Source organism: Hemitrygon akajei, chromosome 15 (assembly GCF_048418815.1).
Source record: "Hemitrygon akajei chromosome 15, sHemAka1.3, whole genome shotgun sequence".
NCBI lineage: Eukaryota > Metazoa > Chordata > Chondrichthyes > Myliobatiformes > Dasyatidae > Hemitrygon > Hemitrygon akajei.
In genome coordinates, this window is record NC_133138.1 from 15,530,378 (window position 1) to 15,645,471 (window position 115,094).

At 42.3% G+C, this 115,094-nt stretch overlaps 2 protein-coding genes across 3 annotated transcripts; one reads left to right on the forward strand and one right to left on the reverse strand.

Moving 5' to 3' along the window:
- Positions 1–515: 515 nt before the first annotated feature.
- Positions 516–65,427, reverse strand: LOC140739183 (protein Shroom1-like). 2 transcript variants are annotated; one of them, XM_073067230.1, is made up of 8 exons: positions 65,355–65,427; positions 43,393–45,912; positions 41,615–41,682; positions 39,147–39,827; positions 26,958–27,452; positions 25,324–25,453; positions 10,199–10,471; positions 516–4,376 (listed from the first exon to the last, which is right to left on the reverse strand). In XM_073067230.1, the coding sequence occupies exons 2-8, from the start codon at positions 45,829–45,831 to the stop codon at positions 4,128–4,130; spliced, it is 4,335 nt and encodes a 1,444-aa protein (XP_072923331.1). In that variant the 5' UTR covers positions 45,832–45,912; positions 65,355–65,427; the 3' UTR covers positions 516–4,127. The 2 variants fall into 2 exon arrangements, with proteins under 2 accessions (XP_072923331.1, XP_072923330.1); XM_073067229.1 differs by lacking the exon at positions 65,355–65,427 and adding an exon at positions 52,162–52,264.
- Positions 65,428–97,797: 32,370 nt separating this feature from the next.
- On the forward strand, positions 97,798–102,067 carry LOC140739564 (growth/differentiation factor 9-like). The gene is made up of 2 exons (XM_073067959.1): positions 97,798–98,157; positions 100,435–102,067. The coding sequence occupies exons 1-2, from the start codon at positions 97,830–97,832 to the stop codon at positions 101,343–101,345; spliced, it is 1,239 nt and encodes a 412-aa protein (XP_072924060.1). The 5' UTR covers positions 97,798–97,829; the 3' UTR covers positions 101,346–102,067.
- The last annotated feature ends 13,027 nt before the right edge of the window (positions 102,068–115,094 follow it).

Here is a 115,094-nt window from a genome sequence, read left to right on the forward strand (position 1 = left end):
CCTAATTTGGGATGTTGCTCCTAACACACTGAGAAAACCTTCCACATTTACTGCTTATCAAGGAAAGATTTTCCATTGTTAACCTGATATTGAACTGAGCATTAATGATTATACACCATTATCCATCAGTGTAGTTATCTTTTATGTATCATAATTGAAGGAATTGGTGCAACTTTCTGAGAATCTATAGCCAATCTGGGCCCCTAAATAGCACAAAGCCTAATGTAAAGTTCATTTGGTAACTGAACTGCACAACTTTAACTTCTTCACTGCACATTTTCTATTAAAAGCACGAGTATGCAATTTCCAAAGCACAGGCTACTGTTTAACACCTCTCCAGGATGAGCATTCCCTATGTCCTTCTTGATGGGTTTAAGAGTTCAGCACAGCAATCTGCTGTAGAGATAGAGAATGGGGTCTGACCTTAAATTTATACCTCTTTATTCACTATGGAACAGGGAACAAAGGCAACTTACAAATGTATTGTAAAAAGTTTAAGGATCAATGGTCAACTTTATTCACCATATATATTTACACATATATTAGGAATTTTCCATAATCTAATTTGTCATCTTTATTATGGTAGTATAGATAACAGTTTTACAATCATTAGATTATTATTATTATTATTATCTGAATTCATGTCAGTTTCCACTCTTAACTAGTTTCCAGTTTTGGTAGAGAACGTTATCATACTCAGTAATTTGTACTCGGTCACATTTTGGGGACAACTTTATGAAAGCCACTTACGTCTTGAAACATTTGAATGAACGAAGTAAGTGCCAATGCCACAGCGGAGTGTTGATAAAAAAAAGCCCGTTATCAGTTTAGTTCATTACTACTGAGATATATCAATTACATATTAATTTAAATACCTACTCTGTTCAAAGAACACAGGCTTATAAAAGGCAAACTTTTTTGTTACCTTTTCCTTTATAGAGCGCATCATAACATTGAAAAACATCACACTATAAGTTACAAATATCAAGATTTCAAAATAGCAAAGATTTCAAGATATAAAAATATCAGAAAATAATGATTGGTCACAAACATGAGAACATCTTCAGATGCTGGAAATCCAAAACAACACACACAAAATGCTGGAGGACCTTAGCAGGTCATGCAGCATCTGTGGAAAGAGTAAAGAGTCAACGTTTTGGGCTGAGACCCTTCGTCAGTACTGGAAAGGAAGAGAAGAAGTCACAGTGAAAAGGTGGGGGGGGGGGGAGAGGTAGTACAACATGGCAGGTGATACCGGGGGGGAGGAGGGAGAGGGGGTGAAGCAAAGTGCTGGGAAGTTGATTGGTGAAGGAGATAAAGGGCTGGAGAAGGGGAAATTTGATAGCAGAGGTCAGAAGACCATTGAGCAACAGGAAGAGGGAGCAGCACCAGAAGGTGATGGGCAGGTAAGGAGATAAGGTGAGAAAGGGAAACAGGAATGGATGAAGGGAGGGGGACGGGGTGAGAAATTACCGGAAGTTCAAGAAATCGGTGTTTGTGCCGTTAGGTTGGTGGCTACCAAAACCTCCAACCTGAGTGTGGCCACATATTAGCAGCAGAGGAGGCCATGGATTGAGATGTTGGAATGGGAATGGGATGTGGAATTGAAATGGGTGGCCACTGGGAGATCCTGCTTTTCGTGGCAGATGGAACGGAGGTGCTTGCCAAAGCAAACTCCCAATCTATGTTGGGGCTCGCTGATACAGAACAGAGAGTAGTACAGCATAGTACAGGCCCTTTGGCCCACAATGTTGTGCTGACCCTTAAACCCTGCCTCCCATATAACCCCCCACCTTAAATTCCTCCATATACCTGTCTAGTAGTCTCTCAAATTTCACTAGTGTATCTGCCTCCACCACTGACTCAGGCAGTGCATTCCACACACCAACCACTCTCTGAGTGAAAAACCTTCCTCTAATATCCCCTTTGAATTTCCCACTCCTTACCTTAAAGCCATGTCCTCTTGTATTGAGCAGTGGTGCCCTGGGGAAGAGGCGCTGGCTGTCCACTCTATCTATTCCTCTTAATATCTTGTATACCTCTAAACAGGATATACAGGAGCCCACACTGGGAGCACCGGATACAGTAGATGACCCTAACAGATTTGCAGGTGAAGTGTCACCTCACCTGAAAGGACTGTTTGGGACCTGAAAGGGAGTGAGGGAGAAGGTGGTGTGGCACTTGTTTCGCTTGCAAGACTAAGTACCAAGAGGGAGATCAGTGGGAGGGATGAGTGGACAAGGGAGTTGCATAGGGAGCAAACCCTGTGGAAAGCGGAAAGTAGGGAGCAGGGGAAGAGAAAGATGTGCTTAGTGGTGGGATCCCATTGGAGATTGTGGAGATGTATGTGCAGGACAAGGAGGCTAGTGGGGTAGTAGGTGAGGACAAGAGGAACCCTATCCCTGGTGTGGCAGTGGGAGGATGGGGTGACAGCAGCATTGATGATTTAGGAATAATGATTGGTGTTTCAACATTTTACGAAGAATAAGGAGAAGCCCGTTTAAGTAAACATCACTTTGTGGTAAAATACACAGATGCAAACTAAAATTTATATGTACATTACAGAGTATCAAATTTAATTTATAAAAATGATTATTAGAAGATAAAGCTAGAACAATAATTAATATACATTTTACACATTGATAGGGACACTGATATCAGATAATTACAAGACATTTACAGTACTTCACTGATAAGTGCAAAACTAAGGCAATTTACAAATGTATTGGAAGTTTAAGGATCAACTTTATTCACCAAAAACATCTACATGTACAGTGTTAGGGATTTGCTGTAATCTATACTGCCACCTTTGTGATTGCAGTGTAGATTACAGTTTTAAAATCACTGCAGTATCACCTGAAATGGTGTCAGTATCTACATTTAAGCAGTTTTACCTCAGCACCACCTCCCTCGACTCATCCACCATCTCCAAATTGTTGGAATGTTCATCAATCATGCAGTAGTGGATAAGCAGAAATATTGGGAAGAAGAAAACTTTGTGTTTAGATCCTGCTACACACGTTTACCTAATTACCACTATCACCAACTTGTAGCCAAGAATCTATAATCTCTCCAAGATACCTTGCTTCTCTTCTCTGAATACTTGATCATACATTTTGTTCTCCCTGTCTTTGGTGACTGCCTGAGACCAAATCAAACTGGTGATGTGTCCACGATAATGCTTCAACTGTATGTCCATCCCATAACAAAATAGCTTTCTTTCACGTCCATAATGTGGCCTCACTTCAGCTCATCAGCTGCTAAAACCCTCACCCAAAGCTTCGTGAGCTCTACGATTTTATTGGACTTTAACCCATAACCACACACTCGCATTGCCTCTGAGAAGGCTAAACACAATAGCTCCCAGTTTGGCAAGTGCTTGACTTTAACAAGTCTCAGCTATCTTTTCAAATCCCTCCAGGGGCCTCTCCAGACCACCATCTCCCAGCCTAATAACCCTTAAGAATCTATAACTCCCTCCGATCTCTGCTTCTCCAATTCTGAATTCTGTATGCATAGTTTTCTGTGCTCTATCACCATCACTCATGTAGTATTTTCTAAAGCCCAGAATTCTGAAATTTCCTCCCTGACCTTCTCCACATCTCTTTCCTCTCTTAGGTAGCTCTTAATGGCCCAGTATCTATCTCCTTTTGGCTCACTATCAGCTTTCACTGACAACTTGCCTGTGAAGCATTTCATACTGATATGTTGAATCCAATTTAGATACTGTACTCATTGTTACTACAGAGGAAATATTTGGGTAGCAAGTCAATCCAAGGTGATGTCTTGCATGAGGAATGCTCCAACACGTTGTGATAAGCACAATGCTTTTGCTATGCAAACAGTATCACGTGATTTTATGTGATATTATGTTTCATACTAAGCATTTTAAATAAAAAAAGCTGATTATGGAACTACTGCTGTTCCATAATCCTAAAGAATTAAGTTCTATTATTACTGCAAAACCCTGTTAAATTTAATTATCTCCTTAAGTCAGTTAATGTGCAAACAACGAGAAAAATAGAATTAACATTTGTTGATTCTGGAATGAATCCAAATCACAGGATATGATAAACCAATTTTAGATTTTGCTGGAAACTTTACAGTAAAGCAAAATGGGATGTGAATTACAGACTGTTTTCAAGAAATCCCAGTTGCTCCTCAGTAAATCTGAGACGTTCTTCAACTTCTTTTTGCTTGATCAATAACGCTTTTCTCATTTGTACAAAGTGATGACAGTGTTGAAGCTGAATCTCAGTGAGGTAGTTTGTTAGGATCCTGAAGGTCACCCGCTCCCGGTGATCTTGATGCTCCTTCAGTCCCCTAGCACCTTCATGCTGACGGGAGAGTGTTTGATGTCTTTCACTCAGTGATTGCTAAACAAACAGAACAAGATTTACAGCAAGCAGATGTTTTGTGGCCCAGTTGTAGCATGTTAGAGAATGTGTAGGAATGTTATAGCACAAACCAAAAGAGGATTGCCGTAAGGGTTTACATGAGGAAATCTGCAGATGCTGGAAATTCAAACAACAACACACACAAAATGCTGGTGGAACACAGCAGGCCAGGCAGCATCTATACTTACTATCTTTCCTTTTGGTTAGTCCTGACGAAGGGTCTCGGTCCGAAACATCGACAGCGCTTCTCCCTATAGATGCTGCCTGGCCTGCTGTGTTCCACCAGCATTTTGTGTGTGTTGCCATAAGGGTTTGATGTTTCACTAGAATAACAGCTAATAGACAATGCAATACTCTCTGGTTGTTGCACTAGTCCCAAGTATTTCTCTGATGTCTGATTGTAGACCACACATTTTGAAAAGTGGTGGAACAAAAGACTATTACTGTGTTTCCCCAATTTTCTAAAACACTGGTCCACATTTTGGGAAATTGTTATACAAGGTGGGAGATAACATGCATGAGAGCATTATGTAATGGTATTTCACTATGCAATGGTTTACATTGGCTAATCCAGATAAAGGGAATACCCCACGTTCTTTCAACATTTGAGAAGACTCTCAGATGTAGAAATGTGGACTCAGATGTCACTGGGGAAAGGAGACCTCGGGGGTTGGGAGAAGGGGAATATTAAATATTTGCTCTCCATGCTTTTACTTTCACGAGATCATTTACACCCACTTAAATTGGTAGACCTTTTTCTCATGTCATCCAAAAATGACATCTCTGACAATGTAAAATACCTAACACTGAATTGAAGCTTGAATGTTTATCAGTGACCATATCAATAAAAGTGCTGGCGCGTGGCCAAGTGGTTAAGCCGTCAGTCTAGTGATCTGAAGGCCGCTAGTTCGAGCCTTGGCTGAGGCTTGCGTGTGTGTCCTTGAGCAAGGCACTTAACCACACATTGCTCTGCGATGACACAGGTGCCAAGCTGTATGGGTCCTAATGCCCTTCCCTTGGACAACATCGGTGGTGTGGAGAGGGGAGACTTGCAGCTTGGGCAACTGCCGGTCTTCCATAAAAAAAAACCTTGCCCAGGCTTGCTCCCTGGAAACTTTCCAAGGTGCAAATCCATGGTCTATCGAGACTAACGGAGGTCTACACACCAATAAAACTTTACTCACCCCTGCATTCTGAAATCTCCCAGTGTCTTAAAATACTTTGCCCAGATCAACAGCGAACTAAACACAGAATATTAAAACTTTGATCTTTCAACTAAATTGCTACATCTCAACATAGTTGCAACATTCAGGCCATTGGGAGACGGAATAGAGAGACAATGGTTAGTTTTACTTGCTTAGTCTCGTCATCAAATTTTCAGATTAGTTGAAATATTAAATTAATTCCTCATTTACTGAGCTTGTATTTCTATATTTGGCATAGGGCTCTGACATACATAAATCAAATCAGCTGATGGGAATTAAGCAGCTAAGATATGCACTGCTTTAAGACGACTTTTTTTTCAATAATACCGTGGAATGCTAATCTTTTCCCTACATAGTTGATGCAACACATTGAATTTTCTTTGCTAAAGCGCAACATCTCCTGTATGTTATGTAGTTCCAGAAAATTTAAACATTCAGAAGACCTTGGCAAAAAAAAAAATCATCTTTGGCTTATTCAACTTTAAATCACCTAAAACCCTAACTGATAAAGGTAGTTTCCTCAGGTACAAATGAACCACTCTGTTCAAGCAAAAGCAAACTTACGTTGCTCTCTGGCACTTTTCTTTGTTAAAATTTGCTGAACCTGGTGGTGTGGAACCCAAGGCTTTGGAACAGTTATTACTCCTCATCCATGAGGCTCCTGAACCAACATGTGCTGCACCATCTTGAGACTGAAACTTGTTTTGGGTTTGGAAACATCTTAATGTGCAGTAGTGAAAGTAATTTCTTAATTTCATAATTTGTGTTCCCTGTGCTCAAATGTGGTACCAGCTACACACTGTACATCTATTCTGTGTGACATGTACCACTTGATTTGTTAAATACACTGAGATCAATTGGACTGATTTTAAAAAGTACGTGTATGCCAAAAAAAGAGCTAGAACAAATAGCTATCCACAAATCTTATTGGCACTTTTCTGCTCATTGTCTGTTTTGTCCAATTCACTCAGGAACTTCAGAGTAATTTATTCTGATTCTGCTATCATGTGGTTTGACGTGAAAGTTGAAGAGTCCATGAAGGTGAATCCATAGGTTGTGGAATCAGTTCAGAGTCCAGGTGAGTGAAGTTATCCATGTTGGTTCAGGAGCCTGATGGATGAGGAGTAATAACTGTTCCAAAGCCTTAGGTCCCACACCACCAGGCTCAGGAACAATTATTACCCTTCAACTGTCAGGCTCCTGAACCAGCGTGGATAACTCCACTCACTTCAACTCAAAGTTTAAAGTACAGAGAGTCGTAGACAAGTACAGCACAGAAACTTGCACTTTGGCTCATCTAGTCCATTCAAACTGCCTACTCCCATCAACCTCCACTGGGACTACAGCCCTCCATATCCCTACTATCCATGTACTTATCCAAACGTCTTCTAAATGTGGAAATCAAGCTCACATGCACCACTTCTGCTGGCAGCTCATTCCACACTCTCATGGCCCTCTGAATGAAGAAGTTTCCCCTCATGTTCCCCTTAAAATCTTTCCATCTTTCACACTTAACCCACGACCTCTGGTTGTAGTTCCACCCAACCTCAGTGGAAAAAGCCTGCTTGCATTTACCCTATCTATACCCTTCATTATATTATATTCTTCCATCAAATCTCCTCTCAGTCTTCTATGTTCTAAAGAATAAAGTCGAAACCTATTCAGCCTTTCCTTATACTCAGGTCCTCCAGACCCGGCAACATCCTTGTCTATTTTCTCTGTACTCTTTCAACATTATTTACATTTTTCCTGTAAGTAGGTGACCAAAACTGCACACAATACTCCAAATTAGGCCTCACCAACATCTTATACAACTTGAACATAACATCCTATCTTCTGTACTCAATACATTGATTTATGAAAGCCAAAAATTTTCTTTATGACTCTATCTACCTGTGATGCCGCTTTCAATGAATTATGGACCTGTATTCCCAGATTCCTTTGTTCTACTACACCCTTCAGTGCCCTACCGTTCACTGTGCAAGACTCACCTTTGGAAGCCACAATAGCATTCATCAATATCCACTACACCCCCAATCCTGGTGTCAAAAGCAAATTTGCTGATCCAGTTAACCACATTATCATCCACATCATTGATATAGACGACAAACAACAAAGGACGCAGCACCAACCCCTACGGCACTCCACTAGTCACAGGCCTCTGGTCAGAGAGGCAACCCTCTCCTACCACTCCCTGGCCTCTCCCACAAAGCCAATGTCTAACCTAATTTACTTCCTTATTCTGAATGCCGAGCGACTGAACCTTCTTGATTAGCCTCCCATGCAGGACCTTGTGAAATACCTTACCAAAATCCATGTAGACAACATCAACTGCCTTGCTTTCATCCACTTTCCTAGTAACTTTCTCGAGAAACTCTATAAGCTTGGTTAGACATGACCTACCACACACAAAGCCATGGCGACTATCCTTAATTAGTCCGAGTCTATCCAAATGCTTATACTGTATATCCGGTTGGTTAGACTAGCTTCCAATAACTTTCCAACAACTGATGTCAGACTCACCGGCCTATAATTTCCTAGTTTCTGTTTAGAGCCTTTTTTTAAAAAGCTGAACAATGTTGGCTATCCTCAAGTCTTCTGGTACCTCTCCTGTTGCTAAGGATGTTCAAATATCTCAGCAATTTCTGCACGTGTCCCCCATAGGGTCCCAGGGAGCACCTTGTCAGGACCTGGGGATTTATCCACCCTGATTTGCCTCAGGGTAACAAATGCCTCCTCCTCTGTAATCTGTAGAGGGTTCATGAAGTCAATGCCTCTTTGCCTCACTTCTATAGACTCTGTACCCAGTTCCTAAGTAAATGCCATTGCAAAGGGTTCATTTTAGATCTCCCCCATTTGTTTCAGCTCCACACATGGATACTGTCAAAATAAGTATACTACATATGACTTTGAGATTTGTCTTGTAACAGGCAGCCACAAAGCAAAGGAACCCAGTAGACCCTGTTGCAAAAGACAACAATGAATGTGCAAGTGAAAGAAAAAAATCATGCAAACAAATCACACGCAGAACAAGTGCTTTCACAGCCACGAAGCCAGTTCATCATGGCAGCTGGTCCAGAAGCCTGTTGGTTGCAGGCCACAGCCTCAGTTCAGCGCAGAGACAAGTAGACTTCACAGAGCAGCAAGCAGAACACCAGCCAGTCCCTCCCTTCCTGCCCGACACCCCATCCTTTGCAATATGGCCCAGCGCTGAACTGATTCCATGGCTGATGGACGCACTTTCAAGAGCTCTACAACACATGTTCTCAGTATTATTTACAAAGTAAATACTTATCATTATTACTGAATTTTCATAGATTGTCTTCTTTCGCACACTGGTTGTTTGACGGTTTTTGTTTGTGTGTAGTATAGGGTGACATATGCATACTTTGAAGAAGTACTTATATTCTCAGACATGAAAATTTCACATTTTGTGAAAGTAGGTAAATGTTTCAGTGTTACTTTTCATGTGAACAAAAGTGGCAGCTAACAGACGAGCCGCCTTACAAATTTAGCAACCTGAGTTCCCACGTTCTCCCTTTGACAGTCCGGATTTTCCACGGGATGTTCCAGCTTTCTCCCACATCCTAATGATGTGGTAGGTTAATTGGCCTCAAAATTACTCCCCGTTTGTAGGTGAATGGCAGAATTGGAGGGAGATTTGATGGGTGTGTGGGGAGAATAACACTGGATTAGTGTCGAATTCACGTACATACGTGTTCGATCATTTGCATGTGTATGGTGAAGGGTACTTTTCAATGTTGTATGACTCTGACTCTAAACGCTCTGTCAATTTACATACAAAATCAAATTAATTATTTTAATTTTGGTATTGCCAGCTGAAGCAGCTTGTTGAAACTCTTCTTTGAATACTTTTTCAGAATTGGTAGCTTAGAGTTTGGCTAACTATAACCTATCAATGAAAAGTTCTCCTTGACAGCTGGTAGGCACCATAGCTTAGTAGCCAGTGTCATGTTTTACACCACCAATGCCCCGGGTTCAATTCCCACTGCTGTCTGTCAGGAGTTGTACGTTCTCCCTGTGACTGTACGGACTTCCTCCAGGTGCTTCAGTTTCCTCACACATTCCAAAGACGTATGGGTTAATAGATAAATTGATCATATGGGTGTAATAGGTCTCATTAGGTCGGAAGGACCTGTTACCATGCTGTATCTGTAAGTGAAAATAAATACACAAGATAAAAATACTGAAGGCTATAAATAATCAGATATCATTGTGTTATCACCTACATGGAACTATTTAGCTACTGATGGAACTCAGGAATTTCATTGCGGTAATAATGCATCCTTTGTTAAGCAACACTGCCCTCCATTTTCAGGAAATGTGTTCCTGCATTTGAACTTTGCTTCTATTTTAGGAAGAGCCATTGGAAAGTACTTATTAAAATTACAATCTTGCACTCCTGCACAGCTAATCTGGGCAAAGTGGTCAGGTGAGTAGAAGGAGATCCCAAAATCCATATAAATTCCCAATTAAAATCTCAACCACAAACATTAGAAAGAAGAATACTTCGTTCCCCAGAATCTTTTCAGTTGAAAAATGCCAAGTACATGTGGCCAGCTTCTAGTAACTAACCTTTTCCTCCAAATCAGTGGACTCGTTGACTTTGTTCAGGGCATTTTCCACACGCACTAGACGACTTGACAGACAAAGCAGCAAATTCATCACTTTGTCCAAATCCTCAATGAAGGTCTTATATTTCTGTATTTCATTAGGCTTGCAGACATCATTGATCCAGGCTTCAATGTCTTCACCCAACAAAGAATTCATTTTGATATCTTCATGTAGGCATGCTTTAGTGTCCTGAAGCTTCTGAAGTTTACACTTAATTGTGCCAATTAACTTCTTCTGCAAATCAAAGCAAAAGAAAGATCAATACTTTTAATGCTCACAATTGCTGGAACTGTCCTTGGCGAGGCTAACTGCCCTCACTTACCAAGCTGCTAGCTCCATGCATCCAAGTGGCAAATTACTGCACAAAACTGGCTTGGTGGAGGAGCGGGCAGGGCTTTCCATCGATAAAAAGCAAGGCCTTTGCCGTCAATTGCCAGTGACCAGTTGTAACTGCTGGGTGACAGCGTGAAGATTGCTAAAGTCCAGTGTTGTAGTACATTTAAAAAGACAAATGAGAACTCCTCAGGAACTCAGAACTTTAGTCTTTGTGTATGTTTGCACAAGTGCCTTGGAATTCCTCACAGTCATGTGGAGAATTGCCAGCTGTTAGACCACAAGACCATAAGATACAGGAGGAGAATGAGGCCATTTGGACCATTGAGTCTCCATTTGATCATGGTTGATTTATTTTCCCTCAGCTCCATTCTCCTGACTTCTTCCTGTACCCCCTAATGCCTTTACTAATCAATAACCTATCAACCTCTGTTTTAATATACCAAATGACATGGCCTCCACAGCCATCTGTGGCAATGATTTCCAGAGATTCGCCACCATCTGTCTGAAGAAATTCCTCCTAATCTTTGTTCTTAAGGGACGTCCTTCGATTCTGAGGCTCTGTCCTACGGTCCTGATGCACCATCAATAACTCTCTCTGAGACGTGAAGATGAGATATCGGCTTTTATTGACTGGAAGAAAGAACAAGCAGTAGTTGACCACCATACTACATCCTGGAGACTAAGGGCTGGGCTCAGGCCTCAATCGCCTTTATACTGGGGTCTGTGGGAGGAGCCACAGGAGCAGTCAGCAGGGGGCGTGTCCAGACAGGTATACGTAGTTCACCACAGGTCCGAGACATCCCCACTAATGGAAACATCATTTCCACGTCCACTCTATCTAGGCCTTTCAGTATTTGGTAGGTTTCAGTAAGATTCCGACCCTCCCCCCATTCTTCTAAATTCCAGGGAGTACAGGCCCAGAACCATCTAATGCCTGTCATACATTAACCCTTTCATTCCAGGAATCATTCTCATAAATCTCCTCTGGACTCTCTCCAATGCCAAAGCATCCTTTCTCAGACAGATTTGGGGCACAAAAGTACTCACAATACTCCAAGTGTGGTCTGAACAATGCTTAAAAAATGACTCAGCATTATATCCCTGCTTTTATATTCTAGCCCTCTTGAAATGAATGCTAACGCTGCACTTGTATTCCTCGCCACCAATTCAAATAAACTGCAAATTAATCTTTTGGGAATCCTACACTTGAACTTGCAAGTCTCTGTGCTCCTCTGATTTCTGAATTTTCTCCACAATTAGAAAATAATCAATACCTTTATTCCTTTTACCCTTATTATACCTGTACAGCTTGAAATTCTAGCATTTCTTAGAAAAATAATGAACTTTAATAATTTTATGTCCCTTTGAGAGATGACAGATCTATTCAACTAGGGACATAAAGGTAACATATGGGAGCTCAGCTGACTGTTTCATTTAGTGGAAGGCTGAAGATTTGAACTCCCAAGCATCATCTAAATAATAAAACTCTAAGCCCAACTTCATCTTATAAGGTAAAATGATGGAAACTGGGAGCGTCTGAGAAAAACAGCAGGATATACCACCAATCATTTTAACAATCCACCCACCTGATTCCTGCTGGTGGGCAGAAGTAAAACTGAGCTTTGTATTATGGCTTAAAATATATCCCCGATGGAAGGGATAAGAATGGGCAAAGATATTTCAGTTACTTACGTTGTGAATTCCATTTCCATAGAACAGATTTATGACTTTGTATGTCAAAATACATTTTCTCAATGCAACGGTTCAAGGCATATTATACCGCCTATATACAGTATCTACATGGAAAAGCATGGCTAAATGAGCACTTTTGAACAAAAAATAGACAAATGTACTTTCTTCTAAACTGATAGTTAAAAGATACAAAAAACAATGGGGCTGCTATTGAATTATACTTTGAATTTCCCTTGGGATCAATAAAGTATGTCTGTCTGTCTGTCTGTATCAGTTGATCCATTGCAGATGCATGTGGCAGGAGGAGAACCTCAGGAGATTTCAGTTAAAGACAATTTTTTCCCCTCCCGGCTACATCATAATTAATACTGTTGATGTCCCAAGTTACCCTTAAACCTTAAAAGCAGGAGTTATTTATACCCATCAGAGATTTAATTGTCATTTGATCTGGCCAATACTAACAACTTCCACCATCTGGTGATGAGTCTGTCTGTGCATTGATCTCTTCATGCAAGTTGTAAAACAGGAACCGATTATTTTCCACAGCCAGTCCACTTTGCCCTTTCTGTGTTCCCACATTCTTTCAAAACACCTTCCTCTTTTCATCTATACCTTCCGATTAGCTTCTGCCCCACTCACCAGCTCTCCATGTCATCTCCCGGATGTTGCCGCTTGTAGTCCAGGAGAAAGGTTCTTTGTGTAGTTGCGCTTCCTCCTGACACTCATCCCCGCAAGTGGGACAAGTGCTACAGCTGCCCCTACATCTCCTCCTCCACCACTTGTCAGGGCCTCAAGCAGGCAACACCTCACCTGCCAGTCTGTTAGCATTATCTACTCTATCCGGTCTGACCTCCTCTACATTGATGAGGCCTGATGTAGATTGGGGGACCACCTCATTGAGCACCTTTGCTCCAAGAGGTGGAATTTCCTGGTGGCAACCCGCTTTAATTCCACTTCCCATTCCCATTCCCATTCCAACATGTTGATCCATAGCCTCCTCTGCTGTCACAATAATGCCATGCTCAGGTTGGACAAGCATATTCCATCTGAGTAACCTCCGACCTGATGGGATGAACAATGAATTCTCTAACTTCTGGTAATTCCTCCCCCCTTCTCTTTCTCCATTCTGGCTCCTCTCTTACTCTTTTCGCTTCTCCTCATGTGGCCATCGTCTCCCTTTTGTGCCCCTCCTCCTTCCCTTTCTCCCAAGGCCCACTCTTCTGTTCTTATCAGATCCCTTCTTCTTCAGTCCTTTACCTTTTCCACCTATCACCTCCCAGCTTTTTACCTCAAACCTACCCACCTTCCTCCTCACCTGGTTTTACTTATCACTTGCATTTTGTACTCTTTCCTCTCCCCCTACCCTCTTATTCTGGCTCTTTCCCCTTCCTTTCCAGCTGCTGATGGTTTATTTCCTTCAATAAATACTGCCTGACTTGCTGAGTCTTACACCATTTTGTGTGTGTTGCTCTGGATTTCCGGTATCTGCAGAACTTCTTGTGTTTGTGTATTGAGGTTGATGCGTTTGACTGTGTCCCAGCCTGTACTCTGAGTTACATTCTCCGTACCATCCTATGAACACATATATTCCCTACACCTTCTGTACAGCTGGTGCTGACCAGAAACTGAAAATTCGCTGAAGTGCTGCTGACCTCCTGAAAATTTGGTACATGCACAAAGCCTGCTTGGATATTTTTCTGACTGAGAGGACTCATCTGTAGGTCAAGAGAGAAACTCTCTTGCAGGAATAAGTGGTGACTGGTAACCATGGAATCTGTGCAATCAGCATTAAGTGTGTTTATTAGTACAATGTATTGCCTGGTGTGCGTGATTTTTTTTTTGAAAGAGGAAGTATTCATGTGTTACTGTATGTCTCAATGCTCATTAACGTGCATTGGAGGGTGGCTAATGTAACCCCACTTTTTAAAAAAGGAGGGAGAGAGAAACCGGGGAATTATAGACCGGTTAGTCTGACATCGGTGGTGGGAAAATGCTAGAGTCGGTTATCAAAGATGTGATAACAGCACATTTGGAAAGAGGTGAAATCATTGGACAAAGTCAGCATGGATTTGTGAAAGGAAAATCGTGTCTGACGAATCTTATAGAATTTTTTGAAGATATAACTAGCAGAGTGGATGGGGAGAGCCAGTGGATGTGGTATATTTAGATTTTCAAAAGGCTTTTGACAAGGTCCCACACAGGAAATTAGTGTGCAAACTTAAAGCACACGGTATTGGGGGTATGGTATTGATGTGGATAGAGAATTGGTTGGCAGACAGGAAGCAAAGAGTGGGAGTAAACAGGACCTTTTCAGAATGGCAGGCAGTGACTAGTGGGGTACCGCAAGGCTCAATGCTGGGACCCCAGTTGTTTACAATATATATTAATGATTTAGACGAGGGAATTAAACGCAGCATCTCCAAGTTTGCGGATGATACGAAGCTGGGCGGCGGTGTTAGCTGTGAGGAGGATGCAGGGTGACTTGGATAGGTTAGGTGAGTGGGCAAATTCATGGCAGATGCAATTTAATGTGGATAAATGTGAGGTTATCCACTTTGGTCGCAAGAACAGGAAAACAGATTATTATCTGAACGGTGGCTGATTAGGAAAAGGGGAGATGCAACAAGACCTGGGTGTCATTGTACACCAGTCATTAAAGGTGGGCATGCAGGTACAGCAGGTGGTGAAAAAGGCAAATGGTATGTTGGCATTCATAGCAAAGGGATTTGAGTACAGGAGGGAGGTTCTACTGCAGTTGTACAAGGCCTTGGTGAGACCGCACCTAGAATATTGTGTGCAGTTTTGGTCCCCTAATCTGAGGAAAGACATTCTTGCCATAGAGGGAGTACAGAGAAGGTTTACCAGATTGATTCCTGAGATGGCAGGACTTTCATATGAAGAAAGACTGGATCGACTAGGCTTATACTCACTGGAATTTAGAAGATTGAGGGGGGATCTTATTGAAACGTATAAAATTCCAAAGGGATTGGACAGGCTAGATGCAGGAAGATTGTTTCCAATGTTGGGAAAGTCCAGAACAAGGGGTCACAGTTTAAGGATAAAGGGGAAGCCTTTTAGGACCGAGTTGAGGAAAAACTTCTTCACACAGAGAGTGGTGAATCTGTGGAATTCTCTGCCACAGGAAACAGTTGAGGCCGGTTCATTGGCTATATTTAAGAGGAAGTTAGATATGGCCCTTGTGGCTAAAGGGATCAGGGGGTATGGAGAGAAACCAGGTACAGGGTTCTGAGTTGGATGATCAGCCATGATCATACTGAATGGCGGTGCAGGCTCGAAGGGCTGAATGGCCTACTCCTGCACCTATTTTCTATGTTTCTATGTGCAAGAGCTGTTTTGTTGCTTTAATATTTTATGCAACTTTGAATTCCACTTAGCTGTGTCAACAAGATTAGAAGCTCCAGTGCTCATTTCCTTAAGGTTTACTGTGATGTATAGCTGGTGCAAGACAGTTGGTGGTCTGTGGGAAAACCAGGATTTACAGAAACATAAACAGTCAGCCAAAGTAGATTAGCTCTCTGGAGATTTGACATCTGTTATGCAGTGAATGCTAAATGTGTTACGATTTCAGTATGATCTTAGCACTGATGAAAGCACAGTGACTGGAATCTCCAACCGTGATAGACATGCATGAGAAATTCTTAACATTTTGAGTTGGTGGCCAACTGTGAACTTCGTATGTGAATTTGCTAACTTTGCTCATTATACATACCTGCATTAGAGGCCTACAAAGAGCACAATGAGGCAACTTCCTTAAACAGGAAAAAACATCTCAATCTTTGTCTAAATTCAACCTTGTGATTTTGCCAAAAATGGTATTTTGTTACTGAAAATCCATTGGTCACTTAACTAAAACTAGAACTATTGCTAAAGATTTAGTAAACAGGACACAAAATTCTGGAGGAACCCAGCAGGTCAGGCAGCACCTGTGGAGAAGATTAAACAGTCAACAGTCCTGATGAAGACTCTTCATTGAGCATCTGCAGAACCTCTTATGTTTACAGTTCACAAGATGGTTGTCAGGATATTGGATAAAGAGGATGTGGTACCCAAAAAACTGGTGTTACCTAAAATGAACGGTATCTGGTCTTTTGTGGTGTTTTTAAGGAAATTGTGGTGGAAAATATGTAGGGAGTAGTTATACTCTTCCAATCATCTTTCAAGGAAAGATGGTGCTAGGGAACTTGAGGACTACATCTATTAGCCTCTTGTTGAGAAAAGGATGTAGGCAAACCTAATAAAGGAAGATGTGTCTGTTTAACACAGCTGGTCAAAGAATATTTGAAACCAAAAATCCAAGAGGAAAGTACTTAAATGAGCCTGAGTAATTATGGAGTGAGCATGGCATTTTAAAATAAATCATGCGGCTGTTGAGTTTTTGGTTGAGGTAACAGAAATGATGGTCAAATGGAGTGCAGCAGATATTCCAAAGATAGGCTTTCAAAATTAGTTAACAGAGGAGCTGCAGTAGCATAGACACAAAGTTAGAAAATAGCTGCAAAGCAGAGCTGTGAAGAACTCCGTTTTCAGACAGCAGGTAGGATGGCAGTGAATTTCCTCAATTTTCAGCACTAGGACCAGTGCTGCTCTGAATATACTTTTACGATTTTATGACTGTGAGACCTAGACAGTTTCTAACTCATCTGAAAAGATGAAACTTGAAAGTGTAGAATAGATTTCAAGAGGATAGAGAAAGGTTGGTGGAATGGATGATTTGGAAAATGAAATTCAACATGGTGTGCAGTAATATATTGCCAAGGAGGATGAAGGGAATGTGTAAAAGGGTCCGGTGTCTCAAAACTGCCTAAAGGAGGTGATACAGGATTTTGAAGATCCACATTAAACAATTCAGGAACGGCTTCTTCCCCTCTGTCATCAGATTTCTGATGGTTCACGAACCTTTGATCTCTACCTTGTTATTCACTTTATCTCACACTATATATTTTGTAATTTATTGTAATTTTTTATCTTTGCACTGTACTGTTGCTCCACCACAGCAAATTCGATGACAAGTAAGATAGAGGTAATAAACCTGATTCAGATCTGTGACATTGACAGGATGCATTTGAACATCTTACAATTAAATGCCGGCCACATTACCAGCTTAGGGAGTTTACTGTTGTGTCCATCACTGCTATCAACATCACCCCCCCTCCAGTGCGAATGCCAAGGACACACTGGGAAAGCTTCATAGTATCATTAGCTCTCTATAAAACAAGCATTCAGGCTGTCTCTTCACAATTACAGGAGACTTCAATCATGTTAACCTGCAGGACATTTTACCCAAATTCCAGTGAAATGTCTCTATGACTAAATCGGCTCAGCCATGTATATACAAACAAATGCAGTAGTTACAAAGTCATCTCACACCCTCATCTTGGCCTCACTGACCACATCTCCATAACGTTAATTCCAGCATAATGACAGCTGCTGAAAATGGAGAAACCAGCCAGAAGGACCATCACTATGTGACCTAATGAGGCAATTTGTGTGCTTCAGGACTAGTTTGAACAGACTAACTGGCAGCTGTTCAGGAAGACACAGACCTCGAGGATCATGCCTCATCTGTCATTGGCTACATCAGTAAGTGTGTAGACAACGTTGGAATCTCAGGGATGCCCAACCAGAAGCCCTGGCTAAATGCAGAGTAGTGCTCCCTACTAAAAGCCCAGGACACTGCCTTCAAGTCTGGTGACAGAACAGCTCTCAGGGCAGCCAAGAGCAACTTCATCTTAAGCATCACAAGGGCTAAGTCCACCTACACTCAAAAAAATTCAAGAACACCTGTCCAATAACAACCTCTGATGTATGTGGCTAGGCATCAAGTGCATTACTGACCATGCAAGGAAAAACAGTGTCAACTGGACCAGTGACGCCTCCCTCCCTGACACTTTATACAACTCCTATGCACACTTCAAGGCACGCGACATAATGCCAGCCACCAAAACTACTGCCGCCCTGGTGAGCAACCTCTGTCCGTAACAGTACCAGATGTGAGAAGGACTCTACAGAGAGTCAACACCCTGTAAGGCAGCTGGGCCTGAGAACACCCCCGGCTGAGGGGTGCTCACCTGCTCACTGACCATCTTCAACACATCACTCACCCAGGCTGCTGTCCTCGCATGCTTCAAATCAGCCACCATTATCCCTGTACAAAATAACTTCATAGCTTCAGAACTAAATGACTGCTGCCCAGTGGCACTGATACCAATCATCATGAAATGCCTCGAACGGCTGGTGGTGGAACATATAAAAAACTCCATTCCTGCCACACTAGGTACTCACTAATACGCTCACTGACAAACTGCTCCACGACAGACGCACCTGGCCCTGACACACCTCAAAAATAGTGAGACTTGTTGTCAGAATGTTTCTGGATTTCAGTTTGGCATTCAACACTATTGTTCCACAGACCTTAATGAAAAAAATTCTTGCTCCTTGCTCTAAATACACCATTGTGCAACTGGGTGTTGGACTTCATAACCAACAGGCCTCAGATAGTCCAGATACACAACCATTCCTCCCTCCCCATCATCCTTATCACAGGTGCCCCCAGGGCAGTGTGCAGAACCCATCGCTATACACTCTGCTCACACATAACTGCACTGCCACACTCCCAAGTAATCACATTGTCAAGCTTGCCAATGACATGATGGTAGTGGGGCTCATCATCAACAACGATGAGGTGGCCTATAGAGAGGAGGTGGAAGAGCACAAGGCCTGGTGCAAGGCAAATAACCTCTTCCTCAATGTTGATAAGCTAAAGGAGATGATTATCGAGTTTAGGAGAACTCACACCCCCCTTTACGTCGACAGCACCGCAGTGGAAATTGCGAGCAGTTTCAGACACCTGGGAGTGCACATCTCCCACAACCTCTCACGGTCCTAGAACGTGTTCAACATAATCAGGAAGGCTCATCAATGCCTCTAGTTTCTGAGGAGGTTGAAGAGAGCTGGACTAGGTGCATCTATACTCATGTCACTTGACGGATGCACGGCAGAGAGCATCCAACCAAGTTGCACCACTGTATGGTACAGAAACTGCAACATGGTGGCCACGAGGGGTCAAAGCTACCCAGCTCATCACTGGCACCAGCCTACCTGCCAAAGGACACAGATACAGAAAGGTATTGGAAAAGGGCCAGAATCATCATGAAGGATTCCACCCACCCTGCTCATGGACTGTTTGTCCCACTCCCATTAGGGTGAAGGCAATGCAGCAACCATGCCAGGACCACCAGACTTAAAACTCTCCCCAAGCAGTAAGGCTGATCAACATCTTCACCCACTAACCCACCGCTCCACACCACCATTTCCTGTCAGTCACCTTATGTACAAACACTCCTGTGCCTTGTGTCACTTTCTGCACATACAGTTAATGTACAGTATGTATCTAAGCTATCTTATATATTTATATTTATTGTGTTTTTCTTTGTGCTACATTGGATCCAATCCGGAGCAGCATTTTTTTTTACTCTCTTTAACACTTGTGCACTGGAAATGACATTAAGCCATCTTAAATTTGGCCACCTTGGCACAGAAAAAAATCTGATTAGAAAGATTCAAGGATCTAGAACAGGGGTTCTCAAACTCACGTCCACGGATCCCTTGGTTAATGGTAGGGATCCATGGCAGAACAGTAGTTGGAAGCCCCTGATCTAGAGTGAGATAGTATGATTTAAACAATTTTGGGAGAAAATAGAAATTGGTGATCTGGCAACTGTGCAATAATGGATGTTTTTTTTAAAATGGAGGTGGGTGTTGGATTAAGATTTGAATAAGTAAGATAGCCACTAAGGGCTATTAGCCATGAATCTTATCAGATAATCGGGGAGCCAAGAAGTAAAATTGGGTGATCATCAGTATTGTGGAAGAGATCAAGAAACTGAGGGTGTCATGAACAAGATGAGCAGAGAGGACAAGTGGTGAGCTGGAAGAAAAGCTAGAGAAAGATGTATGTTCCTGGATTGAGAGGAAAGTAGCAGAGGCCATTCACCTTATTCTGTTAGAGAATTACATGCCCCTAGCATATATTGGAGGTGAATGCAGCAAAGTTGCAACAAAAGGGATTTAACAAGAGAGCTTACAGCTGAGAATAGAAGCTTGCATACCAGTTTTACTGTTGTTAGATCCACGACTTCCAAACTCTTGTTTCAGTTCTAGTGCTTTCTGTAACCTATACGGGTAATGTATAGGGGGTGGCCTGAGCCTAGTGGTTAGCATAACAGCGATCTGGTTTCAATTCCACCACAGTAAAGAGTTTGTATGTTCTCCCTGTGACTGCATGGGTTTCCTCTGGTTGCCCTGTTTTCTTTCCCCATTCCAAAGACATACAGGTTAGTAGGTTAATTGGTCACATGGGTATAACTGGGTGGCATAGATACGTTAGGCTGGAGGGTCTGTTACCGTACTGTATCTCTAAATAATAAAAATAACGATTCTACAAGGAAATGAGCAACCAGAATAAGGAAGGATTGTGGGTAAAACTGAGAGCAAGAAAAACCAACAGGAATTGCCATGTGACTAAACATCAAATGATTTAGCCCCCAGGAAAATGTCCAAGAGTGCCGGGAACTTTTCCTGATAGTAGTATCCCTTGGAATTAGATGGGGTCATTTTGCCCACTTGGATACTTTATTAATTATTTGACGGTAGCTTGACGAACGTTTGGTGAGAAAAGGCAGGAATTATTAAGCTATTTCATTTCATAGATGATAATAATGTTCCTTTAAAATAAAAAGGAAAACCCTGCTTTATTCAATCTCACTGAATCATGTAACAAGTTTCCTTTGCAAAGCAGATTTATATATCTGTCTAAGCAGCAACTACAGACGTTGACTTCCCGGATTGTTGGCCTCATGACTTGGGGTTAAGAATACATCTGACACTCCTGGGTTCAAAACTCAATGGTTTGCAAGTGTGGAGTTCCCACTGGTTTCTTGCCAGCGCAGACCACAAGAAGCAGACACTTGATGATTCTGATGTTTCCTCGTGTGTTGATCTCAACCAGCTGCCTCGAACGAGCCACCTGCCCACTCCGAGCAGCTTATTCTGCACAGTCACCCGAGACTGTGGATGCAATGGCAAAGGAGCACATCGGGCCAGTGGAGCAAAGATACTGGCGAGAGACAAGTCTTTTGCTGGAGCAGTTTGAAATGTGCTGAAAACAGTACATACCACAATTTGGTTTGCGTGGTTTTAACAAATGTCAGTGTCAAAAGCCAGCTGCGCTTCTTTATAAAGCTGCAAATTGCACTCAGTGGCCACTTTATTAGGTACCTCCTATACTTAATAAAGTGGGCTCTGAGTGTTTGTTCATGGTCTTCTGCTGCTGAAGCCACCTTCCTCCAAAGTTTGACGTGCTGTGCATACAGGTATGCTCCTCTCCACACCGCTGTTGTAATGTGGGTTATTTGAGTTTCTGTTGCCATCCTGTCAGCTTGAACCAGTCTGGCCATTCTCCTCTGACCTCCCTCATTAACGAGGCATTTTCACCCACAGAACTGCCACTCATTGGATTTTTGTTTTTGTTTTTTAGTACCATTGCCTGTAAATTCTGGACACTTCTGTGTGAAAATCCCAGGAAATCACAGTTTCTTTGGTATTCAAACCACCTCGTCTGGTATCTGTTAAAGTGGCCACTGTGTGTAGATTTCTTTTGAAAACAACACTAAATCATCCCATAATAATAACACACACAAAATGCTGGTGGAACACAACAGGCCAGGCAGCATCTATAGGGAGAAGTGCTGTCGACGTTTCGGGCCGAGACCCTTCAATCAGAACATTCCCTCAAAAATGGTAGCAATGTGACGATGCCCCCTCTGTGCAACACAATCATAAATTCTTAAATAAAGAATACAGTTGTGATTTTGGTACACAGGAGAAATTCTGTCACATAAGCTTATTGTTGCAAATGGCTGCAGTGCTTCGAAATGTGTTGTGATGCTATACGCATTAGATTGCAATAGAGTTTCCATGACTAGTATCCCTCACTCAGTACCAAGGCAGTGCTTCAGATGGCCATCTCCCAGTCCATAAGCTGACACCAGGAACCTCCATCTTACATGTAGCTCTGGTCTGTACATTCTCTGTAATGCCACTAGAGAGTGGTAACTAAGGTGGGGAAAAAAAGGGAAAGAAAAAATAGATTGCGGACAGAATCTCACTGGTTCTCCATTCGCCTTTGGACCACCAGGCTGACAGCAAAACATACATCAGGCTGTGGTTCATCAATTACAGCTCGCTGTTCAGCATTATCATCCCATAGTACTAATTAATAAGCTTCGCAACCTGGGCTCCCTCTGCAAATAGATCCTTGACTTCTTTCTTGGAAGACCACAGTCAGTGTGGATTGGTGATAACGTCTCCTCATCACTACAATCAACACAGGTGAACCTCAAGGATGCATAATTGGCCTACTGTTCTACTCTCTTCACTCACTATCGTGTGACCAAGCACAGCTCAAATCCGATCTATAAATGCACCAGTGACACAAGTGTTGTTGGTGAAATCTCAAATGTGCCAACAAAGGAGGTGCACAGGAAAGAGATGAATCAGCTGTTCGAGTGGTGTCACAACAAAACCCTCAGACGCAATGTCAGCAAGACCAAGGAATTAGTTGTGGACTTCAGGGAGGGGAACTTGGGAGAACTCTCACCAATCCTCATCAAGTGGTCAGTGGTGGAACGGGTGAGCAGCTTCAAGTTCTGGGTCAACAATATCTCAGAGCATCTACCCTGGGTTCAACACATTGATACGATAATAAAGGCCGCACGCCAGCAGTCCTCTTCATTATTGCATCAATGTATTGGGCCCAGGATAAATCTACTTAAGTTGAAGTTTGAGGAGATTTGGTATGTCACCAAAAACTGCAACAGATTTCTACAGATGTACGCTGGAGAGCATTCTGCTGGGTTGCATCATTGCCTGGTATGGAGACTCAAATGTGCAGGATTGGAAGGAGCTGTCGAGGGTTGTAGATTCAGCCACAGGCACAATCTTCCCCACCACTGAGGACTTCTTCATGGCGGTGCCTCAAGAAATCGGCATCCATCATTTAGGACACTTACTATCTGGGATAGGCCCTCTTTGCATTACCACCACCAGAGAGGACGTACAGGACCATGAAGACCCATACTCGATGTTTTAGGAACAGCTTCTTCCCCTCTGCCATTAGATTTCTGAATGGTCCAAAAATCCACAAACACTGCCACGCCATTCCTCTTTTGCATCATTTACTTACTAGAAATTGTAAAATAATTTTCATGTCTTGCCCTGTAACGCTGTCACAAAACAACAAATTTCATAACAGCGATAATAAACCTGATTTTTTATTCTGTAGAAGCATAATTCACATCCTTTGATGTCCAAAATGCTCTGCAGCAAATTAAATATATTGAAGTGTTGTGACTGTTGGAATATAGAAGCATAACAGGTAACTTGCACTTGACAAGCTTCTAAAAAAAAAAGCATTGTAATAAATACAGGATAATCTCCTTTTAAGAGGAATTATTGTTGGCCATGTCACTGGCCTGAACTTCCTCTACTCTTTTATGTCCATATTAAAGAGGAAACAGGTCCTGGCTTAGCATCACATCTGAAAAGCAGTTTAGAGTCATATAGTCATACATCATGGAAACGAGCCTTTTGGCCCAACTTGTTCATACCACTCTGTTGCTCAGCCAGCTAGTGCCATCTGTCTGTGTTTGCCCCATAGCCACCTAAACCTCCCTTGCCATGTACTTACTTAGGTGGCTTTTAAACTTGCTAATGTCCCTGCCTCAACTACTATTTCTGGAAGCTTCTTCCAGATACGCATCATCCTTTGCACGAAAAAGCTGCTCCTGGTGTCTCTTTTTTTAAATCCCTCATTTCTTGTATAAAAGTTATGCTCTCTTGTTTTTAACACCTCTTCCTGGGGGAAAAAAGGACCATGTGTTTTCACCCCACCTAGGCCCCTCATGATTTTATATACCTCTAGCAAGTCACCCCTCTATCTCTTACATTCGAGGCAATAAAATCCTTGTTGTTCTGGCCCCCCAAGTCCAGGCACACACTGGTAAATCTTTTCTGTGTTTTTGTCTGTACCTCCAATTAAACTCTGTCTTTTTGTGTGTTTCTCCCTAGTTGTCATTCTGTGGTTTTATATTGCCATGTGCTCTTGTTTGTTTTCACGCCCCATGTTCTCCTGTCCCCACTCCTGCGCTATTCCAACCCCTGTATTACTGAGTACTCCATCTCTCATCTGTTTCTCATTATTACTTGTATTGCTGCCACCTGTGTCTCATTGTGCTCCACCTATCATCTGCCTCTCTGTTTATTGCTCAGTGTATTTTAGTCCTGTGTTTTCACCTGTATGTTGTCAGATTGTGCCTGTGAGTTTTCCTGAGCCTTTCCAGTATCTGAACTCTGTCCGTCCAAATATTGACTGCCTGTTTCCCAATTCTGGTTTTTGGATTTCTCCAGAACTTTTGATCTCCGCCTGAACTTTGACACTGACTTTGTTGCCTCTCTGGATTTGCTACTCAAGAACAGTACTTGGTCTGCAATTGGGTCCCTGCTTCAGCGCCCTGACAGTCTATCAATTTTAGTAATATTTTTCCTATAACCTGCCAACCAAAACTGTACACGATATTCCAAGTATGGTCTCACTGATGTCCTGTATCTCTGGTACATTGTCTCTACATCACTCATTACTGGATTATCAGCCTACATACATCTTTTGTACTTACAGTAACTCTCTGTTCTGTGGAGAGAAACTTAGAACCTACCAACTCAGAGTTAGGAGCACTACCAACAATTTAAACGACTGAATGCACTGTGGAAAATGGATCAGTAATTCACGTGGGACCCCAGTGTTGTCAATCGGCTACCTCTGATGATGGATCATTGAACTGAAAAATTAACTGTTTCTCTTCCTAGAAGCTGTCTAACCTCCCGATTGTTCCCAGCATTTCCTGTTATAACTGATGCACAGTATTTTGCCTTTAACTTGCTTCCAGAACACTCTTCAAAGAAAATTGATGGGCACAACTCACCTTTTTTTCCGTGATATCACTTGCACAGTCCCTTCCTTTGTTGACATCTTGCCTCGGATTAATTTTGACTGGCACCTTAGGTTGAGTGGCCAATTCTGGCAGGGCTGGGAATTGAATATCTTGCTTTTCTCTAATGGGGAAACAGGAGAGAGAGAGAGTATGTTCCCAGCATTGCAGAATTTTACATCAACAGCACACAACAGATTGGCCTACAGCCCACCTATTTCCATCAATCTATTCTTGTAGGCCAAGTTCCATTTACGTAATGGAGCTATGATCTGTTGAAGTGCAGGAGAAAGAAAGGATGAGAGTAATGTGCTGATTGACATTGAGGGAGGGTAGGAGGAGCTGCTCAGCTGATTGTACAAACACAATTTATTAGGTTACCTTGTAAATTCCTTCTTTCCCACATTTTAAAGATGAAAGTTAGGATTGATTACAATTATCACTCATCTGCTGCTTTGACATAATATGGCTTAACAACTCTCATAAGGCCTTCTCTCACAAAAATGTTCTTTTCAGTCTGGTTTCTGAATATGAAGTTTTCTGAGAATATTGGACACAAGTAATCCAACTGTTCTCTCTAAAAATATAAATCAATTGGCTGTGCCCTGGACATCAACAAGAGCCTGCATTTATTTATACATCATCTTCAGTGTGACAACAGGCCTCAAAATGCTGGAACATCAGCACTGAATCACTGTTTTATCTGTTAATATTATTGCGTTATTATTTTATATGGTGTGCGTGGTAACGTATTGTGTTTTGCAGCTTGGTCCCCGGTGAATGTTGTTTCATTTAGCTGTACGGTTGAATGAACGTGAACTTGAACTTGGATATCACATCATTGAACTGGTCTGTCACCACACAATATTAACTGCCGGCTTCCTGGCTTGATAAAGCAGCACGTAGTGAAGCCCAGCTGTTAACAGTGATCAAATATTTTGCTGTTGCGACTCCTGACTGAGCTGCTCGCTCTCTTTATCAGATCCCAAGCCTGGGAAAGAAAACTGAACCCATCGTGTAAGAATCATCAAGTTTCTTAGAGGCAGAAAGAGGGCTCCTTCTGGGGAAAACGGTTAGGGCTCGCTGCTGCATGCTCTTTATCTGACCCAAGAATGTTTCTGATGACAACTGATTCTAGATAACAAAAAAAAGCTGATGCCCCGAACTTTGATAGTGAACTACTCAGGAAAGTACTACGCTACAGCCAAACAGAAACTCTTTATAGGAAGTTCTCTCATGTTGACTTTATATCCATTTGGCCAAAAGTGACTTTCAAACTTTTGACAAGAAGAGATTTGATAGCCTGTTCTCTTTACCTGCCACTCCTACCCCCCCCCCCCCCCCCAGTATCAGAGAGAACTGCATTGTAACAGCAAATGTTATGAGTTTATAGTTTTGCCTTATTCTCTTTGGTCCAAACGTACAGATCAATGCCAGTGGTGGGTCTGAAAGCTTTCCATCAACTACAGTCCTGGTCTGTTCCATTCATTCTGCCCTCTCTTAACTGGAGACCATCCACAACGCTGTTATGTGTCACAACTCATCCCAAACTCCATTCATCCGTCACCCTCGTGCCTCTGCAGCACCTGCAAGCACCCCAGCAAAGACAGTGTGCTCAGTCTACTCACTTTAGTTTAAAATTTGTCTCTGCTGCCTGGCTGTACAGTTGCTCACTCCTCTGACAAGCCTCGAGCACCAATGCATCAGTCTGAAACAACACTTCCACAAGGTCCATTATGGTTTTCGTGGTGGGGTTGGGATCCAAGATATCTGCTAGTGACTGATCTTCATCGATAACTTCCTTAATCAGTTTCTCCATTCTTAGGTCATCAGGGGATTTTGTCTTCATTCTCGGTGGAACAGTGGTGTTTGTCTGATTTGCCGAAAGTTGCTCAGTTGTTTTGTTTCCATTACTTTGATGGACTCCAGCCTTGGTGTTTTCAACTTTGACCTCACTCTTTGCAACATCTGCCATCGGGGCTGGCAAGGGCATCTCGACACTGCTCTTTGAACAAAGAGATAGAGAAACCAGGTCCGCTGTCCTATCCTTTCTGTGATGTTCCACGTCAACTTCTGAGGGATTCTTCTGAACAAATTTTATTGTTTTTAGTGAATTCTTTCCACTGAAAAATAAAAAAAGATAACGTCAAACTTAAAAGATAAGTTAGCTTGGGAAAGATTACCAGATGTGAAAAGGAGGGTGAACTTCGAGATTATTTAGTGTCACTTCCAGTACACGAGTGTAAAGGAGAGTGAAACAATTGCTACTCCGAATCTGATGGAGCACAAACATAAAACAATAAGATAAAGAACTCAATTATAAAAAACACAATGAATACAAATACATAAGATAGTTTATACATACAGATTGATTGTGTGTCAATAAAGTGATGCTAGGCACAGGAGTGTCTGTATAAAAGACCATGAGATCATAAGATATAGGAGTAGATTTCAGCCATTTGGCCTATCAAGTCTTCTCTGCCATTTCATCCTAACTGGTCCGTTTTCCCTCTCAGCCCCAATCTCCTGCCTTTATCCCATATCCCTTCATGCCCCAGTCAATCAAGAATCTATCAAGCTCTGCCTTAAATACACATAAAGACTTGGCCACAATAGCTGCCTGTGGCAACGAATTCCATAGGTTTAGTAGTCTCTGGCTAAAGAAATTCCTCCTCACCTCTGTTCTGGAAGGTCACCCCTCTATTCTGAGGCTCTGTCCTCTGGTCTTAGACATTCCCTCCACAGGAATCATCCTCTCCACATCCACTCTGTCAAGGCCTTCACCATTCGATAGATTTCAATTAGGTCACCCCTCTTCCTTTGGAATTCCAGTGAATACAGGCCCAGAGCCATCAAATACCCTTCACATGACAAGCTGTTTAATCCTGGAATGATTTTCATGAACCTCCTTTGAACCCACTCCAGATTCAGCACATCCTTTCTAAGATAAGAGTCCAGGACTACTCACAATATTCCAAGTAAGGCCTCTTCAGTGCTATATAAATTCTCAACATTACACCCTTGCGTTTATGTTCTAGTCCTCTTGAAGTGAATGCTAACATCGTATTTGCATCCACACCACACACTCAACCTGCAAATTAACTTTTAGGGCATCCTGCACAAGGACTCCCAAATCCCTTTGCACCTCAGTATTTTTTTGTATTTTCTCTATTTAAAAAATAGTCAACCCTTTCCTTTCTTATACCAGGGTGCATGACCATACACTTCCTGACACTATATTCCATCTGCCACTTCTTTGCCCATTCTCCTAATTTGACTAAGTCCTTCTGTGGCCTCTCTATTTCTGCAAAACTACCTGCCCCTCCACCTATCTTTGTAGCGTCAGCAAACTTTGCAACAAAGCCAACATTTTCATCATCCAAATCATTCACATAAAATAAACTGAATTTGTCCCAACACAGATCACGGTGGACCATCATTACTCACCGGCAGCCAGCCTGAAAAGGCTCCCTTTATTCCCACCCTTTGCCTCCTGCCAACAGCCACAGATCTGTCCATGCTAGTATCTTTCCTATAATAGAATGGGATCATAACTTGTTCAGCAGCGTCATGTGTGGCACCTTGTCAAAGGCCTTCTGAAAATCCAAGTACACATCAACCAATTCTCCTTTGCCTATCCTGCTTGTTATTTCTTCAAAGAATTCCAACAGACTTGTCCTCAAGATTTTCCCTTGAAGAAACCATGTTGACTACGGCCTATTTTATCACGTGCCTCCAAGTGTTTCCAATCATCCTTAACAATTGACTCCCAGCATCTTCCCAACCACTGAAGTGAGACTAACTGGCCTATAGGTTCCTTTCTACAGCCTCTCTCCATCCTTGAAGACTAGAGTAACACTGGCAATTTTCCGGTCTTCTGGAACCATTGCAGAATCTAGTGATCCTTGAAAGATCATTACCAATGCCTCCACAATCTCTTTAGCCACTTCTTTCAGAACACTGGGGTGTACACCACCTGGTCCAGGTGATTTATCTACCTTCAGTTCTTTCAGTTTCCCAAGAACCTCTCTCTGGTAATGGTAAATTCACACCCTTCATGACCCCTGACACGTGGAACTTCCACCATACTGCTAGTCTCTTCCACAGTGAAGATTGACACAAAGTACTTATTCAGTCCATTCGCCATTTCCTTGCCTCCCATTACTACCTCTCCAGCATCATTTTCCAGCAATCCGATATCCACTCTCACCTTTCTTTTACACTTTATGTATTGGAAGAAACTTCCGGTATCCTCTTTAATATTACTGGTTAGCCTGCTTTCATATTCCATGTTTATCTTCTTAATGACTTTTTAGTTACCTTCTGTTGGTTTTTAAAAGCTTCCCAATCCTCTAACTTTCCACTAATTTTTGCTCTATTATATGCCCTCTCTTTGGCTTTTATGTTGGCTTCCCTTATTAGCCACAGTTGTGTCATCTTGCCTTTAGAAAAGTTCTTCCTCTTTGAGATGTATAAATCCTGTCACTTCTGAATTACTTCCAGAAATCCCAGCCATTGCTGCTCTGCTGTCATCCCTGCCAGTGTTCTTTTCCAACTAAGTCTGGCCAACTCCTCTCTCTGTAATGTCCTTCACTGTAACACTGATACATCTGACTTTAGCTTCTCCTTCTCAAATTTCAAGGTGAATTTAATCTTATTATGATCATTTTCTCCTAAGGGTTCTTTTACCTTAAGCTCTCTAATCAATTCTGCTTCATTGCACAACACCCAATCCAGAATAGCTGATCCGCTCTTGGCCCCTAAAAAGCTATCTCGTAGGCATTCTAGAAAATCTCCCCTTGGAATCCCGCACCAATCAGATTTTTCCATTCTACCTGCATGTTGAACTCCCCCATGACTATTGTAACATTGCCCTTTGGCATACATTTTCTACCTCCCGTTGTAACTTGCAGGCCACATCATTACTTCTGTTTGGGGGTTTGTAAATAACTCCCAAGATATTTTTACCCCTGAAATTCCTTAGTTCTATCCAAAATGTTTCAACACCCTCCAACCCTATGTCACATCTTTCTAATGATCTAATTTCATTTTTCACCAACAGAGCCAGACCATCCCCTCTGACTTCCTTTTGATACAATGTGGATCCTTGGACATTAAGCTCCCAGCTGTAGTCTACTTCAGCCATGATTCAGTGATGCCTACAACAGTGATGCTACAAGAATGTCGGCCTTGTTCTACTGTAAACATTCAAATATAATACCTCTAGTCCTGTATTCACCCTTTTCGATTTTGACCCCCGGTTATGTTGCAGTTCATCTTGTTGACTGCTATTTTGCTCCATCATCAGCCTCTCCTGGCTCGAAGCTCTGCTTTTAAAATCTTGAACAAAAGGTAGCTCTTCAACGCAATGCCTCTCGCTGACTGGTTGCTTCTCAACTCGGAGAACCCGCTGTGAATTTCTGCCTTTGAAATCTCCATTGCCACCCCAATTAAAAAGCAGCTATTTTTATGCCCCTCTGGTGTGAATTGTCCAAAGACGTGACTCTGACAGGAAATGATAAAGTAGTGGTGATGGGGTGGCTAAGTGGGTGGGGGTGTAGATCAGCCTTACTGCTTGGGAAAAGTAACTGTTTTTGAATCTGGTGGTCCTGGCTTGGATGTAGCCTCCTCCGTGACAGGAATGGGACAAACAGTGCACAAAGCAGTCCTTCATGATGTTGCTGGCACCTCTCTGTATATAAGTCCTTAATGGCAGGGTTGGTGCTAGTGATGCATCAGGCAGTTTTGACTACCCACGTAAAGCCTTCCTGTTGGTTTGGAAAGTTCCTCCTCTCTACCTGCCACTCCTAACACCTAGTGCTGGCATCTCACCTTAAGGCCATAGCTGTAATTGAGAAGCAAGCAGAATATGTGTGGGAAAGGAACTTTACAAGAATGTTCTTGCACTGCTCCTCTTGCTTCAACAGTCTACTGGAGAGACAGTTGACAGATCCTTGAGAAGGAGATGGCTAGAAAACAAATATGAAATACACAGTAGTAATTCACATACACAGGATGTCCCAAAGTGAGAAACAACCAAGGAATCTGGCCACTGTTCTGATCACAGGAAGCTTGCACACTCCAAGATCCAAGCTGCTCTGTGTTGCTGGACCAATGTCTCCTTTTTAGAAGCGCTGGGGATCAGTAAGTCCTCACCACCCCTCCCCTACCTCCTGCCTCACCTCCTCCCTTAATCTATTCATCATTAATTATTAATATGACGTTGACCACCTTGATTCCTCCACTCCCATCATGCTCTCCAATCTGCCCCCCCCCCCCCACCTTCTGAATATGCAGCACTCAGCTCTCTGCACACCAGTTCAGATCTTGTTATCCTACCCACAGGCAACGGTGAACCAGCCACCAGCTTGCAGCGGCCAAGTGTCAGCTCTCAGACTCATTCACGTACCTTCCTTTGGATCATGATCCCATCAATCAACATTGCCTCATTGTCTCCCAAATCGTCATAGATCACATTTTCATCTTCCCTTCACAGCTTCCAACCTGATAGTAGCCCCACCGTGCAATGCCTGCTTTAGCCTCCTACCCTACATACACGTAGGACCATCTTGGAAGACACCGATCTTGCCCTATCAAAGTTATTTCTTCTTATCTTCGGTCCATCCTCACCCCTCTGCTCCAGTCCCTTCCCACTGACATCTGTGACAATTTTGATGCCCTATACCATTATTGTAGTTTCAAATTCCCATCTTCAGCATAGATGGTCAGTCCTTTATTGAGTCAATCGTCAAAGCTTATGACTCCTTCTCACACTGGTCTTTTACATTCCTTGCTAATTCAGTATTCATGCTCCTTGTCACCTGATTTATATTAAGCAATCTCTGCACAGATCTTCGTCTTAAACCTTTCTCCTCCTCACAGCTCCCTTCTAATCTCCTGTTTCTCAAGTAGTGTCGCTGACTTGAAATGTTATCAGATTTCTCATTCCACAGATGCTGCTAGACTATTGAGTTCTTCCAACATTTCTGTTGTGTCCTTAGGACAAGTGTCTCAGAAGCCATAAATATGTAGGGCAATAATAAACAACATCTGCAGCCAGCAGTTACAGAGGTCTAAAATAGATATCAAAGGATAAGGGACAGAACATTTAAAACTGAGATGAAGAGTGATTTCCTCTCTCTGAGATTAATGAATATTTTCTACCTCAGGGACAACAGTGCTGACTGTATTCAAGCTTGAGATAGGTAGACATAGAATAGAACAGTACCATACAGGCCCCTTGGCCCATGATGTTGTGCCAACTTCTTAACTTACTCCAGGATCAATCTAAAACTTTACTCTTACATATTCCTCCATTCTTCTTTCATCCATGTGACTATCCAGAAGTCTCTTAAGTATCTCTAATCTATCTGCTTCTGCCACAACCTCTGGCAGCGTGTTTTGTGTACCCACCACCCTCTGTTAAAAAAAAACTATATCTGACATCCCATAAACTTTCCTCCAATCACATTACAATGACGCCTTCTCATATTTGCCAATTCCTCTTGGGAAAATGTTTCTGGATGATCATTCTATGAATGCCTCTTATGCACCTCTATCAAGTAACCTTTTATGCTCCTTTGCCTGAAAAAAAAACTTAGCTTTCTCAACCTTTCTTCATCAGACATGCTCTCTAATCCAAGAAGCATCATCGTCAATCTCCTTTGCACTCTCTCTAAAGCTTCCACATACGTTCTATAAATGAGGCGACCAGAACTGAACACAATACTTGAAGTGTGGTCTGCAACATTATAGAGTTTTATAGAGCTGCAACATCATCTCATGGTTCTTGAAATCAGCCCCCCAACTAATGAAAGCCAAAATACCATATGCCTTACTTACCACCCTATCAACCAGTGCAGCAACTTTAAAAGCCCCAAACAATCCTTCCAGGTGAGGCGACACTTCACCTGCGAGTCTCTTGAGGTCATATGCTGTGTTCAGTGCTCACAGTGTGGCCTCTTGTATATCGGTGGACCCGACATAGAATGGGAGACTGCTTCGCTGAGCACCTACGCTAAGATCTCCCAGTGGCCTCCCATTTTAATTCCACTTCCCATTCCCATATGTCCATCCATGGCCTCCTCCACTGTCAGAATAAGGCCACACTTAGGTTGGAGGAACAACACCTTGTATTATGGTTGGGTAGCCTCCAACCTGGTGGCATGAACGTCGATTTCTCAAACTTCCAGTAATGCCACCACACCCCCCTTTCATCATTTCCCATTCCCTTGTTCCTCTCTCATGTTATCTCTTTGCCCGCCCATCACCTCCCCCTGGTGCTACTCCCCCCCCTTTCTTCTTTCTTCCACAGCCTTAGGTCTCTTTCACCAATCAACTTCCTAGCTCTTTGCTTCATCCCTCCCCACCCCCCCCCAAGTTTCACCTTTTGCCTGGTGTTTCTCTCTCTCCCCTCTCCCCACCTATCAAATCTTCTCCTCAACTTTTTATCTCCAGTCCTGCCAAAGGGTTTTGGCCCAAAACGTCGACGGTACTTATTTCCCATAGATGCTGCCTGGCCTGCTGAGTTCCTCCAGCACTCCGAGTGTGTTGCTCGGAATTTCCAACATCTGCAGATTTTCTATTGTTTGGAACTTTAAAAGAACGATGGATCTCAACATTGCTAAAAATCCTGCCATTAACCCAATATTCTGCCTTCAAATTTAACTTTCTCAAGTGAATCATTTTACACTTTTTCCCATTAGAGCTCATCTGACACTTCGCAGCCTAGCTCTACGTCAAATTAATGTTCCGTAGTAACCTACAACAACCTTCTTTGCTACCCATAACACCAGGAACTTTGTGTTAGCTGCAAATGTACACACTCACTCTTCCACTTCCTCATGCAAGTCACTTATAAATATCACAAAAAGCAGGTGTCCCAGAACAGATTCCTGCAAAACACCACTTGTCATCAATCTCCTATCAACTCTGCCTTCTGAAACCATGCAGCCTAATTTACCTGGATCCCACGGCTCTTGACTTTCTGAATGAGCCAACCATAGGGAACCTTGTCAAATGCCATACTAAAATCCATACACACCACATCCTCACCTTCATCATGGCCCCTCTCAATGGCGAATACTGAAGCAACAATTCATTAAGAACCTCCCCTACCTTCTCTGACTTTTCCTCTTCTATCCTTGATCAGTTCTACCCTCACTCTAATCAATCCTCCTGTTCTTCACGTACGTGTAGTCCACCTTAGGGTTTTCCTGAATCCTATTAATCAACTCCTTCTCATGTCCCCTTCTAGCTCTCCTAAGTCCCTTCTTAAGCTCTTTCCTGGCTACTTCAAGTGCCCTGTTTGATCCTTGCTTCCTAAACCTTAAGTATGCTTCCTTCTTCCTCTTGACTAGATGTTCCACATCTCTTGTCAATCATGGTTCCTTCACCTTACCATCATTTCCCTGCCTTAACCGCACACACTATCGAGAACCCCGTGCAAGTACTTAGGCCTAGATATAAAACACAGGAGGGTCAAGGCACTAGGGATCAAAAGCAGAAAAGTGGATGTCAAAGAACTCATGGAGCGGCAGGGCAGACTCAATAGTCGATATGACTTCTTCCTGCTCTGTTTCCGATGATCTCATGAAACCATCACATCGCACTAGAGAAGTAAACCATGCAGATTCAGCCGGTAAACAAACTCTCCTGTTAAATAAATCCCACGGGCTGATGGTCAAAGAAAGAAAGAAAGACAGCAGGAGACACACAAAATAAAGTGAGCAGCGCACACAGTAATATAAAAGCAATAGGATTATATGTAATCCAAAACGCAACAAGGTGCAGCCTTCAATAAGACCAATAGGCTGCAGTCATGAATAAACCCCAGAGGGCTTACTAATAATAATCACATCCCTCTGGGTGTGATGTGAAACGAAACCATAAAGGTCCTATTGATAATTTACACCATACACCTTAATGGTCACTGCTAATTAATTGGACTAAAAATGACAAAGTGCTTTTTAGATGAATTCTTTATATTGGTCTCTGTCTCCTATTCTTTTCTCTCATCCAAACCCAGTCTAAAAGGAGCATGATTAACAGAAGCCTGCTGAGCTTAAAAGGATCATGGGAAGTGGAGTTCTGGTGAGTAAAATGGCAGGAAAAACAAGTCCCAGCAAGTTTAAATTAAGTTTAGCAAACAGGCCATTGGCGAGTTTAAACAGGTATTTAATTTAAACAAAGAGCCAGGGAATTGAAAATAGTTCCTTCAGTGTATATAAGTTAGTAAATAATCATAAAATTTAAAGACTTTGATAGCACAATTTTCAGATCCATGGTCCAAAGCTTATTGTCAACTCTGAAGTCAAGACTACAGTTTGATATTTTCACAAGATTTCCCTGTATTTTTATTAGTTTGGAGGAATCATGGTAGCCTAGTGGTTAGCATAATGCTTTACAGTACTGGCGACGAGGGTTCAATTCCTGTCGCTGCCCGTACCTTCTCCCCGTGACTCCGTGGATTTCCTCCAGGTGCTCTGGTTTCCTCCCACAGTTCAAAGATCTACCAGCTGGTCATTGTAAATTGACCATGATTAGGCTGGAATTAAATTCGGGGATTGCTGAGTGGTGTGGCTCGAAGGACCTACTCCGCACTGCATCTCAATAAATAAATAAGTGGCTTTTTTTTCTGTGTAGGAGAACGTCTTGCAGGCTATTGCATCCCTGACTGAAGACAAGCTATCCAGTTCAGCACAGCTCTCCAGTTCTTGGTCATCAGCTTTGCAGGTGGGAACATTTCCAAGTTCTTTTTAAATGCATTGAGGATTTCTGCCTCTCCGACCATTCCTAGCAGTAAATTCTTATCGCTGGGTGAGAAACATTCTCATCTCATCTTTATTCCTCTGCCATTTACTTTAAATCCAGGTCATTGCTGTCTGCTAATCTAGGTTCTTCCACTTTACTGAGACTAGCATTCTAATGATTATTTATACCTCAATTAAATCTTCTCTGGTCCAATCAAAACAAGCACCATTTTACTAACTTTTTTCTACAGCTAAAATTCTACAATTCTGGCTACCTCCTCTTCTTGAGATTCTTGTATGTTATCTCATCCTGTCCATAAAGTGCTGATATAAACAGGCATTCCTAGGTCCCTAATTGAAATTTTATTTACCTGAAATGCTAACTATGTTCTTCTCCCCGTTACCTGACTTGCTGAATATTTCCATATTTTCTATTTTTAAATCAGACACTAACGTCCCTTTAAAAAAATACATGCTGTCGTTTATTACCCCATAATTGTGAAATGATTAATACAGTCACACAGAAACGTTCCCTTTGGAGAAAGCCTCATGTTAAGCTGACTGGTCTGTAATCTATTATTTTGGAGGCTAGACTAAGAATGGTCCACCGGTTCTCCAGGTTCAGTGATTTAGCTCAGGGCTAACAACTCTGATTGGTAAAACAAAACCGTTAAGGATCCTTCTACATATGCGAGTCCAAAGACAGAAAGAGATGTAGAACATTCATTGTTGTTTTAAATGCCAGCGGTGTGGATAACAGTAAGTAATACTGAATACCAAATACCAACGTCAGTTATCCTTTGGTTCTTATACTGTGCCTATGATAGTCAGGGCCTAAGGTATTTTCTCTTTAAATTTCTGGACCTTTGGATCCATACAATTTGGGATTGACAACAAAATCACCTCTCATTACTTCCACTGGGGAGGAGATTCAGGAGCCTGGAGATCCACATCCTACAATTCAGAAAAACCATTTTCCCTCTGCCATCAGATTTCTAAATGGTCCATGAACCGATGAACACTACCTCATTATTCCCATTTTCCCTGCACCATTTACTTATATTTGTAATTTATAGTTATTTTTGTGTCTGTGCACTTTACTGCTGTGACGCAACAATAAATTTCATGTCACATAGGTCAGTGATAATAAATATAATTCTGGTTCAAAGCAGCTAAATTTCTGAATATTTTTCTGACTATGTATCCCATTTTCTCACTATATATCCCATTTTTTTCTCCTTAACTACTACTCTCTCTTGTCTTCAGCTTGCACACATAGAATGCTTTTAAAGTTTCTCATTAACCTCTCTTTCGCTTCACTTACCATCTTAATGTACAAAACACATTTGAGATTCCCTCAATGTTCTTGCCATTGCATTTCTCATGCCCCCTTTTTGTTCCTTTGCTTTCCTATTCACTGCACCTGTACTTGTTATGATCCTTTCAGCTTTCTTTGATCGCTCTTTATCAAATTTGGTGGGTGGAGCCAAGGAGTTAACGGGGCCTAGCGGCGACTCCTTTGCTTGCATCTTCAGAAACAGTTCTATTTCCATTTCTAATATCTCTATTTTTCCCTTTCAGGGTTCCTTTGAAGACCCTGACCTGGAGTTACACACTGACTTCGGTTCTTTGCAGGAGTGGGACCCGCTCTCGGGGTCTCACGAATGGCCGTTACTCAAGATACCGAGGACACGGGTAGAAGATCAGCTCACCTTCAGAGTTCCGGGACTTCATGGCTCCGGAGGTGGGCAGACTCGTGGTTGGTGTCTCTGCGGGGAATCGGTGTGCCGAGAGAGACGGAAGATCAAAAGCCGCAAGCTGGCTGCTGGCTGTTGCCCAGAGACCCCAGCTCTTTGAGCACAGAGCTTGAAAAAAGCAACTCAATGGAGTTTTAACATCGTAAATCAGTGAGTTGTTTGTGTGTCTCCCCTCTCGCTGTGAAATGGGGACACCTCTTTTTCCCTCATTAGGGAGAGAGAGCCTGTGGCATGTCGAATACTGGGTGAACGAGTAGTCTTTGGGGTACTGCAAATCTGTGTCTTTATCGATGCTTTGCTGCATGTTTGAGTGCTCAGTGAGGGGGCACCGATACTTTTTTGTTGGTGGGGGAGGGGGATTGGTGCTTGCTGCTGCTTACACGTGGGAGGGGTGGGGGGAGCTGGGGGGGGGCTTTGAGGTTCGAGCATTCAACTGTCGTTCATTCTTTGGGGCACTCCTCTGTTTTCATGAATTGGTTGCGAAGAGAAAGCATTTCAGGATGTATATTGTATACATTTCTCTGACATTAAATGTACCTTTGAAACTTATATTCACCCCCATAGACTATAGTAGCATATTGGTTAGTGCCACAATCTACAGTACCAACAATCACCGAATTGGATTTAATTCACTTTGCTGTCTGTAAGGAGTTTGAAATTTCCTGCAGGTGCTCCAGTTTCCTCCCAAATCCCAAAGATATACAAGTTAGGGTTACGAAGTTGTGGGCATATGCTATGTTGGCTGAAGAAGCACAGCGACACTTACAAAGTGCCGTCAGAACATCCCCGGAATGCGTTGGTCACCGACGCAAAATTTCATTTCACTGTATCTTTTGATGATCCGATGTACATGTGACAACTAAAACTAATCATTCTATACAATCCATACAGGAGATCCTTACGCTTTGTGAAAATACCTGGTTTGAAATTTGACCATCTCCTTCTGGTCCGTTTTTCCTAAATACTTTAGCTTAATAAAACTGGTCATTCTAACAATAAGATGGAATGTTCTAACCCTGTTACAAGACGTTTGAATTTTACAAATGGAAATATTAGATTATAATATGTAATTAGTTTTGCTACAATAAGTGTAATGGACATTGGAAAAAATGTTGAATTTCCCCATGGGGATGAATAAAGTATCTATCTATCTATCTATCTATATACAAATGGAATATTATATACCATTATATATATTATATTATATACAAATGGAAATACAAATATTAGAACATTTTTAAAAATTACAAAACTATGTTTACAGGAAGGATAATGATTTACTTTGAGTTAAAAAGAAGTGTTGCTTTACCTTGTCGTCAGTTCAGTTACTCCAGTTTCCGTATTTGCTGCTGTTTCTCGTGACGATTCAAATACAGTGTTTGAATGCTGTTGTAAGGGGTTGGATTGTATATGAATGTTTTCAGAGGCTAAGCAAAGATCTGAGCCACTGCTTACTGATTTCACTGAGGGATCCTCAAAATACACGTCATCTTCCTGGCCAGATGGGGAGGAAAGGGGATCAGTCCATGCTTGTGACTTTCTGAGTGGCGAGAGTGGAGAGGGAGATAGAGGATGAAGTGATTCCACACTGTATGATAATGAACGAGGCTTGGCCATGTCGGAACGTCTCTCATACACAACTGTAGTTTCATCCTGGCTGGTTTGTGAACTAATGATGTGCCTTCTCAATTTACTCCAGTTTTGTTTGGTAGAAGGTAACTCTGGCAGAGGTAGAAGTGCTCTTTTCAACTCCGACACTGCATGGTCCTCTTTAGTCGATTCCCCATCAGCGGCCGAGCAGCAGAGCTGGTCTGTACTCCTGCTCAGGCGTGTGGCGGGTTTGCCACTGGCTGACTCTGGCTCATCCAATGACTTCCCTCTCTGTCTTTCAAACCTGCTTTTGGTGAGCACCACATTCGCAAGTCTGTTTTCACTATGTCTCCGAGTAGCGCTTACTTCAGTTACAGACTTGATTCTGGCAGTGCTGGGCCTGGCAACAAAATACATTTCAAATTGATATCCAAAAACAGATTGAGAAGACGCAAATCATAACATTGAGAAGACTCAAATAAAACAGATTAGAATTACCTATGCACACCTTCCTTATAAATCTACAGTTGAAGCACTTTGATTAATATTCTCAAAAATGGCTGGAATAAATGACCAACCTTTGGCTATTCCCTCCATTGCCCCAGGATCCCCCCTATCACAGCACCCAGAACAAGGCACAGAACTCAAACTGCAGTGAATCCCAAAGGCTGCACACCTACAGCATCAAAAAAATACATTTCCATCTAGAAATTCTCAAATGCTTTTCAAGTGATGGGGTTATAAGAAAAATAGTGTGAAGCTGAATTTGAAATGGAGCTCTTCAAAATATAAAAAAAAGATTCTCACCAGAAATGAGGTCTAGTGGTGCATCAAGATGACGGGCTCCCTCACTTCAGAAAGAACCTGGAACTGCACGCAGTTCCTTCTTTTATAATGAGCCAAGTTATAGCAGTGGCGCGAACCCAGAACAAATCATTACATCACAAGAGAGATCATTGCTGGATCTCTGCTGCTTCAGTCATCACGTTAATGAGTTATAATTTTTCTTGTTTATTCAGTAGGGATTTTTTTGCTGCATGGATATTTTACAATTATAATTATGGCTGCTTATTCAGATGGTCTGTGGTAAATAAATTCCCAATATATTGCTTGAATTTCAGTCCCGTTCTAAACACATGGAAATGTCGCTTCCATTTAAAAAGTTGCAATGAATCAATGAGTCATGAGGGGGAGAAAGAGGGATGGGGAGGGTAGGATGGGAAATTATTAACTCTGCTCTTCTCTCCGTAATAGCTGTCTGATCACTTGATCATTTCCCACATTTTTCATCTTCAATAATCTAATTAACAAACTCATCAGCATTAGGCAATGTTGTAAAACCACATCAAAACAAAGAGTTAAAGTATGTTCCTTCAACGTCTTTCCCTTCCCAGGAACTGAACAGGATGGCTGGAATGGCTGGGGTGGAAAGCAATTTGGAGATGACAGTAAACATAAGAGATTCTCCAGATGCTGGACATCTTAAGCAACACACACACACACACACACACACACACACACACACACACACACACACACACACACACACACACACACACACACACACACACAAAATGCTGGAGGAACTTAGCAAGTCAGGCAGTATCTAAGGAGGGGAATAAATAGTCAATCTTTCAGGGTCTCAGTCTGAAACATCGACTGTTTATATTCATAGATGCTGCCTGACTTGCTGAGTTCCTCCAGTAATTTTTGTGCGTTGGTAATGATCTTAGCATTTACCTGCTTACTGCCTTCTGCAGGCAAACTCTGAAAATAGACAGTGGTCTACTTCACAACATGTCTGCAGTAGTTCTTGTCATTTGCATTGGGACAGTGGAGGTAAAGTACACATATCAGTCTCAGAACTTGCAATAACCCACAACAGGAATAAGGGCCCTGTGGAAGTCCTCTAAGGGAAAAGACATGCAATTTATTTTTGCATCCCTAATCTTCTGGCTGCCCTTTCCCTATTGCAATAGCAGCACGTATCAGGAATTGCACCATCTTATTCCCATCCTCAGAGGGGTTTCTTCCCGTGTGACAACGTTATTCGGGGTGGAAACAGAGGTCCGATCATGATGGCTTTGCTAAGGCGAGAGGCAGAGTTCAATCTCCTTCATTTCGGCAACAATGTTGAACCTTAAGGTCTGGACACTGAAACTTTAAGGTACGGTTTTTTTTGCTCACCTGGAAGGGCTGTTGCTGTTATCAATTTGCCTTAACGATTCCATATCCAATTTAGGATCTAGCTCATTCTGCAACAGAAAAATCCTTCTAAAATCATCTCGAGCTCTCAATAAATTTTAAAAGATGTTCATTAAATACATATAGAATCAGGATCAGGCCATGATGTAAGAACCATGCATTCCTGAATTACAGAAGAGGCTATCTGGCCCATCGATTCATGCCAGTTCACAGAGCAATCCATTCTAGTTTTCCCTGGAACCTGTTCTCATCATGTTCCCACCAATTCCTCCCAGGCACTATCTCTCGCCTTAAATATAAGAGATCTTACAGATCTTGAGCAATACACACAAAATACTGAAGGAATGTCTTGGCCTGAAACGTCGACTGTTTATTTCTCTCCACGGATGCTGGCTGACTTGCTGAGTTTCTTCAACATTCTGTGTATGTTGTTCTACAGGAAAAAAAATGTGAACACTCCTCACAGGTAGCACTGGCAACCACGACTGAACCAAGGTTTCTGCTGCTTTGCTCGCTTCACTGCTCCGTTGCTTATATTTCATCAAGGACAAAGAAACATTGAAGTAGAAAGTATGAGAAACTGAGAAACAGCTTCATCAAATGTTATAAAATCATGAGGGGCATAGATAAGGTGGACAGCCATCGTCTTTCCCCTAGGGCTGGGGAGTCCAAAACCAGAGGGCACAGATGGAAGATAAGGGAGCGATTTAAAAGATGCCTGACAGATGATTTACTTTACCCAGACAGTTGTGAGCATTTGGAATGAGCTGCCAGAGGAAACGGTCAAGACAAGTACAATTGAACAGTTAAGAGGCATGTGGACAGGTACATAGAGGAGAGGGGTTTGGAGGGTTATGTGCTAAATGCAGGCAACTGGGACTAGCAGGGAAGATGCTGAGGGAGCATGGACCAATGCTGTATTACTCTCTGACACTAGGAAAGGAAACGTAGCAACTATCAAGAAGGTTGAATAACTTGCTTTACTTCTTTAGGAAACAGAAGATCTGATAAAGGTCATTAAAACTCTGAATTCTTTGGAGACGACAGATGTGGAGAGAATGCTTCTATTTGCATGAGAATCCAAAGCTTGTGGTCAGAAATGCAAGGTAGCTCCAAATCAACTGGAAAGGCAAATAAGGTTTAGAAAAAAACATATTTGGAGTAGTTACAACATAGAACAAGTAATTTGATTTGCAAAAGGTAATTCAAGGCATACAGGAGAGAAAAGGGATGTAATAGATAGAATCAAGATAGAAAGACCAGAATAAGCACCAATATAACATGCATTATTAATTCATATTGAATACAGACCATACTGTGGTTGAAACATAAAAGACAATGCAAAATTTTCTCTGCAAGGATAAGAACTTCATCCTCCTTACCAGGTTAACACAGAACTTGAGAGCCAAAACTTTAGAATCTAGCAATTCCTTTTTGTTTACTTACAGAAGGTTCTCAAAGTTTAAGAGTCCTTTAATACACATGGAAATTGCTGAAAGTTTTTAAAAAAAAATTACATGTTATGTAAGATTCTTTTTGCATTTGTTTTATAATCCTTAAATTATCCTGCAAGTTCCTACAGTTCTCATAATCCATTTCTGTGCTTCCGTTTCTCATTCCTATTCTAATCATAAATGCCCAGTAATTCTTTGGAAACCACCTGCTCTAGTGTAGCAATCACATCTATTAGCCCACAGTAGACTTTCATAGACAAATGGGTACGCCTTACTGCAGTTAACTATTCTATTTTAGGTACATACCTGCTGAGGCAATGGGAATGACTTTGACCGTGCTCGTCTACCAAAATGAACAAAGTCTAGCTGGTCCAGCAGATTGCCAGTGGAGGCAAGTTTTTCAGATACATTGCAGGTAGTTGTCCATTTTGGAAAGCTTTGTAGCTCAACTGACTGGCTTAAGAGATGATTGTGAGATCTAGTACTGCAGACAGACAAGATGTCAGAGGAATTATCCCAATTTCTCTTGGCTGAATTATGTTGGGACATATTTGATCCTTGGATGGGGTTGCAATTGGAATGTTGACAGCAGTTGCTCTCCAAAAGCCTCTTGTGCTGGACAGGCTTTGAAAACTGCCACTGATCACTAACTAATTTTGTGGCACTGGGTTTAAGACTTCTCCTGCGGCCAAAGTAGTTGACCAACGCTTCGTGCTGAATCTGCTTTAAATTCACCTGTGAAGATTTTCCTGATTCAAAGAGTTGTCTCCTTGAAGTCACAATGCCATTGTTGCCCTGCACATCAGGGAACCCAAGAGATTTTGCCTGTTCCCACTTCCTTGAATTACTCTCTACACCTAACTGATTTATTTTTTCAGGCTCTGAAGAATACATTTTCTTCATCTGTAAAGTCAGCTTTTTTCTGTTCCCTGTTCGGGTGGCCGGGTGCTGAGGATCCAGAGGTTTGACTCTCAGGTTCTCATGCAACCTTTGAGATGGTGGAGATGCGGCTGTTGGGTCACCAGGAGCGTCAGTCAATGAGCCTGTATGGAAATGTGTAATGCCTGGCCTGCCGGTGGGCTTTTGTTTGGCTCGGTTTGGCCAGCTAAGCTGGAGGTCTCTACGTTTAAAGGAAGTCTCCTTCAGAACCTTCGACTGTGCATGCTTTACTTGGTTTCTATAAGTAGTTTTAGAAGAACTGATCAATGAGCTGGAGGTGTCCGGAGATTCTTCATTCAATTGGTTGAGTTCAATGGGGTCAATAAGCTGAGAGGAACCTTTGCATTTTTGAAGCTGAGTGATTTTGTTCTCAAGTGTCCTGCACAGATCTTGGTTCCCTCCGTACTGTCCTGGCAGGACGTTTTGGCCTCCGGAGAGCTGAGATTTTTGTTTTGCACTCAGTAGTGAGCCTCTCCCAGCATTTGTGGTTTTGGAGACAAGGTGATGCAACATTGGGGTATTTTCAGCAGTGATTGGATTGTGGCTGCTTGACTCGTTCCCTGGCTCTGCGCGATTGACCACTTCCAATCGATGTCCTACACTGCCAGTACTGTTTCTCATTTGCCTCTGACTATACTGCCCTCCTACTGGAACAGATGCTGTCATGGCAAGGTGTGATTTTGGGATGTGAGAATATTCGGTAAATACACCGAAGCTCTGGCCATTATAGCCACCATTATTCAGACCAGGCACCTGATGTGATAATTGTCTGGTACTTGCCACACTCAAGGATCTTTCTCTACTTTTGTATCCTTGAACAACGTGGCATTTATAATCTACCTCATGGTTTTGTCCTTTTGTGTCCTCAGGATTCATTGCACAGGAAGAGCCTGGAAACACCTTGGCAGGCCTTGAGTCCCCTGTAGACGTTTGTGGGTATGTGGTGGTGAAGTGCAAATTTGGTGCTGTTTCTTGGCTGCGTGCATTCACGCAAGTTACCTGAGATGGTAGCTCAGGATGGTGAGGACTAGCAATTACGGGTTTCTGTTTGTGTGCCGGTGGGAGGCAGTGGTTTAGTTTCAGTGATTCCACACAGCCGGATGCGATACCAGAAGATGAGTTAGTTATGTTGCTCAGAGGTGCCTTCTCAATCCTTTTGGGAGAAAAATTTCCAGCACCTTCAACAGTTTGACTATCTTTCTCTGGTACAAAACCAGTATCCTTAAACGAAGGGTTGAAAAAGGCAGTCTGGGAATAGGCTTGTTCAAAATTAGAGAGCTGTCTCTCCAAGGGCAGGCTTGATGTTTTTTGATGATCATTTTCAAGAGCCCTCCTTGGTGTCCTGTTCTCAGTTGATCTCTGAAGCATATCTTGTGGGCTCAGTCCATGACGGGTATGGTAATAGGCCAAACTATCGTGTTGTCGAATGGCAAGGAAACTATCATCACGAGGTGGTGGGAGAGGAGGTGCTGAACTATTACACTCTCTGTCATGACCATTGCTGTTATCGTTCTCTGGGGATAGGACAGATTTCTCTTCATTGCCCTTAACAGCAGCATTACAGACTACAGGCATTGGTTTTGTGCCAGTCCATTGCAGGTTGTCTGAATCAGAGCCCTGCGAGACCGTCCCTGTCTGCCTGGGTGTGTGGCCGCAGTGTACAAGAGACACGTTTTCTGGAGTGCTGGAAGAAGTTGAGAATGAGCCGTACCCAGAGTCATCTTTGCCATAATGATGACCGAATTGCTTCATGTAACCTGCGTGCCTTGCAGCATTGGGAGCTCCTGTCTGATTCAACCTGTCCATGCCTCAGCTGTCGTTCCATGGTCGGATCTTCATCTTCATCAAGTAAGGCATCAAAGAGCCAACTTCTTGTCTCGGATGTTTCTGAAAGCAGATTTATTACAGTTAACGCAAAGAAAGGGATTGTGCACTTGGTTATAATGATAGAAAATCCAAAATACTTTCAATGCTATCATGTATGTAAATGCACCAATTAATTTTACGTAAAGCAAGACTCTAAATGCAGTAAATGAAACTAATGAGTGATTAATTTGTCTGCTGCTAGTGCTATTAGTTGACTGAGGTATGGAGGAAAGGACAAAAACAGAACCTTTGAATAGTTCTATCAGTCTGAACAAAGAGAGAGAGAGATAGAGAGAGATATTTTAAATATAATTTGTAGGATCGTATCATGCACCTGTCAAATAAATGAAGTAATGGAATGGCTAAGTTAGGTCATGAAATAGGATTACACCCACACCTTTCTGACTCAGTGGTAATAATAATGGTCAATCTGATACTTATGTCAGCAGCTGGAAATCATTTATACATATGCTGTACTGAGAAATTTAACATGATGAGATGCTAATATTTCTGGCAATGGTTCCCTTTATGTGTAGCTTTAGAAATCAAATGGTCCAAGGGAGAGTTGCTCAACAGGATGTGGGTTTTTCCCCAAACCCAAGAATCAGAATTAGGAGCGGACCTCACAGACACTCTCGCCACCTCTGCCATATGATCGTGCATTTCAAATCCAGTTTCCTGCCTGATCCTCAATCTCTGATACGTTTAGTTTAATTAGAGACATGAAATGGTAACAGACCCTTACAGCCCAACAAATCCTAGCTGCCCAATTATATCACTCAACCTACAAACTCGCACACCTTCACAGTGTGCGAGGAAACCAGAGCGTCCGGAGGAAACCTACGCAGTCACGGAGAGAACGAACTACTAACTTCTTACAGACAGGTGGCGCTGTAATAGCATTGCACTAATTGCTATGCTACCATGCCGCTCACTTGGTGTCAAATATTTTTCACTTTTAGCCTTAAATTCATTTTTTTTTAAATTATTTTTTATGCGTTTCTACAAAACAACTACAAACAAAAAACCCAACAACAAAATGAAGATTAATACGGTGCAACATAAATGTATCAAATATATAATTCATAACAATAAGGAAACAGCACCCAAAATAAAATCATATAAAGTTAGTATCCTCCCCACCCTCCCACTACAAACTCCAGGCCAACCGTTAGAATATGTAAAACAAAATATTAATCGGAGCATTCGACCCCACAGAGCTGTAAATATATATATATATATATATAATGCCTACTACCAAAACTATAATGTAATTCCCATCAAAAAGAAACCATAAAACTTACAGGGGAAAAAAACTGAAAGTTAGGGATTATGGTACAGAAAAAAAGGTTAAACTTAATCTAAAGAGGAGTTATGAAAATATTCGAGAAAAGGTCCCTACACCTTATGAAACTTTATGTCCGAATTGAGAAGTGAAGTAAAGGTCTAAACAGGACATAATATCATTAAACCATTGAGCATGAGTGGGTGGGGCAACATCTCTCCATCTGAGGAGAACTAACTTCTTTTTCTCATCACCCACTGTATTTTAGATTATGGAATTCCAAAGACATACACCCGACCCAAATAATTTTTCTCAAAAACAAACTGCACAAAATATTGCAAATCAGGTCTCACGGCAGCCTGTTCAATCTCAATAAAACCTTTATTTTGTGCTCCGCCCTTTTGGTACACTACTTACCTTCCTGATTGCTTGCTGAGCAAGAGTGTTTACTTCCTGTGCCCCACAAACTGTGTACCAAGCTTTCGTGGCTTCTTACCATTTAAAATGTGTTCTCCTTTCCCAGAGTGTAACCTCACATCTATCCACACATTGCTCCATGTCACCTCTTGCCTTGCTCCACCTCTTCTGCAGAAACACTGCCTCCTCACAATTCTTTTTCCAGCTTGCTTTGTAACAACAGCAAACATCTACCTTGAAGTTGGACATCCGGGATCTCTGTTGTACATTTAGAGCTAATGACTAATCAGACATCGATAAAAGTCAACAAATTGGGTCATCCATACCCAAGAATTGTTCTCTGATTTATTCCCCTTTTAATGAATGTTAAAAACTAACCTGTGTATTTCACAACCACTACCACTTGCTGGACAGTCACCAGCAATGGCAATGGCACTTTGACCCATGGGAATTAAGTCATTGCTGTTTGTGGGATCCTTAGTACAGAGGAGGTCAAAGGTCAGTGTGGAAAACTGAGCAAGATGAGAAGTTATTTCCAGAAGGTATCTGCAGACATTTTTAACACCTCCCTGCTTCAATCTCAGGTTCCCACCTGCTTTATGAAAAGTCACTATTTTCCCCGAAACCCAAGAAAAACAAGATAACATGCCTTAATGACTTCCACCCTGCGGCTCTGACATCCTCCGTCATGAAGTGTTTTGAAATGCTAATTGTGGCCTGCTTCCCAGACAACCACAACCCACTGCACTTCACCTACTGCCAAAACAGGTCTGTAGCAGATGCATCTCCTTGGCCCTACTCATATCAGAGTTCAAAATTAATTTATTACTGAAATACTTATACATGGTCATATACAACCCTAAATTTCATCTTATTTATGATTGAGACGCAGCACGGAATAGGCCCTTCCGGTCCTTTGAGCTGTGCCGCCCGGCCATCACAGAAGAATTTACAATGACCAATTAACCTACTAACCAGTACACCTTTGGAATGTGGGCCGAAACTGGAGGACTTGGAGAAAACCCATATGTGGGGAAGGCAAACAGATTCCTTACAGATAACGTTGGAATTGAACTCTGGCCTCTGGCACCCCGAGTTGTAATAGGGTTGTGCCACCCACAATGCTACCAGGCTTGCAAGCAGGCTTTTTCCCAATGAGACTAGAATTAGGGGTCATAGGCCCAGGGAAAAAAGTGAACTACTTGAAGGGAACGTGAGGGGGAACTTCACTCAGAGGATGGTAAGAGTGTGGAATGAGTTGTCAGGGAAAATTTTGGATGTGAGTTTGATTTCAACATCTAAGAGAAAGTCCACAGATGGGAGGGGTATGGACGACTATGGTCTAAATGTTGGCTGACGGGACATAAGAACATAAAAAATAGGAGCAGGAGTAGGCCATCTGGCCCATTGAGCCTGCCCTGCCATTCAGTAAGATCATGGCTGATCTGTCCATAAACTCAGCGCCATCTACCTGCCTTTTCCCCATAACCCTTAATTTCCCTACTATGTTTAAATCTATCTAACTGTATCTTAAATATATTTAGTGAAGAAGCCTCAACTGCTTCCCTGGGCAAAGAATTCCACAGATTCACCACTCTCTGGGAAAAACAATTTCTCCTCATCTCCATCCTAAATCTTCTCCCCCGAATCTTGAAGCAATATCCCCTAGTTCTAGTCTCACCTACCAATGGAAACAACTTTACTACTTCTATCTTATCTATCCCTTTCAAAACTTTGCATGTTTCTATAAGATCCCCTCTCAATCGTCTGAATTCCAGAGAGTATAGTCCCAGGCGACTCAATCTCTCCTCATTGGTTAACCCCTTCATCTCTGGAATCAACCTGGTGAACCTCCTCTGCACTGCCTCCAAAGCCAGTATATCCTTCCTCAAGTAAGGAGACCAGAACTGCACACAGTACTCCAGGTGTGGCCTCACCAGTACCCTGTATAGTTGCAGCATGACCTCCCTGCTCTTGAATTCAATCCCTCTAGCAATGAAGGCCAACATTCTGTTTGCCTTCTTAATAACTCGTTGTACCTGCAAGTCAACTTTTTGCGATTCATGCACAAGCACTCCCAAGTCCCTCTACATGACAGCATGCTGCGATCTTTCACCACTTAAATAATAATCTGCTTTTCTATTATTCCTTCCAAAGTGGATGATCTCACATTTACCAGCGTTGTATTCCAAGCCAGACCTTGGCGCAATCACTTAACCTATCTATATCCTTCTGCAGACTCTCCACATCCTCTGTACAATTTGCTTTTCCACTCAGTTTAGTGTCATCAGCAAATTTTGCTACACTACACTCAGTCCCCTCTTCCAAATCATCAATGTAAATGGTAAACAGCTGTGGGCCCAGCACCGACCCCTGCGGCACCCCATTCACCACCGACTGCCAACCGGAGAAACACCCATTTATACCAACCCTCTGCCTTCTATTGGCTAATGAATCCACTATCCATGCCAATACACTTCCTCCGACTCTGTGCATCCGTATCTTATTTATAACTCTCTTGTGAGGCACTGAGCAGAGTAACGATTCATCACAAGTGGCATCAGTTGAAAGTCCTGTTTCTGTGCTATAGTGCTCCATGACTCTAAATCAAGGCTAAGATAAAACTTTCCATATTCAGATGATGATATTCAAAAAGGAAGCCATTGGAAGCTTTACGAGTTGGATATACTTGTTCACCTCTTAGGCTAGAAGGTGATAGGAAGCTAGGTGGGTGGGAAAGGTAAAGGTCTAGAGAACAAGGAATCAGATGGGAGAGGGGACTATAGGAGAAAGAGAAGGAGGAAGGGCACCGGGGGGGGGGGGGGGGGTAATAGGCAGCTGAGGAGAAGAGGTAAGAGTCTAGATGAGGGGATAGAAGAAGAGAGAACGGGGAGGGGAAACAAAAAAGAAAAAAAGAGGAAAAAAGTGATGGATGATGACAGGAATCTATAAATCAATTACTCAAAGAATTTGGCTGCAATGGTTCAGTAAATAAATTACACTGTTAGCTGGAATGTCAGGTTGACTTAAGGAGTGTCTCCTTTTCAAGAAGACACAAGTGGAATGCTTACTGTTATTGACAAGTTGTAAATAATTAGTACAGTGATCGCATTTGTGAGCAATGTAATGAATGATTTATGTTGGGTCAGACTGTTTAATTTTAATTGTCATTTTCTTTCCAGTTGAATAATCAATTGGCTGCTTGTATTTTAAGTAGCCTTTATATAGATAACAATTCAATATGCCTCTTGTGGCTCTGCAAAGCATGATCCAAGAAGCTTTGTATTGCATTAAGTGGATAAGTGTTTTTCTCATTGGTTAATTTGCTACGATACTATTAAAGAAATATTTTCTAATTGGCTGTCTTTATCCATAGAATTTTCTCATATTTTGGGTATAAAAGAGGCTATTTTATGCCAGACACCATCTTTAGATCCTCTCTTCAAATAGTAAGACCCTCTGTTCCTATTCTATTTGTTCTATCAACTCTTAATACAATGATTCTGAAAAAACAAGTTTTATGCCACGTTCTTGACCTCTGAAAGTACCTTGGAGTTAAACACAAGAATACAACAATTGGCATAGTCGGCAGGATATTCCAAAGTTTAAAATTTGTTATACTCTAAGACAAAAAGGGGGAAGTTTAGTGCACAAGAAAAGGGACAAGAACTCTCTCTTTATGTTCCTCCACTGTCTGAGAGAAAAACTAGTTCTGGCTTCTATATCACTGGACAGGAATCAGGATTGAGGGCCGCTGTGTTGCTATTTTACAAGTTGGATCTGTAAAAATAAACACAACCTTTTAGAGCTACATGCAAAACTGAAAGAGTGCAAGTTGAATACATAAAATTAAATTTTTACAAGCTGTGGAGCACAGATAAAAAACGTAAAAACCTATGCAAGCCAGTAGAATGCATGAGAAAACTTAAATACTTACAAGCTAGCAGAGCATGGGGAAGATAAATTAAATTTGCATTTCAGCACAACCTGTTAAAATTTCAGTTGCAAACTATAAAAATATTGAGGTGAAAGTAACAAAAAGAACATACGAAGCAAGATCGAATTTTTTTAAAATGGCCAAAGTCATGAAACTAACAGAGAACTCTAACCGGAATAACACATCTCAGTTTAATCATGGAAAAGTCCGGACAAAAATTACCAATGTTAAGCTTATTAAGTTTGAGAAAATGGCTGCTACTGATTTAGAGATAAGACCATGCGGTTGGTTTGAGTGAAAATGGGATAGTTTGAATGTGTTAATGGCATAAGTAAAGTATTTTACTCATCAAAAGGATCACTGAACTTGCAATAAACTAGTTAACAATACCATAGGGACAGGAAAAAGTCTTAAGAGCAAATTTTGCACTAACTGAATGAACATAAGAACAGCATGGTAATTTAATCAAAGTCACACACACAAATGATGGAGTTTGCTCTGGATTTCCAGCATCTGCAGAATCTTTTGTGTTTTTAATTCAATTGAAGTGCATTGATCAGGCCTTAGAAACAAACTGAAACAAAGAAAGAAAGCGCAGTCGTGCCTTCAGGTGGGTGGCCCTGCTACTGACCTTTCCAATGATGTTGCTAGTGACAGTCCTGCTGGTGTCCATTCAGAGAAGCATCTATTCCAAAAACTCCACCCGAGGACTTAGTCTGCATCAAACAATCTCTCTATACAGTGCCACAATCTGAACTCGGAGGAATTACAGCCTACATCAGACAGACTCTGGGAATAGCGAGGGATTACAGATGGACATGACATGGGCTCTACAGCGGCCCCTAGTGGCTCAAATGAGGGTGACAATGACAAAACAAGATACGCACACACACAATGTTGGAGGAACTCAGCAGACCAAGCACCATTAAGGCAAGAGTAAACAGTCAACGTTTCAGGCTGAGACCCTTCAGTAGGACTATAAAAAAGATCAGAAGTTGGGGCAAGAAGATGGAGAAGAGGGAAGAAATAAGTACAAGGAGGTAAATGATAGGTGAAACCAGGAGGGGGGCAGGGGTAAGGTAAAGAGCTGGGAAGCTGATAGGTGAAAGAGATAAAGAGCTGTAGAAGGGGGAGACCATGGAATTAAAGGGAAGGGGATGAGCACCAGATGGTGGAGGTGGGCAGATAATGAGATATGGTGAGAGAGGGAAATGGGAATGGGGAACGGGAAGGAGTGGGGGCCAATTACTGGAAGTTCAAGAAATCGATGTTCATGCCATCAGGTTGGAGGTTACCCAGATGGAATATAAGGTGTTGCTCCTCCACCCTGAGTGTGGCCTCATCGCAGCAGTAGAGCAGGCCATGGACTAACATGTTGGAATGGGAATGGGAAGTAGAATTGAAATGGGCGGCCACCGGGAGATCCCGCTTGTTCTGGTGGACAGAGTGTAGGTGCTCAGCAAAGCGGTCTCCCAAACTACGTCGGATCTCACCGATACACAGGGGCCACACCAGAGCACCAGATACAGTAGGCAAACCCACCAGACTCACAGGTGAGGTGTCGCCTCACCTGGAAGGACTGTTTGGAGCCCTGAATGATATTGAGGGAGGAAGGTGTAGGGAGCAATCCCTGCGGAAAGCAAAATATGTGGGGGAGGGAAAGCTGTGTTTGATGTGGGATGCTGTTGGAGATGGAAGAAGTTATGGAGAACTATCTGCTGGACATGGAGACTAATGGTGTGGTAGGTGAGGACAAGAGGAACCCTATCCCTGGTGGGATGGCAGGGGAATTGGGTGAGGGCATACGTGGGCAAAATGGAAGAGATGCGGGTGATGGCAGCATTGATGGTAGAAAAAGTAAAGCCCCTTTCCTTGAAGGAGGAGGACATCTCATTAGTTCTGGAATAAAAAGCCTCATCCTAAGAGTAGATGCAGCAGAGGTGGAGGAACTAAGAGAAGGGGATGGCATTTTTACAAGTGTTAGGGTAGGGAGAGGTATAGTCCAAGTATCTGTGAGAATCAGTGGGTTTATATATCAGTAGGTAAACTGTCTCCAGAGATCAAGACAGAGAGATTGAGAAAGGGGAGAGAAGTGTCAGAAATGGACAAGGTAAATTTGAGGGCAGGGTGGAAGTTGGAGGTAAAGTTGATGAAGTCAACGAGCTCAGCATGGGTGCAGGAAACTGCACCAATGCAGTCCATAAGACCATAAGATGTAGGGACAGAGGTAGGACATTTGGCCCTTCGAGTCTACTCCACCATTCAATTATGGGCTGATCCAATACTTCCAGTCATCCCCACTCCCCTGCCTTCTCCCCATACCCTTTGATGCCCTGGCTAATCAAGAAACTATCTATCTCTGCCTTAAACACCCAATGACTTGGCCTCCAAAGCCGCTCATGGCAACAAATTCCACAGATTTACCACCTTCTGACTGAAGTAATTTCTCCGCATCTCTGCTCTAAATGGACGTCCTGCAATCCTGAAAGTCGTGCTCTCTTGTCCTAGACTCCCCTACCATGGGAAATAACTTTGCTATATCTAATCTGTTCAGGCTTTTAACATTTGGAATGTTTCTATGAGATCTCCCCTCTTTCTCCTGAATTCCAGGGGATACAGCCCAAGAGCTGCCAGACATTTCTCATATGGTAACCCTTTCATTTCTGGAATCATTCTTGTGAATCTTCTTTGAATCCTCTCCAATGTCAGTATATCCTTTCTATAATAAGGAGCCCAAAACTGCACACAATACTCTTAGTGTGGTCTCACGAGTGCCTTATAGAGCCTCAACATCACATTCCTGCTCTTATATTCTATTCCTCTAGAAATGAATGCCAACATTGCATTCGCCTTCTTCACCACCGACTCAACCTGGAGATTAACCGTTAGGGTATCCTGCACAAGGACTCCCAAGTCCCTTTGCATCTCTGCATTTTGAATTCCTTCTCCATCTAAATAAAAGTCTGCCTGTTTATTTCTTCCACACCAGTCATTGGTGTAGCATAGGAAAAGTTGGGGAGGTTTTTTTTAGGCTTGAAACATAGACTGTTCCATGCCGCCGACAAAAAGGCAGGCATAGCTGGGACACATGCGAGTGCCCATGGCTACATCTTTGGTTTGGAGGTGGTGGGAGGAGCCAAAGCAATCATTATTGAGAGACGGAGGAGAGTGGTGGTGGAGGGGAACAGATTATGTCTGTTATCTAGAAAGAAGCAGAGAGCTTTAAGGCCCTCCTGATGGGGGATGGAGGTGTGTAGGGATTGGATGTCCATGGTGAAAATGAGGTGATCAGGGCCAGTGAACTTGAAGTCATTGAAAAATCCAGAGCATGTGAAGTGTCATGGATTTAGGTAAGAAGGGACTGAACCAGGGGATAAAACACAGTCGAGTTATGCACCTACAAATTCAATGGGGCAGGAACAAGCAGAAACAATGGGTCTACCTGGACAGGCAGGTTTGTGGATCTTGGGTAAGAGGTAGAAATGGGAGATGTGGAGTAAGGCAGTTATGAGGTTGGTGACAGTGGCTGGGGGATCCCCAGAGTGACAATGGCTCGGAGCTCCTTAGTGGGTTCCTGTTCGAGGGGTAGGAGGAGGTGTCTGACAGCTGTCCCCTGGCTTCAGAAGGTAGAGGTCAGTCCGCCAGACTACTGCAGTACCCCCCACCTTTATCTGCAGGTTTAATGGCCCGGTTAGGAATAGCGCAGAGAGAGTAGAGAGCAGTGCGTTCGGAATGAGGGAGGTTAGAATCAGAGAAAGGAGTGGTAAAATCGAGATGGTTGATGTTTTGTCAGTAGTTAGTAATGAGAAGATCCAGAGCCAACAGAAGACCAGATCAGGATGTCCAGGAAGAGAAGGAGGGTTGAAGGTAGGAGAAGGGGTCATCGGTGTGAGCTGAAGAGTCCTTGTCAAAGAAGTAGGCTCAGAGATGGAGACGGCGGAAAATTCACGGCTATGTCACAGCTTGCTCCAATAATGACCAATTGTGTGAAGACACACAGGACTGAAGATAAAACCATTGTTAATCAATGTATCAACAAGCTCAATAACTCAACAATGGAAACTCATAGAAATGCATGTGCAGATGAAATTGCAGAAAAGGCAGCAGAAGAAGTACGAAGAACATATCCAGTGAACGTGACAACTGGAACCATGGAAACAAGGTGGAGCCCTGTATCACAGACAAACATACAGGACATGCAAATTCAGTGCTCCAGGCAGGAAAGTGGTTCTAGGTGGAGAATGATGGAAAGTTAGTCAATGCTGGAGGAAGGAGGTACAGCACTAGTCATAGACTGGTAGCTCCATCTACGTTTGCTTCCTTATCTAGCACAGCAGACGCACTCCTTAGAACACATTGGAACTCAAAAGATGATTGACAGATTCTCTCAATAGTGGTGGTATCCAAACTTCAGGGCACAAGCTCGACAAACGTTTGAAAGATGCATAACATGCCAGAAAGCTAACTCTGGAGCGGCAGAGAAGCTACCGCAATTAAGTTTTCCTTTCCAACCTGGTCTGTTTTACACTTACAACTGGACTACATTTCTTTACCAATATGTTAAGGATACTCAGAAGTACTGGTAATAGTGGACAATTTTTCAAGGTGGATGGAAGCTATTCCAACAAGGAAAGCCTTTGCCACACACACATTAAAAACTCTGATCAAGCACTATACTCCTCGATGTGGATTGTCATGTCACATTGACTCTAACCAAGGAACACATTTCACTGGAAGTGTTTGTCAGGAATCAGAGCCACAATCAGGTTTATTATCACTGGCATGTGCCGTGAAATTTGTTAACTTAGCTGCAACAGTTCAATGTAATACATGATAATATAGAACAAAAAAAACTAAGTAAATCAATTACAGTAAGTACATATATGTATATTAAATAGATTAAAATAGTGCAAAAACAGAAATAATAAAGAAAAGTGAGGTAGTGTTCATGGATTCAATGTCCATTTAAGAATCGGATGGCAGAGGGGAAGAAGCTGTTCCTGAATCACTGAGGGAGCACCTTCAGGCTTCTGTACCTCCTTCCTGATGGTAACAATGAGAAGAGGGCCCTTATTAAATGTGGACTGAATTATGTCAACTAATGAAGATTAAATGGCTTTTTCATTGTCCACGTCACCCAGGGACATCAGAACAAGTCAAACAAATGAATGGAACCATCAAACAATGACAAAGTACCATGAGGAAGGTGTACCATGGCCTATGGCTCTTCCTATGGTCTTGTGTAGCATCAGAGACCCCAAACAAGAAAGCTAAGTTAAGTCCATTTGAGGTGGTAACAGACACCTCCTGCCGGGAGTTCTCGATTTTGGAGAGGCTGATATACACATTACGGCAGACAGTTTAGTTAACTATTGTGTGAAATTAACCCAAGCTTTTACAATCTGTTTCTCAACAGGATTCTGCTGCTTGTGAAGACCCAACAGAAGGAGAACACACCCTGATCCCTGTCGAGTGGGTCCTGATTAAGAACGCATATAAGGAACCACTGGGAGCTTGACGAGAAGGTGCTTAACAAGTACTGTTAATTACCAACTCAGCAGGGAAAGTAGAAGGCAAAAGTACGTGATACATGCCAGCCACTGTGAGCGAGATAAAGTGGTATCTGACAAAGACAATAAGTGCTGTGGTTAATGTACTAGTAACCTCTGCCACAGTGTCTGCGTTGCTGGGTTACAGTGAGTAAATCACTAACCAGCCAGGAGACTTCAAGCAAGTCAACAAATACTGGATATTATGGTGTTTATTCTAATATTATCAGCTATTGTATTTTCCCTACTTGTAATGTGCCATTTGAGATGACACATAATGTACACTTCTATTGACAAACAGAAATATTGCAGTTGGACAAATAAGAAATAGTCTGAGTTCATGAAACAATATGTACTTTATGTATAGAAATGCAGCCTACACCTTTCTGACACATAATTCATTAGGATCGTGGTACCTGGGGTAAGTTTTCCCTGCTAGGAGACATACACACACCTTACCTTAACCTCCCAAGTCTATAAGTAAATGAGACAATTGAGAAGGAAATCATTTTGCATCAATTTTATTCCCACTTTATGGTGTTGAAAGTAGTATCAGAGAGATTAAAATGGTTGCTGCAGAGTGAACAATGACACTGCTAAAGCCTTGGTAATGGTAACTACAGAAATGATCATGCGGCATAAGATAGTTGATCAGAACCGTATAGCATTAGATCTTCTCTCAGCAGTTGGGGGGAGGGGAAGTATGTGCAGTTATAGGCAAGGAGTGGTGTACTTATGTACAGTCGGCCCTCCTTATCCGCGAATTCCGCATGCGCAAAATCAACCAACCGCGAAACGCGAAAACCCAGAAGTGCTCTTCCAGCACTTGTCGTTGGAGCATGTAGAGACTTTTTTTTCTTGTCATTATTCCCTAAACAATGCAGTATAACAACTATTTACATAGCATTTACATTGTATTAGGTATTATAAGTAATCTAGAGATGATTTAAAGTATACAGGAGGATGTGCGTGGGTTATCGTGCTTCGGGATCGAAAAAAATTGGAAGTTCTCTTACTAGGTAAGTCGAAACAGGTACATCCGGTATTATTTAGCGCCAGTTAGTCAAACGTTTGTCTTCATATATAGTATATATTTTACCTTTCTATGCATATAAAACACTTAAGAACGTATGTTTCAGCGCCGGGCTCAGGAATGGAAGTTCTCGAGTTCGATCCAGTGACAGATTGCTCCCAAGTGTGCTCTCCACCGTGCCGGGTTGACGTGGAGGATCAAAAACCCAAAACCCCAAAACCCAACAATTAAACCACTGCGTTGCTTAGTAATAATTGTAGCTTTTGTCGGGCCAGAGCCTTTCTCACTTTATCCTTTAAAATTGTTCCGATCGTTGACCGATGTAGCCTAACGCTTTCCAATGACCGATGACGTTTCACCTCTTTCCGATCGCTTTATTATTTCTTCTTTACTTTCAATCGTTATCGTGATTATTTTCGTGAACAGAAACACTACGGATTCAGATCTCTGCCGCTGGGTCCTAATGTACACCGCACTGAGACAGGTCAAATAAGGTCTGGGGTTCCGCTGGGTCCTAAGATCCACCGCATTGAGACAGGTTGAATAAGGGACTTGAGCATCCGTGAATTTTGGTATCTGCGAGGGGTCCCGGAACCAACCCCTCACGGATAAGGAGGGCCGACTGTATCTGTCGAGTTTGAAAACACAAGTAACTTGGCTGATTATATTCATAAAGAAGCAACTCAAATACATCAGTCTGATGGATGGGATTTCTTTGATTGGATTCATTCAAGTCTCGGAAGCTGAGGTTACTTGATATTACAGGTCATATTATTCATACTAAATACAGTGGTTTCTACTTGTCGAAAGGAAATCATTAATAGAGTACTTTAAACTTACATACAGTAAGTGTGCTCACTAATCTGCCCAATAAATGACATCATCTTATGAATTCTTTAAAGAATATATATACTCCTTGATACTTCATAATTTGTAGTTTTTTAATTATTTTATATGTAATGTTTTTTTCTGTCTCTGAATTTCAGATGTAATGATTCTCTATGTGTGATTTAGAATCAAAGAGGGCATTGTTGGATCTGACTGTTTAATTTTAATTGTCATTTTCTTTGCAGTTTAAGTCAATTATCTGTATTTTAAATAGCCTTTATATACATAACAGTTTAATATATCTCTAGTGACTATACACAGTATAATCACTGAAGCTGTACTGCATTAAGTGAAAAAGAGTTTTTCTCATTGAATAAGTTTTTTACCATAGTACTAAAAAGTATTTTCTAATTTGTGATCTCTCTTACCTATAGAATTTTCCTATTTTTTGGGTATAAAAGTAGCTGTTAAGCACCATCTTTAAGTCCTTACTTCTTAAAGTAGTAAAATCCCTTGTCACTGTTGTGTTCCTGTTCTCTTTGTTCGATCGCTCTTAGTAAAGCAACTGTGAAGTAACAAGTTTTCTGCTTCATCCCCGATTTCTAAAAGAACCTTGGAGTTAAACACCACAATCCAACATTTACAACCTTTGTAAATAGCGAAAGCACATTTGAAGGAAGGATAAGACTTGATCTATGTGCTGTGCATAGTAGAATTGTAAACTTCTTCAATACGTTATAGGATATTGACCAGGAGAATACTGCTCTCCTAGTGGTTATATGTGCTCAAAAGCACGTACGTGATGTTCTCCAGTGCTGGGTCAATAACGAATTGTCCCAATTGGGTGCAATAGGATTGTATTACTGTAGCAGTGTGACTTATAATGATGAGATTATGATTGATTTACTTTTTAACTGCCTAAACAGTGGAATTATTTTCCATATCCTGTTGGTGTTTCTTTCAAGTGTAGGGGAGATATTTTAAATTGAGGATTTCAACTTTTTGAAGCATTTCAGTAGGATTAAAATGGAATCGTTATTTCCTTTGGTTGGAGATCCAATAACAAGGAGTCCTCATCGTAAAATTGTTACCAAGAAAGTGAGGATAGAAGGTGAGATATTTACTTCAGCTGATGGTTGAAGGAGTTTGGAGCATGAAAAGTGATGAGTCCATGGCTCTGATGACTTTTAAGTAAAATTTGTCTGAGTTCAAGTTTAATTGTCTCTGAACTATACATGATCACTGATGAATACAGCCAAAGGAGGCAGTGTTACTCTGGGGCCAAGGTGCAAATCACAGTAACAATCATACACAGCACAAAGCACATAGAGCACACATTAGATAGCAAGCAGAGATAAGATAACAAGCACAAACAAGGTAGCAGTAAAATAGTGTCATACAAAACAAAATGTAGTCCAAGCCCCTGAGGCCATGAATGTTGAGCAGTCTGCAGTCAAACACAATACAGATGATCTACTGCTGAGCAAGCACGAGGGGCAGCACTGACTCCAGAATGGACAGCATGCCACACAACATCTGGGACCTCAGTGGGGCACCTGAATCAGATGCCTCCCCTGGGGGGCTGCAAACAGTCAACACCGTGGCTTCAGGCCTAGTAATCACTACGAACAAGGCCACACAACTCCCCTGGCCTCCTACAGGATCATATAACCGTATAACCATACAACAATTACAGCACGGAAACAGGTCATCTCGGCCCTTCTAGTCCCTGCCGAACACTTTCACCTAGTCCCACTGGCCCGCACTCAGCCCATAACCCTCCATTCCTTTCCTGTCCATATACCTATACAATTTTACTTTAAATGACAATACCGAACCTGCCTCTAACCACTTCTACTGAAGCTCGTTCCACACAGCTACCACTCTCTGAGTAAAGAGTACGATCACAAGAAAAGCAACTAAGACCATCACTGCCTGTTAGACTGCTCATCCTCTTCATGCACCGACGCCTCTCTGTCGCAGTCAGCATAATGGACCACACCAAGTCCAGCTCCTTCACTGACGGGATAGACCTGCAAAACTTAAGTTCTTAATATCCAGCACGGTCTTCTGATCATAAAAAATACATTTTAAAAGGACAGTAATGCCTTTGGTTGATGCTACAGAGGCCTCAGCTTCCAAGCAAGCCACCATCTTACTGAAAGCCATTTGAAGCAGCGAGAGTTTCAGAGCTGTGTGGAAAGTACACAAACTGTGTGGATTAATTGCAGCAAAAACCACAGAAACAATACGTCAGTTATTAGGAGCACCAGCTGTTGACAAGTGAACCACTGGAGGTCAAGTCTGAGAATGGAAAATGATTCTTGTGGAGATCAAGAAAACTTGATCAATTATTACAATAAATCACACGACCCTCGTCTGATCATGGTTGATTGGCAGCTCTGGAGATGTCTGCCCCCGTTGAGGTTTGGCAAACTGGGATTCTTTTTTTTCTGGATTATGAGAGGCTATAAATAGATAACTGATATATTGCTTCTGAGGGTCAAATTGTCTAATACTAGAGGTCATACACTTACGGTTAAGAGGAGGAAAGTTCAAAGGGGAAGTGTGATGCAATTTAGTTTTTAAAAAACAAGCATGCTGGGTGCCTGAAATGCGCTGCCAAGGGGTGATGGTGGAGGCAGAGGTTTATAAAGATGCTGAAAATACACAGAAGGTCGGTCAGCAACTACAGAGAAGGAAGTTAATTCTGCAGGTTGATTTCCTCCCTGTCTCTCTCCACAGATCCTACTTGACCTTCTGATTATCTCAATTTTAGTTTCTGTTTCCCAACATTTTCAGTACTTTTGTTTGGAAACAACAATGCTTGCAAATGATCACCAATGTACTTTAAGAAATAATGGATCAGAAATTCCTTGTCACAAGGGGCAGGTTAAAATAGTGCCATGTTGTACCTATTAAGTGTAAGATCCTCTAACACCAATGCTTCAAGGTGCACTAGGCCCAATGTGTTTAATGTGATAGGACAGGCCATTGACACACAAATACATAAAGCAGTATTTCCTCCTCAATTTCACAGCTGGAAGGGGAGTTCAGCAAAGCAGGGCATGGGATGGGCTGGAAGAGAGAATCTTGCCTGAAACTGATGACAATGGTGAGAGAGGAGTTGGAGGTGCTGACATCAGCATTGGGAGATGGAGTCTTCAAACACCTGATCGACAGTGTCCAATTGAAAAGTGTTGTTACCCTGGGAGAAAGCTTTCTGGCACCAGCATAAGTACCAAGTGTACTACCTGACACCTTGCACCCTTCAATACCAGACCACACAAGAGTGGTTTTCTTTAGTAAATAATGAAGCAGGTTTACTTCTGAGATCACGGCTATTAAACATGCCAGGGTATTTTTAGTAGGACTATGTGTATTATTTGACTTCAGTATGCACATCTGCAGCCTTTTATTTATTTTATTTGGAGATACTGATCTTCCAGCCTAATGACCTATGTTGTCCAGGAACCCACCTATTTAAACCTAGTTGAATCACAAGATCCAATCAGATGGGGCTCATCAGCTGTGGTTGGCAGCTCATCTAGGAGAAGGAAGACTCTGATCTCAAACTTGCACTGCCTTGCAGCCATACCCACTCATGGGGAAGGCTTTGGGAGTAAACCACGAGGAAAAGTCAGGAGCTGGAGTCCCTAAGACGTCCTACGTTGAGTTCAACGCTGATTGGCAACTCCTGCAACGCCGCTGGTGCCAAACAGTGTCGGTCTCTGCTGTTTCATTGGATTTATCAGCTGCGTGGAGAGAGGAGCCTTCTGCATGGGAAACAGCTTGCTCTTCCTATCATACGGCCCTGACTTACATACCAACTACATAAGCGGCTAGGATGGAACATCCAAGGTTGACCCCAACCAATGGAAGACCTATAAAGATCACAGGACAATTTACAATGACCAATTAACCTACGAACTGGAACTGGTACAAATGTGGGTGGAAACTGGCGCACCTGGAGGAAACCCATGTGGTCACGGGGAGAATGTACAAACTTGCTACAGACGGCACCTGAACTGAACTCTGAACTCCGACACCCCAAGCTGTAATAGCATCATGCTAATTGCTATACTACCATGGATTGCTTCTGTGGTGTGTGTGCATATGTGTATTGTTCATACAGGATACAGTGGATTCCTGGGAGCTCCAAACTGTGCAGAGGACCTGTGAGAGGAGGTGCAGTGGCTAATGGACCTTAATGTCTCCTAATGTGAACAAAACAAAAGAGATGGGCACAGAGCGACCACTCCCCACCAAACATCGACAGTTACTTGGTAGAGATCGTAAAGAGCACCAAATTTCTTGGTGTTCACCTGATGGAGAATCTCACCTGGTCCCTCAACACCAGCTCCATAGCAAAGAAAGCCCAGCAGCGTCTCTACTTTCTGCGAAGGCTGAGGAAAGTCCATCTCCCACCCCCCATCCTCATCACATTCTACAGGGGTTGTATTGAGAGCATCCTGAGCAGCTGCATCACCGCCTGGTTCAGAAATTGCACCATCTCGGATCACAAGACCCTGCAGCCGATAGTGAGGTCAGCTGAGAAGATCATCGGGGTCTCTCTTCCCGCCATCATGGACATTTACACTACACACTGCATCCACAAAGTAAACAGCATTATGAAGGACCCCATGCACCCCTCATATAATCTCTTCTCCCTCCTGCCATCTGGGAAAAGGCTCCGAAGCATTTGGGCTCTCACAGCCAGACTATGTAACAGTTTCTTCCCCCAAGCCATCAGACTCCTCAATACCCGAAGCTTGGACTGACACCTTGCCCTATTGTCCTGTTTATTATTTATTGTAATGCCTGAACTGTTTTTGTGCACTTTATGAAGTCCTGTGTAGGTCTGTAGTCTAGTGTAGCTTTCTCTGTGTTGTTTTTTTTTTACGTAGTTCAGTCTAGTTTTTGTACTGTGTCATGTAAACCATGGTCCTGAAAAACGTTGTCTCATTTTTAATGACAATAAAAGTGACTTGAGTTGACTTGATTTCCACAAGATCCTTTTGTTTACAGAAGCAGGAAAGGGAATTGTCGCCTCAAGGTATCCAGTGGAAAACCGGAAATGCCCAAAAAACTGGATAGTCACAAATGAACAGAAGGACACAAGCTTCCAGATATTTCTAGTTTTTGGGAACCATGCACCCAGAAAGGGATGATAAGAAAAAAAAAGATTCTGGAGCTAGTAATGAAAGAGAGAAATAAACAACATATATAAAACAAGTGTAATGCCCTGGTTCATATTTTTACTGTTCTGCTGTATTTCATTTTGGCGGTTGTGTAAGAGCTGCTTGTTTTGGTTACTGTTGAAGATAAGGGATGCACTGGAATGTGTGCCATCCGATTGGCAGGAGGTTTTCTTAGTGAGGGACAATAAGGTTGGTCTTGGATTTTCTTTTTGTTCAGCAGGAGATGAAGAGGGAAGATGCTGGGGAGAACGGGTTGTAGCATACAATCCGGTGGGAGACCCGTTTGTTCGAGGCGAATTGCGAGCGACATTCGGAAGGTGGTGTGAGCGTTCACGCTGACCGAGGGCCCAGCGCATGAGTGACAGACAAGTTCAAGGTGAGCTCCAACCTGTGCACATTTGACCGTTTAATTGGTCCCTTTTCTTTGAGTTATTCTTTTTTAACCCTTTAATTAAGATTCATAAATATAATTCCTTTAATCTTGGCACAAGTTTGTAACAGGGCAGCAAATTACACAGCATCCACACAAACCGGGGTTTGGGGTGGGATCGAGTGCCCCTCAATCTCACTAGTTTGGCACGACCGGAGGTTGTCTTCCCTAGACTTACGCAGCCAATGAACCAGCGAGTTTCACAAGTAAGTTAGTTTTATACAATTATTATTATAGCTCACGTATCAGAAGACAGAAGGAGCGGACTACCCCAAACTAGCACCTCAGCTGCCATCTCAGGAACCTCCTGCTCCAACTGTCCAACAGCCTGCAGTTCCAATGTCATCCTGATCTGTCACCCCAGAACCCACAGACAATGTGGAAACAAATTGTCCCCAAAACTGAGAAATTACCTCTATAGAATTTGCTGGACAAAAGCCTCCCAGAGGTGATACAAAAGTATATAAATATATAAAGTTTAAAATTAAATTTTGTTTACATGATTCATATCAGTGATGACAAAGTCCCATCACCCGCCATGCTGCTGAGATCTTCTCAAAGTATAAACAAGTTAAAATTCCTTCCGAGCTTTTACCATGACAACATTGACCTTTAAAAATAAATTAAATGCAGCAAGTGGGTCCTTGTTAGTTTTTTTTCAGAAATCAGTTTGCTTTTACTTGTGAACAATGTATCAAAACTTTCTTCACCAAAGCAAACGGTCAATGCTCTTCAATTCAGAATAAGCTACGAGTTTTTGCAGAGAATATTATTCATCCTTACCTATAACGATGATGGTAAGCTGACGCTGTAAAATGCCTGCGAGCTACAGCCATAGCAAATTAAAGAATTCACATCTGCAATCCTTACAAACCAGAGAAAATTCTAATCATTGTTCTTTTGGCAAGTGAACATTTAACATTGTGGAAAGAAGACTAAAACTCACCAGAATCTAGAGCCAAGGACTGATACTAGCTAGCAGAGAGTGCAGTGGTGGTGACGCGAGCCTTTGAACATCCACAGAGAACTAGGATGACATATTTCATTGCTGACATTGCTTATTTAACAAACAAAGTAAAAGACCCACATTGATGCCTGACTTCAAAGTAGGACAGTCCTGCTACTGTGCAGCTGAAACTGGGGTGAAGTGCAACCAAACAACATTGGCAAGTCAGATCATAAACACAACTCCACCAGCCATGATCCTCTACATCTAGAGTCTGGCCTCCAGTAGAAGCAGGACAAGAAAAGTGAGATCACTTTTAATGCAAGATGGGAGGAGCTCTCTATCAAATTACTTCATTTCATTGGATATTCAAAGAGCAGACTAAAACACATTTATATCTTAAATTAACAATGTCAAATCTGAAATACACTAAAGATTATCTTTATTTGTCACTTGTGCATCAATCAAATCATGCATTTAGAAGCGTCGTTTACGTCAAAACATCAAATCAGCGAGGGTTGTGCTGGGGAACCCACAATGGTCGGCATGTTTCTGGCAACAACATAGCGTGCTCACGACACACTAACCTAACTCGTACGTCTTTAGAATGTGGGAGAAAACCGGAGCACCCAGCGGAAACCCACCTGGTCACGGGGAGAACGTATGAACTCCCTACAGGTAGTGATGGGAATTGAACCTGAACCTTACAGCAGGCGCAGCAAAGCAATTGCGCTAACTGCTACGCTACTATGCTGCCCCCGCTCGAGTTTCATTGCAACACATGTTGACTAGCACAAGTATGACATTTAGCTTGGTTACATGCTCAAGCCTCAAGCTATAACTAAACATGATCTTTAATGGGATCGGAGAAAGCTTGATACCCTCTCACCAAAGGAGAGGACTGGTTTTACTCACATTGCACTCCAACCACCACCGAGGTGTTGCTGCTACCTTTTTCTGTTAGCTACCTTCCCTTATTTTATTCTATTGTTTCCAACAATATTCTTATTAACCATTCCCCGAACAGGTATAATTTCCCTGGGTGCCTGCCTGCTAAGATTGAGCTCAATACTCCTGGGTTAGTCGTGGAGAAATCAGCCTGTAGTTCAAACGGTGATCGATTCCTCTCATCTCTTGCCCCAGACTTTGGACATCTGCTGAGCACGAGATCAGGTTCAAGTGTGATGACCACAACCACAGCAAACACATGCTGAAGTCTGGAAGAACAATCTGCTGGAGGAACTCAGCAGACTGAGCAGGAACAATGAGGCGTGGGGGGTGTTGTGGGGGAAACAATTGTAATGTGTAGGATTGAGAGCCTGCATCATGGTTAAGACCAGAGAGGGGAGACGGCCGGTATAATAGAAGGGCGGAGTGATGAGACAGGGGCCAGTGGGTGGTGGGCTGATGAGGGAAGGATGGCGGGCAGATCGAGGACAGTAGGGGAGGGGGCGGAATGGAGCTGGATGAATAACAGGAGGAGCCGGGTTGGGGTACGGGAGTGTGGCATTGCTGGAGGGGTGATAAGCAGAGATACAATAGTTAACGGTGCTGGAATCTGATAGGCGGGGTGATACTGGGAACCACTGGGGGAGAGGCGAAGGATGGATGCTACAAGAACCAATTTGGGAGGCATGGGGGGGGGGGTGGTGAAATGTGTGGAAAGAAAGTGGATGGAACCAGGAGGTGAAGGGGTATGAGAAAGTGTGGTGAGGGGTAGGTACAAGATATGAGACAGAAATTGAAAGACCGAAGGGAGAGAGGATTATCTGAAATTGGAACACTCAAATGTTTATACCATTGGGTTGAAGACCATTCAGGTAGAACATGACGCATTGCTCCTCTAGTCTGTATCAGGATTCAGCCTGCCAGCGGAGAAGGCTGAGGATGGACAGATCCATGTGGGATTGGGAGGGGGAAATTGAAATAATATGCAGCAGTGAGCTTGGGCTGGCATTGCAAAATAGCCTGCAAACTCTCCCCCTCCGTAATTTCACACAAGGTGAATAGCTAATTGGGAACGGCATAGATATTAATCAATACAGTAAAACTCTGATAATCCAGCAGTCTCTGCACTTTGGTGGTGTTAGACTAGCATACAGCACCGTGATAAGCGCAACGCTTTTCAGAACAGGTGACACAGGTTCAATTCCCATACGGAATATGTACGTTCACCCCATGACTGCGTGGGTTTCCTCCAGGGGCTGAGTTTTCTCCCACAGTCCAAAATCATACCAGTTAGTAGGTTGATTGGTTATTATAAATTGACCTGTGATTAGGCTAGGATTAAATTGGGAGATTGCTGAGCAGCTTGTCTCAAGGGGCCGGGAAGGCGTATTCCACGCAGTACCTCAGTAGATAAATATTCGTCAGACCAGTGATCATTATTTCTATTCTATCCCCAAGGCGTTTTAAATTCACTTTTTATTAGGGCAGTAAAATTGACATTGAACCAGGTGAGTTTAGAGGAGGCATATTGAACAGGACCCTAGTGACTTTATCAGTGTTGGAAAGGAGGTCCTGATGAATTTACCAGGAGTGGCAGGAACAGAGCCCTGGGTGAATTGTTCGTGAGCAAAAGGAAACATCAGTCAGTGTACCAGATGCCAATACATCAGGATTTTTGAACAACTGGACCACAGTGTATCAGAATTTTACTCCACTAATTAAACTCCTTTCAGTTGTGGAAAAAAATACATCCTGCAGAGTAAAACAAGAGAGCTATGGGAGTATGTTTACCAGACAACGAACAGTGATTCAAGAAGGTTACTTTGTCCTTTTCTCAAGGGCAAGTTCCATAATTGATGGTCTTGCAACTGACACCGCATCCTGTAAAATGAATAGAAAATACTAACAAACAAAAACGTAATCAAGTTACATTGCTTGACAGATCATATAATTAGACAGTGTAATACATTTGTGGCTTTCATCTATGGTTATTTCAACATTAGTGCAAATCCAATTGGAAGCTTGAAGCCTATAGATTCACTTTCAGGGACTCTACAACTCATGTTCTCAGTGTTATTAATTTACTTTCTTTTTTATTATTTGCATGACTTGTCTTCTTTTGCACATTGGTTGTTTGCCTGTCTTTGTTATTTATAGTTTTTTTTCAGAAATTCTAATGTATTTCTTTCTTCCTGTAAACGGGTGCAAGGAAATGAATCTCAAGGTGACATATACATACTTTGATAATAAAAGTACTTTGAACAAAGTGCAAGCATCCATTCAGATAAGGTGCAAAGAATAAACACGGCAATCTTCTCATCCTGACAATAGCTGACACTGACGTCTTGCTTTCATTGAGAGCCATGATCCTCACAGCTGATCGTGAAAGGAAAGTAGGCTGAATAATTTGTGAAGGGCAAGAGTTACAGAAGAAAAAATAAATGCCAACATGCAGAAAGAAAAGTATACTTGAATTCTCAATTACAGTTCTCCTCCTACATCTAAGCTTATGAAGAGTTAATTGAAAACCTGCCCTTTGTTATCCTAATTTGCTTGGTATTTTAATACTTTGAAATGCTTTTTAACACTGGATGAACTCAGCACCATATGTGCCAAGGGAAAAGGGTTATATTCTATTCTATTCGAAGGCAATCTCAGTAAAATGATGCCATTGTTTTACTAAAGCTGCTATGGGCTAAGTAGTTGGATGGAATGTTGTCACTAGTGTATAATAAATGACTTGGCAACTGTATAACACATGGCTCCAGGGACAATTCGAACATTCCAACAGTGCAAGCCACGTTGTCATTGTAATCCTTTTTGTTGCAGTCAGGAAATAAATTAAAGTATGGCATGGGTTTGGAAAGACTCTCTTGAAAACAGATGCAAGCAGAATTGAAAATTACCTTCTTTTCATGACTTGAATCCACTTGCTTCTATTTACCGTAGTTTTTTTTAATTAAGGGTATAAAGCTTTATCTGAGAAGGACAAAATTTACACATCCTACTCATTTGCTGATATTACTCTGGTGATTTTAATTTGCTGAAACTACACGTATTTTTCTTCAATGGAAATAGACAGAATTTTATTTTTTTTGTTATTTAGAGATACAGCATGGTAACAAGCCCTGATGGCCCAATGGGCCACACTGTCCATTTACATCCAGATGACCAATTAGCCTAATAACCCATATGTCTTTTGAATGTGGGAGGAGACCAGAGCTCCTGAAATAAACCTACATGGTCACGGGGAGAACTTAAAAACTCTTTACAAACATTGGCAGAATTGAACCCAGGTACTGATGCTGTAATAGCTTTACCTAACCACTATGCTTCCACATCTTGCAAAAAAATACCGGTAACATTAATGTGTCTAAAATCCTGGATAAGCAGGGATGGATTTATGTTACAGTCATTGGCTCCTTCTATGTCATCATTACTCCTGCTTATAGCAAAAGCTTGTTTTTTTTAGGTAAACTCCCTGCAATAAAATCAACATCTGCAAACAAATCAAGGTAAGGTTCTTAACGCAACCAGCTTCCTTTGTGTCTTAGATCAAGAATCAGGAGCACAAATCATGCCAAAATCAATCTATTTTGATTTGCTGGGATCTTGTGTCCCTCCATTTAAGCTGGAATGTTGTGCAGAATCACCAGTATAAGGGCAGGGTACAAAGAGTAAGATGAAAGATTTGCAATCTCTTGAGTTTGGAAAGCTGCAAGGTAAATAGGTTATGAAGATAGGTTGAGCGAGCTAAGACTCTTTGGAGCAAAGGAGGATGAGAAGTGGCTTGACAGAGCTGTACAATGTGACAAGAGGCACAGATTGAGTGGATAGCCAGAGACTTTCTCCCAGGACAGTGATAGCTAATACCAGAGGGTATAATTTTCTGCTGATTGGAGGGATGTATGTCAGAAGTAAGGTTTTTTCTGAAAACACAGTTAGCGGTGAATGTATGGATCACCCTATCAGGGTTGGTGGTAGAGGAAGATACATTAAGGGCATTTAAGAAACTCTTAGACAGGCACCTAGATGAAAAAAAATGGAGGGCTATGAGGTGGGAAGGGCTTGATTGATCTTAGAGTAGGTTAAAAGGTTGGCACAACCTCAAAGGCTAAGTACTGAGCTGTAGTGTTCTATGTTCTGTGCATCTAAAATGAATTCAGCAACTAGGATAAATACTGAAATCATTCATCTGATTAAAGAATCTACAAAAAGTATAACCTTAAAATTAGAGCTGGGCCAGTAAAGAGTGAAAATATGCAACTCATTTTTCCCCAAAATAAATTGAGTGTGTATGGAACTGAAATTTGAAAGTCTGTTGGGGCAGAACCTTTGCTTGCTGGGAGGGCCGGACTGACATTTAAGTTCACTCACACCATTCATGGAAGCAAATCTCACAGCAAATCTCTCAAGGCCACGTGCAATGCTAGGCCTTTAATACAATGGTCAACTCTGAAAACGATCTAAGCAATTGACTTTGTACATGGCGAAAAATGTTAGCCTGGCCTACAGTACTCACACCCCACCAAAAATAGCAAAAAGCAACTTGTGTAACCATCTAGCAAACGATCTAGTCTTATGTGACCTTGTCTAGAAAGTGTTTGTCTAGCTTACATCCAGGTAGGCAGAAATATCATAGAACTTGTGCCCTTGATGGAAATTTACATTGAACGGTTCCACAATAACATTTATAATTACCAAGTCCTGAATTTTGAGTGTGATCATAATGAGCGAAATAGTTTTCCATCCTGTCCTGCCTCGCTCATACACTAAATTAATCGAAACGTAAAATAAGAGGAAATGCTGGAAATTCCGGGAAAGGGTGCAGCTTTTGTGCAGGGAGGAAGGGAGGAATTATTGTTAAAAGTCAAAGGTATCAGAATAGGAGGAACTAGAAAGGGAATCTGAAATGTCTGGAAACCTGTGAGATTAGGTAACATCCACAGAGCAAGAGACAACAGATAATCCCCAAGTTGTTTATCTCCTGCTGCTCCCAACCCACAATCCTCTCTGATATTGCCCAACCCCTCAAATACCCTCAGCATTTTATCTCTTTATATCAGATCTGGCCAATAATGGCACAAACCATAAGGGCAGATTATTTGAAATATGTATGTAGTTTAACAATTAAGTCCCTACATAAACTCCAGGAAACAAACCTCATCATCTGACTAGGCACACTACAATTCTCTGAACCGTACCTGAAGGCAATGTAGAACACCTCTGTGTTGATTTAATGCCTGAGAGATCTATCAACTGTAAATCTGAAGTGAGATGGGTATATCTCCTAATGCTTGACTCACTTCAGGACAGGTGAGAGGATTACTGGGCACAAGTTCTGATGGATAGGCTCTACCCTAAAGCTTCACTCACAAAATGCTGGTGGAACACAGCAGGCCAGGCAGCATCTACAGGAAGAAGTACAATTGACATCTCAGGCAAAGGCCCTTTGTCAGGGTCTCGGCCTGAAACGTCGACTGCACTTCTTCCTATAGATGCTGCCTGGCCTGCTGCGTTCCACCAGCATTTGAGTGTATTGTTTGAATTTCCAACATCTGCAGATGTCCTCGTGTTTACCCTAAAGCTTGTACAAACAAGCTGGATGAACTCAGCAGGTCGGGTGCCCCGGCCCCCTCCTTCTTCAGTCCTGACGAAGGGTCTCGGCCCGAAACGTTGACGGCTCATTTCAACGGATGCTGCCCGACCTGCTGAGTTCATCCAGCTTGTTTGTACGTGTTGATTTGACCACAGCATCTGCAGTGTACTTTGTGTTTACCCTAAAGCTTGGTTGTGTTTATGGATGCAAACAGCAGCCACGGTGATCTTTCTGTGCTATAGGTGGACATTATCAACGTAAAATCTAACAGATGTTGATTTTAGTCTTCCTCGAGAGGTACAAGAACTTGTAAGATCTAGGTAAGCTCTGCTTTGACACTTCAATTTCACTTTCCTTGCTGTATGGTACACTTAATGCAGGCACCCAATGTTGTTATAACCGTAATAACCATAACTGTATGTGGTGAACTACATATACCTGTCTGGAAAGGCCCCCCCGCCGACTGCTCCTGTGGCTCCTCCCATGGACCCCGGTATAAAGGCGATTGGAGCCTGAGCCCTGGTCTCAGTCTCCAGGATGTAGCATGGTGGTCAATTGCTGCTTGTTCTTTCTTCCAGTCAATAAAAGCCTTTATCTTGCCTCACGTCTCGGAGAGTTATTGATGGTGCATCACTGTATTATCTCAGAGAGATCCACTGCAGAACAAAGGCAGGCCAGGAACCTCCACCTTGTCGCAACATTTCATTATCAGTTTCTGAATGTTACCAATTAAAAAGAGCTGTAACTCTGTACAGTCGGCCATCCTCATCCGCAGGTTCCGCACGTGCGGATTCAACCACCGGCGGATCGGGAAAACACGGAAGTTCTCTCTCCAGCACTCGTTGTGTGAGCATTGTTTGCCTCGCGTCTCGCATACAGACTTTTTTTTCTTGTCATTATTCCCTAAACAATACAGTGTAACAACTATTTACATAGCATTTACATTATATTAGGTATTATAAGTAATCTAGAGATGATTTAAAGTATACGGGAGGATGCGCGTAGGTTACATGCAAATACTACGCCATTTTATATAAGGGACTTGAGCATCCGCGTTTCTTGGTATCCGCTGGGAGTTCCGGAACCAATCCCCCACGGATAAGGAGGGTCAACTGTAATTCAGTTACTTCAGAATTCTCAAATCCCGTGGCTCAATTCCACCCCAGTAGCAAAAACATTAGTTAGCAAAATCAAAAAAAAACATTGTACCATCTCATTTGGCTTTGAACTAAATATTTTTTTTCAGCAACTCCATCAATTCCCAAAGCATTTGATCACTGGATTTCTTTTGGTGCAGAGGCTTCTAATTATACTTTTAGCAGGGGCTCCACAACACATCGTTTCAAGGTCATATCCTCTTTTCAATGATATTTACAGCAAAGGAGAGAATGTTACACTCAAGCCTTTCTTTCATCATGGCCACTGTTACTCATCTTGTTCTACTTGCTCATACAGTTATTAGATATCTCTTCCATTCAATTTGATTTTAGTTTGGTAAAAGATGCTCCCTGGTCCTGCCCGATGTGTACATTCATCCCAGTTTAGGGAGAATTTGCCACATCACTGATTTGTTACCTTTTGAACAAACAAATGGAGATCCAGTATTACCTGTTGTTAGTTTTTTTTTAATTTGTTAAAGCCTGCTAATCCTGAACACATTTGCCAACCATAACCCTAGCAATGGAAAAATGGCACCTGCAAAAGATCAAACAACTACAGCAGGATAAACTGCAATACCTCCGGGGGTCATTATGTTCAGATCAGAAATAACATTACTACACATCAGATCTTCATTACTTTCTCCAATCCTGTTTGTTTTTAAGTAGGCTTTCTTTATACTGTCACTCCATTTAATTGTCTTACCCCACAGTGAAAACAAAGTACTTAGTATCTGAACACAAGAAATTCTGCAGATACTAGACATCCAGAGTAACACGCACAAAATGCACAGCATCTATGGAAAGAGGTAAACAGTTGACATTTCAGACTGACACCCTTCATCAGGACTGGAAAGGAATGTGGAAGAAGCCTGAATAAGAAGGTAGGGTGAGGGGGCAAATGAGTACAGGCTAGAAGGTGATAGGTGAAGCCACAAACATGAGATAAACTGCAGATGCCGGACACACACAAAATGCTGGAGGAACGCAGCAGGCCAGACAGCATCTATAGAAAAGGGTACAGTTGATGTTTCAGGACTGTAAAAAAAAAAGATGAGAAGTCAGAGTAAGAAGGTGTGAGGAGGGGAGGATGGTGGTAGGTGATAGGTGAAACCAGAAGTAGGTGAAGGGAGGAGTAAATAGCTGCAAAGTTGATTGGTGAAAGAGATATAGGGATGGAGAAGGGGGAATTTGAAAGGAGAGGACAGAAGACAATGGGAATAAAGGGAAGGGGGAGGAGCACCAGCGGGAAGTAATGGGCAAGTAAGGAGATGGAAAAGTGGTATGGTGAAGGGGGGATAATTACGGAAAGTTTGAGAAATCGATGAAGCCAGGTGAGTTGTTTATTTAACATCTGATAGTTTTTCTCTCTATTCACCATCTATCTTACAGGCATTTACCTTTTACAGGCCTTCAGTCTTCATGTCTGTTGCTGTAAACTTAGCTGATTTTTTAAAATTCTCCTTTCGGACCTCATTATCTTATGGTCATTTCTTGTTTTTACTTATTGCTCTCCATAGTCCTTGTATTTTCATCATTCCTTGCCTCTTCTCTAATGATAGTGCTCTTAAATCCGAGGGAATAGCAGTAGTAGTGCAATCACTTGAGTCGAGTATAATGTTCTCCGAAGAGTTTATTCCCTTACTGGAGAATGCCAGTGCACGACCTTGTTAAAATGGAGAGGCTAATAGACCGTCAGCCACCCCACGGTCCTTCACACACCAGGGTAAGGGTCCAGTGGCATGGAGTGCAAGGTGACTGGGGGCCTTTCACTGCTGGAGCCTTTCTGTACCTTCACTGCCATTGTGATGTGCCACCATCTTCTCCCAGATCCATTACTGAGGTTTTGGCAAGTCCAAGGGAATTATGAGAGGACCCATTTTCTTAAGGACATAAGTTCCTTGCTCCTGTTCCACCACTCAATATATTGGCTGATGCGATGCATCATCCATTTTCCTGGCTAATCTTCTCTACTTGGATACAACATACTGTGGATACAATAGCATCTTTTAACAGCCTCTTAGATAGGTACATGGGGCTTAGAAAAATAGAGGGCTATGCATTAGAGAAATTCTAGGCAGTTTCTAGAGTAGGTCACATAGTCGGCACAATATTGTAGGTTGAAGGGCCTGTAATGTTCTGTAGGTTTCTATGTTCTATTCCTCATTGATCCCATTCTTGGATTTACTCTGTGCACCTGTAACACTTTGACATACAGAATACTAAAGACAAACAAATCCTCATGTAATTTCTCCCCCGTCTCAGCTGTAAATGGTGAACTCCTCCTGTTCCAGGCTTTCTAAGTAAAGGAAGCAATCCCATCCTCCAATCTGACAATCTTTCGCAAAGAGATCAGCCAGATTATGGCAACATTAAATTGAAGTTCCAAATTCAGATTCAAGTGAATATTAAAAGATAATAAAAACAGAAAATGCTGGAAATACTCAGCAGGTCATGCCACATCTGTGGGAAGAGAAACAGTTAACACTACAAGTTGAAGATATTAAACAATTCTAGGGCATAATTCAAAGAAGAATTTCCTAACTACCTGCCCCATCATCCCTTATTCGTAACACACACACACACACACACACACACACACACACACACACACACACACACACACACACACACACACACACACACACACACACACACACACACACACACACACACACACACCCCCCCCCCCCCCCCCCCCCCCCCCTTAGCCAACATACCAACATATAACTAACAGTCGAAGTTGAACAACACACACAAAATGCTGGTGGAACACAGCAGGCCAGGCAGCATCTATAGGGAGAAGCACTGTCGACATTTTGGGCCGAGACCCTTCGTCAGGACTAACTGAAAGGAAAGATACTAAGAGATTTGAAAGTAGTGGGGGGAGGGGGAAATGCGAAATGATAGGAGAAGACCGGAGGGGGTGGGATGAAGCTAAGAGCTGGAAAGGTGATTGGCAAAAGTGATACAGGGCTGGAGAAGGGAAAGGATCATTGGACGGGAGGCCTCAGGAGAAAGAAAGGGGGAGGGGGGAGCACCAGAGTGAGATGGAGAACAGGCAGAGTGATGAGCAGAAAGAGAGAAAAAAAAACAAACAACTAAATATTGCCAGGGATGGGGTAAGAAGGGGAGGAGGGGCATTTACAGAAGTTAGAGAAGTCAATGTTCATGCCATCAGGTTGAAGGCTACCCAGCCGGTATATAAGATGTTGTTCCTCCAACCTGACTGTGGATTCATCTTGACAGTAGAGGAGGCCATGGATAGACATATCAGAATGGGAATGGGACGTGGAATTAAAATGTGTGGCCACTGGGAGATCCTGCTTTCTCTGGTAGACCGAGCGTAGGTGTTCAGTGAAACGGTCTCCCAGTCGGCTTCGGGTCTCACCAATATATAAAAGGCCACACCGGGAGCACCGGACGCAGTATACCACACCAGCCGACTCAGAGGTGAAGTGTTGCCTCACCTGGAAGGACTGTCTGGGGCCCTGAATGGTGGTGAGGGAGGAAGTGTAAGAGCAGGTGTAGCACTTGTTCTGCTTACAAGGATAAGTGCCGGGAGGGAGATCAGTAGGAGGGGATGGGGGGGACGAGTGGACAAGGGAGTCGCGTAGGGAGCAATCCCTGCAGAAAGCAGAAGGGGGGGGGGGGAGGGAAAGATGTGCTTGGTAGTGGGATCCCATTGGAGGTGGCGGAAGTTATTGGGAATTATACGTTGGACCTGGAGGCTGGTGGGGTGGCAGGTGAGGACAAGGGGAACCCTATCCCGAGTGGGGTTCAGGCGGATGGGGTGAGGGCAGATGTGCGGGAAATGGGAGAGATGCGTTTGAGAGCAGAGTTGATGGTGGAAGAAGGGAAGCCCCTTTGTTTAAAAAAGGAAGACATCTCCTTCGTCCTGGAATGAAAAGCCTCATCCTGAGAGCAGATGCGGCGGAGACAGAGGAATTGTGAGAAGGGGATAGCATTTTTGCAAGAGACAGGGTGGGAAGTCAAAGTCAAAACCTTGATGTTCACAGATTGGTGTCTAATTTGCTAAATACAGGGTGGTTTGGTAGCATAGTGGTAAGTGTAACACTATTGCAATGCCAGCAACCCAGGTTCAATTCCTGCCACTGTCTGTAAAGTGTTTGTACATTCTCTCCATGACCATGCCCGCTTCCTCTGGGTTCTCTGGTTTCCTCCCACTCCCACATTCTGAAGGTGTATGGGTTAGTCCAACTACTATGGGTTACGCGGTTAATTGGTTACATGGGTATAATTGCGCAGAGTAAATTAATTGTGCCACAAGGGCCTGATACCATGCTGTACCTCAAAATAAAAATAAATAAATAACAGCATATTGAAATAATTGGTCGGATGTGGCCCGTCTGAGGAACTGAAAGGAGTGTTTAATGAAAGTTCATTCATTATTTTCTTTCTGCCACTAACAATGGCAACAAGAGAAAACTTAACAACATACAAACTATTTGTAAATTAAAAGCAGTATGTGCATCAGTGGTTTCTAACTGGAACAGAGAACCAACATAGGCTCTTTGGAAGAAATGATAGCCAAAGCCTCATGGTTAATGTGTTTAAGTTCCACTTGAAGCACTTGAGCCGAAGTTCATGAGGGAATAATCCACTTGAGTGAAGGAATTGAAATGGCTATCAATGTTTGCTTTTAACAGCGAGTCTGGTTGTGCAGCAAATGGTGTAGAACTGTCGATGGAAGCAAAGTCACAAAGGTTTTGGCAGATTAAATGACTGTGCAAAACTACGACCAATGTAATTTTGAGAAAATGAGATGTCTATTTTTAAAAACTACATTCTCCGAAAGGAAGGAAGCTAGGAACTGTGAAGGAACTGAGCAAGTTAAAGATCCAAGCACAAAACGGTTGGAGAAAAAGATACAAATGATCAACTTAAAACATGATAAGGACAGATTTTATCAACAACATTGAAATATAAATGGATAGCAGTTATTTTTATTTTAAAACCTTGGTCACATCCCAGCATATGGGGTTTTGAGCAGGTGCAGTATTGACTCAGGATGATAGCAGGGCCGAAAGGGTTAAATAATAAGACCGGGTTACAAAGACTGGATTTATATTCCCTTGAATACAAGAGATTAAGGCATGGCCTAATGAATCTTTTAAGATGATTGAAATGAGAAGTAATTCCCTCTGACGAGGAGGGTAAAATAAAACCAAGAAAACCCCAGATGCTGAAAAACTAAACTAGAAAATGCTGGAAATATTCAAAGAGTCAGGCCGTATCTGTGTGAAGAGAAACAGAGCTGACGTTTCATATTGAAGACCTGCTTAGCTTGCAGAATTTCTGCTTACTGTGATGTCAGTAGATACCTCTGCGCACAATGCAGTGCAGATCTGCAGCCTTCTACCTAGAAGTTATAGAAAGGCTTGGCTGATCATTTTTAAATTAGGCAAGATTTTATACCTCGTGGTGACCTGAGTTAAGATACTGATCAAATCATGGTCTAATTAAACGATCCTCTTCTTGCCACACAGTACAAAGTACTAAGTTTTATGTGGGATCAACTGGCCACATTTACACTTTCCTCTCAGGTAGTCATAAAACCCTAAGTTGGCTTCAAAGGTGTAGCAGAGCGTTGCCATGTTCAAGTCATTTGCTTCTTATGGGAGCTTGCTGTGCACATGGTGACTGCAGCATTTCCCACATTTAGACAGGGATAAAATCCAGGGAGTCAAACAACGTTCCAAGAGACTAAAGGCGCTTTCCCTATACTAGGCAAGCATAAGACCAGAGGACATGGGGGCGGAATGATGCCATTGGGCCCATTGCGAGTTCTCTGCCATTTGACCACGGCTGATTTATTTTCACTCTCAACCTCACTCTGTGCTGTGGAAACTGCACTGCAACGGACAGGAAGGCTCCACAATGGGTAGTCAAAACCACCCAACATATCACCAGCACCAGCCTACCTGCCAACCCACCATCAGGGACATATATACAGAAAGGGCTGGAAAAGGACCAGTAACATCATAAAGGATCACCCCCCCCCCCCCCCCCCCGGACTGTTTGACCCACTCCCATTAGGGAGGAGGCGAGCAGCATCCACACCAGGACCACAGACTCAAACAGTTACTTTCCCAGAGCAGTCAGGCTGATCAACACTTCCAGCCACTGACCCACCCCTCCACACCCCCAACCACCACTACTTAATTTCCTGTCAGAGCCACCTTTTGCACAGACGCTCCTGCGCGTCACGCCTATTTGTGGACATGCAATGTACCTTCTGTATATTTATTGTGTTCTTCATTTTAATTGTTTTTTGTGCTGCATCGGATCCACAGTAACAACTATTTTGTTCTCCTTTACACTTTTGTACTGGAAATGACATTAAACAACCTTAATTTCTCCCGCCTTCTCCCCGTGACCTTTGACGCCCTGACTAATCAAGAACCTATCAACATCCGCTTTAAATTCTCCCACAGACCAGGCCGTCGGTGGCAATGTATCCCACAGAGTCACCACCCAAAGCTAAAGAAATTCCTCCTCATCTCAGTTCTGAAGGGACGTCCTTCCTTCTGCGGCTATTTCTTGTGTTCCGCGACTCACCCGCTATTGCAAACAGACTCTCCGTGTCCACTCTGTCTAGGCATTTCAATGTTACTGTACATAGGTTTCCAACAACTAAGATTCACAAACTTGCTTCAATGTTCGTGAGACCAGTGAAAAGCAAGCAACCAAAATCATCGGTATTGCATGTGATCTTAAACACAAAACCCGTCCCTTTACCCAAATAACTCTTGCAACAAAATACATTACGTGCCAAGCTAGATCTGAGGAGGCGAGGAAATACTGAGAATGCCCAGATCAGTTCTCTGGAAAGTTATCTCACTTTCTCAATCCACCTGCTGAGCTTTTCCAGCAACCTGCGGTTCTTCCCCCACAGGTAGCAACACTCCGTGTACTAGAGCTGGTAAACAACATCGCCACGGCCAGGGAACCACACAGGTTCACACAGTAAGCCACTTACTGCCGACTCACGGCTCCTTCTACTCGGGCTTAAGATATGTCGAGTACAGAACAAGCAGAAAACCAAAGTTTATTCCGCATTCCTCTGCGGAAAATTCAGCCGCAATTCAGTACACTGAAGCCAGGAAACCGGACCACCGGACAAAGAGAACAAGCCAAGAGATATAAAGCTGCCATATCTTTTAACGAGATGTTTGCTTTACTCACATATACCAGCTTGTCGGGAAGGTCCGCGCGAAAAGAGAAGTCTATTCGACAATGAAAGCGGAAGAAACCGAGCATCGTTCAACAGAGTGTCCGGTTAATGATTCACCAGGTTGGATAATAAGATCTTTAACATCGGCGATACCTGTTGAAGGTATTCAGAATTCACTTGGACCCATCCTTGCACCTAAATGAAAATTACCTTCTAGGGAAAGGACCGCGTCTTCACATCATGCGTGTTCAGCTCCGCGCTGGAGTCGTCTCAATACCATTACAGGTGTCCAGTGCAAAGGTAACTTGATAAGTCTTTCTTGACGCCTGTCTGTCTTCTCTTTATGGAGGTTATAAAACAATGAAATATCTTCAGAAAATTCTGCATCAAATAATTTCGAGCAATCTCGGATTAAACTGGCACTTTTTGCAAGAACCAGGAAGATTTGCTCGGCTGTATGCCGACTCTAATTTCCCATCCCGTCCCCGCTCCAAGCCTCGACTTCCTTAGTGTTCAACTAACTTTTGATTCAGCCCTGAACTGAATAAGCCCTGCATTCAAAAGTGGGCAGCCGCACGCTGTGCAAACAACAATTTCTCCTCCATCTCGACCGCCCGCGAACGGCCCCTGTACCTCCAGCGAGGGAAGCAGCTTCAGGTACAGCAAGGCTGTCCAACCTTTTTGAGAGGGTGTGTCAAAATTGACCATAAAAAAAACATCGCGTGCCATGGTAAATTTGAGCAGAGTTTATAATTGATTAATGAATTAGTAACAACAATATGGATTTTCTTTAAGGAAAAAGGATGAGTCCCGGTCCTTAGGCGTATTCATTGTTTTTCCTGTTAATAACAGTGTAACAGAAACGGACTGAAATAGATATGTGTGTGATTCTCTGAAATAAATTAAGCATTTTAGAAAAGCTGTTCAAATTATTATTCTTTTAAAAAGACAATTGAAAAATAATTTCATTTTACTGTAAATAGTATTGTTATTGTACCTCATATATAACATAAGAATGGTGAATGTGAAATTATACGCTTTGATAGATAGATAGATAGATAGATAGATAGATACTTTATTCATCCCCATGGGGAAATTCAACTTTTTTCCAATGTCCCATACACTTGTTGTAGCAAAATGTTCATAAGAGATCATTGAAAGGAAAACAGATACACATTACTCTTGGTGGGACTTCTGTTGCTGTAGTAATGATGGCAAATATTTTATATCTGGTTCGTATTTGGTTGTTCTGAGAACTATGCGCACAGCAGTAGCTTCATCAATAAGTCTGCTCCTCAAATTTGGATGGCAAGGTGGAGGTACGCCTCCACCTGAGGAGGTGTAAAGATCTCCTTCCCTCCGCCAGCCTGCAGGTCACCCTAGGCAAGATGTAGCAGCTGCTTAGCCCTCCGCCTCCCCCCTCCCCCGGGACCAGGTTCACATGAAGCCATGGGAGCAGGTGGTGGATGGTTGTATGAGTGGCTGGTGTATATCACAAGTCCTAGTTATATGACTATTGATGCCAGTCAGACAATCTCTGAAGAGTATGGATAAAGGCTGGAATCGCCTGTTTTGTAAAGACACTTTCCAGAAGAAGGCAATGGTAGAGCACTTACGTAGAAAAATATGCCTAGAACAATCATGACCCTTGACCATGATCGCCTGTGTCATATGACACAGCACATAATGATGATGACTCCTAAAATTACACTTGACAAGTTCGTCACTGAAAACAATGACTCACGTGAATTGCCATTGCAACATTTTTCAGTGTTTAAAGTTTCAGGAATGGTATTACCGAGTTTCAGAACCTTATAGTGACTGCTTTGATCCAGTCACTAACCAATCTCTTTCAATATTTTCTAGTTCAGCTCTTCAGTCAACAAATGTTTGCCTCCAAACTGAGCTGCTGTGTAACTCAATCAATTGCATTCCAAAATGATCCAAATGAATCCAATAAAACAGGGGCTCCCAACAATTTTTATGCCAATCAGCCTTATCGTTAACTGAGGGGTCCATGGACCCCAGGTTGTCAATCCCTGCACAACACACTTCCCAATTCAATTTATCTAATGTTATGCTGTCTGTAAATTTTATGAATTTCGCAGTTTCTTCAAATGACCTGAACTTAGTGAATCTTAAAGAAAAGTGAACCAATGGTGATCAAAAATTGCATTGGAAGCTCAGAATGTTTTTCTTTTCAGAAACTTGATATCTGTCGTCTGTCTTTTTGGTTTTGGGAAATAGTTAGAAGTGTCATTTGCAGCATCAACTTTAAATACTTCCAGTTTGATTCCAAAGGCTTTTATATTATCAAGCATAACATCAATTGATTTTCCAGATATCTGTAATTTGATGCTCAAGTAATTTAAATGTGAGGAGAAATCTGCAAAAAACATCAAACTACAAATCCACATATAATTATTGACAAGAAAACAAAATGAATTTTATCCATGCGCTCAACAAACCTTTGAAAGGACACAACCTCTATTAAGCCAATGACAACGTAAGTACATAAGTAGTCCTGCGTACACTGAATTCATCTTGCTCAGAAAATTCTGGAAGTGTTTTTTTCAAAGCACACCTAGAAATAAATTAGTTACCTTGATAACAATTTTTATCACTTCTTCATGTTTCTTAAGGCCAGCTTTTACACACAAAGCCTCCTCATGGACTATAAAATGAAAGCCTATCGGTGGATGTCCGACATACTTTGCACCAGATTAACAAAATCTGCCTCTTTACCAATCATACTTTGTGCACCATCAGTCGCCATGGTAACTATTTTAAAAAGATTAACTTGTCATCATGTGTTTTTGCAAACACCTAGCTGGCGCCAAGCCAGCATAAAATGTTTCCCATGAAAACATCTTGCTGCTCTTGGATTGTAAATGATCATTCACCTGTTCATTTGACAATAAAGATAATCATTATGGATCTTTTTATTATGGGTGGGATTTAAAGAATTGAGGGTCAGCACTGCATGACACGTGCCAACAAAATTTTTGTGTGTGCCATCTTAGGCACGCATGACCTACGTTTGCCATCCTGCTCTAGAATTTCATGCCAATTTAACCATTCACCCATGTGAGACCATTTGTCACCCAATCCCTTTCTTTGCAGTTTCTCTGCTTCTTCACTCACTTTGGATCACCTTGTATAACATGAAGGTGAAGATTTTTTGTCCCTTCCATCTTCTCAACATTGGTAAAATAAGAAACAAATGGAATTTTATGGTTGACAGCTGGTAATGTTCTTATAACATCTTACTAAATCTCATGAAGTAATCATTTTAATTATTTATTGAAAAGTTCAAACCATTTTGAACTAAAATGAATGCAATCCAATAAATGGAAACATTGGAGATGGCAGATGATGGGATCCAAAACAACATAAAAAACAAACAACTGGAAGAACTCAACAGGTCAAATGTAGGCAAAGGGAGATTTCAAAATCTTTTTTACATAGACACATAGAAAACCTATAGCACAATACAGGCCCTTCAGCCCACAAAGTTGTGCCGAACATGTCCCTACCTTAGAAATTACTAGGCTTACCTATAGCCCTCTATTTTTCTAAACTCCATGTACCTATCCAAAAGTCTCTGAAAAGACCCTATCGCATCCGCCTCCATCACCATTGCCGGCAGCCCATTCCACGCACTCACCACTCTCTGAGTAAAAAACGTACCCTTGACATCTCCTCTGTGCCTACTCCCCAGCACCTTAAACCTGTGTCCTCTTGTGGCAACCATTTCAGCCCTGGGAAAAAGCTTCTGACTATCCACACGATCAATGCCTCTCATCATCTCATACACCTCTATCAGGTCACCTCTCATCCTCCGTCACTCCAAGATTAGGCTGCCCAGATTCTGTTTTGGCCCACAAAGTTGCTCCAACTGTTTGTTTTTGATTTTGTTTAGCATCTGCCTGTCTTGAAGGACCAAGCAAGATGATCGTCACAAGCCTGGGTGAAGGTATGGAGATCCCAAAATGCCCTGTATTCAAGATCTTCCTCTCAGCTTCACTAGTGTAGTCCAAAGGAAAGACTATGAAGCAATACATTTGGCATCAGCTTGGCTGCAGGACCTACTGGAACATCCTTGGATGACATCCAGCCACCTTAGGAGCTCTACTCTGGTTTGCTGTCCGGATTTATTCCCATAGCTTTCGTATCTCCTGAGGCTGCCCACAAGGCAGTGGGGCACCAGAGCGTGTCCACACACCGGTGGGCCTGCATGCTACGTGTGCAGTGGCCAGGCCTCTTCCCCCTCCTCAGTAGTTCAGCCCGAGTCCGAAAGGAGTTCCGTTTCCATGTGTTGCACTACATAAAGCTTGCCGTTGGAGGGGCTATGTACTGGCAGGGATAGACTTACACAATCAGCTCTCCTTTTCGCAAGACTACTAGCCAGCAGTGGAAGCTGAAAGTGAGATTGACAAGCACTACCCACTACACTACCGCACTAGATATGTCACAATAACCATTTTAACAGCTACAAAAATCACTACTTGGGATAAGCAGTACAAAACTACAAAATAGAGCACCTATTTATAAAGATGTCTACTTTCCGATGAGGCTATTTCTAATACAGTATAGTGGAAAAAGTTCTACACTGTACTAGGTCATTTCACACTACCAATGCAAAAGACAGTATTATCTGGAAATATTAAGGGGCATCTTTCTCTGTAAATATTTCAAGAGGTGAAATTACAATTCCTTACTTATTAATTTGAATCAAATGAAATGTTTTAAAAGAGTGATGGGGGAAGTTAACTAGAATCAAAGAACTAAATGCAGGAAGCTCCAAGCTAGAAGAAAGTTAAAATTAATTTGGCAGTTAGTCATTGGACCTATCAAACTGCTCCAGGTTCCAGTGTCTGCAGTCTCTACTGTCTCAATCAAACTACAGATTGGAATGACTAACTACTGCAAAGGGATTTCTTGTAATCTTTTCACTTTACAGTGGGACCAGAGAAATATGATTATTACTCTTGTGTCTGTCAGATTCACACAATGATTTGCCTTTGGAACAACACCAGTCTTATGTTGAAAAGCCCTTTTCTGTCTTTGGTTCCGTATGTTGATAGGTTTGATGTTTCCCCTAATTGAAAGTATTGTAGTATTACTGCTATAGGTAATAAAGACTGGTTTTATCTTTTAGAATACACAGGTTAACAGATGGAAGTGTACATCCTGGTAACTTAGGGTGATGTTGCATTGATGTCTGATGACCTCCTGGTCCTTCCTCCACCTCTATAACCCAGCTCCCTGCTATCCCAGAATGCCAATCTCCAGAAGGATCATCTGAGAGTGGGCTCAGACTTTTTTTAAAAGTCCTTGACAGATCAAGAAATGAAATGATGCAGATTGGGGCCGAAACTTACAAACCTGTGACTTCCTGACTTTGGGTGCACTAATGCAGGGGTAGTGGGGGTTAGATATTAAAGATGTCAATATATGGATACAGACTAGAGACATTGGATAGTGGCGTGGTTTTCCTGTCTTGAAGCAGATGATAACCTCTGTCCTCCCCACCTCTTTTATACCCCATCTCCCATTTAAGGAAGTCATCCCCAGGCTTGGAAACACAAGATAGAATGCAGATGCTGGGAATCTGGAGCAACACATACAATGCTAGAGGAACTCAACAGGTCAGGCAGTATCTATAACAGTCAATACTTTGGGCCAATGTCTCAGTCCTAATAAAAGATCATAGATACTGCCTCTCCTACAGTCTGTGCGTGTTGCTCCACTCGATGCTCGCTCTGTGTTGAGATCCTACAATGATGAAGGCATGATTTGAACAAACCCATTATTTGAACTACCTCATTGTTTTCACACTGTGTATTTAATTTAATTTTTTTTATACACAGTGGACTCCGGTTAATTGGGCTATTGATTAATCAGGGCAGCCCCATATTTGGGCTAACTCTTAAAGAATAAAGACTAATCAAGAAAATAGTCAGGATTCCCTTCATTTATTTGGGTCAGGAGACTGGTGCCAAAGATTTTCTCACTAGTGTCAGTTGTGTACACTTGTGTAGCCATTAAGCATTACACCATCTTTAAATAGTGTGTGTTTGCATTCAAGAAACAGTGATTTTTGTCACTGATAGTTGACAAGAAATAAGGTGCAAGATAATTGAAAACTGTTTCACTCACTGTGGATTCAAGCATTCAACTTTGGAGATGCCATGAACAGCTGAGAGTGAAAATGAAACAATTTCAGTTCTTCAGCAAGTTAGGTACTACAAAGAATTTGAAGGCATCAACAATCATCATGAATGTTACAATGAAAAAGATGATTTGGAGGATGCAACAGTTTCTAACTATTGTCAGTCACGTGCACTTACGTGACCATTAGACACTACACCTTGCTTAGAGTGAACAGATTTTAATATGTCATTTGTGTATGCTTGCGATATGTTATTCATTTGGCCTGACCGAAGCCAAATCAAAAAGCAGTGATATTTGACACTAGTTCATGTAGGAAGACAATGAAGGCAGTCCACTATCTGCGCTAGGTGTCTGTGCTGATTTTGTTTATTTACAGTCAATCAAAAGAACATGGCAGTGTACTCTGGATAAATTCTTCCATCGATGACTATTATAAACTAATGCAGAGTTTCATAGAAACATAGAAAATAGGTGCAGGAGTAGGCCATTCGGCCCTTCGAGCCTGCACCACCATTCAGTATGATCATGGCTGATCATCCAACTCAAACCCCTGTACCTGCTTTCTCTCCATACCCCCTGATCCCTTTAGCCACAAGGGCCATATCTAACTTCCTCTTAAACATAGCCAATGGACTGGCCTCAACTGTTTCTTGTGGCAGAGGATTCCAATTATACTGTAGTAATATTTGTAATGTTCCAATCTGTTCTGTATTTCTTTTAAATACATAATTTGTTACTCTGTTAAATGGTAGTTTGTTTTTTTTAAAATTATTTCCAAGAAACTTCAGCTAATTGGGGCAGCCACTTAATTGGGCCAAAATGTACTGGTCCTGATGTGTCCCAATTAACTGGGATCCACTGTATATTTCTTATTGTAATTTATAGTTTTATTTTATGTATTGCACTGTACTGTTGCCACAAAACAACAAATTTCATGAAAGATGTCAGTGATATTAAAATTGATTCTAATCACTTTTGAAATGGGATAGGAATATTTTTGGCAAAAGCTTTCTTCATGATTTGTTATAATATTTCAGATTTTATTCTTGAGGAACAAACTCAAGCAGAACATTCAAGCAGGATTACTGATGGGTCAGAAGCACCAGTTAGATCTAATAACCCCTTAACTTACCAGAGAGAGAAGAACAAGTTTTGAATCAGGAGATGTAGTTACTAGAAAAATTCAAATGCAGGCCTTCATTTTTTAAGCTACTTTGGTAATCATTCCTAGTTAACAGTTAAGTAACAAATTATATCAGATCTCAAAGTAGGTACTTTACCAGATCGTTTTCTTTCCCTTTGTCAGTCTTTGATTTTTAAATTATGGTGAAAGATGATTAAGTTCTTCAAGGATAATCAAAATCGCTCCATACTGAATTACACTTGAATAGCAGCAGGTGTCCATTACCCACTACAGTCCTTTACAAGCGGCCGTGTTGATGGAACCCGGTATCCTTTCAATTTAATGAGACACCTGCACCAGCTTGAATTCTGATCAGCTCTACTGACTCTTTTCAAGCACCACACTGCTGTCACCTCAGTATTCACAGACACAACCAAAGGCCCCACTGTGGCTTTTATAATGCAATGAAATATTCAACGTACTAAACATTAAGGCTCTACTTGGAAAAATTACAAGGACTCGGCATATTTTTAAACCAACAATTACAACAATGAAGCCAGTTTTGTATACTTCTCCTGTTCATTTGCACTAACATATGTCTCCTGCCATACAAAAGCATGTGGACTTGAATATAATATTTTAAGGATGTCACTGTTTTATTGCCTACTACATGTATTGTGATCTTCATCACTTAAATGGTTCAGACAAGATTATGTCGAGTATTTCACTCCAGGAGCACATGAAACCCAAGTGACTCTTTGTCAATTAAACCAAAACAGCAGTAGCTCACAGGTAACACTAGACAAAGTGCAGGTCAGGCAGCATCTACGGAAATGAATAAACAATCGACATTTTGGGCCGAGACCTTTCTTTGGCACTGAAAAAGAAGGGGAAAGACAACAGAATAAAAAGGTGGGGGGGAGGGGATGGGAAGAAGGATAGCTGGAGGGTGATAGGTGAAGTCAAGTGGATAGGAAAGGTAAAGGGCTGGCAAGGAAGGAATCTGATAGGAGAGAAGAGTGGACCGTAGGGAAAAGGGAAGGAGGAGGGGCACCTGGGGTGGGGTATAATAGACTGTTGATAAGAGGTAAAGGGCCAGAATGGGGAATAGAAGGGTGGGGAGCAAGAGAATTGTTTTTCCCAGAAGGAGATATTGATGTTCATGCCATCAGGTTGGAGGCTACCCTGATGGAATATACAGTGTTACTCCTCCATTCTGAGGGTGGACTCACCATGTCCCAGTACGAGGCCATGGACCGACATGTCAGAATGGGAATGGGAATGAGAATCAGAACGTTTGGCCACAGGAAAGTTACGCTTTTGGTGGATAGAGCGGAGGTGCTCGACAAAGGGGTCACCAATTTATGACAGGTCTCTGCAACGTAGAGGAGGCCACATTGGGAGCACTGGACACAACAGGCAACCCCAGCAGATTTACAGGTGAAGTGTTGTCTCACCTGAAAGGACTGTTTGGGACTCTGAATAGTGTTGAGATAACACCCAAGAGCATGAGAAATAGCTTATTTCACCCCTGCACCTGTTCTGCTAGTCAATAAGAAAAGTGCTGACCTTTTCTGTAGCAGCACTTTCCCTTGATTCCAAACCCCTTGATTCTCTTAATATTAAAAAGAAATCTCTTGATCAATTTTGACTCAGCTGCCAGCCCTCCAGATCCATTATCATTTGAAAATTCCAGAAGGTTCAACACCTTCACGTTAAGTTCTTCTTATCTCAGTCCTGAATAGCAGATCCATTATTTTGAGAGCATGACACAGAAAAAAACACTTCAAAACAGTTAGAAAACTATCTGAATGACAGAAAAACCTAGCAATGAAAAAAAGCCCCAATTTCATCACTCAAAGTGAAGGAAGGAAGGAAACGGGAAACCACCAGAAGCCAATGCATCAGTTGTAAACAATCCTCCATAAAACTCCGGGTTTCTAATAAAGAGCACAGACCAACAATGCAGGATTCCAACAGGCCTTTTCCTTCCACCTACGACCACCACCAACTCATCCCACCACTTCTCCATCACTCTTTCAGCAAGAAAGCACATTAAGAAAGGAACACCCAATGTTTACAGATGTTCTTAAAGCAGGGAAAAAATTGACCAACTTCTCATGACTGTAAAGATTGGTACTAGGCAATATTATTCTCTGTCCAATTACCTAGGTCAAGTTTGCTGTTCGCATCAAGATAAGCAACATTACAAACTATGCATGGAAGCATTGCCTTTTAAAGTGATAATAATAGATTCAACAAGTAGGGCAATCAGTGGTAAATGCATTTCAACATATACAAATGGCATTATCCACTTCAGATATAAATCTAATTTTGCTGAGGAATACCTGACATCATAAGCTGCATGTTCCACCTGAGTAGTCTCCATCCCAATGGCATGAACATTGATTTCTCTAACTTCCAGTAATTTCTCCCTGCCCCCCTCTCTTTTTCCATTCCCTATTCTGGTTCCCTTCGCACTCCTCCTTTTCTCCTCACCTACCCATCACTTTCCCCTGCTGTATTTCCTCTTTCCCTTTCTTCCATGGCCCACTCTCCTTTCCTATCAGATTCCTCTTTCTTCAGCCCCTTACCTCTTCCACCTATCACTTAGAAAACATAGAAAATTTACATCACAACACAGGCCCTTCAGCCCACAAAGCTGTGCTGAACATGTCCCTACCTTAGAAATTACTAGGCTTGCCTATAGCCCTCTATTTTTCTAAGCTCCATGTACCTATCCAAAAGTCTCTTAAAAGAACCTACCATATCCGCCTCCACCACCGTTGCTGGCAGCCCATTCCACGCACTCACCACTCTCTGTGTAAAAAACTAACCCCTGACATCTCCTCTGTACCTTAAACCTGTGTCCTCTTGTGGCAACCATTTCAGCCCTGGGAAAAAGCCTCTGACTATCCACACGATCAATGCCTCCCATCATCTTATACACCTCTATCAGGTCACCTCATCCTTCGTCACTCCAAGGAGAAAAGGCCGAGTTCACTCAACCTATTCTCATAAGGCATGCTCCCCAATCCAGGCAACATCCTTGTAAATCTCCTCTGCACCCTTTCTATGGCTTCCACATCCTTCCTGTAGTGAGGCGACCAGAACTGAGCACAGTACTCCAAGTGGGGTCTGACCAGGGTCCTATATAGCTGCAACATTACCTCTCGGCTCCTAAACTCAATCCCACGATTGATGAACGCCAATACCCTGTATGCCTTCTTAACAACAGAGTCAACCTGCACAGCTGCTTTGAGCGTCCTATGGACTCAGACCCCAAGATCCCTCTGATCCTCCACACTCCCAAGAGTCTTACCATTAATACCATATTCTGCCATTATATTTGACCTACCAAAATGAACCACTTCACATTTATCTGGGTTGAACTCCATCTGCCACTTCTCAGCCCAGTTTTGCATCCTATCGATGTCTCACTGTAACCTCTGACAGCCCTCCACACTGTCCACAACACCCCCAACCACAACTTCTTAGCTTCTTATTCCCCCCTCCATCCCAAATGGTTTTATTTATCACCTGCCAGCTTGTAGTCCTTTACCTCCCGCACCTTTTTATTCTGGCTTCTTCCCTCTTCCTTTCCAGGCCTGATGAATGGTCTCTGACTGCTTTTTTCTCTCCAAATATCCTGCCTGATCTGTTGAGTTCCTCCAACATTTTGAGTGTGTTGCTCTGTATTTGCCAAATGGTAAAGAACCACCAATGGGGTTAAAAAGAACATGAAGTCAGTGTAAACAGATCACAAATATACACTCAGTGGCCACTTTATTAGATACACCTGTTTGGTAATGCAAATACCTAATCTGCCAATCATGTGGCAGCAAGTCAATGCATAAAAGCACGCAGATCTGGCCAAGAGGCTCGGTTGTTATTCAGACCAAACATCAGAATGGAAGCATTTTTTTGTGTGTTGCTCCAGATTTCTAGCATCTGCCATCCCTTTTGTGTCTCCAAGCTTGAGAGTGGCTTCTTTAATGAGGGAAGGGGTCTAATAGGAGTTAGAGAAGGACGGAGGTTAATGAGAGAGGTCAGAGGAGAATAGCCGGACTGGTTCAAGCTGACATGAAGGTGCAGTAACTCAAATAACTACACTTAACAACAGTGATTTGCAGAAGAGCATCTCTGAATGCACAACAATCGAACCTTGAAGTGGATGAACCACGGCAGCAGAAGACTGTAAACACACACTCAGTGGCCACTTTATTGGGTACAGTAGTAATATCAATGTCGTGCAGACCTTTATGCGTAGTAAAAGTTAAAAGTTCTAATGTTATACATTTCTCAGATAGACACTAGGCACTGATCCCCACCATCTGGCCCACTTTGTGCAATTACCATCAGGCAGGAGGTACAGAAGCCTGAAATCCCACACCACAAGATTCTGCAAGAGCTACTTCCATTCAACTACTTAGTTCTTGAACCAGCTGGCAAACCTGCTCACTACAGTTTAGCAAACATCATGCCCACTGATACAAAATGGACTTTGGTCCAATTGGCTTTCTTGTAAAAATTGTGTATAATTTATATTTTTCTTATGGTGGTTATATGATGATATGTGCATGTGATGCTACTCCAAATGTTTTTTCGTTGTACTTGTGCACATCACAATAGCTAAGTTTGAATTTGACTAAAATAACAAAAAACAGATCAGACCATACTTTTTTCAGCTGAGAATCACTCTGGGCGCATCTTAAAGATGTGTTGGCCTAGAAGGAAATGCAATGTTTGCTTACCAGAATGCCAGTTTTGGTTTCCCAGAGAAACTGGACTAGATAGCACTAATTCTGAGCCAGTAGTACCAATACACTCTACACTTTGGCAACTGGCTCCCAACAGATCTTAGCTAATCATTCTATATTTCTAAAACCTCATCAGGACTGATGAAAGGTCTCGGCCTGAAACATCAACTGTACTTCTCCCTATAGATGCTGCCTGGCCTGCTGCGTTCCACCAGCATTTTGTGTGTGTTGCTTGAATTTCCAGCATCTGCAGTTTTCCTTGTGTTAGAGTACATTTAAGTTTTTTTGTTCTTTCTTTATTCAGATGTATTTCACTTGTCTAATCGTATTTCATTGAGAACATTAGGGCACTGTGGAAAAAGCTTTCATCAAGACCACCAGAGGCATAGCATCAGGATCTGCTGCCTGAAGCCCATCAATGCTCATGGATTTGCTGCCCAAGGCTTCTCTCATTCATCGACTCCCCACATCAGTGATGTTGAAAGCCAAGTAAACACTAGGTTAGCCCTGCCATGAGGATCCTGTGTGAGGGGAATATGACGTGTGCAAGCCCTTTGAGCATTCAACACGACTCAATTTCTCATCATATCACAGACACTGAATTTCTGTTATAGCCAGAGTGGGTATTTTTTTCAGATTGTTTTCCCTATGTTGTATTCTCATCCACTGGCTCTGATTATTCATATTCTCTTGAAGCCTGGTTACATCCTCCCCCATACCCATAATTCCATTTAACTTCCCATCAACAGCAGCCTTGGAAAATAAGACCTTTAGTCCCCTCAGCCAAATTGTTGTTATAGATTGTGAAAAATTGGGGTCCCACGCACAGATCCATGTGGTTATCCTCTGGTCACAAGCTGACAACACGAGAATAATCCATCCAATCCCCCTCTTTGTTGGGAATCAGTAAATGGGTAGAATATTTCCTGTTTGTAATCAAATAGCATCTTACAGATACATCCAAGCTGATGACAGCTAACTTCAACTATTTTACTTTGCTTTCTAGAAAAGTACATGAAGAAATAGTTATTAAGGGAAAAAAATTGCTAAGGAGCAGTGGACGAATCTTGATTGACGGGATAAGTTTACAGGAAGTTTAAAAGATAGAGCAACTTTGGAAAGGAATCCCAGAGGGAGACAAATGGCACCAAAAGGCTAGTAAAGGATTATATCTGGTTTATTTTCACACCCCACTTTTCCAACAGGTGATTAAATCATTTACACAGTACAATTGTTTTTATAAAAACAGATTTAATCCTAAAAAGCACAGCTTTTGTTCCCATTTTAATTATTCAAATTATTTCAGTTATTCAAAACAGTATTATTTTATCTAAAGATGAATAAAGTTCCAGGCATTACTGGTTCAGTTTTCATAGCAGTCATCTGCATGGGGTAATTTTACTTCTATGTGTTACCAATTTTGTCAAGAAGCACAATAGATTTACAAGGTATTTTAAATTCTGTTTAAAAATAATCCCAGAAATCAGAACTACCTCTGGATTGTTTATTTCATTCATTTTTGCCAAGATGAAAACAAAGCTTTTATACAATGTAGAAATGCAATGAACATGATTGTCAAGATCCTTTTGTAATGAATATTTACAGGATCACATAGGCTAATCATTTCAGAACTCAAAGGAATGGTTCAGATGTAATCTGTAAATGAATCTCTATCATTGTTAGTACTTGTTAAATTACCACCTTTTAAAAGATACTGAATAGTATCAATGTCCTCCACCCCCACCCTACACCATTCAAGCAGAAGTACGTGTTTGTGGAATCATGCGAGTCTGCGGCCGATTCAGCAAGGAACTTTGCCAAAAAGTTGTCTCCTCAGGCAAAAAAGAATACACACACACACACACACACACACACACACACACACACACACACACACACACACACACACATTATGAAATGCTGCAAGGAAAGCTATGGCAAGAACAATAACAATTTCAAGTTCAGAAATTTATAGACGTCTCTTTTTTTTCTTCCCCAATAGTTAATTCGGTGACGTACAAACTAATTGAGAGGAAACATATACCTGTACATTTGACACTGCATTGTGAACTAGAGCTATTGTTGCTCACTTGATCTTTCAGACTGTCTCACCAACAGTCCAAATAGGCTTAAGGTTTACAGATAGTAAGGCCTTCCAAACTAAAATCTTGCCATCATTGAATGTTGCAATCACAGGGATGCATCTTACTGAAATGTTCTTAAACCAATTCTCCATCTGTTCTGTCAGATGCTTATTAAAAAAAAATCTTAGTGGCCAGCCATTTTAATTCTACTTATAACTAGTAACTGACGTGTCTGTACTTGGTCTCCTCCACTGCCAAATTGATGCCACATGGAAATTAGAGAAATAGAACCTCACATTCCACCTTGCTAATCTCCAGCTTGAAGGCATGACTATTGTTTTCTTCAATTTCCGGTAATGACTCCTCTGTTTTCTCTTATCCTACTGGCCCCATCACTCCTTCTTCCCCGTGCTCTTCTCTCTTGATCTTCCTGTTGCCCACATATTCCTCCCTCCTCACCTCCTTCCCTTTATTCCACATCCTGCTGTCCTCTTCTGTTGGCTTCCACCTCCATCTACCTTTTCTTGCTTCCACCTATCATCCTCTCAGTTCGTTCCCACTCTCCCCCTTCCCTCACCTACCCATTAACCCCAAACCCCTCACCTGGATCAACATTCATTTAACTTCAGAAGCATTTTCTTAACTATGAGGAGATCTGGGTTTGAGATAAATATGAGATGCTGGAAATCCAGAGTAACACACAGAAAATAGAGGGACTCAGCAGGTCAGGCAGCATCTATGTAGAGGATTAAAGAGTTGATGCTTTGTGTCAAGACCCTTCATCAAGACTGGAAAGGAAGGGGGAAGAAGCCAGGGGGTGGGGGAGGAGTACAGGAGGGAAGGTGATACATGATGCCAAGGTAGGTGAGTGGGTGGGGGAGGGAAGGATAAAAGAGAAGCTTGGTGGTGGTAGGTGGAAAAGATAAAGGGCTAAGGAGAGTTGACCATGGAAGGAAGGGAAGGAGGAGGGGCACCAGATGGTGGTGATAGGTACCTGAGGAGAAGAGGTAAGAGGGGAGCCAGAATGGGGAATGGAAACAGAGAGAAATTACTAGAAGTTGGAGAAATCAATATTCATGCCATAAGGTTGGAGGCTACCCAAACGGAATAGGAGGTATTGCTCCTCCAACCTGTGAGTGGTCTTATTGTGGCAATAGAAGAGGCCATAGACCAACATGTCAGAATGGGAATGGGCAATTAAAATGGTTGGCCATTAAGAAATCCTCCCTAATATTGTAGAGAGGAACAGCTCCTTCCTTTTACCATATCTGGACTGATCGCAATGTCAATCCATAAACTAGTTCAATCTGCCTGCACACAGACCATACCCTCTTTTCCTTGGTTGTTCGCGCATTTGCCTAAATGCCTCAAACATTGACTTCATATCTGCTTCTCCCAACATCCTTGACAACAGCTTACAACAGGCACTTCCTAATCTTTGTGTAAAAATAACTTGCCTCATAAATCACATTTTGAAACTGTGCTCTTCTCACCTTAGACCATATGATATAGGAGCAGAATCTGGCCATTCAGCCCATCGAGTCTGCTCCTCCATTCCATCATAACTGATTTCTCCATCCCACTCAATTCAAAAGCTTGTCTTCTAGTAGAATAGGGAGCATTACAACACAGAACAGGCCCTTTAGCTCATGATGTTATGCAGCCTTTTAACCTATTCTAGCTCTTCATTTTTCTATCATCCTTGTGCCTATTTAAGTATTTTAAATGTCCCTAATGTATCTGCCTCTATCACAACCCCTGGCAGCATGTTCCACACACCTACCTACTCTCTAACAGTTGATGTACATCTCTGGAGAGAAAGAGCAACTATCCTGCCTATAATTTTATATCATGTCAGGTCACTCTTTGACCTTGGACGCTAGAGAAGACCTCCCAAGTTTATACTTTTTATACTTAACAGCCGGCACACTCCAATCGAGGTAACATCCTAATAAACCACTTCCAAAGCTCTTTCCCCATAGCATATGCAAATCTGTACACAATACTCGTTTTATACAGCCAGGGCCAGTAAAGGAAGTAGAAAATACTCCTTGTGTGAGCATTTAAAAACATATGGGAGTGGAATGTAACAAACTAAATCCCACGTAAGCAATTTGAACAATTGCAGAATGCATCTTAAGTGTATTATAAACCCATTCACTATCCCCCATAAATTTATCCATTGTTGTTTTGCCAAGAATTCTTTTAAACAGGATGCTACTACCAGCGGTAACTATTTCGTTGCACTTGTTCCCAGACTGTTACAAATAACTTCCAGTAGATCACGGGTTAAATCAATAGCTTCACAAGCTGAAGACTATTATTCGAGGCCAATAACGATTATAAACAGGAATTTAGATTTGCTCGGTCTGGAATGTCGCGCATAAACAAGAAACAGTTGTTTGTTTGAATGAATTCTTATTTTCTGGAGACCTTGTCGCAACGTGGATGTGGAAGCACTGAATACGAAAAGGGTTCAAAAAAGTCACAATTCCGTGATGGATGACACCAGAGGCATCTGCAATAGAACAGGTGGCATAGGCGTGGCAAGTTATTAACCACTAGGCGAGGAGCCAACCCTGGAAAGCGTCAATGATGGGGGCTAATTAGAGTTCATGGATTTTCTCAAACAACTAATTATAAAACCTTTGCAATTATATACTAATTGTGAATTGTTCAACAAACTTTGACTTATTTATTTATGCATAAACCACAATGTTTGCCCCGTTTCAATAAGCAAAACTTGTTGAACGTTATGCCGTCATTAGCAGGTTGATGGACCTTGCTGCGAAGTGAGAGTAAAGAGAACCTAAATGTTCTTCCAGCTCTCTTTTAAATTCTGTAAGAGCACCTGTCTCCACCCTCTTTGAAATAAACTTGGCAATTATAATATAATATGTTTAGAGTCAAAGAGATTTCTGGTTGTAAGTGTGGCAGTGGGCGCCTTCAACACAAAATGCATACGTAAGTGTGGAGTAACGGCTGGAAGGTACGCGGAGAGTGTCTGTGTCATTCTCACTACTCCTAACATCAAGCTTATATTAATTTCATGTCAGAAGGTTTTTTTCCTCTGACTGCTAATGCGATCACTGCATTCTTGCGTGCCCTACAAGTTCTTGCCGTTTATTAAATTATCTTTATTAATTGTCTTGATGAGATCGTTGCACCTGCGTGTTCGAGATTCTGTTTAAAAGGCGGCAAGGGGCTACCTGACATCAGTACTAGTGAGTTGGGATTGCATTGAGGTGTTTTCTGCAGTTAAAAAAATGTGTCTTTTATCACAGATCCGTCATAATATTTGGTTAGTGTTGTTCACGAATTCGATTCCTCTCGCTACTCTGATCAGCTTTCCTGACGAAGAAGTAACTCAGAATTCTGAGAATTATATTTTACTGCCTCTACTAAACGTTCTGACCAACAAGAATGGTTGGGATTACCGAGATCCTGCAAAACCGGATGTTAGTCATTTGAAGTATATGAAGAGACTTTACACCGTGGCCGCGACCCAAGATGGAACACCTCGGCGACTTGGGGGTCATCTCTACAACACTGTGAGATTACTGACACCACGGGTTCAGTTCCGTTCCACACAAGGTGAGACGGAACTTGCATATCAACGTTTTCAAAAGAAATCTATAAGACTGCGATTTTCCTTAAATTCTTAATTCGTGTTTCATTTTGTTTAAATTAAGCTATTTGCGTACTTTTAAGACCTGGCTTTATAGATCACTTATGTAATTATTAGTCAGATAGGTGTAGTAACTACACATCACTTGGGGGGGAAATGGCTGTAAACAGTAATGTAAATGACTGCATATTGACGTTAATGAGGCTTTTGAAACTATGGATAAGAATGGCTTGGAAATTTAAGATCTTGAATTTAGTTGTAGAGGGGAGGTGGGAGTGAGGCTAATCTGAACGCTGTATGACCTGGGAGCCATTAGGCGTATGTAAGTCTACATTTATCAATTGGTTATTTAGAAATCAAGTGCCTTCTAATGATACGATAAAGATGGTAAGTCGGAGGGACGATGGATGTCGAGGGATTTTAAAGGAATGAAATGGGAAGGCTCGGGTTTTGGGAGAAAGACTGAAGTACTAGTAGACAAAATAGAGAAAAATAACCAAGTGCGTTTGTTGGTTACTTGCCCTCAATTAACCAAAATTGGAGTAAGGCCTTCGGAGATCACTGGGGCAATGTGTGTCTGGAGCTAGAGGATGCAGCTAAGATACTGAATCGGTCTTCAGTAAGATGATTGCGAGATGCTGAAACAAATTGCCACCTAAAAGGCATTGGGTGTTTTAGCAAGCTTATTGGATAAATCGTTCTGTTAATGTATCCCAGTCTTCAATGAAAGCCAAAGAGATTGCTAGTACTCTGGTTTTTAAAATCCTTGTTCTTGGTGAGGTGCCAAATTACTAGCTAACGTAAAGGTGCCAAACATTTCTTTATTTCAGAAGAAACAACAATCCAGATAAATATAAGTTGGCAAGTATGTCCATAGAAAGCTTTTTATTAAAAAAAAACTAAGATACCATTGATGTAGTTTCAAGTGTAAATTAAAAATAGTCTGTAGAGATTAAGGGAGGTACAGTCTAAACAATTTCGCTCTTTCTCAGTGTACTGAGTGTGGCCCGCAGTGATACAAAGCAGGAAACGCCTCCCTGTAAACCTTGTGGAGGGCAGGGCTGATGGTGTGGACAATATGGATGTCCTTAAAAGATTAGAATCCAGGCCGTGTTGGCAAATTTGATCCCAAATTGGCTGTGCAATAGGACGGGCAAGTGGAATCCTACCTTTGTAAATGAGCTTGTGACGATTTGGTGTGACATGGTGGTGTAGCTGTTAGTGTAGTACTATTGCAGCGCCAGCAACAGGTTCGGTTCTGCCGCTGTCTAAGGAGTTTGCTTGCATATGGGTGACCACACGGGTTTCCTAGTAGATTAATTGGCCAGTGTGAAGGGCCAGTTATGGTGCTGAATCGCCAAGAACCTGTAACACAGGATCCATCCAGCCCATGTGAGTGGAGGAGAGATGCTTATACTTGAAATAATACGATTGGATTTCCTACTAATGAATAGTAGGACCGATAGCAGAGGACCTAGAATTCCTGGAGATGGCAGCATATTCATCTTGGCATGATGAAGCATAGTATTTAAGAGCAAGAAGGTTCAGGTAAACCTCAAATAGTACCTAGACCACTGTTGGAATGCTGTGCAGGGTTCTAGCCACAAGGTTTTAGGAAGAGCTTGATTGCACAAGTGGGATTACAGAGATTAACCAGAATGTTTTGGACTATTTGTTGAGAGTCGACTGGATGGCCTGCTTGATTTTTTGGAGCTGAGGGGTGTGGATAGAACCTCTATAGACGCCGTAAATCCGGGGGGGGGGGGCGGCATTTCCTACCCCTTGTTGACTAGAAACCTGAAAATCTGCAGATGCTGGAATCCAAAGCAACACAACGCCGGAGGAACTCAGCAAGCCAGGTCCTGATGAAAGGTTTCGGCCCGAAACGTCAACTGTTTGGAAGATGCCTGGCCTATTGAGTTCCTACAACTTGTATTGGGGATATCAGATTCCACCCCCCTCCCCACCCCGTGGCTACAATCTTGACGCTGTGCTGTCAGCAGTCGACATTTACTCCAGCCATGTATTAAGGTTAAAGATCATGAGCTGTAGATGGGTGCGGACTGACAAGTGGATCGACTCGCTTTCATTTCCGTTGCTACTGGGGTCGATGTTTAGTACAAAGTAGTAACGTGACCTGAACTGTGAAGTACATTTAACGTTTGCTTCCTACGTATGTAAACTTGTAACTTTGCAGTATTTATCATTTTAATGGCTTGTACTTGTGACTTTTTTCCCCTCAGAAGTATTTAAACAAGATGTCCTCTATGGCCTGGCGCCCATCACTTCTCGGGAACGATTACTCCGATCCGTGCTCCTGTACTCGGTCACTAAATCGGCGTACTTTCCCGTCCTGTGCACCTGCAACCTCACTGTCCACGAGCCCTATTCCGACCAGATGTGCTCCGACAGTCCTCGTTCGCACAGCTTCCACGTACAGTTCGGGCGCAGGAACAGGCATAAGTGGGTTGAAGTGGACCTGGCCTCCTTCCTCCAGCCGTTCGTCAGGCCACACTGGGGCAACCTTAACGTAGTCTTCAGTTACAAGTGCACCAAAGCGGGCAACAGCTCAGGAGTTTCGGAACTGGCCCTGCTGCCTCCCTCTTTGCTTCTGTTTCTCAACGACACCCGGGTGCAGACACGCCACAGCTGGTTCCCGATGGAAATGGGCGAGCAATCCCGGATGAGCCAAGTGCACAAACTGAAGAGTCTTTCCACTGGGAACGAGGTACAGGGCTTGGGCTTGAGCTCCAGCCGCCGCAGAGGACCCCGAAGTGACCGGGAAGGGCTGTATCATCCGCGAACGGCTCGCCGCTATCCCCAGTTCCAGTACCCCGATCAAGAATGCCAACTTCACGACTTCCGACTGTCTTTCAGCCAGCTCCGGTGGGACCGCTGGATTATAGCACCCCATAACTACAATCCTCGTTATTGCAAAGGCAGCTGCCCACGGGCGCTCGGCCATCGCTACGGATCCCCCGTTCACACCTTGATCCAGAACATTCTCTACGAAAAAGTGGACTCGACAGTACCTCGCCCCTCCTGCGTTCCTTCCGGATATAATCCGCTGAGCGTGTTAACGCTGGAGAGCGATGGCTCCATAGCGTACAAAGAGTACGAGGATATGATTGCTACCGTGTGCACTTGCCGCTAGTGGGTAAAAGACTAGACATTTCTCTGCATCTGAAATTTGTCACTGCTTGCGAAGCCAAGAAAATCGCAATTTGTATTTTTAGTTGTAATTTAATGAACATTTAAGTGAAATGAACGTCGTGGAGTACAACTCCCTCCGACTAAGTGTGGATATGACTTCGTTTATTTTGGATTTTTGCTAATGTGTCCTGGATTTTGTCTAAACGTAATGAAACTGATTTTAGTGTTTACATTTGTTTAAACTGTGTCGAAAGCAGAGACAACGTGGCCGAAAGGACTGTTTTTCCATGGCCGTACAAGCACGAGGTTTTGCATACCAAACCCACGATCCCTCCCTTCCCAAATTGGTTAACATTTTAAAATGCACCATGCGCAAATTTTATTTGGATGGCTGTCAATATTTGAAGTTCTAACTAAATGAAATTCTCGGACTGTAACCGTGCACGGATTTACGCACAATCGACGGCAGTAAAGTGTTCACAATTGGGTTGTAATTCCATTCACCTGAAAATGTAAAATGATTTGGGAGACTACTCCACTGGTGGGAAAATTCTTACATAGCTACAAGAGAATTTTAATTTTTTTTTTTAAAAGATGCATTGAGTGAATGAATGTTGCTTTTGCACGGTTGTGGTATGTGGTACGAACGCTGGTGGTATATGAAGTTGCTTTAGTGCATGAAATATTTTGAACAAAGAAATCCTGATGAAGGGCAAAGAAAATAAATAGCAATGACAAACTATTTCTTTGGGTTATTTTCTGTGGGGGCTGGGGGAGAAGAGGGTGGTGGAAATGAGATGAACATAATGTTGCATACCTGGTCCTTCCGCCCAACATCCTGGAAGGACCACGTTTATTTCCCTATTCCTCCGCCTTGTTGCACCATCTCTGGACATTCCTCAAGGTAAGTCTGAAACAAGGATTCACAGCCTTTTTATGCCTGACTAAGGGGTCTGTGTACCCAATGTTGGGGAAACCCTGCTCTAAAATGTTATCTTGAAGAGCCTCTTTCCTCTACCATAAATGGAGGGACCCCCCCTCACCACGCTGCTACTACAGCCCTCCTTTGCCCATCTCCGTGCAGATTGAGAATGGTATTTACAGATACAGTATGGAATGGGCCCTTCTGCCCCAACAAGCTGCACCCACCTATTTACCACTAGCCTAATCAAGACCATTTACAATGACTGGTTAACCTACTAACCAATGTGTCTATGGATTGTGGGAGGAAACCAGAGCACCAGGAGGATACCCACATAGTTCACGGAGTGGACAAACTCCCTACAGATGGTGCCAGAATTGAACTCTGAATGCCAGACTGCCCTGAGCAGTAATAGCATCTCACTAACTGCTACACTACCATAGCAACTTGCCTGCCTCAGCCAATGTTGATTCATTGAATGCAATTTCTCCCACCAAAGATGCATTTTGGCTTTCAGCATTTCAAGAGATTGTTTCCTTCTCTTCTGTGCCCACAACCATTCTTCCAATAGCATCCTTTCAACTCCCACCATTCAGGGAACCAAATGAAGCAGCAATTTGCTATCAGTTGACAATACTGCATTTGGTGTTTGTAATATAGGTGCTCCTTCACTAAAAGCAAATACAGTATGGGTGACTGCAGAGTGCCTACATAGAGTAACTAAGCTTGGTGCCTCTACTTCATCCTACTGACTACAAACTACAGGTGCATGCACTGTGGGGTGGGGGTGGGGGTGGGGGGGGGGGGAGCTCCCAGCAAGCTGACAGTGCCTCTTTCTGGGCATGTTGCATTTTCTGGAATTTGTAGTGAATTTTCCAATCTTGGCTAGCTTGCCTAATATCTAAACTTGCCACTTTTGCTTTTCATTGTATTGTCTGTTAATTTTGTTTAGTCTAGCCTCCTAGGCATGACACATAGAAATGGATGTGGGGTGGTCTGAGTGATCCCTCATTAGGGTAGGTAGATCAGTAACTTCAAATTCCTTGGTGTTATATCAGGATCTCTTGGGAGCACAGAGGTTTGCACAGATTTAGGATGTTGTGTGAAACTTTAGATACTCAGTGGAGAGTATCCTGAGTATTGCAGCTTGGTATGGAGACACCAATGCCCAGGAAGTCCACAAAGTGGTGGAGACAGCCTAGTCCATCACAGGAAAAGCCTTCCCCCACATCTATGAAGAGCATTGACAAAGCAGCAACATATCCTCCCCACACAGGCCATGCTCTTCTCACTGTTGCCATGGTAAGGAAGTACAGAAGCCTTGGGAGTCATACCAACAGGTTCAAGAACTGTTACTACCCTTCAACCATCAGGTTCTTGAACCACTGGATAACATCACTCACCTTTACAGTGAACTGGACTTGTTTTCAGTACTTATTTATTCAGATTCCCAGCAAATAAATTTCAACTTCATGTACAGTTTCTGAATTCCAGGTATGTTGCAATTTGATTACTGTTGGATGAGGGAACATGGGTAAAATGCTAGTTAAATGTAACTTAAGTCCCCCTTGATTGTCAAGTTATCCAAGTTCTCCCTTGGGTTTCCTGTAATGAGATTCCATCCTGATAAATCCTTGCACAAAGGTCACCTACTCTAACTTCATCCTTGCTAATGCCATTAGAACTTGCCTCCATTCTATTGTCCCCATTCAAACACATTCACTCCTGTGCGTGTCAGACTTTAAATCATAATTTTTTGCCCTTGTTTCTCAAAACGAGATTCTGCAAATGCTGGAAAGTGCAAAATGATGGAGGAACTCAAAGTTGGGCAGCATCTGAAATGTATAGCTGACAAATTAATTGCATTATAATTCGTGCAAATGAAGTGCAGGCTTTCCTAGGAGGGGGAAAATGAAAGGATGGGGGGGTGGGGGTTTGAGTCCTGATGAAAGGTGTTGCCCAAAACATTAACTGTTTGTTCCCCTCCATTGATGCTGTCTAACTTGAGTTCCTCCAGCATTTTGTGTTGTCTTTATTAATGCATTTGGTCTTTTTCTATTTTCCTTGCTCTTCAAGGTTTTGTCTGTTTTACTGATGGTTTATAAGGTGACCATTTAAAGTAGCATTAAGTCCCTGGCTCCTCTTGGAAACAAAAGGTGAGTCTAGTTCCTAATGTCTAATTATTGATCAAAATTAAAGATGGAACTTGTTGCTGTAACAATCTAACACAAAGATTGGCTACTTGATCAAAAACTGGTGAACTCCAGAAAAATCAGATTGTGCCTCCAGCATCAGAAATGGTTTAATGGATCTGATCCTTTGGTTCTAGGACCATGTGGTTCTCCCATGTGTTTTAGCTCCATAGCAGATCTGTACAAATATTGCAGCTGGTCTTTACTAAAATGATATGGAGCAGTGGATAATTTCCAGGGTACACAGACCAAAATCTGCAAACACATCTTGCTAGGCCCACTGAAATCTATTGTCAAATGTGGATCTTGATGGACAAATTATCTTAAGACATTTTGATTTGCACAAAAGTAATATTTTCAGTGCCCTACCATTCACTGTAAGACCTACCCTGGTTGGTCCAACTGAAGTGCAATACCTCACTTGTCTGCATTAAATTCTACCTACCCTTTTAGCCCACTTTTTCCAACCAGTCCAGATCCGCTGCTGCAAGCTCTAATCTTCACTGTTCACTACACCACTGGTCTTGGTATCATCTGCAAACTAGCTAATCTGGTTAACCATTATCTAGATTATTGATACAGATGACAGACAACAGACCCAGCCCTGATCTATGGCACTCCAGTCATAGGCCTCCAGTCAGAGGCAACCATCCACTACCATTCTCCAGCTTCTCCCAAAAAGCCAATGTCTAATCCAATTTATCACATTATCTTGAATGCTAAGTGACTGAACCACCTTGACCAACTTGCTGCAGGCCTGTCAAATGCCTTGTTCCATGCAGAGAACATCCACTGCCTTGCCTTCATTAACTTTATTGGTAATTCCCTTGAGCTCTAAGATTCAATAGACATGACCTGCCATGTTGACTATCCCTAAACAACCAATATCTATCAAAATACAATTCTAAGGGACTGGATATGAGTATCTTCCAGTAACTTTACTACTAATGTCAGGCTCACCAGCCTATAATTTCTTGGTCTATTTTGAGGTTTTCTTAAACAGCAAAACATTAGCTATCCTCCAATCCTCTTGTACCTCACCTGCTTCTAAGGATGAGGTGAAAATCTCTGCTATGACCCCTGCAATTACTGCACTTGCCTTCCATTGAGTCTGAAAGAACACCTGGTTAGGCCCTGGCAATTTATCCACCCTACTTGCTTCAAGACAGCAAACACCTCCATAATCTGTATGGGGTCCATGACTTTACTGCTGCTTTGTCTCGTCTATAGACTGTCCATCTCCTGAGTAAATAGATGCCAAAATTAATTTAATCTCTATCTTCTGGCTCTACACAACCATTCTGATCTTCCAGAGGACCAATTTTGTCCATTGCAATCCTTGTGCTCTAAATATCTGGAGAATTCCTCAGAATTCCCCTTCATGTCTTCTAGGAAACCTCATGTTTGTAGCCATCCAGATTTTGTTCTTCAAAGATCAAAGTAAATTTTACTATCAAAAAACAGGTGTCAAAGTACGTAAGTGTCCTCTACTTCCTGTACTCAATAAGTACCTCATTTGATTCTACCTCCATATACCTTCTATGCAGCTCTTTTTTTTCTTGGCTAGAGCCTCAACATTTCTTAAACCAAAGTTCTTTAAATATAGATAGATAGATACTTTATTCATCCCCATGGGGAAATTCAACTTTTTTCCAATGTCCCATACACTTGTTGTAGCAAAACTAATAACATACAATACTTAGTGATTTAGATGCATATCATTTTTACTATCTCAAACAGCATTAATAATAGCTTTTAAAAAGTTCTTAAGTCCTGGTGGCTATCTTTTTATTCTGACAGGCAGTTATAAACTTTGTACTCTAAATTTAAACACTCTAAGACTCCCCACTTATCAAGTACTTTTTTTCAAAAACCAAGCTGTTCCAATTCACACTTGGCAGATTCTTTCTCATACCATCAAAATTGGCCTTAATTGAATTTTGGGTGTCAAGCTGAGGACCAGATCATATGATTTAGGAGCAGAATTGGGCTATTTGGCTAAAGTCTGGTCTGCCATTTTATCATGGCTAAACCATTTTTATTCTATCCCAATCTCCTGCCTTCCTGTATCCCTTGATGTCCTGACCAATCCAGAATCCATCAACCTTTGCCTTAAATTTACATAAAGACTTTGCCTTCACAGAAGCCTGTAGCAAAGAATTCCACAGATTCAACACTCTGGCTAAAGAAATTCATCCTCCAATCTGTTCTAAAAGGATGACTCTTTTCTGAGGCTGTCCTCTGGTCCTAGACTCTCCCTCCATTGGAAACATCCTGTCTACATCCATTATATCAAGGCCTTTCACCATTCAATAGGTTTCAATGAGGTCATCTTCATTCTTCTGAATTCCAGTGAATAGTCCGAGTCAAACACTTCATTTGACAAGCCATTCAATCCTGGAATAGTTTTTGTGAACCTCCTTTGAACCCTCTCCAGTTTCAGCACATCTTTTCTAAGATGAGGGGCCCAAAACTGCTTATGATCCTCCAAGTAAGGCCTCACCAGTTCATTATATCCATCCTTTTATGTTCTAGTCCTGTTGAATGCTAAATCACATTTGCTTTCTTCACCAAAGACCTGACCTGAAAATTAACCTTTAGGGAATATTGTACGAGGACTCCCACAACACTGCTTCAATTTTGTATCTTTCTCTCCATCTAGCAAACAGTCTATCATTTTCTCTTCTACCAATCTTGATACACTTCCTGACACCGGATTCTATCTGCCACTTTTTGCCCATTCTTCTAATCTGTTGTGCAGCACCTCTACTTCCTCAAAGCTACCTACCCCTCCACCTATTTTTGTATTTTGGTGACCCACTTTCTGCGCAGGCAAACCGGCTCACAAATAGCCTGTGTGTGGGGAGAGACTATGGTAATGCACCTCTGACATTTCTGCCTGGAGAGGGTGGGAACTGGGGATTAAAAGCCAGTGCTGTGAAGTTTGAATAAACTAGTCTCGAAATGACTTGGGGACTGTGTGTCATTGTTTCTAGCTCTGTATGTAGTACATCACTACAGTATCATATGTAAATTTGGCAAGAAAGCCATCAATTTCATCACCCAAGATGAAGTATAATGTAAAAAGCAGTCTCGACACATGTCTGGAACACTAGTCACTGGCATCCAACCTCCCTTTATTCTCCTGCTTTATCAGATCAGTCACCACTTTATCCATGCTTGTAGCATTCCAGGAAAGATTTAACTTTTAGCTTGTAAAGCAGCCTTGTATGTGGCACCTTGTCAAAGGCCTTCTGAAAATCCAAGTACACAACATCAGCTGATTCTCCTTTGTCTGTCTAGTTTTTTTCAAAGAATTCCATGTCAGGCAAGATTTTGTCTTAAACGGCACTGTAGTCAACATGGTTTCATCATGTGCATCCAAGTACCCTGTAACCACATCCTTATTAAGCACCTCCAGCATCTTCCCAAAACTGAGGTCAGACTAACTGGTCTATAATTTCCTTCTGCCTCTCTCTGTTCTTGAAGAGTGGAGTGACATTTGCAATTTTCCTGTCTTGCAGAAACATTCCAGAAGCCAGTGATGTTTGAAAGATCATTCCTAATGCCTCCACAATCACTCCAACCACTTCTGTTAGAACTGTGTGGTGTACAACATCTGGTCCAAGTGACTTGTCCACATTCAGACCTTTCAGTCTTATTAATGGGAACTTCGGACTTCTGATCCCTGACACTCCCAAACCTTCACAATGCTAGTGTCATTTTCAGTGAAAACTGATGCAAAATAGGAACATAAACCTACAGCACAATACAGGCCCTTTGGCCCACAAAGTTGTGCTGAAATTTCTAGGCTTGCCTATAACCATCTATTTTTCTATGCTGCATGTACCTTTCTAAAAGTCTCTTAATAGACCCTATTGTATCTGCCTCCACCACCATTGCTGGCAGCCCATTCCATGCACTCATCACTGAGTTGTTTTTTTTTTTAAAAACTTACCCCTGACATCTGTGTACCTACTCCCCAGCACCTTCAACCTGTGTGCTCTTGTGGCAACCATTTCAGCCCTGGGGGGGGTGGGAGCCTCTGACTATCCACATGATCAATGCCGCTCATCTTGCACACCTCTATTAGGTCATCTCTCATCCTCCATTGCTCCAACGAGATGGCTGAGTTCACTCAACCTATTCTCATAAGACATGCTCCCCAATCCAGGCAACATCCTTGTAAATCTCCTCTGCACCCTTTTATGGCTTCCACATCCTTCCTATAGTGAGGCAACCAGAATTGAGCACAGTACTCCAAATGGGGTCTGACCAGGGTCCTATATAGCTGCAACATTACCTCTCGGCTCCCAAATTCAATTCCACAATTGATGAAGGCCAATATACCATACACCTTCCTAACACTGAGTCAACGTGTGCAGCTGCTTTGTGCATCCTATGAACAAATATACTTGTTTGTTCATCTGACATTTGCTTGTTCCCCATTACTACCTCTCCAGCATTATTTTACAGGAGTCCAGTATCCACTATAGTGCCTCTTTTATGGCTTGTGTATTGAAGAAACTTGTTATTTAATATTATTGGCTAACTTTCATATTCCATCTTTTCCTTTGTAATGACTTTTTTTTACTTGCCTTCTGTTGGTTTTTAAAAGCTTCCCAATCCTCTAACTTCCCACTAAGTTTTTGTTCTATTATGTGCCCTCTCTTTGGCTTTTATGTTGGCTTTGACTCCCCTGATTAGCTGTAGTTGTGTCAGCTTTCCTTTAGAATATTACTTCCTCTTTGTGATATATCCTGTGCCCTCTGAATTGCTCGCAGAAATTCCAGCCATTCCTGCTAGTGTTGTTTTCCAATCAATTCTGGCCATCTCCACTCATGCCTCTGTAATTCTCTTTACTCCATTGTAATATTGATACAGCTGACTTTAGCTTTTCCTTAAATTTCAGGGTAAATTTGATCTTGTGATCACTTCTAAGGGTTATTTTTACCTCAAACTCTAATCTATTCCAGTTCATTGCACAACACCTAATCTAGAATAGCTGATCCCCTAGTGGGCTCAACCATGAGCTGCTCTAAAAGCGATTTTGTAGGCATTCTTGAAACTCCCCCCTTCTGGAATCCAGCAACAACCTGATTTTCCCAATTTACCCACATGTTGAAATTCCCCCCCCCCATGACTATTGTAACAATGACCTTTTAGCATGCATTTTCTATCTCATTGTAACTTGCTACTGTTTACTTACTATTTACTTACAACCTTACTACTGTTTGAGGGTCTATATACATCTCCCACCTTGCAGTTCCTTAGCTTTACCCAGAATGATTCAACACCTTCTGACCTTCTATCACTTTCTAATGGTTCGATTTCATTTTTTACCAACAGAGTTATGCCACACCTTTTGCCTACCTGCCTGTCCTTTCAAAGCAATATGTATCCTTGGATGTTGAGCTCCCAGCCATAATTTTGTTTCAGCCATGATTCAGATGCCTACAACATCATACTTGCCAATCTCCAACTCCAGTACCAGTTCATGTATCTTGTTCTGTATACTGCACACATCTAAATATAACACCTTCAGTCCTGTATTTGCCTGCCTTGATTGTTGTCTCTTTATATTGCAACTCATCCTGTTGATTGCAATTCTGTCCTATCAGCCTCTCCTTACTAGGAGTGTCCCTAAACGTTGCCTTTGTAAACCAACTACCTCATCCTCAGTACTATCACTCCAGTTCCCATCCCCTGCCAACTTAGTTTAAATCTTCCTGAACAACTCTAGTAATCCTGCCCATTAGGATATTGTACCCCCTTGAGTTCAGGTGTAACCCATCCCTTTTGTACATGTCATACCTTTCCCAGAAGAGATCCCAATAATCTCAAGTCTGAACCCCTGCCCCCTGCACCAGTTCCTCAGCCTGTCAAATCATCCTATTCTTACTCTCACTGGTGTGAGGCACAAGCGGTAATCCAGAGATTACTGCCCCAGGGGTCCTGTTTCTCATCCTTTTAACTTGCTCCCTAAAATCTCTCTTCAGGACCTCACTTTGTCTATCTATGTCACTAGTGCCGGTATGCAACAAAACTTCTGGCAGCTCACCCTTGCCCTTGAGAATGCCATGACCTAATCAGATGTCCCTGGCACCTGGGAGGCAACATAACATCCAGGTGTCTCTATCATGCCCACAGATTCTTATCCTTGTTCCTCTGAATGTGGAATCCCTGTCAACATTCTGGTTTAAGATGACACCTGTGTACGATGCTCCTTTGGTGTACATCTGGATAGATCATGAAACCATGTATCTCACTGTTATGGCTTTTACATTTGTTTTTCATCTTGAATGTGATTCTTGAACTGTAGGACCCTGTGATTTGCAGTTTGGAGATCATCTGGGTGTTTCAGAGTTCCACTGTCCCAGAATTCTGGGAAATGGGTAGCATGCACAAACCTTGTCGAGAAAGCTACAGGTTGGGGTGTGAGCTGGTTAAAATGAGGGAGAGTGAAACATCGAGGTGAATGAGGAAGATGAGTGCTGCTACCTGCCTTTCGAACACTGGGATCGCTCTGCTGTCGGAGAGGGAAAGGCCTGTTGCTGTGCCTGGAGAACGTTACCCAGGTTTTCTGCATTTTGGATTTGGACTTGAATGATAGAATTTTTTTCAGTCTTCTAGTTTTTTATATTCTGTTTTTCACCTGATCTTTCTCAGTATTTTTGTGTGCAGGGGAGGGGTATTTAAGGGTCAATGTACCTTTTCCATTTTTGTTCATATTTTGTGCAGGGAAGAGGTGTTTGCTGTGTTTCTTGTCTGTCTTGGTTTTGTGGCTATCTGAAGAATTTCAGTTTTATACTTTGATAAATGAACCTTTTGAAAGATGGTCCTCTTCATCTTTCTCTTCGAAGCCACAGCACCTGACTGTGATGGAGGCCTGGTCACTGATGGGTCATCCACTTCAACAGTATAGAAAGTTGTATACTTGCTATTGAGGGGACTGGCCATGGGTCTACTGTGCATTCCTCCTGATGGCCACCCAGTTACCCCTCTCCTGCAGCTCCTGTCTATCACTTATTCTCCTGAATGAGTCAAAGGTCATCGAGCTGGAGCTCCAGTTCCTTAATATGTTCTCTCAGGAGCTGCAGCTTGCTGCACCTGGTGCAGATGTGTTTATCCGGGAGACTGGCGGTCCTCCAGACTTCTACATCCCACACGCAGTACAAAACACTGCCCCTGGAGCCATTCTCACTAAACCACTATGTCCTAATGGATGAAGAATTACAAACAAAAAGACAAACTTCCTGGATTTACCTCGCCCAAACCTGATGAGCCAAAGCCTCTCTAAAACTGGCACACTCAAAAAAAAATGGCTACTCTGCTTGTGCATGTTCATTTTCATTTGCTCTTTTTAATGAAGACCTTTTGTTGATTGGTTACTGTCCAATGCAAACTGCTGCAAAGCTCTTAAATCCTGATTGAAGGGTGGTTCTTTCAACACACTTCCTCTTGCTAATTACCCAACTCAGCCCTATCCTTTTCCGTAATTAACTTGAGACTAATGGCATTGTGATCACCAGATGCAATGAATTCCCCTACACAAATGTCTGTCATCTGCCCTGTCATGTTCCTTAATAGGAAGTCAAATATTGTACACTCATTGGGCTTGCTATGAACTGATTAAGGAAACTTTCCCAAACAGATTTGACAAACTCCATCCCATCTAGTCCTATTTACCATATGAGAGTCCCAGTCAATGTGGAAAAAGTTAAAATCACCTTCTGTAACCTTGTTTCTTGCAACAGTCTGCAATATCTACAGATTTGTTCCTCTAAATCCTGTGGACTGTTGTGTGGTCTGTAATATAGTCACATTAATGTAGCTATACCTTTCTTGTTGCTCAGTTCCGCCCATAAAGCATCACTAGATGAGTTCTCCAGTCTGTCCTGACTAAGCACTGCTGTCACTTTTTCCCGACAAGTAATGCCTACCGTTTCGTTGTGTCTAAAACAATGGGTCACTGGAATATTGAGCTGCCAGTCCTGCCCCTTCTGCAATCAAGTCTCACTAATGGCCACAATATCATAATTCTATATGTTGATCCATGCCCTGAGCTCATCTGCCTTTCCTAAAATGTGCATTGAAACATATGCAGCTCAGAATATTTGACACCCCATGCTCAACCTTTTGATTTCTGGTTTTGTCTACTATCTTAACAGCTGTCTCCACAACTGCTCCACTATCTGTTCTGGCACTCTGGTTCCCATCCCCACGCAAATGCAGTTTAAACCCCACTGTGCAGCAGTAACAAACTTTTCCAATTCTCTTTCCTCCCCTCCTTTCTTCCAGCCACCTCTCCTCTTCCCCCCCCCGGCCTCAGTCAGGTGCAAACAATTTCTCCCGTACAAGTCTTGCCTACCCTAGAAGAGAGCCCAATGATCCAAACATCTTATGCCCTCCCTCCTGTACCATCTTCTTAGCCACATGTTAAACTGTATGACCTTCCTATTTCTGGTCTCACTAGCATGTGACACCCCTGATGGTCTTAACCTTTAACTTAGCACCTAACCCCCTGAGCTCACTTTGCAGAACCTTGTCATACCACTTACCTATGTCATTGGTACCTACATGGACCACGACCTCTGGCTGCTTGCCCTCCCACTTGAGAATGCTAAGGACTCTATCCAATATGTCCCTGATCCTGGCACCCGGTAGACAATAGACAATAGGTGCAGAAGTAGACCATTCGGCCCTTCGAGCCTGCACCGCCATTTTGAGATCATGGCTGATCAACTACTATCAATACCCAGTTCCTGCCTTGTCCCCATATCCCTTGATTCCCCTATCCATAAGATACCTATCTAGCTCCTTGAAAGCATCCAGAGAATTGGCCTCCACTACCTTCCGAGGCAGTGCATTCCAGACCCCCACAACTCTCTGGGAGAAGAAGTTTTTCCTTAACTCTGTCCTAAATGACCTACCCCTTATTCTCAAACCATGCCCTCTGGTACTGGACTCTCCCAGCATCTGGAACATATTTCCTGCCTCTATCTTGTCCAATCCCTTAATAATCTTATATGTTGCAATCAGATCCCCTCTCAATCTCCTTAATTCCAGCTTGTACAAGCCCAGTCTCTCTAACCTCTCTGCGTAAGACAGTCCAGACATCCCAGGAATTAACCTCGTGAATCTACGCTGCACTTCCTCTACAGCCAGGATGTCCTTCCTTAACCCTGGAGACCAAAACTGTACACAATACTCCAGGTGTGGTCTCACCAGGGCTCTGTAAAAATGCAAGAGGATTTCCTTGCTCTTGTACTCAATTCCCTTTGTAATAAAGGCCAACATTCCATTAGCCTTCTTCACTGCCTGCTGCACTTGCTCATTCACCTTCAGTGACTGATGGACAAGGACTCTGAGATCTCTTTGTATTTCTCCCTTACCCAACCCTACACCGTTCAGATAATAATCTGCCTTCCTGTTCTTACTCCCAAAGTGGATAACCTCACACTTATTCACATTAAACTCCATCTGCCAAGTATCTGCCCACTCACCCAGCCTATCCAACTCACCCTGAATTCTCCTAACATCCTCATCACATGTCACACTGCCACCCAGCTTAGTATCATCAGCAAATTTGCTGATGTTATTTTCTATGCCTTCATCCAAATCGTTAACGTAAATGGTAAACAGCTGTGGTCCCAATACCGAGCCCTGTGGCACCCCACTAGTCACCACCTGCCATTCCGAGAAACACCCATTCACCGCTACCCTTTGCTTTCTATCTGCCAACCAGTTTTCTATCCATATCAATGCCTCTCCCCCCCCCCCCCGATGCCCTGAGCTTTGATTTTACCCACCAATCTTCTATGTGGGACCTTATCAAATGCCTTCTGAAAATCGAGGTACGCTACATCCACTGGATCTCCCCCGTCTAACTTCCTGGTTACATCCTCGAAAAACTCCAACAGATTAGTCAAGCATGATTTACCCTTGGTAAATCCATGCTGGCTCGGCCCAATCCTATCACTGCTATCTAGATATGCCACTGTTTCATCCTTAATAATGGACTCTAGCATCTTTCCCACCACCGACGTCAGGCTGACAGGTTGATAGTTCTGTTTTCTCCCTCCCTCCTTTCTTAAACAGTGGGATAACATTAGCCATTCTCCAATCCTCAGGAACTGATCCTGAATCTAAGGAAGATTGGAAAATGATTACCAATGCATCCGCAATTTCCAGGGCCACCTCCTTTAGTATCCTAGGGTGCAGACCATCTGGACCTGGGGATTTGTCAGCCTTCAGTCCCATCAATCTTCTCATCACCGTTTCCTTCCAAATGTCAATCTGTTTCATTTCCTCTGTTACCCTATGTCCTTGGCCCATCCATACATCTGGGAGATTGCTTGTGTCTTCCCTAGTGAAAACAGATCTAAAGTACTCATTAAATTCTTCTGCCATTTCTCTGTTTCCCATAACAATTTCACCCAATTCATTCTTCAAGGGCCCAATTCATTCTTAACTATCTTCTTTCTCTTCACATACCTAAAAAAGCTTTTGCTATCTTCCTTTATATTCCTGGCTAGCTTGCGTTCGTACCTCATTTTTTCTCCCCGTATTGTCTTTTTAGTTAAGTTCTGTTGTTCCTTAAAAACTTCCCAATCATCTGTCCTCCCACTCACCT

What these genes read in the sequence shown, in the direction of transcription:
- LOC140739183 (XM_073067230.1), bottom strand. Translation starts at nt 45,831, where the DNA reads ATGGACAGGTTGAATCAGACAGGAGCTCCCAATGCTGCAAGGCACGCA. An exon ending in AACAGCAACAGCCCTTCCAG is followed by an intron (nt 39,828 to 41,614) that starts GTGAGCAAAAAA and finishes TTTTGTTGCCAG; the next exon opens with GCCCAGCACTGCCAGAATCA. An exon ending in CCACTGATTTGGAGGAAAAG is followed by an intron (nt 4,377 to 10,198) that starts GTTAGTTACTAG and finishes CTGTTTGTTTAG; the next exon opens with CAATCACTGAGTGAAAGACA.
- LOC140739564 (XM_073067959.1), top strand. Translation starts at nt 97,830, where the DNA reads ATGTGTCTTTTATCACAGATCCGTCATAATATTTGGTTAGTGTTGTTC. An exon ending in TCAGTTCCGTTCCACACAAG is followed by an intron (nt 98,158 to 100,434) that starts GTGAGACGGAAC and finishes TTTTCCCCTCAG; the next exon opens with AAGTATTTAAACAAGATGTC.